The sequence below is a fragment of the Cololabis saira genome, chromosome 20 (genome assembly GCF_033807715.1).
Source record: "Cololabis saira isolate AMF1-May2022 chromosome 20, fColSai1.1, whole genome shotgun sequence".
Taxonomy (NCBI): Eukaryota; Metazoa; Chordata; class Actinopteri; order Beloniformes; family Belonidae; genus Cololabis; species Cololabis saira.
In genome coordinates, this window is record NC_084606.1 from 11,700,639 (window position 1) to 11,840,638 (window position 140,000).

Genomic DNA, 140,000 nt, shown 5'->3' on the forward strand with positions numbered 1-140,000 from the left:
GAAATATCAATGATAAACACTATACGGTGCAGGAAGAGGCAAAAAACCCAATGGGTTTATTTGAAGCCTCCACCGAAGATATTAAAATTTCATGTCAAGATTAACATACAAAAAACAGAAAGTATAACTACACAAAAGTGATGGCAAACTAATAATGCAATATATAAATAATAAAGAATAAAGACAAAAAATAAGTGTGTGTGAGTGTGCATGGGATATTGTTTTTACAACTTATATTGTATTGATTCCTGAGCAAATAAGACTGTACATGTCACTATGAGTGAAACACTAACTCTAACATAACTTAACTTAACCTAACCTAACCTAACCTAACATAAACTAAACTAAACTAACTCTAACATAACTTAACCTAACCTAACCTAACCCAACCTAACCTAACATAAACTAAACTAAACTAACTCTAACATAACTTAACTTAACCTAACCTAACCTAACCTAACATAAACTAAACTAAACTAACTCTAACATAACTTAACCTAACCTAACCTAACATAAACTAAACTAACCTAACTCTAACATAACTTAACCTAACCTAACCTAACCTAACATAAACTAAACTAACCTAACTCTAACATAACTTAACTTAACCTAACCTAACATAAACTAAACTAAACTAAACTAACTCTAACATAACTTAACCTAACCTAACCTAACCTAACATAAACTAAACTAACCTAACTCTAACATAACTTAACTTAACCTAACCTAACATAAACTAAACTAAACTAAACTAAACTAACTCTAACATAACTTAACCTAACCTAACCTAACCTAACCTAAACTAAACTAAACTAACCTAACTCTAACATGACTTAACATAACTTAACATAAACTAACCTAAACTAAACTAAACTAAACTAACTCTAACATAACTTAACTTAATTTAACCTAACCTAACCTAAACTAAACTAACTCTAACATAACTTAACCTAACCTAACATAAACTAAACTAACTCTAACATAACTTAACCTAACCTAACCTAATTTAAACTAAACTAAACTAAACTAAACTAACTCTAACATAACTTAACTTAACCTAACCTAACCTAACCTAAACGAAACTAACTCTAACATAACTTAACCTAACCTAACATAAACTAAACTAAACTAAACTAACCTAACTCTAACATAACTTAACATAAACTAAACTAAACTAAACTAAACTAACCTAACCTAACCTAAACTAAACTAAACTAAACTAAACTAAACTAAACTAAACTAAACTAAACTAAACTAACTCTAACATAACTTAACCTAACCTAACATAAACTAAACTAAACTAAACTAACCTAACCTAACCTAACTTAACATAAACTAAACTAAACTAAACTAACTCTAACATAACTTAACTTAACCTAACCTAACCTAACCTAACCTAAACGAAACTAACTCTAACATAACTTAACCTAACCTAACATAAACTAAACTAAACTAAACTAACCTAACTCTAACATAACTTAACATAAACTAAACTAAACAAAACTAAACTAACCTAACCTAACCTAAACTAAACTAAACTAAACTAAACTAAACTAAACTAAACTAAACTAAACTAAACTAAACTAAACTAAACTAACTCTAACATAACTTAACCTAACCTAACATAAACTAAACTAAACTAAACTAAACTAACCTAACCTAACCTAACCTAACCTAACCTAACCTAACCTAACCCACCTGGACTGCAGGACACTCGAAGGGATAAAAAAGAGATTGTCATGAGAATGGAAACTGAATATGGAGACGAAAACTACTTATGTATGTACTTATGTACTTGTTATTTGGATCCTAACGGTCGGTGGAAGACCTGCAGGTCTGGATGTCAATTCAATTTAATTCAATTTTATTTATATAGCATCTATTACAACAGAAGTTGTCTCTAGGATCTTTCCAGAGACTCAGAATAGGATCCCTGAGCAATTATTACATAATCCTTAAGCCAAACAGTTGCAAGGAAAAACTCCCCTTTAGGAGGGAAGAAACCTGGATCATAAGGGCTCAATGGATCCGGATCGTAGCGGTCTGTGGAGGACCCGCAGGCCTGGAACCGGACCGTATTTGCCAGTGGAGGACCCGCAGGCCTGGATCCGGTCCGTATTTGCCAGTGGAGGACCCGCAGGCCTGGATCCGGACCGTATTTGCCAGTGGAGGACCTGCAGGCCTGGATCCGGTCCGTATTTGCCTGTGGAGGACCTGCAGGCCTGGATCCGGTCCGTATTTGCCTGTGGAGGACCTGCAGGCCTGGATCCGGTCCGTATTTGCCGGTGGAGGACCCGCAGGCCTGGATCCGGTCCCTAGTCGCCGATGGAGGACCCGCAGGCCTGGATCCGGACCGTATTTGCCGGTGGAGGACCCGCAGGCCTGGATCCGGTCCCTAGTCGCCGGTGGAGGACCCGCAGGCCTGGATCCGGACCCTCGTGGTCTGTCATTGTCTTTTTTCATTCAAATCTGTGAAAGAACACATTGTTTCAAGTTTCTTAGAACGAGACGATAAACGGAAGCGCTCCAGTTGTTTTGTCTTGTTGCTGTCAGATCGGTCTGGTTGATGTCATTTGAGATTGTCAAACTGCTGCTAGGTCAGACTGACCGTCTCCGTGCTGAAATGCATGATGGGAAACGTAGGAAGCCCCCACCTGCAGCCGCGGCAGGTCAGAAGACAGCCGAGCGACATCACTTCCTGTCTGAACAACGACAGGAATTTGGCAGCAGGGAGGAGCACAGGAAGAGGAAGAGGAACCTCACCCCACCGCCCCAGGGAGGTGTCAGGGGTCACGGGGAGGGAGGGGGGGGGCAACAGGGGCTCACCTTTCAGCCTGTTACCGTGGAGACAGCAGACAGGCTGAAGCACTTCCAGCTGTGTGTTTGTGTTTCTGCTAATTCTCTGAGTTTATGTTCACGTGAATGCAGAGATAAATGGACACTGCAAACATCACACGCAGGCGGACCACCGGGGGCGGCCCGCCGCCGGACCGCGGCGGCAACTTGGAACAGAGGAGAAGCTGCAGGATGGAGAAAACAGCAGGATAATTACCCAGCAGCCACCGAGGAGCTCATTGTGATGGTTGCAGTCATTCCAGTGGAAACTCTGAGAACACGATCCACGCCGCTCCATTTCCTGTGGGCTCCCTTTGCTGCACACGCTTCGAACGCACGCCAGCGCCGGAGAAGCTCACGCGTGACCGGTTTCTGCGCCAACGGGCAATGAAAGGGCAAGGGAAACTGTCAAAAACAACGGAGAAACGGAGGAGTTCATACCAGACGTTTAAGACGCCACCATCAAACGTCTCGGTTATTTCCCGTTGTTTTAGAGAAAGGTTCTTGAGATTCATCTGGAATGTTACAGATTAGCGTAGCACTCAAGCACATCTGTTAAAAGCCTGAGATCCAGAAGCGCATAAATCTGTTTTAGTCTCGCAGATGACGGGACAACATCCACCTGCAGCCCAGGAATCAGACGGGAAAAAATCGATTCCCCACAAACCAAAACCGCATTCCAAAAAGATGATGAGAACCATCACCATGGCAACCAGCTGCTACAACCACTGGCCTGTTAGCGGTTTATATACTCTCTAGAGAATGTAAAGATGTAAAGATGACCTCTCTCCAAACTCTCCAAAACCAGCAGTTAAAGAACAAAAATACAACCTCTGCAGCAGGGCGGGGGATCGATTCAAATGTCAAGAATCGATTTGATTCTGATTCTTAAGATTCAGAATCGATTTTCAAGATTTGATTCGATCCGATTCCAATATTGATTTGGGTTAGTGTTAACTGATATATGACTGATATGAACAGATCCAGGGCAGAAAATAGAGGCCGTTTGAAATCGGTTTTATTTTTTCCCACATTCCGTTTTTCATTTTTTCCATTTTCGGTCTATTTCGGTTTTAAATTTTTGAGATTTTGGTTTTTAGCTTTTTATGCAAATATAACCCCAAAACAGTATATAAAGTAATGAAATATAGACAATTTATGCAATTATAACTGAAAACTTTAATGTCACACCTTTAAACATATTTAAAGGCAAAAACATGGAACCATTTATTCTTGTGTCCAACAAAACATTCCTTTTTTGGGCATAAACAAAAAAAAAACAAAAGTTGTAATGATAAAAGAAAATCGATCTAGACATACGAATCGATTTTTAGGAATTAATATGAGAATCGATTTAGAATCGGAAAATCGATTTTTTCAACACAGGTCTACTCTGCAGAGATCCTCAGAACTGAAGAAGCTTCTGAAGGTGAAATGTTTTCAAGAACCAGGAACGGCAAGTCCAGTTGCCTTGATTCAAGACTTTGAGGGAAATGGTGAAACATCTCTGGCGTTTCACCATCAGATTCCGGTTCCAACTTCTTCCTGACGGCGTCTGAAGAGACCACAGAGGTGTCAATCATCCAGGTCATCATGGCTCCTGAGAGACGTCCTGCTCCACATGGAGGCGCTAGAACCTCCTGAAGAACTGATACCATCCATCAATACACGAAGTGACGTTTCTATCAAATAAAAGCGGTTTAGTTCCTGAAAAACCTCAGTGACACAGGTACGACTAATTGTAGAAGACAAGGTCTTCAAGGACGTCTGAAAACTGTCCCTGCTCAGGAGCGTCAGTCTCTGTTTTTGTTTGGAGTTCATTCATTCTGGAGATGTATTTTAGTCATTTCTTTCCTTTTTAGACTTTTTTCTAGATGTTTCTACCAAAATCTTCTGCGTTTGTCATGAATCAATCCATATCTCTTCAAACGTCTCTTTTTGTAAAGAAGTGATCATCTGTGTACTGGAGTGCAGGCCTGAAGTGTAATCAGATTACTGCAGCGGCTGCGGTGACACGTGTTTCTGTTTTCAGGAGAAACATTCGCTCGGCCGGCTGGAGCCAGACTGTTTATTCGGAGACACTTACAGGGTTTAGTTTCCTGCTGGAATAAACCCAGATAACCTGTCTGTCTGTCCGTCCGCGGCTCAGAGGAAGACCGTCAAGGAAACCACACGCAGTCTTTGTTTCCTGTGTAAATAAAAGCGTTTGTTGAGGTTTTGCTGCAGCCATTTCTCATCTCAGTTCCTCACTTTCATGAAACAAGCTCTTCAACTAACAGCTTCTAAAATACCAGACTGGTTCTCCAGTTTTCAGAAAGACAGCAGCATTGGTCCGCTACAACACGTCCCGGTTCTGGATCCACAATTTATGATGGTTACATTCAGCACTCGAGTTGTAAAAAAAAATCAGGGGGGATGGTGGATTTTATGATATGGGGACAGATAATTTGTGCTGATTAAAGTAAAAAAGTAAAAAAAGAGTAAAAAAAACACTTAAAACAAGACTGGAAAAAACAACAGTTTTCACCTGTTTCAAGTCAATTTTCACTTGAAATAAGTAGAAAAATCTGCCAGTGGAACAAGATTTTTTTGCTTGTAATGCGAAGATAAATCTTGTCCCACTGGCAGATTTTTCTACTTATTTCAAGTGAAAATTTACTTGAAACAAGTGAAAATTGTCAAAAAGGTTATTTTTCTGGTGATGACTCTAAATGTTGAAATAGCAGTAAAACCACATTAATTGATGAAATGACATAAGGGATGGAAAGGGGGGGTGGCAGTTTTACAGGGGGGATGATTTTTACCGTTTTTATTTCAGGGGGGGATGCCAACCCACCTCATCCCCCCTCAACTCCAGTACTGGTTACATTAATGTAAGCCGGAAGCTCCCAATCTGAACAGAACCAGGACAGAGTGCTGCTCACTCCACACAAATTTACACTCTAGAGCAGGGGTGTCAAACTCATTTCACATCGTGGGCCACATACGGCCTCGGTAGATGTCAAGTGGGCCGGACCATTAAAATTATACCATACATGCTATATTATAGCATGTATGGAAGTCGCACTCAAAATATCATGTCTTTCCTTTGTTTTGGTGTAAAAAAGCGCAAGAACGTTAGGAAAATGTTGAAATTCAATGAACATTCCTTTTACAAAACATTTCATGGAACACCTCATATTTCCTTAGACAAATGTACTTTTATCATTCACATATATGCATTGCACGGATTGTGCAAAGGCACAAAACTTTAACAGTTAATTGGTATTGAAAAATATAGCAATGCACTTTAAGATTAAATTAGATTTATAAAGAAGCAGATGGCGCATTGATCCCGCTGTTGTCTTCTACTCTGATCAAAACAGATAATACATGAATTGCATCTTATTTTATGCATTTTTTCACTTTTAATTTATCCCGCGGGCCTGATCGAACCTCTTTGGGGGCTGTATGTTTGACACCCCTGCTCTAGAGTAAAAAAAAGACGAGTTGGAGCATCAGGACCACAGACATGACCTCAACTGTCTGACCACAGTGGGATTTTACCCAGGAGTCCTCTGGGTTTCATCTGTAATGAGGGTTTTAAATGCTCCTTCCCTTGGGTTTCATTGATGCTTCCCCTGGCCTTTAGCCGGGGTTCCGCAGGGTTCAGTCAAGTCTGGACTCTGGCTTCTTCAGGTCTGACAGGGACGTCCCTCAGCGTTGACCTGGGATTCTCTCAGGTGTTATTATTATTATTTATGTTTATTTGATATGGACATAGCAATTACATTGGATAAACCAGATGCATTGTTTAAGTGTTTTAGCACAAGTGCTAATTCGCAACACTTGTCCATAGGCAGCTTTTAAAAAGAATAGAGAGCAATAAAATATTAAGATAACAAGAATGGGGAAAAAAAAAAATAAAAAATAATAATAAAATAAATAAATTAAATATGAAAAAAACAAACAAACAACAAAACAATTGGAAAGGAAATTGAAGAAATAAAAACCATTTTCAATTAGAAACATAAAAAGACAACAAAGCAAGCAGTCAACAAGTTAAAAACTATTCATGTGTACACTGCTGATTCGATTTTAAGCACTGTTTGAGTCCTTTGTTAAAAGCTTTTGTATTGGTCTCTAATTTTAACTCTCTGTGTTCAGGGTTCGGTCGAGTCTTGACTTCGGTTTCGTCAAGTCTGAGAGGGACGTCCCTCAGTAGCCCCTTTCACACAGAGATTCCACAATATTGGTGTAAAGAAGTCCTGCCAATACGCCGCCTTTGTTGGTTCACACAGAACCATACAACGCCGGCATAACGCCGCTCCCGTCTGTAAATTCACACAGCATGCCGGCGTTCCGCAATCAGAGGCGTGACGACAGCGTCAGTCCGACCGTCATGTCAGCGGCATGCCGGCTGTGTCATTCACACAGACCCCGTTTCGTCTCTGTGACGGCTCTGTGACTACCTCCGCTGCCGGCTTATTGGTGGGGCCACTTGGCCCCCCCATTCCGCCTCCGTGACTTTCACACAGAACAGCGAGGCGGCTTAAAGGCGCAACGTTCCCGCCTCGAACTGGCTGTGTGAAAGGGGCTAGTGTTGACCTGGGATTCCCTCAGGTGTGTTCAGTGGTGGACAGTAACGGAGTAAATTTACTTGAGTACTGTACTTAAGTACATATCCAGAGGATTTGTACTTTACTTGAGTATTAGATTTCTTTGGTACTTATTACTCTTACTTGAATACATTTCCAATACAAATATTTGTACTTTTACTCGAGTAAATTTCTAGGAAGGCTGAAAAGTACTCGTTACTTTCAGGTCTGCTCTTTTTTCTTCTTCCCTAAAATCCTATTGGACTCAAGCTGTTTTTGTCAAAGGAGGAGACCTATCACAGTGCACGCTCTCCACTGGGATGTACGTAAAGCGGAAATACGTCAAGCCTCCTCAAAACGATACCGCCAAAGTAGCCTGCAACAATTAATTTAGAAAAAATATAGTATAGGAAATTTACTCTTACTCTTACTCTTACTCTTACTTTTACTTAAAGTAAATTTAAAAGCATTTACTTTTGGATACTTAAGTACCTTTAAAAGCAAGTACTTTTCTACTCTTACTCGAGTAATATTTTGACTGAGCTACTTTTACTTGTAATGCAGTAAATTTTGACCAGTAGTATTTGTACTCTTACTCAAGTACTGGGGTCGAGTACTCTGTCCACCTCTGGGTGTGTTCAGGTTTCGAGCAGGTTTTTTGGAATTAATGACTTTATACAACAGCATGTTTAATATCTAATAATATCTTCAGCAACCCTCAGGTTTTAAACCTCAGAAACTTGCTCCCAAAACCTGGGACCGCAGAACAGATCCACTGACCATAATTCAAGTCTCGACCCCCCACTAGACGACCACAAGTCCTGAGAGTCGAAACCTGACCTGCAGTGGACTTTAATCAAACAAGTCTTTTCAGGTGTAGAAACTGAAACAGATCCAACTTGATCAGCAGCTGCTGGGTCCAGGGACCACAGGTAGCTTTGGCTCCGCCCAGCCCATATTTCAGTCACCCCGACATGAATTATTCACAAGTGACTGTGAGTGACAGCTCAGAGATGGAAGGCAGTTTGAGTCATTTTAAGTGTCTTTCTGTATTTAAACGTTTCCATGTGTTTGACACATGTTCGTTGGCACACACACACACACACACACACACAGATACAAACACACACACACACACACACGCTCCTGCTGCTTGAGTGTTTTTGCACTTTTCAACTCCTTTTGTCCAGCAGGTCATTAAACACACCGCACACTCACCGAGGCCAACAATAACAGCTGATAAACTGGATCCAGCAGATTTCTCCGAGTCAGTACGGCCTGGTGTTGCTATCTCTGTGAGGACCAGGGTCGGTTTCTGCAAGTGGTTTACAGTTTTCTTCAGGGACAAGGTCTGTGATCCAGTTTACACCAGAACCAGAGCAGATTTAGACGGTTTGAGTAGTGAAACGCCTTTGTGATGTAACAAGATTCAGGTGAAGACTCTGAGAAGATTTGTGGAGAGAACATGGGTCCCCATAAGAACACAAAAACGTGTGTGTGTGTGTGTGTGTGTGTGTGTGTGTGTGTGTGTGTGTGTGTGTGTGTGTGTGTGTGTGTGTGTGTGCGTGTGTGTGTGTGTGTGTATGTATGTGTGTGTGTGTGTGTGCAGGTTTTGGAATTTCCCTGCGGTGTATGTGTTCGTGGACGTCGCGCCAACAACACACACGCCCAGTTTCCCGTCAATACCGGCCAATCAGAGGAGCCAAAACGAGCTGTGACCGCTGACCTGCTGTCCTCCATTCATAAAAGGAGCGTTCCACCTAAACCCAAACATCTGACCTGGGATGCCTCCTCAGAGTGAGGCCATGCAGAGGTTAAAGGCTGGAAACGCTGCCCCGAAGCCCGGCAGCAAGGCAGCAAACCTCAGCGCTCTGTGGACGGCACGCATTCACAACCACAGATCAAAAGACTGAAATAAAACTGTTTACATGAAGAAAAACCAGAAGAAGGAAAGTAAAAAAAACTGAAAATCAAAGAAGTGAAGTCCAAAGATTCTTTCAATCTGCTATTTTTATGTAAAAACGATCCAGAAGCTTGTAGATCCACTTTCAGCAGCAGGAACTCTCAGTATGTGTTTACTTCAGCAGGAACTCTCAGTATGTGTTTCCTGTCTGACTTCATGGTGGTGGAGGAATTTCCAATCAGTCTTCTTTCCAACATTTCTTTGGTCTATTCAGTAAGTCACCCCGGAGGATTTCATAGTCCACTCAGAGACTGATAGGGGTCCAGGTCCAGACCATCATCCCTCCACCTCCGTGCTTTTTCTTTTAGAAATTTGTATTGGTTATACATTAAACAATATACATATGGTCACAGCATTAAAGATTATAGAAAATAAAGAATACAAGCATAGCGTGGCTGTAACATTCAAATATTTACAAGTATACAAGATCCCTCACCCACCCCAACCCTCCCGACAACCCCCATTGTCCCTTTGAGTCCAGAAAAAAAAAATGAATAAAAATGATTGTCCATAACTCAAGTGTAAAAAAATAACATTTTTAAATTTTAAATAAACTAAAAAATAAACTAAAAAAAAAGAAAAAAAAGAAAAGGAAAGAAAGGGGGGGGTGTACTATTAAATTGCAAAAATAATAATGAGGGATATTATGAGGGAAAGCCGCCGCCTCACTCTAAGAATAATATTCTAGTTGTCATTCAGTGGTGTTTGTAAATTCTCATAATACTCCAAAAAGGGAGCCCAAATTTTCCTAAAATTTTGTGAGGAACCTTTAAGGGTGTATCTCATTTTCTCCAGCTTCAAAAAATGCATAACATCTCTCCTCCACCTCCGTGCTTGACACTGGCTCTGAGGTGTTTTTGTCAAAATGCTGTGTTTTATTTTCTCCAAACAATCCTCTGGACATTAGGACCAAACATCTCCACGTTGGTCTCATCTTGTTCCAGAGGTCTGTGCAGATGCAGGTTTGTGGACCTCAGTCCTGGTTCCATGTTCTTCTAAAACAGAAGAGGTTTTGTCCTGGTTGTAATAGACGCTATATAAATACATTTGAATTGAATTTAAAACTCTTCCAGACAAACAACCGTGATTCAGACTTCCTCTGATAAAGATGTCTTGGACTTTCATGGACATCTAAAATGATCAGTGGGTGACTCTAAGATGGAGCTCTGGGATATGATGTCTTTCCCTCTTGGCACTGTGTTTTTCATCTGAGGTTGTATTTGTCCATGTGCTCAGACCAGGATCAGATGATTTTATCACGTTTTCAGATGAAACGTGAGGAGGTCTTATACTTTTGTAGCCTCATGGAAGCAGATGAATAAGAATGTTTCCTCCATCTGATCCTGTTAAAACTTTGTTCATTTACTCGTTTGTTCATTTACTTGATTGTTCATTTACTCGTTTGTTCATTTACTCCCTTGTTCGTTTACTTGTTTGTTCGTTTACTCGCTTGTTCGTTTACTCGCTTGTTCATTTATTCAGTTGTTTGTTCGTTTACTCGGTTGTTTATTTATTCAGTTGTTTGTTCGTTTACTCGTTTGTTCATTTACTCTCTTGTTCGTTTACTCTCTTGTTCGTTTACTCGTTTGTTCATTTACTCGCTTTTTCATTTACTTGTTTGTTCATTTACTCGTTTGTTCGTTTACTCGTTTGTTCATTTACTCGTTTGTTCGTTTACTCGTTTGTTCATTTACTCGGTTGTTCATTTATTCAGTTGTTTGTTCGTTTACTTGTTTGTTCGTTTACTTGTTTGTTCATTTACTCCGTTGTTCATTTACTCGCTTTTTCGTTTACTTGTTTGTTCATTTACTCGTTTGTTCGTTTACTCGTTTGTTCATTTACTCGTTTGTTCGTTTACTCGTTTGTTCATTTACTCGGTTGTTCATTTATTCAGTTGTTTGTTCGTTTACTCGTTTGTTCATTTACTCGTTTGTTCATTTACTCGTTTGTTCGTTTACTCGTTTATTCATTTACTCGCTTGTTCGTTTACTTGTTTATTCATTTACTCGTTTATTCATTTACTCGCTTGTTCGTTTACTTGTTTATTCATTTACTCGCTTGTTCGTTTACTTGTTTATTCATTTACTCGTTTATTCATTTACTCGTTTATTCATTTACTCAGTTGTTCATTTATTCAGTTGTTTGTTCCTTCTTCTGTTCGTTTGTAGTTTGTTTTTATATATTACGTGCCGGGTTCTTCCGCTTCCCTCTGGACGTATCTGGAACGCCGGGCGTTGGAAGTTGGACTCTGAACTCTGCGTGACCTCACCCCCGCCAAGAACCACAGCCTCCACTTGGATGACCGGGTCCAAATATTGCACCGGTTCTGTTTTGGCGCTTTTACACTAGTACCTACTCAGCCCGACTCGACTCGCCCTTGTGTCTTTTCAATACCCAGATCAGAAGTAGGAGGGTCGGAGCGAAACTGCTGTGACGTACAGTATTTGATTGTGCAACACAAACGAAGAACACCCATTCCGGCTATTGTGGTCCTTCACCGCACGATAATCGCTTTTTAACTTTTTCGGTTCTTCTCGGCACTGCTGAGAAGTCAGTTTGTAGCCTTGAGCAGACATGGAGTGAGAAAGTTCCTGGTATATTTTTTCATTCCTCGTGGCCCCATCTCGCTCTCTCTGGATATTTTCCTCAGCCACCAGGTTTAAGGTCTCAACCTCGGAATTTGACCACGGAACAGATTTCTGTTCTGCCATTGTTCTTTGAAAAAAATGAACAAGAAGCCGCAAATGGCTCTTGAAATGATGTCACATCCTGACTCAGACATCTGATTGGCCAACCGCCTGATCAATCGGGGACATGTAGTTTGATGACGTCAGATACAGCCGACTCAGCCGCTTAGAACCTCTGCAGAATAGATACAGAAAAAGTATCTACTCGTCACGTTAGACCCCTAGTGGGAAAGAACCAAACCGAGGCGAGTCGAGTCGAGTCGGACTGAGTAGGTACTAGTGGAAAAGCGCCATTTGAGTCTGATACTGAATAACAACGGAGTATAAAGTATAAACTCTCCCCATGTTTCTCTCATAGGGCGAATGGGCAGAGCCTCACACCCTCACAGTCAGTTGGGCCACGTCCCCTTAGCTCACCTCTAATTACACACAAACGTGAGCTTTTACATCTTTTTACCTGATCACGCAGCTGCACAGCTGCACTTCTCCGTTTGCTTTGATCTACATTTCCCGCCTGCTTCTTTCTCAACCTAAAGTTCTGGACCAGACTCTGGGTGAAGACAACCCCCAGAGGACAGATGCAGAGAAACTGAACCAGAACCAGAGTGGCTCACATATTTGAGGTTCCACACAAGAATCTGAGGATCGCCGCCCTGAGTTTTGGCTGACGGGCCCAGAGTAAAGGAGGGTTTGGACAGGACGTCTCCCGGGACTGGACCCGAGGATCTTTTGAAGCTTTAGATTCCTGTAGGAGTGAAACGAGTCAAACCGTACGACGACGACAGCGGCGTGTTCATTTACATCGGAACCAGAGCAGGAAGCGCACACAGGCCAGGCGCCTGCTTTCATAAATATGAATCATGGATGCAGATGTGTTCCAGATGTTCGCTGCCAGCTGAGTGAAGTCAGAAACAGTAGCATATATTGTTCCAACAACATGCAGCAAAGTTTACTGAATATTTTCAGTCTTCCTTTGTGTTTAGTCACGTGATTAGAGTTGATATTAAACCTTCCGACAATAATGAAACTACAACAAACCCTCATGAATGAGGAGGAAATTAAACATCCCATAATGAGAGTTAAATTTGTTCTCTTTCATTTAGTGGAAATGATGAATAAAAGCTGGAAATCTGGACTGAAACAAACTAGATAAATATCAGCCACCTGCATGTCATTACTGTGTTCATTAAAGCTGAAACCGACTCAACGAGTCTCTGACACGACAGCAGAGACCAGAAAACCGTCCACCCGTCCTCCATAACCACTCCACGCCCGGAGACCCCAGTGGACACCCTTCACGGGTCCAAACAGAAGTACGTCCAGGTCTGAATCCAGACCTGCAGTCCCTCTACTGATGACTGGGGTCTGAATCCAGACCTGCAGTCCCTGCACCGACCACTAGGGTCTGGATTAGGGCTGGGCAATTTTGGACAAAAATAAAATCCCGATTTTTTTTCTCTGAAAACCCGATTTTCGATTTTGATTTCGATTTTTTTGGTAAAACTACAAAACACAATGGAATAAATTGTTTCAAATATTTTATCTTTATTTTTAAAGAAAAATAGAAAAACAAATTTCCCTATTGGGAATGAAGTGCAATTGAAAGATACTGTAAATCCTCCTTGAGTTTAGTAAAGTTACAACATTTACAATTTTCTTGACCAAACAAAGATGACTAGACGAGCTCTGTCTGTAATGCAGACAGCTGCAAAAAAGGAAAATCGATTTTCCGATTTTCCTTTTTTTAACATCGTCTTGATTAATAAATCCGATTTAGATTTAAAATCGATTAATCGGACAGCCCTAGTCTGGATCCAGACCTTTGTTCCTCTACTGACCACTAGGGTCTGGATCCATACCTGCTCCATGTTAGAATGTTAACTGGTACAGAACCAGTTTGGGTCTCTGTAGTTACATTTCACATCCACGACTTTATTCGTATTGTAAAGAACATATATCCTGTTGTTATTATCCTGTCAACCTCCAGGTTGTACCTCTGATACCTGGAACCTGTAGTACAAGTACCTCAGATACCTGTAACTAGTTGTACAAGTACCCTTGATACCTGAGACCAGTAGTACAAGTACCTCTGATACCTGGGATTAGTAGTATAAGTACCTCTGATACCTGGGATTAGTAGTATAAGTACTTCTGATACCTGGGATTAGTACTACAAGTTCCTCAGATACCTGGAACTGGTAGTACAAGTACCTCTGATACCTGAAACCAGTGGTACCAAGGACATCTGATACCTGAAACCAGTATTACAAGTACCTTCTGCTAGACAGACCTGCTGGAGGATTTCCCATGATGCACTGGGACATGTCTTTAGGTAGAATAACTGAAAGAAAAAAGGTCTGATTATAAAAAAATACATCGAAAAAAAATATAAATATTTATGAAATGGATTGTTTCCTAGGAGTTACCCAGAATGCTCTGCTCCATATCAGATACCTGTTTCACATGTGTGTGTGAAATCACACACAGGTTGAATGTTTCTGCAGATGTGGATATAACGCAGACAGTGAACACATCATCACTTCATCAGTTCCTCTGATGTCAGTGATGCCTTCAAGGTCCAATCACGGTCCAGAAACATCGCTCACTCTCTCTCACACACACACACACACACACACACACACACACACACACACACACACACACACACACACACACACACACACACACACACACACACACACACACACACACACACACACACACACACACACACACACACACACACACACACACACACACACACACACACACACACACACACACAGTGTGTGACTCACTGCTCATTAAGTTTCAACCTTCAAAAGAGAGAGAATACGATCCGTTTTCTGTGTGTGTGTGTGTGTGTGTGTGTGTGTGTGTGTGTGTGTGTGTGTGTGTGTGTGTGTGTGAGGTCACCACCAGGTTTGGAGGAGATGGGGTGGAAGCTAGGTGTCATTCTGCCAGCCTATCAGCTGACTGATCACCTTCTGATTGACGGGTATGATCATTACTACGGCGACAGGCTGCCTGGCTCTTCTTTCACCGCATAAAGGTGTGTGTGTGTGTGTGTGTGTGTGTGTGTGTGTGTGTGTGTGTGTGTGTGTGTGTGCGTGCGTGTGTGTGTGTGTGTGCCTGAGGGAGCTTCCGGTTCCTTGAGAAAGTTTTCATGACAGAATCTCTTGTCAGTTTTCCCATGACGCGATGGTTCCACCGCCAGCAGAACCCGGAGCGTTCAGGTGTATATAACACCACGCCAAGAGGGAAAGACATCAGCAATGCTCTAAAAGAGAAGTGAAGCGTCATTCCAGGGTGATGAGCAACAAGTGTTGGTCTGTTTTCACACGTGTTTGAGCTCCGTGTGTCGTCCTTGCTGCTCTCGCCTATATAAGACCATTTTTCAGATTAGCAGACTAATTATCTAGTTCACTAGTTTTAGTCCACTCATTTTTTAAGTCCACTAGTTATTTAGTCCACCAGTTCTTTAATACACTAGTTATCTAGTCCACTAGTTCCAGCCAACCAGTTATCTAGTCCTCTAGTTTTTATCCAGTCCACCAGCTATTTAGTCCTATAGTTTTTATCTAGTCCACAAGTTATCTAGTCCACTAGTCCCAACCAACTATTTATGTAAGTTCGCTAGTTGTCTACTCCAATAGTTCCAGCCGAGTAGTTATCTAGTCCACTAGTCCCAACCCATTAGTTATGTAAGTCCACTAGTTATATAGTCCACTAGTTTTTATCTAGTCCATCAGTTATCTAGTCCACTAGTTGTTATCTAATCCACTAGTTCCAGCCCACTAGTTATCTAATTCACTAGTTATCTAGTCCTCTAGTTGACATCTAGTCCTCTAGTTGTTATATTCTCTACCAGTTATCTAGTCCTCTAGTTGACATCTAGTCCTCTAGTTGTTATATTCTCTACCAGTTATCTAGTCCTCTAGTTGACATCTAGTCCTCTAGTTGTTATATTCTCTACCAGTTATCTAGTCCTCTAGTTGACATCTAGTCCTCTAGTTGTTATATTCTCTACCAGTTAGCTAGTCCTCTGGTTGTTATCTAGTCTACCAGTTATCTAGTCCTCTACCAGTTATCTAGTCCTCTAGTTGTTATGTATTCCTCTAGTTGTTATGTATTCCTCTAGTTGTTATCTAGTCCACTAGTTGTTATCTAGTCCTCTAGTTGTTATCTAGTCCTCTAGTTGTTATGTATTCCTCTAGTTGTTATCTAGTCATCTAGTTGTTATGTATTCCTCTAGTTGTTATCTAGTCATCTAGTTGTTACCTAGTCCACTAGTTGTTATCTAGTCCTCTAGTTGTTATCTAGTCCTCTAGTTGTTATCTAGTCCTCTAGTTGTTATCTAGTCCTCTAGTTGTTATCTAGTCCACTAGTTGTTATCTAGTCCTCTAGTTGTTATCTAGTCCTCTAGTTGTTATCTAGTCCTCTAGTTGTTATGTATTCCTCTAGTTGTTATCTAGTCATCTAGTTGTTACCTAGTCCTCTAGTTGTTATGTATTCCTCTAGTTGTTATGTATTCCACTAGTTGTTATGTAGTCCTCTAGTTGTTATGTAGTCCTCTAGTTGTTATCTAGTCCTCTAGTTGTTATCTAGTCCTCTAGTTGTTATGTAGTCCTCTAGTTGTTATCTAGTCCTCTAGTTGTTATCTAGTCCTCTAGTTGTTATCTAGTCCTCTAGTTGTTATCCAGTCCTCTAGTTGTTATGTATTCCTCTAGTTGTTATCTAGTCCTCTAGTTGTTATGTAGTCCTCTAGTTGTTATCCAGTCCTCTAGTTGTTATCTAGTCCTCTAGTTGTTATGTAGTCCTCTAGTTGTTATCTAGTCCTCTAGTTGTTATCCAGTCCTCTAGTTGTTATGTATTCCTCTAGTTGTTATCTAGTCCTCTAGTTGTTATGTAGTCCTCTAGTTGTTATCCAGTCCTCTAGTTGTTATCTAGTCCTCTAGTTGTTATCTAGTCCTCTAGTTGTTATCTAGTCCTCTACCAGTTATCTAGTCCTCTAGTTGTTATCTAGTCCTCTAGTTGTTATCTAGTCCACTAGTTGTTATCTAGTCCTCTAGTTGTTATCTAGTCCTCTAGTTGTTATCTAGTCCTCTACCAGTTATCTAGTCATCTAGTTGTTATCTAGTCCTCTAGTTGTTATCTAGTCCTCTAGTTGTTATCTAGTCCTCTACCAGTTATCTAGTCATCTAGTTGTTATCTAGTCCTCTAGTTGTTATCTAGTCCTCTACCAGTTATCTAGTCCTCTAGTTGTTATCTAGTCCTCTAGTTGTTATCTAGTCCTCTAGTTGTTATCTAGTCCTCTACCAGTTATCTAGTCATCTAGTTGTTATCTAGTCCTCTAGTTGTTATCTAGTCCTCTACCAGTTATCTAGTCCTCTAGTTGTTATCTAGTCCACTAGTTGTTATGTATTCCTCTACCAGTTATCTAGTCCTCTAGTTGTTATCTAGTCCACTAGTTGTTATGTATTCCTCTACCAGTTATCTAGTCCTCTAGTTGTTATGTATTCCTCTAGTTGTTATTTAGTCCTCTACCAGTTATAGTCCTCTAGTTGTTATCTAGTCCTCTAGTTGTTATCTAGTCCTCTAGTTGTTATCTAGTCCACTAGTTGTTATCTAGTCCACTAGTTGCTATCTAGTCCTCTAGTTGCTATCTAGTCCACTAGTTGTTATCTAGTCCACTAGTTGCTATCTAGTCCTCTAGTTGTTATCTAGTTGTTATGTATTCCTCTAGTTGTTATCTAGTCCTCTAGTTGTTATCTAGTCCTCTAATTGTTATCTAGTCCTCTAGTTGTTATGTATTCCTCTAGTTGTTATCTAGTCCTCTAGTTGTTATCTAGTCCTCTAGTTGTTATCTAGTCCTCTAGTTGTTATGTAGTCCTCTAGTTGTTATGTATTCCTCTAGTTGTTATCTAGTCCTCTAGTTGTTATCTAGTCCTCTAGTTGTTATCTAGTCCTCTAGTTGTTATCTAGTCCTCTAGTTGTTATCTAGTCCTCTAGCTGGGTCCAACCAGGATGTGGAGTTTTCAAACCACCCCAACTACCACCGGAGCCGCACCCAGAGCCCTGATCCAGGAGTTCCAGGTAAAACCTCTCTGGTGCACTAGATTGCAGTCACTGTGTTCACACTGACACTAGTGAACTGCACTAATGTTCATAAAGACCTTTGACTCATCTTCAACATGACAGTGGGAAAATAACCCGTTTTTAAACCCACTTCCAAACTGTCTGGAATTCATCGTCTACAGCGAGAAACATGATTCGGTAATAGAAAACATTCTAGACAGTTAGTCTATGCTGGAGTGGACACAGCTGACTTACCCCGAGATCAGAGCGGGAAGAAAACCAACAGCTCCACCTAAGAGTCTGCAGGCCGCACGGAACATGTTGGACGTTAAAGTCCATGACTGCACAACTTAAAGAAGTGCTGAAGAACAAGGAAAACCTGGTTCTGATGAACAGTATCATATGGTGCTTTTCCACTAGCCTAGCACCTACTCAGCTCTACTCATCTCAGCTCGGCCAACTTTCTTTTCCATAACAATTCAGCACCTGGAGCAGAAGTAGGAGGTTGGAGCGAAGCTGCTGTGACGTATTTGATTGTGTGATCTAAACGAAGAAGACAACAACACTAAAGATGTAGAACCTGGAGGAGATGATAAATGGGTGCTGGGTCTGTGGATTGTGTTCAATATCAGGTTAAAAAATGAGAGTGAGAGAAGCTTGAAGTTTGTTAGTTTGTCTCGGCACTGCTGAAAAGTCAGTTTGTAGCCGTGAGCAGCTAGGAAGTGACAGAGTTCCTGGTAGATCTGGTCGTTCCTTATCGCCCGTCTAGATCCATTTTTAATTCTCTCCTCAGCCACCAGGTTTATGAACATCTGCACCTCAGAGTTGGATCACCAAACAGACTTCTGCTGCCATTGCTGGTGGAATAAAATGAACAAGAAGCCGCCGTCAGAGTCACTCTTTCGCTGAATTCCACATTTTGACTCAGACGTCTGACTCCAAACCCCCGACCAATCGGTGGCCTGTAGTGTGATGATGTCAGATACAGCCGACTCAGCCGCTTAGAACCTCGGCAGAGTAAATACAGAAAAAGTATCTACTCGGCACGTAAAGGCTGAATTATGGTTCTGTGTTAAACCTACGCCGTAGACCAGCGGTCGGCAACCCAAAATGTTGAAAGAGCAATATTGTCCCAAAAACACAAAAAACAAATGTCTGGAGCCGCAAAAAATTAAAAGTCTTGTATAAACCTTAGAATGAAGGCTACACATGCTGCATGTATCTATATTAGTTATAACTGGGGGAAGATTTTTTTTTTCGTCATGCACTTCATGAAAAAAGTCGAAATGTCGAGAAAAAAGTCAAAATTTCGAGAAAAAAGTCGAAATGTCAAGATTAATGTTGAAGTACAATCTTGAGAAAAAAGTTGAAATGTCGAGAAAAAAGTTGAAATGTCGAGAAAAAAGTAAAAATTTCGAGAAAAAAGTCAAAATGTCAAGATTAATGTTGAAGTACAATCTTGAGAAAAAAGTTGAAATGTCGAGAAAAAAGTCGAAATGTCGAGAAAAAAGTAAAAATTTCAAGAAAAAAGTTGAAATGTTGAGAAAAAAGTCGAAATGTCGAGAAAAAAGTCAAAATTTCAAGAAAAAAGTCGAAATGTCGAGATTAATGTTGAAGTACAATCTCGAGAAAAAAGTCGAAATGTCGAGATTAAAAAGGAAAGGAAAAAGGAAGAAAAAAAGAAGAAAAAAGGCAAAAAAAAAAGAAAAAAAAGGGAAAAAAAAGGTCAAACATTTTTGAAAAAGCTCCAGGGAGCCACTAGGGCGGCGCTAAAGAGCTGCATGCGGCTCTAGAGCCGCGGGTTGCCGATCCCTGCCGTAGACTGACGTGCACGTCGAGGTGACGCAGACCCAATGCAGACCGAGAGGGCTGTGATTGGTTTGCTTGGTAGCAACGCATTTCCGGTTCCTGACTGCGCCATCCCCACCATTTTTAAACATCTTGTTGTTGCACACGGACAGAATATTATCAACATGGACCAAGTCAAGGAGCGACTGATTGAGGAAGTCCGTAAATAAAAAACAAAGAATCAACTACAGACGACGATAAACCATTCAGGAAAAGAACACACCCCCCTAGTGCTCTGGGGGGGTACTGCACCGTGGCGAAATGGAGTGACGGAGAAGTCCGAAGGGTTCACGACGGCGTCACGGCAACGGTAACGGCTCTGCGTTGGTTTGACGCAGAACCATAATTCAGGCTTTAGACCCCTAGTGGAAAAGCGCAAAACCAAGGCGAGACGAGTTGAGTCGTTCTGAGTAGGTGCTAGTGGAAAAGTGCCAATAGTCGTCCCGAGGAAGCTACTAGACCAGGGGTCGGCAACCCAAAATGTTGAAAGAGCCATATTGGACCAAAAACACAAAAGACGAATATGCCTGGAGCCGCAAAAAATTAAGTCTTGTAAAAGCCTTAGAATGAAGGCAACACATGCTGCATGTATCTATATTAGCTATAACTGGGGGAAAAGTCGAAATGTCAAGATTAATGTTGAAGTACAATCTTGAGAAAAAAGTCGAAATGTTAAGAAAAAAGTCGAAATGTAAAGAAAAAAGTCGAAATGTCAAGATTAATGTTGAAGTACAATCTTGAGAAAAAAGTCGAAATGTAAAGAAAAAAGTCGAAATGTCAAGATTAATGTTGAAGTACAATCTTGAGAAAAAAGTCGAAATGTTGAGAAAAAATTTTGAAATGTCGAGAAAAAGTCGAAATGTCGAGAAAAAAATTGAAATGTCGAGAAAAAAATTGAAATGTCGGGAAAAAAATTGAAATGTCTGGGAAAAAAGTCAAAATTTCGTGAAAAAAGTCAAAATGTCGAGAAAAAAGTCAAAATTTCGAGAAAAAAGTCAAAATTTCGAGGTAAAAAGGAAAGGACAAAGGAAGAAAAGAAGAAAAAAAAGAGAAAAAAAGGAAAAAACAGGAAAAAAGGAAGAAAAAAAAGGAAGAAAAAAAGGAAAAAAAAGGTCAAACATTTTTTAAAAAGCTCCAGGAGCCACTAGAGCGGCGCTAAAGAGCGCGCGGGTTGCTGACCCCTGTACTAGACATATCCACCACAGATGCCCCTGAGGAAGAAACGCCTAAAAGCTATTAGATAAGATTGCAGACCCACATTTAAACCCCCCGAGAAGGATCATGATGTTTTGGTTTGTCAGGCTGACCCAGGAGCTCCAAAAGGACGGGTTTTCAAAAGCTTTTGAGGAGGTTTTAGTTGTTCGTGGGTCCCATGACAACAACCCTGAAGCTGAAGTTTAAACGAAGATAAATGTTTCTAAAGTATTCTTAAAATGATCATTCAACGTCAGAAAGATCATCAGAGGGTCATCTCCTGTCGGGCTGACTCAGCCACAGGACGCCGCGTCCGAGTTCTCCCAACACACAACTGGTGGAGGTGGGACAGAGGCGACCTCCAACATGACCACAGGGGAGAGAACAAACAAAAGTGAGCTCCGAGCAGATCAGATAACATCCCAAACACTCAACACAGCTGAGTGTGCCCGTGTGTGTCCATATGTGTGTGTGTGTGGATGGCCAATTCGTCACTGTCACAACATTATTCCACCAATTAGTCTGAAAAACACGGTCCTTCAGTCTTTTCTTCACGGGTCCTGCTGGGTAATGGGGGGTGTGGTCTGGACAGGACCATAAACGTCCTCGGGTTTCACGGTTTCCAGAGAAATGCACAGAATACCATACTAACGTTTGCTTTAGGGTCATTTGAGAAGGTTTCCAGGAGCTTCAGTCTCCTAAGGACATTTTAATGAGTTGTTGTTGAACTCCCAGGAGGTTCTTAATGATCCCGGAGGATCTCAGGGTAATCGGTGGAGACTCAAGCGTTTCCGTGCTTCTTCGGGGGCTGGGAGGTTCAGAGCTTTCTAATGGCACTTTTCCACTACTCAGTCCGACTCGCCTCGGTTTTGCACTTTCCCACCAGGGGTCTAACGTGCCGAGTAGATACTTTTTCTGTATCTATCTTATTCTTCAAAAAAGAGCGGTAAGGATTATCACAAAATCAAGTTATAGAGAACCATCAAATGAACTATTTATTAAATTAAGGGCATTTAAATTCATGGATTTAGTGGAATACAAAATAGCATTGATAATGTACAAAGTGTTCAACAGTACCTAGTAAAAATTACCTAGTAAAATTGTAAGCATGTTTAAAATAAGAGTAAGTAGATATGAGCTTCGAGGGAAACGTATGATTGAAAAACCAAAGTCTAGGACTAAAATTAAAGATCAATGTATTACGGGGGGTGTAAATATATGGAATGCACTTGCTGAAAAATTGAAGATGTGCCAGTCGATTCATGCATTCAAACGTTTGTTTAAGTTAAATGTGTTTGAAAAATATGAGGGATCCAGTAGATGATACTATTACGGAATTATGTTCGGGATTGTGTAAACAATATGATTTATTTTTTTTGTACTATGTTTTGTATGTTTGATCTGAATAAGTTGATCATGTGAGAAGGGTAGGCGTAAATAAGCAATAGCTTCAGCCTATTCCTTTTCGGTTAGGTCTCTCTTATTTTTTTTGTGAACTAATGCTTTCAGTTGGTGTCTACATTAAGAATGACCTGACCGAAATAAATATATTTTCATTCATTCATTCATTCATTGTATCTATTCTTGCTGAGGTTCTAAGCGGCTGAATCGGGGTGTGATGTCAGTGAAAGAGACTCTGACGGCGACTTCTTGTTCATTTTATTCAACAGGCAATGGCAGCAAAAGTCTGTTTGGTCCAACTCTGAGGTGCAGATGTTCATTAACCTGGTGCTGAGGAGATAATTAAAAAGGGATGTAGACGGGCGATAAGGAACGACCAGATCTACCAGGAGCTCTGTCACTTCATAGCTGCTCGCGGCTACCAATGGACTTTTCAGCAGCGCCGAGACAAACAAACAACCAAAAGAAAGTGCTTGAAGTTTCTCTCACTCTCATTTTTTAACTTGATATCAAACACAAGCCACAGACGCAGCAGCACATCTATCATCTCCTCCAGGTTCTACATCTTTAGTGTTGTTGTCTTCTTCGTTTAGATCACACAATCAAATACGTCACAGCAGCTTCCCTCCAACCTCCTACTTTTGCTCCAGGTGCTGAATTGTAATGGAAAAGAAACTTGGCCGCGTCGAGTAGGTTCTAGTGGAAAAGCGCCGTAACAAAGCTCTACAACCTGCTCAACAGATTCCTGGTCTTTAGCTTGTAGTCAGTCAGCATCCGTCAGTTCAGACCAGAAGAAACCATGACACAAAATCCCCGTCCAGCAGACCAAGCAAAAGCTTTAATCCCACAAAGAGCATTTCCATCAAGCAATGAAGAGAATGACCCAGGAGGCCGTCACTATAGCAACCAGGTGTGACACTAGGGTTGCCACCCGTCCCGTAAAATACGGAATTGTCCTTTATTTGAGAAAAAAATGTTGCGTCCCGTATTGAACTAATACGGGACACGATTTGTACCGTATTTTTTTATTAACTTTTACACCATATTCTAGTTGAATTATTGAAATAAATGAACCTTTAAACCATATTCTAGTTGAATTATTGAAATAAATTAACTTTTACACCATATTCTAGTTGAATTATTGAAATAAATTAACTTTTACACCATATTCTAGTTGAATTATTGAAATAAATTAACCTTTACACCATATTCTAGTTGAATTATTGAAATAAATTAACTTTTACACCATATTCTAGTTGAATTATTGAAATAAATTAACTTTTACACCATATTCTAGTTGAATTATTGAAATAAGTTAACTTTTACACCATATTCTAGTTGAATTATAAAAATAAATGAACTTTTACACCATATTCTAGTTGAATTATTGAAATAAATTAACTTTTACACCATATTCTTCACCTGTAGGCTATATTACATCTTGGCTGATGTGGACATACACATCATTGGAGGATATTTCAGTTGCTAGTATGGTTGGCTGTCTGTACAGTCATGCAAGTTCAATGCTATTAAAGCACTTTAAACTTTAAATCAAAGCATTTTGTTTTTTCATATAAAATAAACACATTTTTATTCAGTTTAGAAGTTTTGGGGCTTTTTTTTTGGCTCCTGCGCTGCTGAAATCAGGGCGTCCCTTATTTCTATTTCTGAAAGGTGGCAACCCTCTGTGACACGCTACCAACACTACTACCTTGAACCTCCCTCCACAGAAAAAGCTCCTTGTTTCCATGACCCCATCCACCTGAACAATCACCTGAAGCAGCAGAACAACCTCACAGATTCAAGTCACAAAAGTTGGAAAAAAGATCATTCCAACTTTTTTTTTTCTTCCTTTTGGTATGTTGGATGTTGGTCAAAAACTGGAAAAATGCTCCGTTTGTGGGAGTATGGTGATACTCCCACAAAGGGACCATTTTGACCTGATCTGAACGTTCCAGGTCAGGTTCTAGTGGAAGAAGACGTTGGATAATTGGACTTTTGAAGGGTATTAACCTGAGTTAAGCTCTGGGAGCTGCAGGTGTCGGACCTGTGGACGTTCCTCCGAAGGAGAAGCCGACGATGCTCTGACTGAAGCGACGTTGAGGAGTTCGTGTCGGCCTTTATGAGGTCCTGGGAGCGGGAATGCAGCTGCCAGATGAGTCCACAGAGGTTCTTCTGCAGGATCAGTGGAGAGTTCAGGGGATTTTCCAGGAGTCCTTGAAGACGTTTCAGGGAGGATCCTTAAAAAAAGCGCCTTGAAGATATTCCAACTTCTTTTTTCTTCTTTTTGGTATGTTGGAGGTTGGTCAAAAACTGGAAAAATCACTCACTCAGTCTCTCACACACGCACACACACACACACACACATATACACTGATTTAACACACATTTGGGTACTTGAGAGAGCTGTCAGAGCTGATCGCCGTGGAGACGAGGACGGAGACCAGGAGGTCGGCCAAAACCTCTCTGGATAACAAACACCCACTCAGCGTACATAAACACACACACTCGTTCAACACACACACTCGTGAGCAGATGAAACACAAACCTTCTGCTTTTTCGTTTCTCTGCGTCCGTCTGCCAACAATCTGCTCATTAAAATGAAATAACACACACATTAAACACGCACACGTCTCTGAAACTGGACGTTGGACCCGACAGACCCTTCAGACGCTGGAGGACGGCGGCTGACGGAGCAGCTGATGTGCAGAAGTAGACGCCGCTCTGCTGGCTCTGCTGGCTCTGCCGGCTCGGCGGCGTCTGGAAGTCATTTCTGTGGGCCGGAGGAGCTCCGGGAGCTGAGTGAGGAGGTCCAGGAGATGAGTCTCCAGGGGGGCCAGGGTGTCGGGGTGTAACGCGAGCGGGGAAACCCGAGGCTCTGGTTCGGGTCCAGAAGGTGGAAGGCCTCGTTGTTAGTCCTGGGGACACTTCAGATGAAGAACCAGGCTCTGCTCAGACGAGGAGGTTCACGCAGCATTCACGTTCCCGGGGACTCCATGAGGTTCCTGCTGGAGTTTTATGGCGCTTTTCCACTAGTACGTACTCAGCACGACTCGACTCGCCTCGGTTTGGTTCTTTCCCACCAGGGGTCTAACGTGCCGAGTAGATACTTTTCTGTAACTACTCTGCCGAGGTTCTAAGCGGCTGAGTCTGCTGTATCTGACATCATCACACTACATGTCCCCGATTGATCAGGCGGTTGGCCAATCAGACGTCTGAGTCAGGATGTGACATCATTTCAAGTTCATTTTTTCCGAAGAACAATGGCAGCACAGAAATCTGTTCCGTGGTCAAATTCCGAGGTGGAGACCTTCTTAAACCTGGTGGCTGAGGAAAATATCCAGAGAGAGCTAGATGGGGCCACGAGGAATGAAAAAGTATACCAGGAACTTTCTCAGTCCATGTCTGCTCAAGGCTGCAAACAGACTTTTCAGCAGTGCCGAGACGAACCGGAAAAGTTAAAAAGCGATTATCGTGCGCGGTGAAGGACATCATCACACTACAGGGTAAGATAGGTTGCGCACATCCAATAGCTCAACAGCTGCTGGTCTCAAAGCATAGATCCAGGAAACAACAAGAGAGGAGACCGCACACTTTTGCTCCCTAGTGCAGATTTATTTAGCACATCAATACGTCGTAACGTTTGGAGCGCATTTTGCTCTTCCTCAGACTGATTTTGGATACAAAAATCCGTCATCACACTACAGGCCACCGATTGGTCGGGGGTTGGAGTCAGACATCTGAGTCAGGATGTGACATCAGAGAAAAAGCGACTGACGGCGGCTTCTTGTTCATTTTTTAACTGACTCATTTAACTCTATACTTTCTATGCTCACCCCTATTTTTATTTTTATTGGATCTTACTACTCTGTTTTATATTAATCTTTAGTTTATCCTGTTTTATCCTGTTTTATTATCTTATTGTTTTATCTCAATGTTATATTTAAATGTTTTAGTCATTATTTATGGTCTATTTTATACATTCTATTGTCTTATTCTCTTAGTTTCCAATGTCTTGCTTTCTAGACATGCTTTTAGGATTTTATGTTATGTTATATTTTTTAAACTCTTTTAGTGTATCTTATCCTGCTTTCTTGTAGCTTTTAGCTCCAGTGTTTCCTCATGGGGAGCCTCCATGCTGGGAGTGACTCTGGCCTGCAGGGGGTTGTCCATTAATACATTTTATGTTTGTATATTTGTTTTATGTAAAGCACTTTGTGCTGCATTTTATGCATGAAAGGTGCTCTACAAATAAAGTTTTATTTTATTTTATTTTATTCGACCAGCAATGGCAGCACAAAAGTTTGTTTGGTGATCCAACTCTGAGGTGCAGATGTTCATAAACCTGGTGGCTAAGGAGAGAATTAAAAAGGGATCTAGACGGGGAATAAGGAACGACCAGATCTACCAGGAACTCTGTCATTTCATAGCTGCTCGCGGCTCCCGCTGACTTTTCAGCAGCACCGAGACAAACTAAATAAAATTAAAAAGCATCGCCGCTTGAAGCTTCTCTCACTCTCATTTTTTAACTTGATATCGAACACAAGCCACAGATCCAGCAGCACATCTATCATCTCCTCCAGGTTCTACATCTTTAGTGTTGTTGTCTTCTTCGTTTAGATCACACAATCAAATACGTCACAGCAGCTTCACTCCAACCTCCTACTTCTGATCTGGTATTGAAAAGAAACAACGCACTAGTTTAAAAGCGCCATTAGAGGGTTCTTGGGGTTCTGGCAGTCCTGGTCCAGATCAGAGGTTCTGAAAGAAAGTGAGTTTACAGGATTGTAAAGTCAGAGATGCATATTTAGAATTTTCAGATTCAAATTTTTCATTGGTGAAATTGAATGTTTTTCTGTTTTATTTCATTAACAACTTCCCACATTTAAAAGGTAATTTATAAGATTGAATTTCAGATTTTTATATTTCCAAGTTTTTCTTTCTGCGATTATTTGGCAAACCCTTACTTACTACTAATGAATCTGTTCTAAAATATTGATTATTTATTGTATTTCTGTCGTACGAGTCTCTTTTATTCCACTAATTGGTGCGTTCCAGCAGTTAAATGACCTTTTTTCCTGGAGTTTGTGATTTTAGGCGCGAGTCTCTGCTCACGTGTTGGGATGAAGGCTGCAGGTTTCTACATTTATGTTCTGGTTCAGTTTACGAGCTTCCTGCAGGACTTTAACAGGTTTTTATGGAGGCGCTCTCGGTTGGAGCTCAGAGGTTCTGCAAAGAGCCCGGGACTTTAGGAGCCTCCAGGGTCCTGCTAGGTGTTTGAAGCTCTGTGATTCAGTCTGCAGATGAAACCCCAGTTGTGGAAACCCGAGTCCTTCCACCGAGGAACCTGGACCTGAATGTTGCTGCCTGCCAGAACAAAGAAGAGACGTTCTGCATCACTGAGGAGAAGTTACTGTCAATCACATGAGCTGAAACATCCTGAAGATGGTGGAGAACCTCCTAAAGAGACACAAGGAGACCTAAAACATCCTGAAGATGGTGAAGAACCTTCCGGACAGACACGAGGAGACCAGAAACATCCTGGGGTCCGTTTCACAAAGCAGGTTCAACAAACTCTGAGTCTAATCCTGAACTCTTAAGGCCCTGACACACCAAGCCGACTGTCGTCGATGAACGTCGATGCTCGTCTGTCGGCATAGTTTCCCCGGTGTGTCCCGCACGTCGCCACAGGTCGGCCGCCCGTCGGCCGCCCGTCGGCAGCTTTTCAGCCGATTCGACATGTCGAATCGCCGTCGGCCATCGGTCAAACAGCTCACTCTGTGATTGGCTGTTCAGATCTGCATCGATTTAACGCCGAACCATAAATCAGCTCCGGAGCCGGCAGGTAGGCAGAAATCCTGAAATTTTCGGAGCAAATTTCTCAACAGGCGTAGCTACAACTGATTTCATCTATTAAACCAACATTTATCTTCCTAAATGATTTATTTCAGCCAGCGGTAATTCTCCACAGAGCTGCAGGTTTCTCCCCGGGACGATGGCAGGTTGACCTGGTGATCACGTCTGTTCTCCGGCTGTGAGCAGCTGCTACTGCGCCCCGGACCGGCGCAGAACGTACGTGCTAGTTGGCCGTTGGGTGTCGTCTTTGCGGTGTGTCCAAGTGCTTCTTTTTGAGCCCGACCCAGCCCGACACAGGCGACGCGAGGTGACACAGCTGGCGACGCCGGGTTGGTGTGTCCTCGGCTTTAGTTGATCTACTCTGAGATCGGAAACTCTGAGTTTTCGGTTCCAGAACAGCGGGTTTGAGTTAATTTACTCAACTCTAAGTAGTTTCACCTGGAGTTAAGCGCGTGGACCACAACTATCAAAAGCCAGTATCTATAGAGCCCTGATACAACGATCCACCATGGCAACCGGCGACAACAAAAGATCCACATACTTTTTTTTATTTTAAACTTTATTTATCATTTCAATTTACAAAATCCCTTTGAGGAAACGTTTGCATCTGAAGATCCACATACTTCACGCCATGTCCTTTTTCACCCGAATGGAATTAGAGATTTTAATGCGCGCATACGGCGAATTTGAACATGTTTTTTGAAAAAAGAGTAACACCGCAGCACAGAATATAATATAAAATTAATTTAACAGATCTCCACATCATTCACCTGCAATCCTGTGGAACTCCTTTTATGACTTGGACAGGTTTATGTAGGCTTGCCACCCGTCCCTTGAAATACGGAATTGTTCCGTAATTGGGAATTAAAAGTTGCGTTCCGTATTGAACCAATACAGACACATATTATGCTCTTATTATTTATGTAATAATATACAGGTGGAGGTCGGAAAATTTGAATATATTGCAAAACTTCATTCGTAGTAAATTCAACTTAAGGTAAAAAAAATATTATTTTCCACTACATGCAAAGTGAGATATTTCAAGCCTTTATTTGTTATAATTTTGATGATTATGGCTCACAGTTTATGAAAAATCTCAAAAAATTAGAATATATTATGAAATCATTAAACAATTCAATCATCAAAATTATAACAAATAAAGGATTAACATATATTGCTTTGCCTGTAATGAGACTATGTAATGTACATGTATTACGTGGTCTGATAACCATCTCCCGACGAATATTTAATTCTCTGCGCATTAATGCTGCACCTTCATCAATTGTGTCTTCATCAAAAGGACATGCCGTGTTCGTGACAATGGACTTCTAATATATATACTGACTCTGTTTTTAATGACAGACGGCAGAACTTCCAAAACTCGCCTGCTGACTGAATGAATGAGGAAATCAAATGTGCGTGTGTCTCTGAAAGAGGCGGAGACGCAGAGAAACTCCAGGTTCATTGAGATAAACCTGGTCCCGACCAGGTTAGGTTCAGAGCGTCTGTTACTACGGTAACTGACGCAGAGCTTAAGTTACCTCTCTTTGTGAAACAGGAGTTACCCCTCTCTCTCTGGTTTGAGTTACCTCCCTTTGTGAAACGGAAAACTCAGAGTTTCCCTCATTTCAGGGTTAACAGACTCAGAGTTTTCACTAAACCTGCTTTGTGAAACGGACCCCAGGAGACCTAATGCATCAGAAGCTGGTGAGGAACCTCCTGGAAACATCCTGAAACGCTGCATTTTCAGGATGACAAAGTATTTGTGAAAACATCCTCTGAATATTTGCACAGGCTCCGGTTACACTGCCGGTGGGTCACATGACCTGACATGTGTCTCCTCGAGCTGTTCTGCCGTTGAAGAGAAACACCTGCAGCTGCCACGTTCTGTCCTGACTCATTACTAACCCAGAGTGGGTCCAGATCGGGGGGTTGTAACGGACAGTCCGTGACAGACCCGAGCTCACGTCTCGGATCCGTTACAAACACCACGTTGAAGCATAAGGGTATCCACATGTGCACCTGGAACCTGCACAAGCCCAGGCTTGTCTCGGCCTGTAAACCTCGTGTGGACATCAGGGACAGGTAGGGTTGTCAACCGTCCCTTGAAAAATGGAATCGTCCCGTATTTATAAACTAAAGTACACGTCCCGTATTGAGTTGAAAAGTACGGAAGAGTATTAGGGCCAGGCAGGAGAAAAATAAAAATAATATTTTAGAGGAGGAAGATTTTTTTTTTCATTATGCACTTCGAGAAAAAAGTCAAAATGTCGAGATTAATGTTGAAATACAATTTTGAGAAAAAAGTCGAAATTTCGTGAATAAAGTCGAAATTTCGCCTTTTTTCTCGTCATTTCAACTTTATTCACGAAATTTTGACTTTTTTCTCAACATTTCGACTTTTTTCTCGACATTTCGACTTTTTTCTCAACATTTCGACTTTTTTCTCGACATTTCGACTTTTTTCTCAAAATTGTACTTCAACATTAATCTCGAAATTTTGACTTTTTTCTCAACATTTCGACTTTTTTCTCGACATTTCGACTTTTTTCTCAAAATTGTACTTCAACATTAATCTCGACATTTTGACTTTTTTCTCGACATTTCGACTTTTTTCTCGAAGTGCATAATGAAAAAAAATCTTCCTCCTCTAAAATATTATTTGTATTTTTTCTCCTGCCCTCTTCCGTAACATTTCGACTTTTTTTTTTGTATTTCAACATTAATCTCGATTTTTGACTTTTTTCTCGAATTGCACAATAAAAAAAATCTTCCCCTCTCAAATATTTTTTTCTCCTGCATGGCCCTAATACTCTTCCGTAGAAAAGGGATTACTGCGAGAGTCAAAAAATAGTCATAAAATACCAATGGAAAATGGCATTGAGCTGTTGAGTTTATAAGTGATTTTTTCTGTTTTACTACAACTGTAGCTACAGTCATGGCCTTTGAGCCACAAATATGTTTACAAGTTTTCTACAGACTTTCTGTTTGCACTTTTGTTACTGCACTAAAAATGTGCATTATTACAGGATGGATGTTCGGTAGCACTTTATAATAACTACACACTATTAAGCATTAGTTAAGCATCAGTAAATGCTTAATTGATCATGAATTCATCATTAGTAAAGCATTATTCATACATTACTAAGCATTAATAAACACAGTTATAAACCTTACAACTATACACTATTAAGCATTAGTAAAATGCTTAATTGATCATGAATTTATCATTTGTATAGCTGGATTCTCATACTTTGTAAATTATAGGTTCACTTATAAATAAGTATTATATGTCTGTTAATGGTTCATAAGATCATTTAGAATGTCTAAGTAAATTATATACGAACCATTTGTATGTATATTTATGCATACATTTGAGTGTTAGAGTGTTAATACATGTTTTATAAACACTTATTCATACTCAATGAACGATTTATTAAGGTAGTGAGGACTATCTATGCCTTATAAGGCATTTATAAATGAGATAGAAGCAGTGATGTCCATTTTTATTGCAACAATGTGAACTGCCCTTGCAGTTTAAAAAAGCAAAGCTAATGCTTTACTAATGATGAATTCATGATCAATTCATGATCAATTAAGCATTTATTGATGCTTAACTAATGCTTAATAGTGTGTAGTTATTATAAAGTGCTACCGGATGTTCTGCTTTCTTTCTATTGTTCTATATGAATTTATACCATTTTAAGTTAAGCAGGACAGGTTTCTGTTTAAGAAAGATACTTATTTTATTCAGTTCATTTTGTTATTTTGTATTAAAGTGAAGTGCTGGATAATAATTTGTTTTCCATGTGTTCATGGCATTCAAAAATATGCATATAATTCAATTCAGGTTTGAGTCAAATAGTTAAAAAATCGTTTCACTCACAAAAAAAGGGCTAAAAAAATTCAACACGCCCGGAAAGGTGAAGGATCTGCAGATGAGGTGGCCCTTATTTATTTTTCTGGGAGTTGGCGACCCTAGGGACAGAACCTCTTATTCATGCTCAGGTGGGTTTAGCTCTGCTAGACTCCTTGATTGGTACGTTTCATCAGCTCGCTGCACTTGAACTTTAACTCGACATTCACAAATCTTTAGGTTTCTTCTTAAAGTGAAACAGATTGGTGCTTCACCACAGATATTCTTCAAGGGTCTGAAGTCCATCACACAGGACGCTCTTCCCGTCTCAGATTTCAGCCGTTCCAGAACTCTGCGGATGGGTTTCAGCCTCTAAACGTTTGTTCTGCTGCACAAACCTAAAATCAAACAGATGTTTTCTGTTTGTCATCTAGAGGATCTAGACTGCACTCTGGTTCTGCTCGCTAGCCTGCACTCGTCCGGGCAGAAGGATCGCTGCAGATGAGGTCACTCTGCCACTGCTAACGCGGGGTCTTCACTCTGCTCAGATGGGTTATCTTGTACAGACTCGGAGTTTCTGCATTTACCAAACAAACAGTGACTGCGTTTATATGCACTCAATACCCCTTTTAAAACCCGAATATTGGCAATGAACCGGTTTTGCACGGCCATGTAAACACCAATAACTCCTTTGAATAACCTGAATTTGCTCATATTCCAGTTTTTAAAAACCTGAATATGAGCCCTGGGTTACTCCTTTTAAAACCCGAATATTCGGTCATGTAAACGCCTAACAGAATATCCCCATCAAACGGAACATGAATGTGTTTTCTGCACATGCTCTGTTCACAAGGAATCCTGGTCTTTTGAGTCCAGGAAGTTCTTATAAAAACGGAGAAACGCAAGACCACACCACACTTTTGGAGTGAGGAGGAGACTAATCACTTCCCAAATGTAATGAAAGATATGAACATTTTGGCATTTGATGACGGTAGAAAGTACCGGGATAGCGAGATTTACAAGAAAAGTGAGCAAAAAGTTGCGCGAAGCAGCTTTTGTTTTGAATTTGGATCCAGGAAGAAGAAGCGGTGTAGCACCCTATAATGTAATAATTTCCTGATAATGTAATGTAACGCCTGAAAATGTAATAAAATTTGCACTTAACTCAATCGAAAATGTAATAAAACCCAATAATGTAATAACTTAACCAATAATGTAATAAAATATCCTGACTGATATTGTAATAACATTTTTACCGATAATGTAATACCTTATTACATTATTGGGAATTTATTACATTTTTAGGTGGGTCCGTATTAGATCAGATATATTGTTGTTTCTTCAACTTTCACGCCAATGCAAACGCAGCGACGTAACTAACGTTTACAGCGGCGTAATGATGTGGCTCCCTTTAGCACCAGAGCTGTGGAAAATCAAACTGGTTCTCAGCTGGTTCACAAGTTAAACGAGTTGTGAACCAGAATCAGCCCTGGAACCGGTTTGGTGGAAAAGGGGTAGTAGATGTCTGAACCAGGACTCTGACTGCTCTATCACGCACGCACGCACGCACGCACGCACGCACGCACGCACGCACGCACGCACGCACGCACGCACGCACGCACGCACGCACGCACGCACGCACGCACGCACGCACGCACGCACGCACGCACGCACACACACACACACACACTGACAGACGTGGTCTCCATCAGCTCTGCTTTCCGTCCTCCACACTCTCCCTCCATCACCACCAGGGCTGATAAGAACCACTCAGCCCCTGGATGGAGCTGCCAAATCCCAGGAATCTCAAAGCTGGAAATGTGTCAGCAGGTTTACTCAATAACCTTTTCTGTAGTATTGATCTGTTTCACCCTCATTAACCAGAATAATTACCACAAAGGGAGGAATTACAGAAACAGGAAAATGTGTCCACGACGTTCAGTAAACGGAGACAAGAAGCACAAAATCAGACTGAATTCAGTCTTGACATCGTATTGAGTTTTCTGTGAAGACCTGATCAAACTGATTTTTGTATGAAAGAACTTCCTTTGTAAGTATTTAAAGGGGACCTATTACGGCATCTAATACCTATTTTAAACAGGCCTTGAACGTCTTAAAAACAAGCTTTTGATTGTTTTTGCTAAATAAATTAGAAATTTAGCCTCTGAGACATGTCTACATCTTCCCAGTCTCTAACCTCATTATCTATGCAGGATTCTGAGTGGGCGGGGCTATGATAATGAGGCTCTGTGCTGATTGGCTGCCTGAATGACGCGATACACCGCTACGAAAAAATGGTGGAAGCTAGTTAGTTGTGGGCGTGGTTTCACGCATCGGAGGCCAACCTATGTAAATCACATTTTGGTTATGTAACGACGGGAGCAGAATCTGAACGGCTCGTAGATCCACATCACACTGGACGGCTCATCCGGGCGGCTGTACAGACACTGCAGAATTTGTTTGCTTTCCTCCTTCTCTGAGTTGGCAGGCTGAGGGGAGACCACTTTATATATGTTAAAGCAAGAAAAAACGTGTTTTTCATAATAGGTCCCCTTTAATTTCTAAGCACTTCATTTCTAAGACAGTGCTCTTCATATCAAGAACTGCTGTTTTTCTGGAAAACTATCGTAACCGCCTCGTTTTACCGTCACAGCAGCTGGACAGCAGCGCGGCTTCTCTGAGACGATCAACGCCATGAAATAAACATAAAAATCAGTTTTAATGTCTTCACGCTAATCTTTACACAGACATTCTAATAACGTTTGAGGTGTGAGACGCGGTCCTGCCGTCCAAAAGGCCTAGAGTCCAGAAACAGAAACTTAAAACCACATCTAATGGATCCATGCAGAATCTTGTTGTGATGACTGCTAGTCTTAGCAGTTGTTAGCAGTTGTTATGACCAACTGTCCAAAAGTGAATCGGGACATTAATTAAATTTTCCTGATCAAAATCTTCTATTATTTTCCTGTCGTCACATGGACGGAGGCTTTCGTTCAGCGCTGATTGATGGCTGATCATTTGCTCATCGAGTCCATTTCCTTCAGCCCAGACGTTTGTTATGCTAACAACGGCGCTTCAGTAGACTCGTCTTCCCGTAGAAAGTTTTCCATCTCTTTGTGGTTCAACCTCAGTGAGTGCGTTTATATGGGAAGTTTAATTCCTCTTTAATTCAGAATTAAAATTAAATCCGATTTAAAATGAGTAAAAATTACCACGTAAACACCTAATTCCGAATGAAAATGGCCATTCTGAATTAAACTTAATTCCGAAGTAAGTGGCTGGTTTATTCCAATTTTAAATCCGAATAGAATCATTCCACGACTCATTCCACTTTAAATTAATTCCGGTCTTTCTGCGCTGCTCGTTCCCTTGCCCGTCTGTCTCCATGATGCTTATATTCAGCATGTAGACAATGTAGTCAATGTCAATGTAGACACTGCACATTCAACACTTAAAGGGGACCTATTATGAAAAACACGTTTTTTCTTGTTTTAACATATATAAAGTGATCTCCCCTCACCCTGCCAACACAGAAAAGATGATACCCCATGAAAATCTACAAGGTCTGCTCCCCCCCCACCTTACAGAGTCCCCCAGTGTCATGTGGTTTCCGCGGGCCGTTTAGATTTGTGCATTTTCTTTACGTCACCAAAATGCAAACCACGCCCTCGGTCTCCTCCGCTGCTGAAACCACGCCCACAACCAGCTCAGCCGGCCGGGGCGTCCGCCATTGTTTACAAGCGGTGGCTGTTTGAAGAGTGAGGGAGAGTAGAAATGAGGTTTTGCATCAACATTTAGCCTCATAAAAGGATCAGATCCCACAGTACGGACCCGGCAACTGCACACGAGTCAGCGGTAAGTTCCGTTTTTTTATGTCATTTATATTTGTATGATCTTTGCATGGGCTAAGTATTTAGCTTAGCTCCGGAGCCCCGGCGCCGCATACGGACCGGACCGTCGAGGAGCCCCGGGTTCGGACCTCCGAACCCGGGGCTCCGAGCCCGGAGATCCGAACCCGGGGCTCCGGGGGAGAGCCGCTCCGGGCTCGGGGGAGCCGGCGGCTCAGTACCGTAATACATTTTTCTTCTGTGGTTTCAGATCTTTCAAGCAACTGGAGCTGTTCACATTCAGAAGATGCGCGGCCCTTCCTTGAGCCAGCAATAGTGCATACATTTTATTGATATATTTTAACAATAAAGTTGCCATTTGTGAACATTCAGTGTTGTGATTTCTTTACAGTTACATGATTCATTTGTCTTGTAACATAAGAAGTGAAATGATGAGGAATCGGAATAAATAACTGTGGTGTAACTGTTTAGAATTAAATTTAATCTTCCTGTGTGAAGACAAGGTGACTATGGGCTGATTTATGGTTCCACGTTACACCAACGCAGAGCCTACGGCGTAGGTACGCGTCAATTTAACGCAGAACCGTGGACACGCTTTACTACGCAGCTGCTGCTCTTCTCCCCGGAGCGACGCTTTGTCTCCCCTGCTACACGTCATTCAAGCAGCCAATCAGCGCAGAGCCTCATTATCATAGCCCCCCCCCGTCCTGAAAATGAAGCACAGAAAAAGGCTTTATTATCTGTAAAACTATAGACACGGCCCACAGGCTGAATTTCTGATTTAGGTAGAAAAAACAAGCTTTAGATTGTAGATAGATGTTTTTAAGACATTCAAGGCCTGTTTAAAATATACATTAAATGCCATAATATGTCTCCTTTAATAAATACATTTGACAATGACACGTAGTTCGGGAGGGGGGGGGGTCGGTGTCAAATCAATACTTGGCCCTCCCCCTCCCTGTTTTTATGGCATTAATCACATGCACTCAACACCAGGGGCGGGAGGGGGTCCCACATCACCCGCGTTCCCTCACCGGCCTGGGACAGGTGGGTCGGGATACCCGGGCCTGGCAGGGCTCGCCGTGCAGCCTGGGGCGCCTTCTGGCGGTGCTGGACTCCTCCGGGGAGGGGAAAACGGTGCGTGATTGTGTGTCTGTGTCGGTGAGAATGCGGTATGGAAGGGTCCTGCCATGGAGGATTTGAGCCTCCATTGGCAGGACAACAAAACTTAATAATTTATCAGTATTATATTATACAAAGATGGTTATTATTATTATTAGTAGTAGTAGTAGTATTGTTAGTATTATTATAATGTATAGTATATCTTATTATTAGTATAGATATCGGATAAGTGAATGGATGAATGAATGGGATGCCTGGGTCTGGGGCCCTCCGTTGTCAGGCCTGCGCGGGTGTTGCCCTGTTGGGGGGTTCCCTCTCTCCGGGCCCGTCTCCGGTCCCCCCCGCGCCCTCTGCCGGGGGATTGCCTGGGTCGTGGTCCGCCGCCGCGGGATCCCTGGCTGCTTCTTCCGGCGCCGTGGGGGCCCCGCCCGCTGGCCCCCTTGGCCGCCGCCGGGGGGGGGGTCCTCGCAGGCGGTGGGTTGCCTCCCGCCCTCTTCTCCCCTCTGTGGGGTTGCCGGTGGCCTGGGTTCCGGGCTCCTCCGTGTCGGCCTCTGGTCTCGCGGGTGGCGGGGTTGCTCCCCCCCCTCCCCCACTATAGATACACTTCAGGTAGAGCTTTGTTTGGTTTATTACACACACACACACACACACACACACACACACACACACACACACACACACACACACACACACACACACACACACACACACACACACACACACACACACACACACACACACACACACACACACACACACACACACACACACACACACACACACACACACGCATGATCATATACATACACACACACACACATAGACATACACATTGGCTTGTTCACCTGCATGCTGGCTCTCTAGTTTTTGGGGTTAGGTAGCGGTGGCTTAGCTCAGACTGCGATCGGATATCAGGATTTGGGTCGATTGCTGTTCGTGTTTTGTTCGTCTCCGTGCCGGTTTCGTGTTTTGTTTGTGGTTTTTTGTTGCAGATTTCCAGTGCTTGACGTGTGCCTCCGTGTGTTCCTGCTTCCTGGATTGGCAGTGGATGTCGTCACCCCCTCCCCCCCCAAAAAAAAAAAAAAAAAAAATCACTGGGTTTGTATGTGTATATTTATGTATGTGTATGCATATGTATGCGTATATATATGTATATATATTAAATATAGTAATAATGCACATATATATACCTTTGGTTTCTACCGTCATGGTATCAATCATTAATATGTGTGCAGACAAGGTGGAAAAAAAAAAAAAAAAAAAAAAAAAAAAAAATGATGCTTATATTCCACGCTGGGCTTGTTTTCCAAACAAAGTTTCAAGATGGCAGCACGCAGTAAACGGTGGTCAAGAGCAGAGACCATTTATTTAATAAATAGCTTGGAGGACCTGGAAATAATTAAAACAACAGATGGAAGGAAACATCAAAATTGGCTCGCTTCAAAGTTGTAGCGGCTAAGTTTGTTTTTCTTCCGGTCCGCCCCCCTATCCAATCAGAACCTTCCCAACCCCCAGACCTTAAGAGGAATTGGATAAAGCCGATCAAAAGTGTTTTCCATGTAAACCTCAATTCGGAATTACTATTTTCATGTAAACTTGAAGGAAAATAGTTTAATTCGGAATAATTAATTCGGAATAATTAATTCCGAATTAAAAAACATCATGTAACCGTGGCCAGTGACACCGTTTCTTTACCTGCAAACCAACAGACGACACTCGCTCCTCACTGGACAGCAAATCTTTATTCTGATTGGCTGACAGAGACCCCTCCCCCCACACGTAACACCAACATTAATTACAATAACATTTGCATTCATGGACGTGGACGTATGACAGCTTTGGGACGGAGTGGGCCGGAGCCGGGACAGAACCTCTGACCGGGTAGACCGGGTAAGGATGGCTCACATGACCGCTGAGCTGGTGATGACGGCACCTACGACCCTGAGGGCGGAGCTTCCTGAAGCAATACTTTATTTGGCTCGTTAGTGGTTTGACGGACAGGTCAGAGGACCAGTGGGTGGAGTCCTGAATCAGTCAATAAAAACATAACAAAATGTAGTGGTTTATTTTGAAAAGCAGCTTCCTGTCAGTGAGTCTGTGGAGTCGAGACCCCAGTCAGGTTTGGTCTTCGGTTTAGCAGCCAAACAGAGTTGTGCACAGCTGAATCGTGGGTACATTTGTTGGTTGTGACATCAAAATGATGACATTTCAATCAAAACTACGGAAGGATGATGACATGACAAAGTCTCTAACGAGCTTCCGGCTGCTGGACAAGAAGCGGCTGGTTTATTCAGGCGGTTCTGGAGGCGGCGGAGCTAGCCACCACTTTCACAATCTTTCTAGAACTTTTCTTTAAAAAAATGTTTTTTTTTTAATGTCTCTTCAGAATAAAATACTTTTTTTTTTTTAAAAACATGTCACGTACAAAAAAGTGCTAAAATACGAAACCATCAACAGTCCAAAGGTCCAACACGAGTTGTTCTGTGGTTCTCCAGCTTCAGAAAAACATTCAGCGTTTAAAGCGCTTCAACATTTACAACCCTGGGTCTCCGGTGGGACCTGGAACCGACATCCGGACCCGACTCGTGTCAGTCCGGGTTCTAAAGACGCAACCACCGATTTTACGGGTCCCACTTTCACGGCGAGTGATGTGAGCGGGTCACCGATGCGGGACCCGCACGGGTCCACCGGTCCCGGCCTCATGAGTCCCGTCACGTCAGTTCAAGACGGGACATTCAGCACCCGAAGAATCAAATTTAAAAACCTTATAAAAGTTGTGGAAAAGTTCCGGTATGAGTATTTTTTATTTGCGGCATTCCCAAAGACTCCCGAAGATTCCCGACGAAGGCACGGCGGTGAGTGCTGAGGACATCCCAGAATATTCCTCACAGATTTGAAGTGTCCGACACGGTTTGTTCAGCCTCTCCGGATAAAATCCCGATCTTTCAGGACGATGTTCCCGTCTCCATGGAGACAACCGGCGTATTCCCGAAAAAGTGCAGACAGACGTCCGTCAAAATACACCTTCACTGGGCACTTTTCCGGTTGCTGCTAAGTCTCGTTGTCATGGCGACGGGAGTTTGATTACTCAGTTTAGTTCCTAGTTGTTTCATCCTTCTGCTGTGCAGGAAGTTCCTGGTCCAACCGTTGCAGAGAGAGCAGGAAACAGCCCCCCCTGTGGGCGGGGCTTATCTGTGCGGTCACTCATGGCTTGAATTAAACATCAGGTAAAAGGGAGGCGGAGCTTTGGGTTTCCTGAGCAGCGGATTGGGTGGTAGTTTGGCGAGAAACGTCCTGAGCAGGAAGTCGGCATTGTCCCTGCGGCCGCTGGTCGACTCCGTCCTCCACTCTCATTGGTCAAAACAAGCAGGTAGGCGGGTTTGACAGCAACTCTGGACTCTGATTGGTCAGACAGGCGGGAGGCGGAGCCTCTCCGGCTGCAAAGCGTTCCTGTGAATCAGAGTTAGAGCGGGAGGAGCCGGAGACATCCTGAGCGTTGTGGCGTTGTGGGACAGCGTGGCAGTGAGGAGCTGTGATTGGTCAGTAGAGCAAAGTGGGCGGGGCTTTGTGTATCCTGAGCGTCTGGATGGAAGAGAGAATTTTCTTCTGGTGGCCGGCGAGGGTCACGCCCACTCTGAGCAGGTCCCTATGGAAACAGAGAGGAGCGTTAGGGATCCCTGAGCACTGCCTGGCAGGCGGTAATGGATTCACACTGAAAGCGTCAAAAATGGCCTGTCGACGCCTGCAGTGGGCGGTTGCTTTCAAGCTGCGCTGCTGGAGGGAACTGGAGGGAGCAAAGTGTATATAGTCTACATATATCTATTTATAGCAGTGTTTCCGCTAGAAAAAATTGGCACCGGACAATGTGACCGGTAGGGTTTCAATTTACCGGACAAATGTTTGAAATTCCGGTCACATAGGCTATATGAATTGCATATGCTATATGCAGTAGTACGACATCAATGCAAGTCATTTAATAGTATTTTTATTGAAAAAAAAAAACAGGGTTTTTAAAATAAAATAAGTCCCGTCAATTGACTCGGGAGCGTAACTTCAAAAAATAAATAAATATTGCAGAAGCTTGCGCGTAACCTACGGCGTAAGGTACGCAGCGACGCGTACCTTACGCCGTAGGCTCTGCGTCGGTGCGACGCGAAACCATAAATCAACGCACACGTGGATGTCGGCGCCGCGGCTCCGCTTCCTCCCGGCTCCCGGCACCGAGTACTACTCCGCGGTACTGCGGTAACAGTCCTGGGGCCTCATCTATAAAGCTTGCTTGCGCAGAAAAAGCGCCTGAAAGTTGCGGAAGCCACCATCTACGCAAAGCCTCGGATCTAAAAAGAAAAAACTAACCGATGGCTGCCGCTCCAAGCCCACTATTCCACGCCGAAGAGGAAAAAAGAAAGTGTTCTGATTAAAATAAGGAAAGTTGGACTACCCTATATAACAATTGCGTTCATAAGGATAAAGTTTTAAAAAAAAATAAAAATGAAAGAAATTGTCTCTTCTCCCCGTGTGTGTCTGCCTGTCATGCACGGGTACTTGGGCGCATGTTGTTTACTTTTAAGCCGGAATTATGGTTCTGCGTCACACCAACGCAGACCCTACGCCGTAGGGTCTGGCGTAGGGTGCGCGTCGCCGCGAACCCTACGCTGTAGACTCTGCGTCGGTGCGACGCGGAACCATAAATCAACGCACACGTCGGCGCCGCAGCTCCGCTTCCTCCCGGCTCCCGGCACCGGGGCTCGGCGTGTCCCTCTGCGGTACTCCCGGGGACTCTAGTCCCGCAGCACCAGTGAGTATTTTCACCGGACATTTTGACCGGAGAGATTATAAAATACCGGACTTCGGCATATTTTACCGGACAAAGTCCGGCAATTACCGGACAACGGAAACCCTGATTTATAGCGTGCACATCTTCAGTTTCCTATTTCAGCATGGATCACACTTTGGGAAGCCTTCTTTATATTTCTACCTTATTTCCGCATAAGAGTGAGTTTGATGCTCCTTAACAAGGTTGGTCCCGGCTCAACAGCAACATCAGCTAGTTGTTGGTCCCGGTGAAGCTGCAGTCTGTCTGCGGTGAACACTGACACATCGGGTCGGAGCGGATTTGGTCATAATGTTTAAACTGTGTTTTGTGATTAATAAGCACGGTTTTTAATTATTTTGAGTTGGATCGATGTACCAAATAAAATAGTTCAGACCATCCAGCCCCTCAACCATCTGTACGTGTTTCACATGAGCAGTTCAGGTAAAAACGGCAGTCAAATCAGCAAAAATGTCAGTTTGCTGGATGAAATATATTAATTCCTGATAAAATAAGTTTGTTAGTGCGCAGCTCTGCTAATGTATGCATGTGAATGAGTGTATGTTTGTGTGAACATGAAAGTACAATCTGCATTGAGGCTTCTTTCTTCGGGAATCCCGGTCTGTGATTGGACGCTGCCTCAACTGATTTGCATAAAGTTGAGATTCTCTCAACTATAAATTGGTGCTCCCAACGCCTCCAACGCCTCTCGCAGCGAGTTTTCACAGACAATGAATGGCAACCGGACGCCTGTGCCGCCTGTGCCGCCTGTGACGCCTGTGGCGCTTTCAGTGTGAATCCAGGGTAAGACCCACCAGCAGGTGGGCGTGTTTTACACCCTTCAAAGGGGCGGAGCTAACGGCTGGACCTGGGAGCGGCCACATGTTCTTACTCGGTGCTGAGCTGCGAGATGATCTCCAGGCTGGTGAAGCCGGCCTGCAGGAAGCTGTGCTCGTACCGCTCCATCTTGATGGCCCGGAGCCACTCGGAGACGGAGCCGCAGGCCGACAGAAGGGGCGGGACTCGCTGGTCCAGGAGGGGCTGTGAAGAACTGAGACACAACGCCGGGTTACAGGTTTGGAATTGAAATTGAATTGAAATTTTATTTCGAACATGAAACAGTAGTGAAAACAAAACAATAATAATCAATAATAAATACATGTAAATAAGAAAACAAAAAGACAAAAATATAAATAAAAACATGCATCCATCATAATTAACATGCTCGAAAAGGAGGAGGAAGAAGTAAAAACGTATTAAATCCTACCCCATAAACTCTATTTCATTATAATCAAAATTAATTTAATTTCTATACAAAAAACAAAAGATATCTTTATATATCTATATATTAGGGCTGCAGCTATCGAATATTTTAGTAATCGAGTATTCTACTGAAAATTCCATCGATTAACCGAGTAATCGGATAAAACATATTTTTGTTTAGTTAAAGAGCAATTATAAATATACATAAGATGTTAGATGTTAATTGACATCAAGACTAAATTATATAATCCAGTAGGTTCATGTTTGTGCATTTAAAAACCCTGAACTTACACCAGTTGACCAAATTCACTGCCTTCACTCAAAAAACTAAGGATCTTACCAAGAAGTTTTCTTATTTCTAACCTAAAAATGCCATTACACCTGATAACACACATCACTTAAAAGGTTAGGTGTTTTTCCCACGTGTTTCAATTGAACTTTCATTTGTGTCAAGCAAATTTTAAGTTCTAGTTAAGTTTTAAGTTAAAGTATAAGATTTTGAGTTTTGGCAGTGTTCAAAATAAAATGATGAGCCCTGCTGTATTGGAGCACATTTTCTTTTAGTTAAAACTGTAGCGGGAACAGATGTTTAGAGGAACCTATGTATGTACCGGGTTAGAGGGGGAACATATAGGGGAACGGACCAGAAGAATATAGAGTGGATTAAAAATAAAAGTTAAGCACATATGGACATACATACACACACACAAATGTTATATGAATATCAATAATAACACATCCTCACACCTGTATACACTGATATAAATATACCCATTTATAAATTAATATATCAGTATCAACAATATATAAAAAAAGAAAAGAAAACAAACAGGCTAGTCTAGTCTAGTCTAGTTTTCCAGACGGGATGACGGCGCTCCCCGAGCCTCACCTGGACCCTTCCGTCTGCGTCACCTTCAGCGAGGCGGGGTTCCGGATCAGCCGGTCCAGCGCCGCCACCACGTCGCAGAACCGGGGCCGGTTGGCCCGCTCCTTCTGCCAGCAGTCCAGCATGAGCGAGTGCAGGGAGGCGGGGCAGTCGGGCGGCGGCGGCAGCCGGTAGTCCTGCTCGATGGCGTTGATCACCTGAGGAGACGGGTTAGAGGTTAGTGGAGGTTTCGGTCAGGAAGGACTGGGGGTGGGGGGGCGGCCCGGTTCTGTCCTTACGTCCTGGTTGCTCATGTCCCAGTACGGCCGCTCCCCGTAGGACATCACCTCCCACATCACGATGCCGTAGCTCCAGGTGTCGCTGGCCGACGTGAACTTCCTGCTCGGACAGAAAACACATGTCAGAGTTGAGTCTGGGGCTGGCGCCTCATGCTACCGACAGAACCGGCGCTCACTCACCTGTAGGCGATGGCCTCAGGAGCCGTCCAGCGGATGGGAATCTTCCCGCCCTGAGAAACAAACGCAGCCGGGTTACCGAGCCTGTCAGAGTAAGAGCCCGCGGGACGTCTGCCCCCCCCTCATTACTCTACTACAGAGGTTTTCAACTGGTTTTGTCCCAGGGACCACCATTATAACCAAGAAGCAACTCGGGGACCACTGCTTTTGGGGATGTTTGTTTTTATTTTGCACCTTTCTTTTAAAGGAGCATGAGGCTCCTTTTAAGAAATGAGACTCTCTAGCGCCACCCTTCACCAAGACGGCCGTTGGGGGTACTGCAGCCAACAGTGAAGCCGGCACGGGAGAACGGGGAGAACGTGTATGCAGCGTCATGTGACGTCACATCCGCAGGACAGCGCGGGAAATTCGGGACCCGGAATTGCAGCACATTTTGCAGCACACAGCCTGTTCAAGGCAACGGAGAGATACACTAGAGGGATCATTCTTTTGGGTTTGGAACGCTTCATCTGACATTATTACTAGAAAACTTAAAACGTATACGAATTTTTTTCATAAATCCTGCCTCAATCCTGCCTCATGCTCCTTTAAATAAGAGTATGGGCCTATATAGGCTATTTATTTGCATCAGTGTATATTTTTATTTGCACCTTTTGCTATAAAAAACAAAACAAAACAAAAAACAGTCAATGAAAAATGAACAATACAAAGCCAAGAGGGTTTATAATATTACAAAGTTCACTCTCACTCATTTGACATAATTTGGATGGGTAAATTATTCACAAAAAGGAATAATAAATGGAAAATAAATTGAGTCTAAAGAATAAATATATATTTTTTAAATTATTATTGTTTTCCATTTACAATTTCACGGACCACCTGCAAGAACGCCACGGACCACCAGAGGGCCGCGGACCACCTGTTGACAATCCCTGCTCTACAAGGTAAAACCTGGAGGACCAAAGCGGTCCTGCAACTAGGTCTGGGAATCGAGAACCGGTTCTGAATAAGAACCGGTTCCCAATGTTTCAATTCCTTGGAATCGTTTCCATATTTTTCAAACGATTCCCTTTCCGATTCCAGTGAGCATGAATGACGTCATCACGCATGTTGCATAACATGCGTAAGCCAACAGTTGATATTACACATGGCGCCCAAGCGATACAGACGTACAAAAGTCTGGTTATATTTCAGTAAAAAAGACGACAGGCTAACTTGCAATACTTGCTAATTAAATATTTCATCAAAGGGAGGAAATGCTACCAACATGCAAAAATATTTGCGCACACAGCAGCAATAATGATCAAGGAATGTAGCGTTTTCCAGCAGCATCAGCAACGTTAGCATGTCCTTGGCTAATAATAATGCAGGTAACTAATTAACTAGTGAACACTCCCTATCATATTAGCGCCATTTGCCTCATTGTTGTCCTTTTTTTCCAAATGGGAAGCGATAAGGGAACTGTTAAAGAACCGAATTGGTGAGCAGAATCGAAAATGCAATTGGAATCGTAAAAATCGTATCAATTCTCAATCAATCTCAATCAATCTCCACCCGCAACACCACCTGGCGTCCTCCGACACCTGTACGGACTCACCAGAGAGCTGGTGTACGTCGGGTCGGACGAGTTCTCCGTCAGGAACCGGCTGAGTCCGAAATCTGATACCTGAAAAACCCAAAGAGGAGAGTCACATCCCAGTAGAAACTACCGACCACTCAGGTCCGGACCCGGACCTGCGGTTCCTCTACAGATCATTATGGCTCTTTTCCACTAGTACCTACTCAGCCCAACTCGACTCGCCTTAGTTCTTTCCCACTAGGGGTCTAACGTGCCGAGTAGATACTTTTCCTGTAAATACCGTATTGTCTGGACTATAAGCCGCTACTTTTTCATAGGTTTTTAACCATGCAGCTTATAAAAAGGTGTGGCTATTCTGTGGATTTTTCTTCCACCGCTCGGGGCGCTCTAACCGGAATTAGAATCAAAACTAAGACAAAATAAATGCAAAGAAGAATACGCTACTTCTTCTTTAGCAGATAGAAGTAGAAGCAGATTTCAAACAGATAAATAAATACTGGTTATTTTTTTCGGTTATTTTCTCTTGGTTCTGTCCCGTTTTAATCAGCAAAGTTGCTGCCGTGTTAAAAGACACTGTTAGGAAAGGATCTATTTAGGTACAAACATGTACATCATTTACAGTTCAAAATCATTCTGTACATGTAGTAAATATCTAATCTAACAACATAAATATCTGCGGCTTGCATATCTTTTTTTTAAATACAGCGGATGCGGCTTGTATATCTTTTTGTAATTATTTTTTTAGAAATAGAGCGGATGCGGCTTATATGCAGGTGCATTCTTATAGTCCATAAAATACGGTACTCTGCCGAGGTTCTAAGCGGCTGAGTCGGGCTGCATCTGACATCATCCTACATCTGATCTGGGTATTGAAAAGAAACGAGGGCGTGGCGAGTCGGGCTGAGTGGGTACTAGTGTAAAAGCGCCATTAGGGTCTGGGCCAGGTCCAGTCAGGACCAGCCAGGTCCAGTCAAGTCCAGTCACCTTGCAGACCAGGTTGGAGTTGACCAGGATGTTCCGGGCCGCCAGGTCTCGGTGGACGAAGCTCATGTCCGACAGGTACTTCATCCCGGCCGCGATGCCGCGCAGCATCCCCACCAGCTGGATGGTGGTGAACTGCCCGTCGTTCATCTGCAGGAGAAATCAGCTGAGCGTCACACACGGAACCCACGGGTGCCCAGGCGGGCCGAGGTGCAGTTCTGCTTCTGTCTCACCCTCAGGAAGCTGTCCAGCGCTCCGTTCTCCATGAACTCGGTGAGGATCATGACGGGGCAGGAGGTGGTGATGACGCCCTCCAGGTGGATGATGTTGGGGTGCTGGAACTGACCCATGATGGACGCCTCCGACAGGAAGTCCCGCCGCTGCTTGTCCGTGTAGCCGCCCTTCAGCGTCTTGATGGCCACGTAGTTTTCCTTACGGCCGGGAATCCTGAGCCGGCCCCGGCACACCTCGCCAAACTCCCCTGGACAGGTAGACGGAGTGAAATCAGCCGGGGCTGGAGATCCATTCAAATGTCAAGAATCGATTTGTTCCGATTCTTAAGATTCAGATTCGATCTGATTCGATTCGGATACTGATTTGGGTTAGTGTTATTAAAACAGTTTTTTGAGCTGTTGCCTGAAAGATATGACTGTGTAGTTATGCAACATATTAATACTTGTATTATATTGAGATTCAACAGCAAGTATTGGCAGCTAATGATGCTGTAAGGACCAATCAGCTCCCAGAATGCTGATAGAACTGCTTTCAGAAACATCTTGTGGGTCAGAATTATCAAACAGATCCAGGGCAACAAACAGAGGACGTATGAAATTGTTTTTTATCTTTTCTCACGTTCCATTTTCATTTTTTCCATATTCTGTCTATTTCGGTTTTTAATTTTTGAGAATTAGGTTTTTAGCATTTTACAATTTATGCAATTATAACAGAAAATTTTAATGTTTTCATACCTTTAAACATATTTAAAGGCAAAAACATGGCACCAGTTATTCTTGTGTCCAACAAAACATTCCTTTTTTGGGCATAAACAATAAAATACCAAAAGTTGTAATTTTCCCAGTGTCCTCAGTCCAGCTGTGTAATTGTCAAGTCCGTCCCCACTGAGCAGCTGAAGAAGTGTGTGTACACACACACGCACGCACGCACGCATGCACGTCTCGTGTTTACTTTTAATAACGCAGGATTCACGTCGGAGAAGAAACCAGATCTGATGTTTGCTCAGCGTGAACGCGGCTCCTCGCGGCGCTGGGAACGTTAGCGTCCGCTCTCTCGGGTCAAAGATCAGAGTCCTCTGAAGGACTTCACAAAATAAAAGCCTCAGCAACGGTCGACTTTCTACAAGGTTCCTAAAAAGTTCTGCATAAACAGAACCGTGGTCCGAACAGGATGTGTGAGAATGTTTCCAGATGTGTGCTGAAGGTTCAGAAGAATGGGTTTCAAAGGGTTCCTGGTACTTTTGCGTACTTGTAGAGGTTCTTTGGTGAGTTATTGAACTGGTTCCCAAGTTCCAAAGACAGTCCTGATATTTAAGTTTGAATACATTTTAATTTTGAAAAATTCTTCAAACATTTACCAATTTATCAAAAAGTTCTGGGAACGTTCCTGGGTTTCTTTTGGGGTGTGAAAATATTCCCAGACTGTTAAATCAGGATCAAGGTGCCAGATAGTTCCTAAAAAAGGTTCCTAAAATAAAGCCTGGATTCATTTCTGCTTATACAAAACTTGTTTGTAGTTCTGGAGTCAAGCTACAGGCTCCAGCAGATGGATGGATGGATGGATGGATGGATGGATGGATGGATGGATGGATGGATGGATGGATGGATGGATGATGGATGATGGATGGATGGATGGATGGATGGATGGATGGATGGATGGATGGATGGATGGATCAAGTCAGACAACCGGGATATTTGTAAAAGTAACGTTCCTTAAATGGATCCTGGAAATCTGTCAAGATCAAAACCTTTTACATCTTTTAAAATACTAATAATTTCCGGGGCCTATATTCTTAAAAGATTCCTCAAATGTTCTCCAGCAGTTCCGGACTCCCTGAGGGCGGTCTCAGGTTCTGGGACTCACCTGCTCCGATGACTTCCTCGATCTTGACGAAGGTGGCGTCGATCTCCTTGGCGAACTCCCGGACGGCCTCGTTGGGGTCCTCGTAGGTGAAGGGGTCGATGTACACCTTCATCGCTGTTGCATCGTCATCAAAAGTAAAGAAACACAAACGTTTGTTCATTATTTACTCAAATATTCTGGCCTTGAATGTTTGTAGTAAATTAAATATGAACTTTTGTAAAATCCCTGATGGATGTCTGCTTATAGAACTGTTCAATCATCCCGTCAATCTGTCTGAGATCTGACTGAAATCTGTCTGAAATCTGTCTATCTGACTGAAATCTGACTGAAATCTGTCTGAAATCTGTCTATCTGACTGAAATCTGACTGAAATCTGTCTATCTGACTGAAATCTGACTGAAATCTGTCTATCTGACTGAAATCTGACTGAAATCTGACTGAAATCTGTCTATCTGACTGAAATCTGACTGAAATCTGTCTGAAATCTGTCTATCTGACTGAAATCTGAAATTTGTGTGAAATTTCTCTGAAATCTGACAGAAATCTGATTGAAATCTGTCTGATATCTGATTGGAATCTGTTTTAAATCTGACTGAAATCAGTCTGAAATCTGCAGTTTTCCTTCCAGACGTAACAGTTTGCATCAAGCCGTCTGATTGGCCCACGTGTAACTCAGTATGTGATTGGCCGCGACTCACTCTGTCCCATCTGGTAGTGTCCGGTCCGGTCGTTGACCTCGGAGCGCCTCGTCCTCCTACTGAGAGACAGACAGGATGAGATACACACACACACACACACACACACACACACACACACACACACACACACACACACACACACACACACACACACACACACACACACACACACACACACACACACACACACACACACACACACACACACACACACACACACACACTCAGGAATGTGATCGTCTCTCTCAGAGTGTCGGGTTTCCTCCTCTTAATTTAGTTGGCAAGTGTTGTGTGTGTGTTAGAGTGTGTGTGAGCGTGCGTCTGTGTGTGTGTGTATGTATGCACGTGTGTACTGTATATGTACATGTGTATGTGTGTGTGTGAGTGTGTGCATGTGAGTGTGTGTGTGTGTGTGTGTGTGTGTGTGTGTGTGTGTGTGTGTGTGTGTGTGTGTGTGTGTGTGTAAGTATGCACGTGTGTACTGTATATGTACATGTGTGTGTGTGTGTGTGTGTGTGTGTGTGTGTGTGTGCATGTACATGTACATGTGTGTGTGTGTGCTCTATTGTTCTGCAGAGGACAGCAGGGAGGAGTTTCCTGAACACGGATCTGTCTTACCGGTAGCAGAAAACTCCAACAATCGCCACGGCGACCAGCAGCAGTGTTCCCGTGGAGACGAGGACGGCGGTGAGCAGCAGCTGAGTCTGATTGACACCTGTCAGAGGGAGTCGACGTGTCAGGACAGGAACAGAATCATTTATGATAACGTCATTTTTACCTCTTGTCAGAAATTATTTGGTTAAATTATGACTTTTCCCTCCTAAAGTTACAACTTTATTTCCCTAATATTTACTTCTCTTGTTACATTTTTCTCCTCAAAACTTAGCGTTATATTCTGATTTAATAATATTCAAATATTTGGACTCGTCTAATAAGACCTGGAAACAGGCATTGTGGCATAGAATTGTCAAATTGGTTTAATTCACTGTACGAATTGTTACAGATTACTTTTGTAACACGGATTTGACCCGGTCTTTGTACGTTTTGACCGTATAGAAACGTAATTCTTGCCATTTTAAGAATGAGATGTGTACCTGCTGTATTCTACTGCCCTTACTTTTTAACAACTTCTGCTTTTTACTATTTTACCTCTTTTCTTACCATTTTATTTCATTGTATTTGTTATTTACTGTTTAATTGTGTCTTGCCGCTTTTAATGTTGATGTAAAGCACTTTGAATTACCTTGTGTTGAATTGTGCTATACAAATAAACTTGCCTTGCCTAATATTTGGACTCGTTTGGTTTCTGCATTGATTTGTGTATTTTTAATAAAAGCTGCTCAATAAATGTTTATTTTGTTGAAGAAGCTTCAACATCAGCAGCTCTGGACTCGGTTCTGGCGTGAAGCCGTGCTTCCTTCCTTCTCCCTACTATTTATCGGTGTCAAATAACCTAATAACCCAAAGGCAGCTGGAACCGGCCCGGCCGGCCGGCAGAAACCGCGTGGTGAGTGTGGGGTCGTACCGTCCGGCAGCGTGCTGAAGCTGCTGGCCGCGCTGAAGGAGCCGTATCCGGTCTGGGAGCGGGCGCGCACCTGGACCTGGTAGCGCGCCGCCCGCTGCAGCCCCGTCAGCACCACGGAGGAAGACCTGCTGGACACGTACTGCCACTGGCCCGCCTCCTCGCCGTCCCGCCGGCTGTAGCGCAGCTGGTAGTCCAGGACCTGGTGCTGGTTCTGCAGGACCGGCACGGCCCACTCCACGGACAGGCTGCTCTCCGAGGCCCCCACCCTCTTCACACCTGACACCGGAGGAGGAACTGGAGCCAGACCACAAACACATCACCCATCAATAATCAAATCAAGCAGAAATCAATTCATTCCTTCACACAATCAGTATTAGAAATTCATTTTGAGTTAAGCTCCAATTTGTATTTATTAAATGACACACTGGATCTTCAGTTAGACTGGAAAAAAAGCAGGATATTAATTATGATCACATACTTCGCTAAGAAATGCATACCTTTACTTTGGAAAGATGATTCCCCTCCAACTTTCAAGTTTTTTTTGGATCAAATTTAAGTTTTTTTACCATTGGAAAAATTTACTTTGGAAAAATGCAACCGTGGTCATATTTTTCAAGAATTTTGGTTTCCATTATTTTAAAAACTGGAGAATTTTTCCAAAGGGGACCAATGAGTATCTCTATTTTCGAACTTGTGCCTTATATGTATGTATGTTTGTATGTATGTATGGATATATATATATAGTTTGATATCGCTGTTGCTGCCATTATATATTTTATTTATTTATTTATTTTTTTAATATTTATTTAATTTTGTTCTCCCTTAATGTATGTGTTTTTTTTTTTTTTTCCTCCCTAGGGTAATGTGAAAATGTGAATTGTGAAAATTATTGTGAAATAAAAAGATATTAAAAAAAAAAAAAAAAAAAATCAAGCAGAGTTGTCGAAAAGGGCATTGTGGGTAATGTAGTACCGTCTCTGCTGGTGGTGACGTTGATCCCGACGGAGGCCGGCTCTGAATGGCTGACAGCCGAGACCCCGTTCAGTGACTGGATGGTGAATGTGTATCTGGATTGTGGGCGGAGCCCCCAGATGATGACGCTGCGCTGAGTCAGGCCCGACTGGGCGGGGCGATAGAGAACGCTGTCTTCACACGCGGAGCAGGAGCCAACCGATCCCTGCGGAGAGACAAAGGTCAAGTCAGGTCACGTGACCGACCGCTGAACCTGCGTCAGTCTCACGCTGACGTCCAGCTGGTTGCAGTTCCTCGGCCGGAACAGTGACCCCGACCGTCTCCGCTGACCTCCAGGTCCAAGTGTCCAACGTTGGAGCAGAAATAAACACATTTACAGTCTGGTCCCATCGTTTGACTGCACATCCATGAGGACTGAGGGGGGGATGTTTTTGTACAACCAGGAGAGTTTATACAAAGCTATTAGGGCTGGGCGATACGGACCAAAAGTCATATCTCAATATTTTCTAGCTGAATGGCGATACTCGATATATATCGATATTTTTTTTGTGACATAATTGGGGTTTCCCCAAAAGCATTATAGCATAGCATCTCTGTTAGCTTCATTTTTTTCTGAGGCAAACCCTTAAAAAAACAGTCAGTTTTAATACAAAGCCTCGTGCCAAATGTCACACAGGTTCCTTTATTAACAGAGGTCTGCACAATATCAAAATGTATAAAACAAATGAAATAAAAATAAACTGCCTGCATATATAGAATAAAAATGCTTCTTGAATAAAATAAAACAAATATCCCTTTCCTGCATAACAATCAAATTAAAATACACTGTGCAATTAATACAATGTAGACAGTAACAGGCAGACTTTTCCACTGAGGTTGACAGTTGTGCAAATAACAAAACATTTGTGCAAATCTCAAATAAAACATTCAAGTCAATTTGTCACAAAATAAGCTATATCAAAATAATTTAAAAAAAAAAACAAAAAAACAACATATCAATATAAACGATATTGTCTCGTACCATATCGCGTTTGAAAATATATCGATATTTATTAAAATCTCGATATATCGCCCAGCCCTAAAAGCTATACATTTATTTAAAATGTGATTGACTGCTGGCTGTTATCACGCGCTACAGCGCTTGTATGAACCAGTGTTGGTCACGACCGGGTCTAGTAGTACAGTAATCCCTCGCTATAACGCGGTTCACCTTTCACGTCTCGCTGCTTCACGGATTTGCATTGTGCATCATGTTCTGCATTCTGATTGGCTAAACAGTCTCCGCGCTTCTTCACTTCCTGTGTCAATAACGTTGGTTGCTTAGCAACAAGCTGAGAACGACCAATGAGCTTCAGCAGCAGCTCAAGAACGGGACCCTTTGATGAATCGTTCATTACAGTTCTCAAATATAATCCATGGTGGCATGTCGGTTTATAAGAATCTTTTCGCGACAACAACTACCCATAACTATGTTCTTCTCTGGAAAAAACACATCTGCACAGCTGGCTTTAGAAGAAAAAGACGCTACAGAGCGAGTCAGGATGCAGCGGCATCAGAAGAGCAGTGAAATACGCAGCAGTCACAGTTTGTCCTACTGTACTTACTGTATTTTTTCATTTTTTATTTTCTCCCGTTCAAATCCAATTAATCGGGTCAGGCTGGGGCGGGGCTGATCTCCGCAATTTGAAGTATAATAATTGTAAAAAAAAAAAAAAAAAAAAAAGGTTGCTACTGCGGATTTCACCTTTCAGGGGTTCTTTTTGGAACGTAACCCCCGCGAAAAACCAGGGATTACGGTACATCCAGCTGGACATGTGTGACGGCAGTCTGCACATGTTTGGAGGGTCGGCTTGAGGAGCTGGGAGCAGAGCTGACTTTGATTGACATGTGGTGGGCGTGTCCCCGTCAGCGACATGGCTGCGACCCGCACGAAGAAAAACGGGCTCAAAACCGCCCAGAAACCACCGGCTGGTTTTAGTCTGTGGCCTCCTCACCGTAGCCGTAGCGAGGAGTCACATGACAAGCGTGCTGAGCGGTCGTGTGACCGGTGTGGAGGGGGCGTACCTTGGCGGTGGAGGCGGGTCCACAGCTGGAGCACAGAACCCGGTAGGTGAGGTCCCGTCGGCCTCCCCGGTCCAGCGGTTCGCTCCACTCCAGCGTCACCATGGTGTCGTTGGGATGACTCACCGGGAGGCGCGGCGCCGAGGGCGGGCCTGGGGGGGGCAGGGGTCAGAGGTCACAGCGTGTAAGACTAAAAGGTGACTTCTGCTAGCTGGTCTTATAGCTGCTAAAAGATGATTTGCCTGCTGATAGAAACCACCACACACACACTGGCTGCGTTTACATGGGAAGTTTAATTCCTCTTTAATTCAGAATTAAAATTAAATCCGATTTAAAATGAGTAAAAACAACCATGTAAACACTTAATTCTGAATGAAAATGGCCATTCCGAATTAAACTTAATTCCGAAGTAAGTGGCTGGTTTATTCTGATTTTAAATCCGAATAGAATAATTCAGCGATCATGTATACACCCATTCCGCTTTAAATTAATTCCGATCTTTCCGCGCTGCTCGTTCCCTCGCCCGTCTGTCTCCATGACGCTTATATTCCACGCTGGGCTTGTTTTTGAAACAAAGTTTCAAGATGGCAGCACGCAGTAAACGGTGGTCAAGAGCAGAGACCATTTATTTAATAAATAGCTTGGAGGACCTGGAAATAATTAAAAAAACAGATGGAAACAGGAAACATAAAAATTGTGAGCTTTTCAAAGTTGCAGTGGCTAAGTTAGTTTTTCTTCCGGTAGACGTAACTTCCGGTCCGCCCCCCTATCCAATCAGAACCTTCTCAACCCCCAGACCTTGAGAGGAATTGGATAAAGCCGATCAAACGTGTTTTCCATGTAAACCTCAATTCGGATTTACTACTTCCATGTAAACTTGAAGGAAAATAGTTTAATTCAGAATTATTTAATTCAGAATAATTAATTCTGAATTAAAAAACATAATGTAACCGTGGCCAGTGTCTGTGAGGGAGTGGCTCTCCTCATTCCAGGATATTGTACAGTTGGAGCCACATCACGTTTACACTCTGCCAAAGAACAAAATATTATTTGTTGGTCGAATTTACTGAAGAAAATCAGTGCATAATTATAACCATCCTTCGTCAACTGTCTTTTACCTATGGTTCTAGGTGTTTTTTTATTTTGCTTGTAAGTTTAAAATACTTTGTATATACAGGACTGTCTCAGAAAATTAGAATATTGTCGGAATCTTAATCTTAAACTGTAAGCCATAATCAGCAATATTAAAATAATTAAAGGCTTTAATATTTCAGTTGATTTGTAATGAATCCAGAATGTATGACATTTTTGTTTTTTTAATTGCATTACATATATTCAAATTTTCTGAGACAGTCCTGTACATTATATGCACTCTTTTGTTCATTCTCTAGTAGGTACATATACTTTCTGTGGATATCATTGTGAATGGTGGAGGAAATTAGCATTGTTGTGTGTCATTGGATATCTTAATGTTGATGGTTTGCAGAGATACTGGGATTCCTGGGTAATAGGGCGAAGGGTTGGGGTAGGCATGAATTGTTTATCTTCTTTTGTTTTGTTTTTGCTGTTTGTTTAGTTTTTTTTGGCTGTTTTATCATTGCTGCTGTAGTTTTTTTGTTTTGTTTTATTTTTATTTCTATTTTTTTTTTTTTTTAGCATAAGAAAAAGAGCTAATCTCTGACCGTACCGTGACTCTCTATGCCATTTATGACAGTACTATGATCATCTTGTTACCATGAGATTCTTAATAAAAAATAGATCACAAAAAAAGAATCTGCAAGACTCCGCGGCCGGTCCCGTTTCTGAAGCTGCTGGTCTCCATGGAAACGACAGACGTCCTCCTGAGCGTGTGTTCAGGCTCCTCCGTCACACTCACAGGTAACGAGCCCGTTCATTAGGCCTAAGTGCTGTTGCCGCGGGCGACGCCCCTGTAAGTACCTGTAAGTACCCCGACGCAGGTCTGAGCGTGTGGAGTAAAGATCAAGAACGTAGGAAACAGAGCAGAGAGAACCAGAGAAGAAGCAGAAGGGCAGGATGAGACTAGCTAGGAGGCGAGGGGTCTTACGTGAGCAGGCGGCGTGAGGCGGGTCCGAGTCGGCCCGGTCGTAGTCCGGGAGGCACGGGCAGTAGGAGGAGCCGGGGACTCGTGTGTTGCTGTAGGCTGGACACGGAGTACAGCCGCCCTGTCCGGACTCCGCCTTGAAGTGACCCGACGGACAGGCTGAGGACAGAAGAGGTTCAGCACCGACATCAGGAAACAACACAACCACCAGTTGTACAAGAAACCCAACAAAATCACTAAAACCATCCGGGGAAGCCAGAGATCTCTGGGGGGGCGCAAAACTTTGTCTGCTTTGAAATTATGCAGTTGTTAAAATTATATTTGCAAATGAGTCATTCATAAGAAATTGTTAGGAATAATTTATGAATGTCTTGAATATTTTTTTTGTTTTTTATACACTGGTGACAAACACAGGGAATGATTTCATTCCTTATTATTATATCATTACTCAACATTTAATCTACTCCGACAGGTTGTTAAAGGAAATATGTTAAAAAATGTTGGTCTGGGCTAAATGGGAGAGCTATATAAAAAATGGGGGTGAAATGCTAAGATAGCATAAGACATGAAGAGATCTAAATGCACCTAAAAGCTTACTACTCTTAATACTGAGGCGTTCAATGGATTATTTGACGGATATGGAGGAGTATAATAATAATAATAATAATAATAATAATAATAATAATAATAATATGGAGGAGTCAACAACTGAACGGGGAGCACTTAATGTTGTTTTTTTTTTTTTTTTTTTTTTTATTACTTTAATTTTATTTTAATTTATTTTATTTTAATTTTTTTTTTTTTATTATTTAAAAAAATAAAAAATAAATGTTGGTCTCATATTAAAAGAGACATTTTTCAGAAATATTTGTATGTCCTTTTGTGCGTATTTTATACATTGGTGACATTGGAGAAAGACAAAGTCATATGTATACAGAGTAAACCAAAGAGAAATGTATCAAAAAAACATAATTAATGTTCATTTTTTTCAATTAAAAACTATTCTGGTGTTAGTACGTACGGGTCGGGGGCCTGGCTGGTCTTAGACACAAGTAGGGGGAACAAGGAAAAAAGGTTGGGAACCACTGCCCTACAACACTAGACCAGGGTCCGGGTCCAGACCTGCAGGTCCTCTACTGACCACTAGGGGCCGGATCCAAATCTGGATCCACTAATTCAGTTCTAGACTACTTCTGTTTTCAGATCCACAAGTCCTGGTTCCAGCTCTACTAGTCCTGGTTTCAGGTCCTTTAGTCCTGGTTTAAGATCCACTAGTCCTGGTTTCAGGTCCTTTAGTCCTGGTTTAAGATCCACTAGTCCTGGTTTCAGATCCACTAGTCCTGGTTTCAGGTCCTTTAGTCCTGGTTTAAGATCCACTAGTCCTGGTTTCAGGTCCTTTAGTCCTGGTTTAAGATCCACTAGTCCTGGTTTCAGATCCACTAGTCCTGGTTTCAGGTCCTTTAGTCCTGGTTTAAGATCCACTAGTCCTGGTTTAAGATCCACTAGTCCTGGTTTCAGGTCCTTTAGTCCTGGTTTAAGATCCACTAGTCCTGGTTTCAGATCTACTAGTCCTGGTTTTAGATCCACTAGTCCTGGTTTCAGGTCCACTAGTCCTGGTTTCAGATCTAAAAGTCCTGGTTTCAGTTACATTAGTCTCGGTTTTAGATCAACTAGTCCTGGTTTCAGGTCCACTGGTCCTGGTTTTACATCCATTAATCCTGGTTTCAGGTCCTTTAGTCCTGGTTCCAGGTCCACTAGTCCTGGTTTCAGGTCCGCTAGTCTGGGTTTTAGGTCCACTAGTCCTGGTTTCAGGTCCGCTACTCTGGGTTTTAGGTTCACAGCAGTCGCCAGCAGACCCAGCAGAACCAGAGCTGGGGACTTGCAGCAGGAAACGACACACAACAAATCCTTGAGTTTCAGTCAAATTTAGAGCACGATGACGGAGTCGGGGACCACAGATGGAGGGATGGAGGGAGGAGTGCAGCCTCGTGGAGACAATGAGAGACAGGAAGTGACCTCGGCTGCAGCAGGATGTGGAAAATGCTGCAGTGATGTCACCAGTGGCCGCTGCCAGCCGAGCGTGTGTGTGTGTGTGACACAGCAGCAGGAGTTGACCTCTGACCTCTCCAATCAAGCCTCCCGAGGTCGACCAGCAGCAGCGGCAGCCGCCTGCCGAGGCGGCATTTCCTGCCGGCGGTCAGCTGACCTCTCAGAGAATAACAGGAAGCTTCGACGGCCGACCTCGCCGCGCTTTCATCCATCACAGGAGCCGCCGAACGCCAGCGAGGGCTCCCGTCGGGCCGGCATCCAGACCAGCGACCCGCTGCCTCCTGCTCCGCGTTTGAGATAAACGCACTGGTCCGAAACGTTCACCAGCACGGTTCTGGACCTCTGGTTCTACCCGGATCACCAGCTAGACATCCACCGGCCAGAGGGGGTCACGGGATGTGGATGTGAGTTAGGGATGGGCGGTATGGACTAAAAAATGTATCACGATAATTTCTGGCATTTATCCCGATAACAATAAAAATGACGATAAAAAAAATACCAATTCAACTCCACCTTTGTAACTATAAATATATCACCACATTCAGCCCCCAAAACACTGCTCTAAAAGAATACTAAATGCTACTAAACTACACCAATTAAATTGAATTAATAAAAAACAATTTAATGAGTTACACCTGTACTGCAAAACTGGAATGACTCAGATCCTCCATGTTTGTTACACAAAAACCTCATCAACGGGAATTTATCCTTCTTTCTTTCTTTCTTTCTTTCTTTCTTTCTTTCTTTCTTTCTTTCTTTCTTTCTTTCTTTCTTTCTTTCTTTCTTTCTTTCTTTCTTTCTTTCTTTCTTTCTTTCTTTCTTTCTTTCTTTCTTTCAGGCTCATATCTTTCTTTCTTTCTTGCTCATTTCTTTCTTTCTTTCTTTCTTTCTTTCTTTCTTTCTTTCTTTCTTTCTTTCTTTCTTTCTTTTTTCCTGCTAATTTCCTTCCTTCCTTCCTTCCTTCCTTCCTTCCTTCCTTCCTTCCTTCCTTCCTTCCTTCCTTCCTTCCTTCCTTCCTTCCTTCCTTCCTTCCTTCCTTCCTTCCTTCCTTCCTTCACGTACGTTGTGCGTGGATTTAACGCAGAACCATAAATCAGCTTTACACAAAAATGTCATCAAGGGGAATTTATAGTTTTTACTGCGAGATGACAAATTCTTACTGTGGGGAATTTTTTTGACGGTTTATCGTGAACGGTAAAATATCGCCCATTCCTAATGTGAGTCCCGTCAAAGCTCTGCAAGTGCTGGTTCCAGCTCCGACATCAGCTGCTTCAGGTGTTCAGTTGTTCAGGTGGTCACGTGGTCAGGTGTTGAATTACTGTCTTCTCGTGTTTTTTAACTTCATTACCGGTAATTAAAGTTGATGAACATTTCTACAGTTTCCTGATATTTATCAGATATTTTATCTCATTTGTAAACTTTGTTTTTCATTTTTATTTTCTGGAGTTTTATTGCATGTATTTTGTTTTTCTATAAAATTCTGACCTTTCTTGTACAACTTTTATTAACATTACGGGACTGTCTCAGAAAATTAGAATATTGTGATGAAGTTCTTTATTTTCTGTAATGCAATTAAAAAAACAAAAACTTCATACATTCTGGATTCATTACAAATCAACTGAAATATTGCAAGCCTTTTATTATTTTAATATTGCTGATTATGGTTTACATTTTAAGATTAAGATTCCCATAATATTCTATTTTTTTTTAAGATAGGATATTTGAGTTTTCTTAAGCTGTAAGCCATGATCAGCAATATTAAAATAATAAAAGGCTTGCAATATTTCAGTTGATTTGTAATGAATACAGAATGTATGACATTTTAGTTTTTGTAATTGCATTACAGAAAATCACAATATTCTAATTTTCTTGTAATACACCTTTTTAATGAATACAACAACCATTTCCTGCTAAAATCTGGATATTTTTATTTATATCATAAATAAGATAAAACTTTTTTCCTTTTAAAATTCAGGCTTCAAAATTGAGAAAATTCGTAAAATCAAGACTTCCTTCTTGTAATCTTCTGTCTTGTAAAACTTTGATGAGTCCAGATCACAGAACACATACTCTCAGAGCCCAGGCCAGATCCCAGAACCGAACTCTGATCTGGACCCAAACTCTGATCCCAGAACTAAACTTTAATCTAGAACCAAACTCTGGTCCCAGATCCCAGCTCTGTTCAGAGCCTAACTTTGCTCGGCAGACTCGGAGCAGCAGGTCTCGACTCGGAGCAGCAGGTCTCACCTCTGCAGTGCACGTCGGACTCTCCCGCCTCGTATCCGGGCCGACAGGCACAACTGGACGTGGGCTGTCCCACCCACTGGCCGTCCTCGCCGCAGAGCATGCTGGGAGGCTGCGAGTTCTCGCCGGGCGGCGTCACGGCGTTCTCCACACACACACCTTGGGCCTGCAGAGCACACAGCTGTCAGGGACTGTCACAATAAAAGCCTGCTGTCTCACGAAAATGTTTATCATGTCGTTGACGATGTAGCAGTCTGCACGCGTCTACAGATGTCAGTACCGCCCCTTTTTATTCCCCATTTCTAGTGTGAAAGCATAAAAATCTTTAAAAATATAAGTCTTAGACAATAACAACGTGAGATCAACAACGATAAGTCCACCAGACCAGCTTACGGGACACGCCGGAGCTGGAGGAGGTGGAGCGAGAGGCCCGGGCCTCTCTGGTGCCACACGACCTCGTATCAGCTGTTTCTACCTGTCAACACTTTCCTCATAAAATAACTGAGTACATTTACATGACGAATGTAGTCAGTCGAGTTTTTGTCAAAAGTTTTCCGGTAAAAGACTTTAACTTTTCTACACTGAATAGTTTTGTTCTCTGTAACCTTTTTTTTTTTTTGGAAAGAATGCTGTATTTAATGTAAGAGGAAGTACCAACGATTGACAATTAAAACACATTAAACACAACAATAAATCAAGAAATAAATAAAGAAAAAGATACATGCTAAAAGTATGTCAATAATCTAACAATAATAACTTATTATTATTATTATTATTATTATTGACTCAATAATTATTATTTATTTATAAGATTTTTCAACATTTTTTAAGACAAACAACGCTACATATATCCCACCCTCCCCAGTTTCGGTAACCTTTTCCAGATAAAAGACTTTACTCTCAGGAGCCGGTGATTTTCTATGGAAGAGTATTATTATTAGGGCCATGCAGGAGAAAAAATATTTGAGTGGGGAAGATTTTTTTTTATTGTGCACTTCAAGAAAAAAGTTGAAATGTCGAGAAAAAAGTTGAAATGTCGAGATTAATGTTGAAATACAATTTCGAGAATAAAGTCGAAATTTCGTGAATAAAGTCTATATTTCGAGAATAAAGTTGAAATACATTTTTTACTTTTTTCTCGAAATTTAACTTTAATAATAATCTCAACATTTCGACTTTTTTCTCGACATTTTTCTCGACATTTCAACTTTTTTCTCGAAAAAAAAATCTTCTTCCTCTAAAATATTGTTTTTATTTTTCCCCTGCCTGGCCCTAACACTCTTCCGTAATTTTGTCCTAACGTTCTGGTGAAACCCGACCCGACAACCCGATGTTGGTGTGTGCTCAGACCGGCCGTCGCCATGGTTACCTGCTCCACCAGCGAGTGAGGGACGGTCTCCGGGAAGGAGGCGAAGGCCCGGCGGCGCGGCGGACACTTCCGGTAGAAGACGCGGACGGCGAGCAGCGCCATGCAGGCGCCCTGGCTCTGGAAGGCCAGGTAGAGCCCCGCCCCCTGCACCGCCTCCAGCCGCAGCAGCTTGACGTTGGAGCGGCGCTCGCCGCCTCGCCGCAGCAGGTGGTCTGCAGCGATGGTGCCCACCTTCGTGTACGGGTTCTCCATCCAGGCGGGCTGGCTGGGCGTGGCGTCGTCCTTGTCCGACTCGTAGTGGTACAGGTTGAAGGTTTCCTTGCAGTGGCGCTGGTTCAGCCCGGAACATTCCATCATGGTGAACCTGCGGAGGGCGTGACGTCATCAGCAAACGCTTACAGCATCAGGATGAGGCAAGGCTAGGCTAGTTTATTTGTATAGCACAATTCAACACAAGGTAATTCAAAGTGCTTTACATCAACATTAAAAGCGGCAAGACACAATTAAACAGTACAGTAATCCCTGGCTATAACTAGAGTTGTCCCGATCCGATCACGTGATTGCAGACTCGATCCGGACTCGGACGTTATGAGCCGATCAGGAATCGGATATATATATATCAGGGTTTCCGTTGTCCGGTAATTGCCGGACTTTGTACGGTAAAATATGCCGAAGTCCGGTATTTTATAATCTCTCCGGTCAAAATGTCCGGTGAAAATACTCACTGGCGCCGACATCCACGTGTGCGTTGATTTATGGTTCTGCGTCGCACCGACGCAGAGTCTACAGCGTAGGGTTCGCGGCGACGTGTTGAAGGCTCTGCGTTGGTGTGACGCGGGACCATAAATCAACGCACACGTGGAGTAGTGGGCTCGGAGCGGCAGCCATACACCGCATGCGCGCAGAGCACGCCTGTTTGTTTTGAAGCTGAGGCAGCCCTATGCTATCATGTCTGTTGTGTGGAATTACTTCAGAGTGAACGAGGAGAACAATGCTGTCGCAAACTGTAAGATTTGTCAAATGGGGATTTCGAGGGGTGGCAAGGACAAAGCTGCTTTTGCAAAAAAAAGTGCATGATGAGTTAATTAAATTATGAGAAGAAGAAGAAAAAGAAGGAAAAAAAAGGAAAAGGAGAAGTTCTCCTTTTCAAATAACAATATAAATAAAATGTTACCAAACAAAATGATGAATAAAAATTACCTGTAATGGCAGGCAACACATCAGCTGCAGATGCAGTCTCTCTGCTCATTAAAATTTTTTATACTGACTTAAGAATGTTCAAGCTGCCTACCTCCTATGTGCTCAGTTTACAGTACACATGTTAAAATATAATAAAAGGGTCATCCTGCATAATTTTCTTTTCTCTTCTTCATTTTTTATTGTTTTATAAAAGTATCGGGACTCTGTATCGGCAAGTCCTCAAAATCAAAGGACTCGGACTCGGACTCGGGGGCAAAAAAACCTGATCGGGACATCCCTAGCTATAACGCGGTTCACCTTTCACGTCTCGCTGCTTCACAGATTTGCATTGTGCATCGTGTTTTCTGCATTCTGATTGGTTAAACAGTCTCCCCGCTTCTGCACTTTCTGTGTGTCAATAACGTTGGCTGCTTAGCAACAATGCTGAGAACGACCAATGAGCTTCAGCAGCAGCTCAAGAACGGGACCCTTTGATGAATCGTTCATTACAGTTCTCAGATATAATCCATGGTGTCATGTCGGTTTATAAGAATCTTTTTGCCCAGAAGAAAAAAAAACGACAACAACGACCCATAACTGTGTTCTTCTCTCGAAAAAACACACCTGCACCGCGGGCTTTAGAATAAAAAGACGCTACAGAGCGAGTCAGGATGCAGCGGCATCAGAAGAACAGTGAAATACGCGCCAGTCACAATTTGTATTTATTATATATTTTTTCATAATCATTTTTCATTTCCTTCCGTTCAAATCCAATTAATCGGGGCGTGGTGGGGCGGGGCTGAAGCCTTGTATAATAATTGTAAAAAAAAAAGGTTGCTACTTCGCAGATTTTTTATCACGGGTTCTTTTTGTAACGAAACCCCCGCGAAAAACAGTAAGAAAAAAAGTAAGGGCAGTAGAGTCCAGCAGGTACATCTCATTCTTACAATGGCAAGAATTACGTTTCTATCTGGTCAAAACGTACAAAGACGGGGTCAAATACAGTATTACAAAAGTAATCTGTAACAATTTGTATGGTGAATTAAACCAATTTGACAATTCTACGTCACAATGCCTGCATTCAATCAACCTGGTAATTATTTTTGGTAAATATCATATTCACACTTGTAAGTGGAATGGAAATACTCCCTCCTATACTATATGTTTTACATTTTTTTACCAACTACTTTAAATCTATGAAAAAGATTGATAATATGAATAGGGTGGCCAAAAAACTGTACTCATCCATAACGCAGTCCTTGCTTTTCTGGTTTTATTGTACCTTGCTGTCCTTGTGCTTTTTATTTGTTTTGTTTGTTTTTGTTTCTTGTGTGAATCTCTTATCTTCACCATCGTTGATGTAATTATTTACTAATTTTATTACTTTTTCGCCCCGGCCTTGATCTGTACATTCTTTGTGCTAAATAAAGTTTAAAAAATAAAAATAAAATGCCTGCATTCAAGGCTTATCCATCACTAGTGTAACAAAAATTAAAAAAAATAAAGTATTTAATTTAAGAGTACGCTTAAATAACAAATAAAATGAAATAAAATGATAAGAAAAAGAAGTAAAATAATAAAAAGCACAAGTTGTTAAAAAGTAAGGGCAGTAGAGTGCAGCAGGTGAGTATTTAATTTAAGAGTAGCTTCAGTTGAGAGCAGCGTCCATCCCTCCACCCACCGGATCTCCACGTAGAGCGTGGTCGCCACCCGCCGCGGGATCCAGCGCGTCCTCAGCCAGTAGGAGGACGGGCTGTTGGGCGTGCAGATCTGGAAGGTCCGGACGCTGTTGGACTCGTCGTCGAAGCCGCTCACCTCCTCCCACTGCGGACAGACAGGATTGGTCAGACTCAGTCATGTGATCGGCGACAACAGGAGGGGGCGGGGCTTACCGTGTCATCATCAGGTGGATGGTTGGTCCAGCGAAGGTCCGACGTCTCCAACTTTGTGTTCATCAGAACCTCTGAGAGGGGGTGGAGAGAAGGGTGGGGACAAACAGAAGGGGTGGGGAGAAGCAGTTAGACTTTTTGTGAGTTTTTAATCTTCAAGCTCAGTCCACCATGAACCAAAACCTTCAAAAGAACAGACCTGCAGGTCTGGATCCAGATCCTAGTGGTCAGTAGAGGAACTGTAGGTCTAGATCTAGACTAGGGCTGGGCGATATATCGAGATTTAAAGATATATCGATATATTTTCAAATGCGATATGGTACGAGACAATATTATTTATATCGATTGAAAAAAAAAATATATGTATATATGATTTTGATATAGCTTATATTGTGACAAATTGACTTGAATGTTTTATTTGAGATTTGCACAAATGTTTTGTTATTTGCGGAAATTATTGTGGAAAAGGCTGCCTGTTACTGTCTACATTGTATTAATTGCACAGTGTATTTTAATTTAATTGTTATGCAGGAAAGGGATATTTGTTTTATTTTATTCAAGAAGCATTTTTATTCTATATATGCAGGCAGTTTGTTTTTATTTCGTTTGTTTTATACATTTTGATATTGTGCAGACCTCTGTTAATAAAGGAACCTGTGTGACATTTGGCACAAGGCTTTGTATTAAAACTGACTGTTTTTTTAAGGGTTTGCCTCAGAAAAAATGAAGCTAACAGAGATGCTATTAGGAATAGGTGATATTTTACCGTTCACGATAAACCGTCAAAAAAATTCCCCACGGTAAGAATTTGTCATCTCGCGGTAAAAACGATAAATTGAGGAAATGAGAAAGAAAGAAAGAAAGAAAGAATAAAAGAAAAAAAGAAAGAATAAAAGAAAGAAAGAAAGAAAGAAATGAGCATGAAAGAAAGAAAGAAAGAAAGAAAGAAAGAAAGAAAGAAAGGAGCCTGAAAGAAAGAAAGAAAGAAAGAAATGAGCCTGAAAGAAAGAAAGAAAGAAAGAAAGAAAGAAAGAAAGAAAGAAAGAAAGAAAGAAAGAAAGAAAGAAAGAAAGAAAGAAAGAAAGAAAGAAAGAAAGAAAGAAAGAAAGAAAGAAAGAAAGAAAGATTGCCGTTGATGACACTTTTTGTATTGGTATTTTTTTTATCGTTATCGGGATAAATGCCAGAAATTATCGTGATACATTTTTTAGTCCATACCGCCCATCCCTAGATGCTATGCTATAATGCTTTGGGGGAAACCCCAATTATGGCACAGAAAAAATATTGATATATATCGAGTATCGCCATTCAGCTAGAAAATATCCAGATATGACTTTTGGTCCATATCGCCCAGCCCTAATCTAGACCCTAGTGGTCAGTAAGGGAACTGCAGGTCTGGATCCAGACCCTAGTGGTCAGTAAAGGACCTGCAGGTCTGGATCCAGACCCTAGTGGTCATGATCAGATCCAGTACGTGGAACCGGCAGAGAACTGAAACCTGAACCAACTCCTCCCGGGTCTGATCAGAGCTGGAGGACGAACTGTGACACATGCAGGAGGAATGCAGACGACTCGCACCCCCCTCGCAACAACACAGATCAATCCGCCACAGAACGTAGTCCTCAGACCTCAAAGCCCCCTGTGAGGGACCATCTGGTCTGCAGACGGGGAAACACAGAAGGTTTGGAGAAGTTCTGATCCTGCAGAACCCAAACAACACAATCTGAGACTCTGAGCTGCACAAGTCCAGGGACATGAATGGAATTGTGCCAAAGGAAATAACAGGAATATGTGGGAAAAACGGGAATAGAGTTCTGAACGCCACAGGAGCTCCTCCCCCAGAACACCAGACAGCTTCTCCTTCAGCAGGGACCGTCTGTGAACGTGGACGATTCCCATCAACCAGCAGAAACATTTGCTGGTTCCCCTGGAACGCTCCACATGAGAACACGAGTTAACACGAGTTTAAACTTCTTCAGAACGTCAATGTTTAGAGTTTTAATTCATTTCCCTAGTTAGTTACTCTGTATATTTGATTTATTATCCTGAGTTTCATTTCTTATGCTCCACTTTATCTATCTGCAGTTTATCTTATTTTTAATTGATAAGCACAAACTTGTGTTTGGTACTCCGTCTCCCAGAATTCTCTGGCACCAGTGTTTACTTTGTGGATTAATAGTTTTATCTTAAAGAGGAAACAGTGAGTCAAACTTTGAAAAGAGGCGTAAACTGATTTAAAGAACTTTCATCATATCTAAACTAATAACTTCTAGAATCCACAGGAATCCACATCCACTAGAATCTACAGCGGAACTTGCTTTAACACTTAAATACTGCATCTAGCTCAGCTAGTTGTAACACTAACTAGCCTCTTAAGTTACTTACAAACCAATAACTAGCTACCATGTTCTGTGTTTATGAGATAGCTAGCCAGGAAATCAAAAATGCAAACATGAGCTAATTAGCGCACATTCATGTTTAAATGGCTGAAATCACGCTACTTAACTTTACTAGCTTTAATTGACCCTTTGTCAAGCCCCGTCCCCGTTGCTAGGTCGGACAAAACTGTCATCTCTATCTTCCACTTCCATTGTAAAAACAGGGTTTTACATCACTTTATTTCAAATTATTGTACCAAATAAAAACAACAGCAAGTAGATATAAATAAAAAGGAACACTTCAGGTACCGTGTAGTGAGTTTAAAAAACTGACGTTTTCGGCGAAAACAAGATCTTTTGATTAGTTTAGCTGATAGCACGGTGGAAGGGTTAAACTGCGAGTCTGGCCGTCACATAGCTTTATCCAGAGCAGACATTTTTCGCAATTTATTGTTGGTTTTGGGATGAAATGTATTCCTGTGATTCTCTCTGGGTAGCGGGTGTCACCTTTACAAGCGAGCACACCGCGTAACCATTTTAAGATAAATAAATAATCGCGTTGTAGCCTGGTGCCGAACCAACTTTGTATTGGAAGTACGGATTTTATTTCTGCCAGTTTGGGGTTAAAAATACGCGGCACCCTCACCACACTACAAGTGTTCCCTTTTACTAATACGAACTTTTTAAAAAAATAATCCAGTGATTTCAATTAAGATACAAGGCAAGTAAAAACTACGCTTTTTCCACTGATGTGAAGGAGAGAGACGACTGTTTTGTCCAACCGGATATTCTGACCCGGATGTAGCAACGGAGGATGATTTTTCTGATTGGTCAGTCAGGGACCAATCAGAAGGCTGACAAAGGTTCAATTGGATTACACTGGCCAGTAAATCTAATATGCTAATAATAAGCTAGCCAATTCCCCATAACTGAATATTTATATTGTCAACATTAGCCCCCTCAGCTGCTAGAAAACTTTGAACCTTGTAGCATCTTTATAGAGCAGCGTGCTACTCAGACATGAGAAGACATGCTAAATACAATCAAGCTACGATTTAAGTTGCTAGCTGGAGAGTGCTAGTCTATTAAATTACCTGTAAATAAGTTAGCTTTAGAATTTATTTAATTTAATTTCTAAAAGCTCTATTTAATTTCTATAAATACAGCCGTTAGCTAGTAAATAAGACTGAATGTACACTAGCTACAATGCTAGCCTTTTAAAAGTTTACTTGCTAAAGAGCTAGTATTTTTGTTGTATCAAAGTAGCCACAAAAGCTAAAATGCTAAATGTTAACTAATTAATAATAATTTAGAAAGATGGCTTTTAGCAAAGTCATATTAAACTTCTAGCGTTCTTCTAGTTAGCCAGCAAATCCAACATGCTAATAGTGAGCTTGCTCATAAATCTAATAATTTAAGAGATTTTTTTTTCATTGTTTTCAACCAAATGAGCCAAAGCTGCAGCTGGTTAGCCTCATAGCCTGTTAGCAGAGTCATTGTTCTGCTAACAGACTTTTTCTCATAAATTCCTGTTAATGACGGTGGAAAGTTCCCAAATGGAGAACTTTAACCTGAAAACCGCCCTGAAAATGTCTGTTTTTCGTCTGGAGGAGGTTTAGATGGTGAAGAAAGTCATGAACTATGACAAAAATGTGTAAGAGTGATTTGTTTAAAGTGTTTTTTTAGTTTTCTACACAACCGAACCCCTAAGACCCAAATTGATGCAGCAACAACGCGACTTCCTGAGGTTCTCTGAAGGCCTCACGAGTTTAATTAAAACAAGTGACCGGTAAAGAAGGTGAAGTTGAGGACTCATCCATCCGTCAGACAATCTGAGCCGGTGAACTCTGATCCAGTTCCAGTGAGTTTCACTGAATTTTGTATTCCACAGAGACGCCACAAAAGTTTGAGGAGTAAAAGTTGACTGAGGAGGCCTCAGATGAAAACCTTCAGCACTTAAACACGTCATGTCGTGTTGTCTTGAGCTCAGAGTCCTGCCCTGAAGGACTTCTGCTTCATTCTCAACTTCACAGGACATTAAACTCCCAGAACTGTCATCAGGACATTAAAAAGTGGAGCTGACGAGACGCCGAGCAGCCGTCCGAGGCCTCCAGAGGCGTCATTCCTCGGCTGCAGTCGGGCGGAACCGTGAAATGGCTGCTTTCACTTGATCCACGCTGGAACCGCACACACACACACACACACACACATACACACACAAACGTTTGGCCAGATATCCGTGTGGGGACATTCCATGGACTCCCATTCATTTTGTAAAAACCAGCACAAAGTTAACTTCAGTCCCCACTCGAGGTCCCACTCCAGCAAACAAGGACTTCCAGCAGCCTCGCTGGTTGCTTGCGGTCCTCATCAGGTAATAACAACAAGAACCATTGCACACAAACGGGCTCTTTAGAATTCTGCTGTTGGTTAATTAGAACAAGAAGTGACGGAAGCAATTAGAGGAAAGGAGTGAGGCGATGCGTGCATGCATGTGTGTGTGTGTGTGGCGGGTCAGAGTGTTTTTCACACCACCACAGATTGTTAATCCAGTTAAAGCTGATGGAGTGTAACTGACATGAAGCTAATGATGAAAACACGCTCCAGCTGTGTGTGTGAGTGTCTGTTCTTGTTCATGTACGTTAGGGGACCGTAATCATCTCCAGCTCGACGAGGACACGTCTGTAACATGACGATCTTCTGTTTCTGGATCCAGTTGGACCATCGGCTGTGCGTTGCGTGCTCTCTCATGTTTCCCGCCTGCAGGTTCGGAGCTTTCTGTTGTGGTGATGTTGTGTCATGTGATCAGGCCTGATACTCAACACCTGAGCGTCTAGTGCAACCTTTTTTATCAAAAGAGCCATTTTGCCCCCACTTCTACAAAAGAAAATTGTCGGGAGCCGCAAGAAAGAGCAGAGATTTTAAAAGTTTTCATCTTTTATTTATTTTTCCTGTTACAACCCCTAAATATAACAACAGAAGTGCAGTGTGCATTTGTAGGAATACTTTGAAGTAAATTAAACTGTGAACTGTGAGCTATGTCTGCATGGAACCCACTTCCCAAACACTTTAAGCAAACTGTTAACATAAAATAATTCAAATAGTAAAGAAACATCTCTTGAATAGATACATATAAAACTTGTTTAATTATTATTAAATAAATAAATACATAAATAATGTAGATAGTATATGGGTATGTATATATGTATATATATATATATATATATATATATATATATATATATATATATATATATATATATATATATATATATATGAATAAATGAATATTTATAAAAATGGTTATTGGTGCAAACTATGGTAACTATACATTGTTTGAATTTGTTGATGTTATAAAATGTATGAATATGTATTGTTTTTATTTATATCTAAATGTTAAACGGAATTACTTTTTATTCTTCTTTATTTTCTGTTTTTCCTTTATTTTTTATATGCTACCTTTTCAGGTTTGCTTTGAATTTTTTGTTGTAATGTACTGTGTATGATGTGTCGGACCCCAGGAAGAATAGCTGCAGTTCTGCTGTAGCTAATGGGGATCCAAATAAAACTATAACTATATAACTATAACTGTAGGCCTATTTCAGTCTATGTTTCTGTCAATTATAAAACTTTCAGACACTTTCTCACCTTCTCACCATACTTGTGTTTATTGGGCCAACGTTTCGGTCATAGACCTTTTTCAACGCATGCTTAAACACAAGTACGATGAGAAGAAGGTGCGCGGGAGTTTTCCTTTTTTATAATTGGCTGCAGCTTTCCTCCTCCGACGCACCTTTCTGCATATCCGGTGTGCTAAAAGTGTCCTACTTCAGTCTATGTTTGTGTAAAAGTAAAATAAAAACTACCCCACTTCAATACAAATAAAAAAATGTAGCTGCAGCTTAGCAGCTTTAAAAATAAATATAGAAATTAAAAATAGTTCTTTTAAAATTAGATGGCATCAACTCAAACTCCAAGATAACTGCCCAACAAAATAAACTAATTATATGACTAAAAATGAATTCAGAAATATCATTTATTTATGTTCGGGTTTTTTTTCAAGGTCAAAGGGAGCCGCTACAATGAGGATGAAGAACCGCATGCGGCTCCAGCCGCAGGTTGCAGACCCCAGGTTGAGTGGGCCGACGAAAGGTGATGTAGTGCAGCAGAAGCAGAAGAGACGCTGAAACACACACACACACACACACACACACATGTGCCAGTGGGCCCCCGTGGAGGACGGATGAGGATGGATGCACCTTTTCATCCCTCGGTATCAGAACAACCAAGACTGGAAGTAAAGGTGAAGCGGAGAAATGGCAGGAATTGTGAAGGAATGAACTACAACTCGGAGCAACAACGACCTCATTCTTCTCCCACTGACACAAAAGCGGAATAAAGGAAACACCTGGAAGCTCCCATCCAGAGGAAAAGCGAGGCTAGTGACGCCCTCTGCTCAGGTTGGGCCTCAGACTCACAACCCCCCCAGGAGGAGGCGGAGGGGGGTGCTCGTTTCCATAACGACACTGGTGCAGGAATGTGTGTTTTCAAACTCAGCAGATCTTCCGATGAATGAAGGTTAAGTAAACATGTGGGCTCGGGTGGCGAGGCGCCCCCTGTCTGCAGCGACCCCACTGACTGATGGACACCAAGGCCCCTCCCACTTTAGGGCCCATCAGAAGGGAGAGAAGTTCTGGTCCGTATCTCCGGAGACCAGATCCTGACCGCAGAACACACGGTTCTGATCAGAGCAGGGGCCTGAGCCAACAACCCCTGCAAGTGTGTGTGTGTGTGTGTGTGTGTGTGTGTGTGTGTGTGTGTGTGTGTGTGTGTGTGTGTGTGTGTGTGTGTGTGTGTGTGTGTGTGTGTGTGTGTGTGTGTGTGGGCGCACGCTGTTGCGACCCAAATACTTTCTAAAAACTGCAAACACTCACAAATATACAAATACACACATACATACACACACGTACTGGTATTAATGTGTTTGTCGGGACCCTCAAACACATAAACAAGATCCAAGTTTCTAAAGAAAGTTTAAACACAAACAAAAATCAGGCTGTAACGTCAACGGCAAACATCCAATTCTAAATCAATTGTCATATTAATTCCTAAAAATCGATTCGTATGTCTAGATTGATTTTTTTCCATCATTACAACTTTTGGTATTTTTTTTGTTTATGCCCAAAAAAGGAATGTTTTGTTGGACACGAGAATAACTACTGCCATGTTTTTGCCTTTAAATATGTTGTATATGTATAAAGGTATGAAAACATTCAAGTTTCAGTTATAATTGCATATATACCGAAAATGGAAAAAATTTAAACGGAATGTGGGAAAAAATAAAAACGATTTCATACGTCCTGTTTAGCTGTCCGGGATCTGTTTGATAATTCTGCCCAACGATGTTTCTGAAAGCAGTTCTATCAGCATTCTGGGAGCTGATTGGTCCTTACAGCATCATTAGCTGCTAATACTTGCTGTTTAATCTCAATATAATACCAGTATTAATATGTTGCATACCTACACAGTCATATAATTCATGCAACAGCTCAAAAACAGTTTTACTAACACTAACCCAAATCAATATCGGAATCGAATCTGATCGAATCGATTCTTGACATTTGAATCGATCCCCTGCCCTATTCAGTGACACAGATATCGTAATGTGTCGTGGATGGAATGTCTTGCAACATTGATTATCGCTGTATCGAGATATTATCGTGATATTATCATTATCGTTGGCAAATTATGGTGATAGTATCGTATCGTGAGGTACCTGGTGAGACAGGTACATTTTAAGTTAACCGTTTAAATGTTCTTCTTAGTGACTTGAATTATTGGATGTTTTGGAGAAGCCACAGTGCTATGTTTACTTAACTGTCAGCTAGACGAGCTACCTCAGTTACGAGCTAAAAAAGCTATCAAATGGCGCTTTTACACCAGTACCTACTCAGCGCGACTCGACTCGCCTTGCCCCGGTTTTGCGCTTCTCCACTAGGGGTCGAGGCGGGTGGAGGCGTGCTGAGTAGATACTTTTTCTGTTTCTACTCTGCCGAGGTTCTAAGCGGCTGAGTCGGCTGTATCTGACGTCATCACACTACAGGCCACTGATTGGTCGGGGGGTTGGAGTCAGACGTCTGAGTCAGGAGGCGGAAATCATTTTATCCGACCAGCAATGGGAGCGCAAAAGTTTCATGATCCAACTCTGAGGTGCAGATGTTCATAAACCTGGTGGCTGAGGAGAGAATTAAAAAGGGATCTAGACGGCGATAAGGAACGACCAGATCTACCAGGAGATCTGTCTCTTCATAGCTGCTCACGGCTCCCAGCTGACTTTTCAGCAGCGACGAGACAAAACAAAAAAAAAAGCGCAGCCACTTGAAGCTTCTCTCTCTCTCATTTTGTTAACTTGATATTGAACACAAGCCACAGATCCAGCAGCACATCTATCATCTCCTCCAGGTTCTACATATTTAGTGTTGTGTCTTCTTCGTTTAGATCACACAATCAAATACATCACAGCAGCTTCGCTCCAACCTCCCTACTTCGCTCCCTACTTCTGATCTGGGTGTCTAAAAAGAAACGAGGGTAAGGCGAGTGGAGTCGCGCTGAGTAGGTACTAGTATAAAAGCGCCAAAAGAACGTCCCGCAAAGAAAAGACCAGAAGAGTCCAAAAGCATTCCAGTTGGTATCATTTCAACAGCGCAGTAAAACTCTGTCCTCATAATGTTTGTTCGAGCATTCGGTCCCCAGAACATCTGAAAGCCTGTACAGCAGTTCCTCCCAAACACAGAGCCATGTGGAGAAACACTCTGTAAACAGCGCATCTGAGATAAGAGGGCATGACGAGGATACGGAAATTACCATGACAACACCGGCCGGGTGTTTACACAAGCCGCCCGCCTGTGAGTGTGAGTGTGTGTGTGTGTGTGTGTGTGTGTGTGTGTGTGTGTGTGTGTGTGTGTGTGTGTGTGTGTGTGTGTGTGTGTGTGGTCTCGTGCTGCGACTTGCTCTCTAAGAACGCTGAAGACCTGCCAACGCTCCTTCTCTCCCAGCGGAGAACAACAGCAATCAGAAGCTCTGATTACAGACGGATCCGTCATTGCGATCCTCCCGAGCGACGGCCGTGAATGTTGGAAACTTTTATCTTTTTACCAAAAACGGACAGAAATGCTGGGATCCCAGGATCCGAGGCTGACTGAGACGCAGGTTTACGGTTCTGCTTCAGTAATGTAGGGTTATTACAGCGCTTCTCTCAGAGCCGAGCCCAGCTTCATATACAGAACCAGGTTCAGTCCAGAGGTCCAAGTGAATCCAGGTGTTTCAGCCGGACACGCCCCGACATGCCCCTGAAACGCCTCAACAGGGGATGAACATCAGGCTGAGAACCAACAAGGTTCTAGCAGAGTTCTGACTCCAGCCTTCCTGCTCGGAGAACCGGTCTCATCAGAACCAGACGTTTAGAAACAACATCTAGCCAACTAAGACCAAGAAAAGCTCACCGCCAAATACTGCAGGGAACCACAGAACTGCAGAACTAGAGAAATGGAAACACAGAACTACAGAACTAGAGAAACAAAACCACAGAACTGCAGAACTAGAGAAACAAAACCACAGAACTGCAGAACTAGAGAAACGGAAACACAGAACTACAAGGACCTAGAACTACAGGGACGTAGAACCAGTGTTTCCGCTAGAAAAAATTGGCACCGGACAATGTGACCGGCAGCGTTTCAATTTACCGGACAAATGTTTGAAATTCCGGTCACATAGGCTATATGAATTTATTGAGGTTAAAAATAAATCATATGCAGTAGTACGTTATCAATGCAAGTCATTTAATAGTATTTTTATTGAAAAACAGGGTATTTAAAATAAAATAAGTCCTGTCAATTGACTCGCGAGCGTAACTTCAAAAAATAAATAAATATTGCAGAAGCTTGCGCGTAACCTACGGCGTAAGGTACGCGGCGACGCGTACTCTACGCCGTAGGCTCTGCGTCGGTGCGACGCGGAACCATAAATCAACGCACACGTGGATGTCGGCGCCGCAGCTCCGCTTCCTCCCGGCTCCCGGCACCGAGGCTCGGCGTGTCCCTCCGCAGTACTCCCGGGGACTCTAGTCCCGCAGCACCAGTGAGTATTTTCACCGGACATTTTGACCGGAGAGATTATAAAATACCGGACTTCAGCATATTTTACCGGACAAAGTCCGGCAATTGCCGGACAACGGAAACCCTGCGTAGAACTACAGGGATGTAGATCACAGACAACCCACAAAAACAGCTGAAAAGCCCCAGAGAAGATTGAAAATCAGCTCTCTGCAGGTTCAGCAGCTCCACAACAAAGTATGTGACTAAACCACCATCCCGTTCTGGTTCGTCTGATTACGTTAGTCCATGAAGAAGAACTCATGAAGGAAAAAGTTCAGCTACTTTAGAAAATATAAGAAATGTCAAATATGACAATTAACCACCAAGTTCCCCGGTACGACGGTTCACCTACGAAGGTCGCGGTTCACCTACGAAAGTCACGGTTCCCCTACGAAGGTTGCGGTTCCCCTACGAAGGTCACGGTTCCCCTACGAAGGTCACGGTTCCCCTACGAAGGTCACGGTTCCCCTACGAAGGTCGCGGTTCCCGTACGAAGGTCGCGGTTCCCCTACGAAGGCCACGGTTCCCCTACGAAGGTCACGGTTCCCCTACGAAGGTCACGGTTCCCCTACGAAGGCCACGGATCCCCTACGAAGGTCACGGTTCCCCTACGAAGGTCACGGTTCCCCTACGAAGGTCACGGTTCCCCTACGAAGGTCACGGTTCCCCTACGAAGGTCGCGGTTCACCAACGAAGGTCAACACTACGACTAATTCGCATTTCTTACTTCTTTCTTACGGTTACGGCGTTGTGGACGACGTTCTCGTCTGCTTTAAAGCGACTCACTGAATGACAGAAGGTCACATGAAGGTCACATGACTGCACCTCAGACTGAACCTGCTGCCAGTCCAAACTTCTTCTGATCATTTATTATTTTATCTGTAGGAAAAGCCATGAGGCGGTTGGTTCTGATCCCTCTCCGAGGTTTAGAGGTGCCCTCCCTCAGGTCAGGGGTTTCATTCAACTCACATGGAAATGGGTTTATTTGCATGAGAAAAGTTGGAATTAAAAGCTTAAACTTCAAGTGAAGAAGTAAAACCTGACACTTAAATCATGTGAGAAACCAGTCTCACATTTAAGAACTGGTCGATCGACTGATCTAGCGGCCTGTGGTGCCTGATCGATGCTTTGGTCGGAGAACCTCCGATTGTCTGCCTTTCATCCGGAATTCTGGGAGTTGAAGTTAAACCTCCAAAGGGCCAATCAAGGGATTAACAGCTGCAGTTAACATGGAAATCCTCAGCTGAAGTCAGAAACTAAATCCTCCATCTTTAACAGGATTTACGGGCGGAAGAAAGGGCTGATGGAGAGGGGGATGAAGAGGGGGATGGAGAGGGGGGTGAAGAGGGGGGTGAAGGGGTGGGGGCAGGTTTTGTGTGTTATAATGAGAACAAAGATGGGAGCAGATGGAGCCGAGAGGCTGCACCAGACTCCATTCAAGAAACTACTGATTTAAGTTTCTGCTCCGATACACTGGGAAAGCTGGTTTTACTGGTCTGTGTGGAGGAAGGGGGACGGGGGTCTGCACCGAGACCAGATGCACCCAGACCAGACCCACCGAGACCAGAACCACCGAGACCAGAACCACCAGACCCTCAGAGACTAGGAATGGGCAATATTTTACCGTTCATGATATACCGTCAAAAAAATTCCCCGCGTTAAGAATTTTTCATCTCGCGGTAAAAAGGATAAATTCCCGTTGATGACGTTTTTGTGTAACAAACATGGCGGATCTGAGAGCGAGGAGCTCGTTATTAAACGAGGCTCCATCTTCGTTATCTGGAACTGGTTTGGATTTAAAAAGAGAGACGAGGAGCAAACATAATCTATTATATGCAGAGTCTGCAAAAACAGAAGGAAATGGTTGTTACATTTTGATATATTACGTTTGACTATTACGAAAAAAAAATTGCAATAGTATCTAATTTGTGGCAAGTTCCAACCACAGGTTAATTTGCACATTTTATTTATATTAGAAGAGGTCATCACTGATAGGGTTTTATTTTCAGTGAACTTTTATTTATTTGTCCTGTTTCTTTATTTATCAGGTTGTATTAGTTTAGTTTTTAGTTAGTTTAGTTAAAAAGGTGGAGTTGAATTGGTATTTTTTTTATTGTCATTTTTATCGTTATCGGGATAAATGCCAGAAATTATTGTGATACATTTTTTAGTCCATACCGCCCATCCCTATCAGAGACTGACCAGAAACCTGACAAGGACCACAGCAGAAATGAACCTCTGAGTGTGTGTGTGTGTGTGTGTGTGTGTGTGTGTGTGTGTGTGTGTGTGTGTGTGTGTGTGTGTGTGTGTGTTCATGGCTTCACTGTAACAGAGACAGAGACACGTGCGCACGCACATGCACAGTCTATTGTTTTCTGCAGGAGGTAATTTTCTGGTTTGACAGGAAACAAGGATCCTGCAACCCAACATCAACACACGACCCGACACGACCTGACAAGAACAGACGACCCGCCAACAAAAGGTTCTAATGGAATCAAATTCATGAATGGTTCTGGAAAAACCCAGACCAGATCTGGGCTGAATGCAGGATCGGTTCTGTGCAGGCCTGGCGTCTGGGCCGCCAGCCGGGTCATCCGGTTTGGTCTGAAGAGTCCATCAGCGGCCGTCCCTGCTGCTCCGGGACTCCACCGGGTCCTACTGGACTCTACTGGGCTGTACTGGGCTGTACTGGGTTCAAATGGGTCCTACACATTCTACCTGCTTTTTTTGCACTGTTTTTTGTCTTTTGCACTACTTTATTTCCATTGCAATGTACTGTATATGGGTCAATGACGTGACGCCTATATTTTCAGAAAAACAGATTTTTTTTCAATTCAAATAAAGGTTTAAATGGATAAAAAAATACCATATATATGAACTACCTGTCCCACATATGGACTCACTTGAATTTTACAAAAAATACTAGTTATTTGGGATTTTGTTGTTGTTTTAACCGTCAAAATATCATGTGGTGCGACCGTCCGACCATGACTCTTGTTCTGAAAACTTTTTTTGAAATCACTCTAAATGTATTTAAATCAATCTTCTGCCCTATCTGGCATGATTTCCAAAATGTCTTGTAGTGTATAAGATTTATACACATTTATATTTATATTTCCATCATAATATACAAACAAAGTTTGACTGATGACGTCCATTTTATGAAATATCATGTGATGCGACCATTAAAATAAATGTTTTTGTATAATACTGAAAACTTGTAAAAAAGAAAGATGTCAAGATGTTAAGGAAATTAATTTATTTTAATATGAATCATGGTTGCACCACATGACCTTTTTTAAGGCTAGTGCTAATTCATCTTGACAAAAATCACTTAATTTAAAAGTTTTATATGAATGTACGTGTACACAACATTCTTAATGTTTAAACTACTGCAATAGATATTCTTTTTTTTATTATTTTAAAATTGACCTGTTGAAAATCCTTATTCGTCATTGACCCATATACTGTCTATATTCCGTAATGATATATATTTTTTACTTTTTACTTTTTTTACCCCTCCCCTGTATGTTTGTGTTAAGTGTACTGCTGCTGAACAATGTGAGTTTCCCCATTGAGGGAGAAATAAAGGATTATCTTCTTATCTTATCTTACTGGGCTTTACTGGGTTGTACTGGGCTCAACTGGGCTCTACTGGGTTCTATCTCTGCAGAGGAGATACAGAACAGCACCGGCCCGGTTGGACCCCTGCTGGGGAAGAGCCACACCTGGACCCAGAACCATCGGTGTCACCGATGGTTCCAACAGGTCCGACACCCGTGTACATGTACCACCAGGAAGGGAGTAACTCCACCCAGAACCTCCGGAGGCCCAAACACCAGAGCGGATGGACGGGCTCATGCACGGTCCCCTCCGGTTATACAAACAAGTCTGTGTGTGTGTGTTTTATACCCCTGTAAAGGGGGAACGTGAAACAGACACACACACACGATGCTTGTCATTCAGCGTCCAGTTCTGTATTGACTAAATAAAAAACAGCGCGTCTCCCCTCTAACGGTAAGTGCAGGCACAACCAATCAGAACCCAATCAGAGGGTGAGCAAAACAACGATTAAACATTCTTTACAAAGCAGGTACCACAGAAAAACTACACGGAATCAGGTAAGCATCTCCCAAAAATCAGGTAAGTATCACAAATCAACAGAACATGTTTCTAACAGATTATTATATATTTTTTAAATTTCTTTCACAAGACGACTACTGTGCATCAGAGGCAAGCGCAATGGATGGCCGACTACCCGATCATCTCATCCTCATCAATTCTCCAACTTCACAAAGTGATGGATTATGATATTAGTTCGTTTTTTACTGTTACAATATCATGAATCCAAGTCTTGCCTTTGTTAATCAGCATTAACAGGAATTTTATCACCATTACATGTGTGTGTGTGTGTGTGTGTGTGTAACTGATCAAAGTCATTGATCGTCAGTGAGTGAAGTACACATAAGTACTCTGTTTCAGGAAAACTACTCTGTCAAAAGTAAAAGTACCATCTGAGCGTTTTTACAGTTTTAAGAGTGAAAAATAATCAATAAATCTGAATTTTGTGCCACAAATCTTGTGGTTTTTACAAACGTGCACTTTTTTAACGTTACAACTTGTGACTTTACAAAGTCGGATTTGTGGATTTCTGTTGCGTTTCCACGTAAATGTGCAACGAGTCCATCCCAGAACCTTCTGGTTCGGTCCATCTGGCCGTCCCGTCCGAACCCGACTGCGTGTTCACTTCCCTGTCGTAAATGTGCAACTTTAGGGACCAACTTTTCGGACTTTAAAGTCATTAACGACTTTCTGAATGCGGTATTTCTAAGCTGAAACGCGTCCAGACGGCGGGTTCTAACAGCGCTTGGTTGTGGACAGGAATCCAACCAGAATCGCCCAGAACCCAGCTGCTGATGGTCAATCTGGTTCTGTCAACCACCTCCACTGATAAGAGCTGATCAGCTGCATTCAGGGTCCCTACATATTTTTCAAGGTCAAATTCAAGCACTTTTCAAGCACTTTCAAGGGTCATTTTCAAAATCTTCAAGCACCTTATCGCTGGGGTAAAATATCTACAGGAATATATATGCTCATAATTATTTTTTCCGCTTTTTATCACAATTATGTACATTGTATCATGCTGTAAACATCTAGTTATGTTTCATCTTACTGATTTTATTTCTCCTTGTAATAACTAACCTATACAGTGAAGTCTAAAAGTCTAATCCCAATTTTGTTATAATTTCAAACACTTAAACAAAAATTCAAGCACTTTTCAGGCCTTGAAAACACAACATTGAAATTCAAGAACTTTCAAGCATTTCAAGCACCCGTAGGAACCCTGTAAAACATAACTAGATGTTTACAGTGCGATACAATGTACGTAATTGTGATAAAAAGCGGAAAAAATAATTATGAGTATATATATATTCCTGTAGATATTTTACCCCAGCGATAAGGTGCTTGAAGATTTTGAAAATGACCCTTGAAAGTGCTTGAAAAGTGCTTGAATTTGACCTTGAAAAATGTGTAGGAACCCTGTACTGATTTTATTTCTCCATGTAATAACTAAACTATACAGGCAGATCCCAATTTTGTGAAAGACAGAGTTATAATTTCAAGCACTTTCAAGCACTTATACTAAAATTCCAGCACTTTTCAGGCCTTGAAAACACAACATTGAAATCCAAGCACTTTCAAGGATTTCAAGCACCTGTAAGAACCCTGTTAAACTAAAATGCAAGCACTTTCAAGGATTTCAAGCACCCGTAGGAACCCTGAATTTCAAGCACTTAAACTAAAATTCAAGCACTTTTCATGCCTTGAAAACACAACATTGAAATTCAAGCACTTTCAAGGATTTCAAGCACCTGTAGGAACCCTGTTAAACTAAAATTCAAGTACTTTCAAGGATTTCAAGCACCCGTAGGAACCCTGAGTTTCAAGCACTTAAACAAAAATTCAAGCACTTTTCATGCCTTGAAAACACAACATTGAAATCCAAGCACTTTCAAGGATTTCAAGCACCTGTAGGAACCCTGTGCATTGATCGGTCGGACTCACCTTCGTCCGCGCCGCAGCAGCGCAGGAACGTCAGCAGCAGGAGCGGCAGGAGCGGTAACCGCATCAGCGGTAGGAGCGGTAACCGCATCAGCGGCGGACCGCCGCGGCGGGACGCACGGCCCCGTCCGGACCGCAGACCCCCTAGGTCCTGCATGGGGCCCCTCCTGGACACCCCGAACCCAGGTCACCCTTTCACCCCTATCGATCCCTGGTCTGTGACGTCAGCTGGGCTCGCTCTCAGTCTGCCGCGCGTGCGTCATCGGAGCGCACGATGCGGTCAGAAATCGGAGCAGCGCAGAAACTTCCCAAGATGGAGTCTGGAAACAGGGGAAAAGTGTCGCGGCGGCCAGCAGAAGTCCCGACTCGGCTTGGTCTCCTCTCATCCCTCCATGGCGGGTCGTATCTCGTCCCTCCGGAGCGGAGCGGAGCAGCGGGGCGCGGCGCACTCTGCGGCCGGCGGAGGAGCTCCGAGGGGCGGCCGGGGGAGCGCAGAGGGGTCGGTGGGCTGCTGGAGGTGATGAGGAGGACAGAAACTCGCACCCAGAAACAGTGACGGGGGTCAAACACACGAGGCCCAGCAGCAGTCCCAGCGGTCCCGGTTAACCCCAGTCCGGACCAGACGTCCGACTCCAACCTCCAGAAAAACTTTAGACAAAAGCTGCAAGTTTCTGTTCGCTCCTCCGGGAGAGGCCACGCCCAGACCCCGCAGGCCCCGCCCACACCGCGCTGTGATTGGCTGAGAGGCCTGTCGCTCTCCCGCGGGGCGGGGCTTATGTGTGAGTGACATACTGTGATGGAATGTGAATAATAACTGTCTGCGCGTGATGGTTTCTGACGTTATTAATAATAATACGATTACTATCTTGTATAAAATATTTAAAACTACCATCTATCCATCAACCATCCTCCCACCCACACACACAAATATATACCAATCAGTCAATCAATCAGAATCAGAATCAGAATCATGTTTATTTGTTGTTTCTGTTGTTTCTTTGCTTTTCTATTGTCTATTTGCTTTTCTGGAGGTTGGTAGCCAAAAAAGAAAGTTTATAATATAGGATAGGCTTTTATAAGCAGTCTGCTTCTGCCTATGCATTTTCAGTCATTGCTTCAACACATGATTATTGGTTTTGTGTGAAATGTCAAGTGTGAAATGTGTTGTGTTTTTTGTGTTGTCATGATTGAATAAACTTCATTCATTCATTCATTCATTCATTCATTCATTCATTCATTCATTCATTCATTCATTCATTCATTCATTCATATTTGGCCAGGTCAGGTCAGACAAGAAATGGAATTTGACTCGGTTATTTTCGCTCACTCTACAGTAAATAGGTAACAGTAAATAGGTAATAGACAAATGACAGCTGTTATTAACATATATACAATTTAAAAAAAATGAATTATTATTGGAGCATTGTTACAGCATATGATTGTGTTATTATTATTATTATTATTATTATTATTATTATTATTATTATTATTATTATTATTATTATTATTATTATTATTATTATTATTATTATTATTATTATTATTATTGCACAGTGATTGATTACTCTGAGACTCTATGAGTGATGAGAGTTCATCAGAGCAACAGCTTGGGGGAAGAAACTGTCAATCAATCAATCAACTTTATTTCTAGACCACTTATCACAAAGTGCTTTACAATAAAAAGCGGAGCAGGATAAAAGTATAAAACAAACAGGGATTAAGAACATAAAAAGGAAATAAAAGAGCAAAATAAAAGTTTTAAAAATGGCAAAGTCAAGGTTATTCAGTCAAATAAAAGCTTGTCCAAATAAAAGCAGTCAGATTTTGTGTCAGCGGTAATCTTCGATCCGCAAACGTTGGTCCCTATGGTGACGGATTTCTGCCACTTGTTTTTATGTAGTTTGTTTAGACATAAATGATTCTGACAGAATTACAGCTGAACATCTCGTTGTCTTGGAAGGAGTCGTGTATCCTGATTAAAATGAGCTGGTTAGCTAACGGTGAAGGCCCAAACCCAGAAACCACCTGCGGGTGGAAGTCATGTGACCACGACATGGCTTCCACCGATCAGCTCAGACTTATCACATCCAGGGTGAGAAATAAAAGGAACTTCCAAGGGAAGAACAAACGTGGGCCGAAGCAGCATTCAAGGAACTTTCCTGGTGGAGGAACGTGTGAATATATCAGCTGAACTTTCAGGAAGTTCCTCAGAAACGTGAGAAAACATCCAAAAACCCAAAACACCAACTCAGCAAATGCAGCCTGGAGTTTATGTGTTTGCAGACTGAATGAAAGTGGATGGATGGATGGATGGATGATGGATGATGGATGGATGGATGGATGGATGGATGGATGGATGGATGGATGGATGGATGGATGGATGGATGGATGGATGGATGGATGGATGGATGGATGGATGGATGGATGGATGGATGGATGGATGATGGATGGATGGATGATGGAGGAATAAATCCACTCGTCAGCAGCTTCTACAAATATTGTGAGTGAAGCTCTGGTTTCATATCGTTGTGAAACATCACAGAAGAGGAGACAAGCTTCACTGAAGCTGCTGACCTTTAACTCAGTTGTTACCGGGTCATTAATCAGTATCTTTACCGGTCCGGAGCACGTAAATGTAGAAGTCCTGTAAATATACCCCTGGATAAACCCGGGGACGTGAAGGAAATGTTCAAACCTGCTGCTAATTTACCTGCAGGCGACCCACTTATTCCACAAGAATATGATAGTTGTACAATCTGGTGGTTACAGTTTAACACAAACATCAGTCATTCCAGCGATTGGAGCTGATCAATAGAATCGTAGACATTGATCCTGGTCAACTTAAACAGTTTCTTTAGGACACAGACGGTTATGTCACAGAAATAACTGTTATAACTATTATTATGATGCAACAAAATAAACCGTTTAACGTTGCTATGACACCACCCACGAACGTTTCTTCTACAGAACCGAGATTTTCAAATGAACCAAGTTCTTTAACAAAACTATGGTCTTGTGGTCGTCAAATGAACCAAGGTCTTCAACAGAACCGTGGTCTTCTACGTGGTGCCATAATGGATCTGACTGTGGAAAAGAAGACTGGTTCATACAAGGTTCCGTGGTAGAACCGGGTCCTCGGGTCATCCTTGGGGATGAGGGTTCAGTTCAGTTTCCCATGGAAACCCATAAAAACAGGCCAACAGAAGCCCGGTTCCTCTTTGAGGATTAGAGACCAGTGTCAGGTGTCCCTACCCCCCATCATCTTCTTCTTCTCTGCTTCCTCTTTTGTTGTGGAGGTGCGAACGAGTGGAGAACAAAACCAGGGGAGGTCTGGTGGGGGAGGAGCAGGAAGTGACGGAGGCTCCAAACGTGTGACGTCCTCCTGTCTGTCCGAGAACAGGCCGAGGGGACGGACGGGAGGACTTACCTGGGGGAAGGATGCTCAGGTGTTTCCTCCAGGAGGTTCTGAAGGAGGCGTAGCCAGTACTCGAGTCGTAAAAAAAAAATCAGGGGGGATGGTGGGTTTTATCATATGGGGACAGATAATTTGTGCTGATTACAAATAATATAATATATTACAAATAATAGCACTGACCAAAACACCTGCATAAATACTGCAGGAATGACATAGCAGCAGTTAAATGCAGCCTTCTGTAAGCTTTAAATATCCACTGGGCTTACATCAAATACATCAAAACACAACAATAAAAAACAGTTTTCTGAACTTATCAATATGACTCTGTCCTTCACAGGATAAGTAAAACGGATCACTGCAAAAACTCACAATCTTAACAAGAATATTTATCTTATTTTTAGTTAAAATGTCTCATTTTAGTAAAAAAAATATAATTACACTTAAAACAAGACTCATCACTGGAAAAAACAACAATTTTCACCTGTTTCAAGTAGATTTTCACTTGAAATAAGTAGAAAAATCTGCCAGTGGAACAAGATTTTTTTGCTTGTAATGAGAAAATAAATCTTGTCCCATTGGCAGATTGTTCTACTTATTTCAAGTGAAAATTTACTTGAAACAGGTGAAAATTGTCAGATAAATTATTTTTCTGGTGTTATTTTTCTGGTGATGCCTATGTTGAAATAGCAGTAAAACCACATTCATTGATGAAATGACATAAGGGATGGAAGGGTGGCGGTTTTATAGAGGGGATGATTTTGATCGTTCTTATTTCAGGGGGGGATGCCGTCCCCCCTCATCCCCCCTCAACTCCAGTTCTGGGTGTAGCTCCATCCTCAAGCGGCCAGGACCTCCCAGAACAGGGATCTCAAGTTTTGAAGTTTGCTTGGAGTGTGATTTATGTAATTATTTATATTTTGGTGGAGGGTTATCTCCCTCCCAGTGTCCCATTGACCGCAGGTTCTACAGAAATAACAAATTACACTACATCAAATACACTGTTTTATTAATTCTATAACAGGAAAACACTGTAGTGGCCATTGTGTCTTCACAATGTTCATGTTTATTAACCCTTGTGATGTCTTTGGGTCAAAATGACCCAATTCTTCTATCCTTCTTTCCTCCTGCCATGCTCTCTCCTTCCTTCTTCTTTTCCTCCTTTTTTACCCTCCTTTACTCCTTTTTCTTCCTACCTCCCTTTCGTCATTGGTTCCTTTATTACCTTCTTTGCTTTTCCTTCCTTCTTTCCTTATTTTCTCCATTCCTTCCTTCTTCCCTCCCTTCTTTCTTTCCTTTTCTCCATTCCTTCCTCCCTCTCTTCTTTCCTTTTTCTCCCTTATTTGCTTCCTTCCTCCCTTCCTTCCATCTTTTCACCCTTCCTTACTCCCTTTCCTACTTCCTTCCTTCTTTCATTCCTTTCTCCTTTCTCCCTTCCTTCCATCTTTTCTCCCTTCTTTACTTCCTTTCCTACTTCCTTCCTTCTTTCCTTCTTTTCTCCTTTCTCCCTTCCTTCCATCTTTTCTCCCTTCTTTCCTTTTTCTCCCTTCTTTCCTTCCTTCCTCCCTTCCTTCCATCTTTTCTCCCTTCCTTACTCCCTTTCCTACTTCCTTCCTTCTTTCCTTCCTTTCTCCTTTCTTTCTTACTTCCTTCTTTCCTTCCTTCCATCTTTTCTCCCTTCCTTCATTCCTTCTTTTCTCCCTCCACCCTCCCTTGACCCAAAGACAGCACAAGTGTTAAATCATTTGTCTGAGTGATGCATACTAATAATAACTGAACATCAGTGGGCTCATTCTGCTCTAAACAAACAAACAAACAAACAAACAAACAGAAAAAATAAATGTAATGTCTGGTCCACATTTGGCCCCAAATGGGCCCCTTGAACAGTGGTGGTTATTCTGTCCGTGTGTGTGTGTGTGTTTAAGAGTGATGTGAGTTGTAACTTCGGTTACCTCCGCTACGCATTCATGGAACGCTTGAAGCTAAATCTTTACGGAAGAATATTAGGGCCAGGCAGGAGAAAAATAAAAATAATATTTTAGAGGATGAAGATTTTTTTTTCATTGTGCACTTTGAGAAAAAAGTCGAAATGTCGACATTTCGACTTTTTTCTCGAAGTGCACAATAAAAAAAAATCTTCCCTTCTCAAATATTTTTTCTCCTTCATGGCCCTAGTACTTTCCCGTAAAATCTTTTTTTTTTTAATCTTTTTTTCTTTAATCTTTTTTTTTTTTTTGATTGTCTGATTCTAATTTTTGATTGTCTGATTCTATTTTCTGATTGGCTGATTGGTTGGTAATTCCAGACAGCTGCTCTGTATGGAGGATTTTTTGTGCCAAAATTAAATAAATAATGACAGTTTTACATTTCATGATTCAGCAACACGAAATCATTAATTAAATGTGTCATTAATTAATTAAATGCAGTTTTACATTTCATGATTCACACGCAACACGAAATCATTAATTAAATGTGTCATTAATTAATTAAATGCTGAAACAATAAATATATATTTTTACTTAAAATGAATTGTATTTTAATTAATTAATGACATATTTCATTCTAATTTTAATTAATTAATGACACATTTAATTAATTAATGATATATTTCATTCTCAATTTAATTAATTAATGATGTATTTATTTATTTAATTTTGGCACAAAAAATCCTCCATAGGCTCTGAGGTGTATTTTTTTTTTTTTTTTGAATGATGTGGGAGTGACGTCTAGGTCACAGTTTGTTGCACTTTATCCAGACATTGTTTGTATTGCTTTTATGTTTTTATACTGTGCTTTTCATACTTATTTATTCCTCTTATTTTTGCTTCCTTTGCACTTTGATGGGAACATCCCAACCAATCTCGTTGTAACCTGAGCACAATGACAATGAAGTCTATTCTATTCTATTCTGAGCTGAGAGCGAGTGAAATTCTCAGCGTGAAAAATGCCACGTGTGGCGTGAGAGCGTTTGAATGTATTGAAATGCGTGAGTCTCACGCTCAACGCGTGTGACTTGAGAGCCCTGTCCCAGAACATCTACCTGAGACCCTGATGGAGCGGAGCACGGAAACCAGGAGGTTTGACAGACAGGTGATAGCCCCGCCTCCTCCCAGAGCTGTGATCTTACAGACGGGATCAGAGTTCAACGCTTGGAGGAACTAGGTTAAGGTGGAATTGTGAGTCAAAGTAAACCGAGCCTCGTCATCTGGGAACACTTCAGGGTTTCTGGGATCTGAACTGGACCTCCCTCACAGACGCTGGCCTAATACAGGCTCTTTACTAAACCTTCAGGGTTAGAGTCTGATGAATAACCTTGATTCTGGATTAAAAGTCGGGTTTAACATGATTGAAATGCTGCTTCATGACGGATCAGTTTCCGTCTTAACTGGAAACAGCTGGATTAGAACAGGATTCACTCTGGATTCAAGACCCAGTCAAACTCATGCCATTCTGGCCAGATACAACCAGAACCTTAAAGCAGACCAGAGACAGAACCAGAAAGGAGTCAATCCTGAAAGCAGAACCAGACCAGTTAAAACAGAGAAGAACTGGAGATCATCGGTGAATCAAAGTTACATCTTCACCAGTTCACCGGATCACTTGATGCTCAACGCACAAGAAAGAAGGAAGAGTTGTGAACGCTGATAAACCCAACTCCTCCAGTCCAGTCCTGAATGAAACCCTGAACAAGTCTAGATTCCTCACCCAGAGACTCGGACGTGAACGAGTCCAACAAGTCTGGCAACTAGCCAATCAGAGTCAGAGAAACAAGGAAGACTCAACGATCTCCACAGTGGTTACCTCAACGATACTGGAGATACAATTTATAAAATCAGCTTACAGGACTGTCTCATAAAATTTGAATATTGTGATAAAGTTCTTTATTTTCTGTAATGCAATTAAAAAAACAAAAAATGTCATACATTCTGGATTCATTACAAATCAACTGAAATATTGCAAGCCTTTTATTATTTTAATATTGCTGATTATGGCTTACAGTTTAAGATTCCCAGAATATTCAAATTTTTTAAGATAGGATATTTGAGTTTTTGTAGGCCATCATCCCTGCTCAAGAAACCCAATCACAGCTGCCAGAGCCGTCTGGGAGATTTGCGAGGCCCTGTGCGAAATGGCCCAGGGGGGCCCTCGCATGTGAGCGTACTGAGCGCGCGCGAAGTTTTTGGGTTTTTCGGGTCGGATCGGGTGTCTATATGCGCAATTTTAACTCTTCCCCTGCCTCATCATCATCTCTTGCCTCGACGCGGGGCCCCACGGCTGCTTGAGACCCGGTCGAATCGGTGATTTTTGTAACAAATTTATCAAACAAGCCTTTCAGAGAGGCATTAAACTCTTCCATTTTCTTTCGTTTTTTTCTTTTTTCATCTCCTGATGCAAATTTCCTGAATCTGTCTCGTTCTCTCGACATTGTGTGACAGTTTGTTCCAACTCCACCGCCTGGATCAGACTAGCTTGTGTCTGCGCTTGGTCTGATCATTGAACAACAGACACGCGCATCATTGCACATATATTTATTGATATGCACAGACTAGTACACATTTAGGTCTATAATGGAACGTGACTGTTGATATTTATAAAGGAAAAAACGAAGAAAAAAACGAAAAAAAAAAATTGGGGAAAAAAAAAACAAAAAAAAAACCGCCCATAGCGCGAGGCCCCGTGCGGTCGCACGGTTCGCACACCCCTTGCGGCGGCCCTGACAGCTGCAGCTCTGACCGCCTGGTGGGACTTTTACCAGTCAAACTAACCTCCTCCGCTGATTTCAGAATTAACTAAAATTTCTAGTAACTAACATTTTATACAAAGTTTACAGATTAATAGCTATGAATAACTTAATATTTCTCCCATCTACTAAAGGAGAACCAGGTCGAGTTTACTTCCAACGCTGACTTCTGTAAAGGGATATTCTTGTCTACTTCTGTCAAAAGTACAACTTATACGACAAAGTAATCTAGAGTTCACTCTGCTGGAAGAGCACGTCACCCTCACCCCGTCTCCTGGAGACCCTTCGTCCCTCCGTCAAAACAAAACTATCATAGGCTGCGTCTGAAATTCCAGACTACTACCCTAATGAGAAGCTAACACAGTATGTGAGATTTTTTTAGTGCGTTCGAAACATTAGTACGTACGGTACTCAATATGCGCTATCCATATTCATTCTGGAGAAATTTATTAGTATGGATTGATGGACACTAGCTAAGCAGAAACTTCCCACAATGCAATGCAGCGGTGTTTGGTTGCTAAGTGCTGTGCAGATACGTATGTCATAATATATATTAAAATATTCATATATATTATATAATGTAATCTTGTTTGGGCCAGGATAAATGGGAAAGAGCGGAGCGGTGCTGCTATTGCTTCCCCTCCCAACGGCAGGAAGTGCCGTGTGACTCTGAGTAGTACGTCCAAATTAATGCATACTACTGATATTTACTCAAAAGTGTGCTGAACTGAAGTATACTTTCCAAGCATACTGTTTAGTATGGCATTTCGGACGCAACAATAGCCTCTATTAAGACCCAAAGTTCCAGTTTTGCCCAGAAACACCCAGAACCCGCTGGCCCCTCTCCATCCTTCAGCATCATTTACATCCACCTTTGATCCAGACTTCTCAGGAAACCCAAACCTTCCAGTAAATTCAGGTCCAGACGTGGACCACCTGTAGTGGTAAAAGTACCTAGTTCCTGGGTACCATGTATTTATAGAAGCAGTAAATGTATGTGTGCAGTGCAGTACAAGTACTAACAGTGAAGCATTTGTTTACTTCAGCAGAGTTAAACTTGAGTTGTGTCCGGTTATAACTGAGTGTTTGTCTCCACCTGCTGGACTCTGAAGGAACTGCACCAGAGACAGATTGAAACCTTTATTAAACACAAAAAAAAACTCAATGGATTGGTCAGTGTCACTGAGCGCGCTCAGTGTGTGGAGAACTTGGTTAGCTGGTTTCCCAGGATGACCCGGCGCTCCACGCCGTCCTCGGAGATGGACGCCAGACGAACCACGCCGCCGCTGGAGCCGTCGCGCTCCATGGCCAGAGTCAGAGCTGCAAACAGACGAGACGGGTCAGAGAGTGAGACAAGAATTTCTAGATTTTTATCTCTAGATGTTAAGAAACAGGTTTTGAATGCTTTGGTTTTGTCGCAACTGGATTATTGTTTTGTAGTTTAGTCAAATACTTCAGCTAAGAATGTGAAGAAATTACAAGTGGCACAAAATAAAGCTGCACGTTGTGCTCTATTGTGTCCTTTTAGATCTAATGTGTCCAGCAAGAATCTAGGCTGGTTATCTATAAGACTTATACTTTGTTAAATTTTCTGAGGAATATACTGGTGACACGATCTCCGAAACAACTGTATGACAGATTATACTATCATTTTGCTCACCATGGTTACAGAACAAGAATTACATCAGAAAGGAGGTTCATACCACCGAGCGTGAGAACAGGTTTGATACAGAGAACTTTTTTTTACAGACCCATGGTTGGCTGGAACTCTATACCAGTTCATATTTCTCATGTAGGTAATAAAGATTGGTTTAAGATTCAGTTAAAACAATATCTTTTAAAATTGAATGAATTTGATATTTGGAAAGGAATAGAATGAAGTTTGAATAGAATTACAGGTAGTGTAAATCCTATCACAAAAAAGGTGAAAAGTGGTCAAAAATTTTAAGATAAGGTCATTTCAGACAGGTATTGTTTATGAAGGTGTTTTATTTCATTTCTATGTATTAATGTCTGAGAATGATGGTGATTTAGTTCTTCTCTGTGTTGTTTGTGTCTAAAGCCGGGCATACACTGTGCGATATTTTGAATTGTATGAGACTGTCCCATCTCACACTGCACGACTAGATCGCGGAGTTCAAAAGTTCACACCCCACGATTTATGTTCTCACACGGTACGAGCCGATGCTCGGATGAGACCCGTCTGCTCACACTATACGATCATAATCCTCCCGTCGGACCTCTGTGTACTGGAACTCGAGGCTGGTTTTGGGGCACGGGTAGGCTGTTCCCACCCAAACGTGCGTCCTGCCCACCCGATCAAAGGTTATGGGATCCTTTATTTTTTTATATATATATATATATATATATATATATATATATATATATATATATATATATATTTAAAAAATCCCAAAATATCTGTACTGTTTCCGATTGGGTGTGTGCACTGCGCATCATTTTTAGACATAACAATGAACGCATACCGCAAAAGTTGTGTCTCGCGGAAGAACCCGACATTCCAGCAAAATGAGAAGAGAAAAAAGAGTTGTTCCGAACAGTACAGCACAATGATAAAAACGAAATCACATTATGGGCGATTTTTATTATTTCACTTTAGTTTATAATTCATCTTCATTGTGGCATCATATAACACTGTTTCAGTCATTTTTGTGCACTTTTCGGCTCATTATTGTATTATTGAATTTTTCTACATATTTGGGAAGACGAGGTTGCGCCAACATTGTATGACGTCAGGTTTGTTTACATCAGGGGCCGCTGTTATTGGTCCAGCGCGATCACGTGACGCGACCGAAGCGCTCCTCGACACAGGCGCCGCTGGAAATAGTCCCGCTATTAAAATAATGATCTTGAAAATACTTCCCAAAAATCAGAGTTCAAACTTTTATCCTATGCTTAACATAAATAGCTCTTTGTTTTAAAGTGAAAAGAATTTACACGCAGGAGGTGGGAACGAGATGAAATGAAAAGGTGGGTGACCTGACGGCCTACAGCAGACAGCGCACACACTGAAGGCTGATTTATGGTTCCGCGTTACACCAACGCAGAGCCTACGGCGTAGGGTACGCGGTGACCCGCACCGTACGTGGAAATGCGGTCTTTTTTTTGCTATTAAAACATGATTTGTAATGTGAATTTGCAACACTTAAACTACAAATAATAGTTTTTGAGGTGACATCAGAGATTGCGCATGCTCTCTGTGAAAGGATGAGGTAAATCGGGTCGTAGCTGCTTCAACTGTGTGATTCCTTCACGAGGAGCGACCAGGATTTCAAACACGCTTGATTTTCTTGCGACCTCACGATTCCTGATCGGGAGCTCGTCGTGAGGTGTTAATCTCTCGTCGTTACCCCACGTACACTGCACGAGGCACGAGCAACGATTGGGTCAAAATCGGGCCCGATCAAAAAAAAGTCGCACGACTGGAAAATCGGCTCAAAACGAGCCGATAATCGCACAGTGTATGCCCGGCTTAAGGGAGTTGTGTCTATTATTGTTTTGTATAATGTATAATGAATGTCTGTTATGTATTAAGTGTTAATTGGTGTGTATGTCGGACCCCAGGAAGAATAGCTAATGCTGTTGTTAATGGGGATCCTAAATAAAACAAACACAAAACGGCAGCATGAGCTCCCAGCATGCCATGCAGCAGTCCTACCGGCGCTGGTCAGCTCCAGACACTGCTCTTTGCTCATCCCGGGTTTGTAGTTGGAGTCCATGAAGCCGTAGATGTAGGAGCTGCCGCTGCCGCCCACGGCCACCGGCTGGCGCACCAACATCCCACCAATAGGAACGCAGTACACCTGAGAGAGGCGGGGCAGAGGCAGAGTCAGAACCAGACACACGTAGAGAACCAGGCTGGAACCGGGGTTGGACCCGGGACCCGTCCTACCTGCCCGGCCTTCCTGCGGTCCCAGCCGGCCACCAGGATCCCGGCCATCAGCTCCTCCCTGTACCGGTAGCAGCTGGCCTTGAACAGGTTGGCTGCCGTCTCCACCAGCGGCGGCTCGTCCAGCTCGATGCTGAGGGGGGACCAGGACACAGGTGAGCTCCACAGAACAGAACAGAACAGAACACACCTGGGTCACACCAACGAGGGGAAGTAATGGCTGTTACCTGTGGAAGCCCAGCTGGTAGGTGACCACGTCGGCGATGGCCTGAGTGTCTGCAGCAGATCCTGATCTGTGACGACAAGATGACATTTGTTAAAGAAACGCTCTGATGACGTCACAAATGTCTGTACTTTTTTTTCTTCTTTTTTTTCCATTATCTTTTTATTTCACAAAAGAAAGGCAATAACAAACATCCTAAATGACAGTAGGTCTTACAATTTTCTTTTGTGCACACAAGCCAAATCTCGCCTACAACCCAACCCCCCCCACCTCCCCCCAAAAAACACAAAAACATACACAAGAAATAAATAAAAATAAATAAACTGGGAAAAAAAAAAAAAAAAGTAACAGTAGGGGCATCAAAACTCGAATACCTACAGATACATAAGATACATAAAGTAAATGACAGCAATAAAACAGCAATCAGCGTACAATGAAGTTTACAATGAATGAAGCTCTAAGCCAGAAAATAATGGGAACCAAAATTCTTGAAAAAGATGGCCACGGTTATATTTTTCCAATGTTAGCTTTTCTAATGGTAGAAATGCTGTGATTTGGTCTATGAAAGTCTTAAAAGTTTGGGGAGGGGAATCATTCTTCCAAAATAAAAGTACCGTATTGTCCCGAATATAAGACGACCCCGATTATAAGACGACCCCCTCTTTTTCAAGACTCAAGTTTGAAGAAAGACTTTTTGAACACCAAATTCAATTTTTATACAGAAAATAATTACAGTACATCTTAAACAAATGATTATAACAATATATTCGAGAGAAAAAGCATGTTATTTTGACTATTTGAAATCATTATCTTGAAGTTGGCATCATAACTTCTCCTCAGCTGCCGGTTTACCTGCCGAACTTCCACCCACTTTTCTCCAGATTGACACTACGTTTCTCCATCTTCTGTTATCTCTTCTCTTATTTTCTTCTCCTTTCTTTCTTATACTATTTTTTATTTTTGTTCTTCGTGACAGGGGTTCGCTTTGGCCTGGGGAGTTAAGTTCAGCATTCACTTTAAAGATATCTGGCGCCATCTAGCGTTGTGAATGGGTATAACGTCTAGACCCCGAATGTAAGACGACCCCCACTTTTTCAGTCTTATTTCAATGCAAAAAACACCGTCTTATATTCAGGCCAATACGGTATACATTTTTTTGCAAAGTAAGTTATCAAAATTAATATCCTGCATTTTTGGTTATGTAGTTGTAAATTATATGTGTCATTTAATAAATATAAACTACCGTACTGCTTAAATCAAATGTTTTGTCCAGGATTAGTTGTGTTAGGGAATGAATTGAATTCCAATAATTTTGTAAGCGGTCACATTCCCAGAACATATGCATAAATGTCCCTTCCATCTTTTCACATCTTGGACACTTTGATGAAATATCCTTTGATATTTTATGCATTTTTATTGGAGTTAAGTAGAATTTGTGGATTAATTTAAAATTAGCTTCCAAATGTCTGTATGATGAACCAAAAACTGAAGAACTGAAACCGCCCCGGCCCGGAGACTACTGACAGTCCTGGCTGATGGTTCCTGATAGGGATGGGCATTCGAAGAAATTTCCTTCATCGACGATCAGGGAAATTAACTATCAATTATCGATTAATCATTATGTTTTTCATATTACAAAATTCAACGAAAATACAAAATATGCAGCGTTATTCCTCAATAAAATATTTATTTTAAGAACAGTCCAACTCTTTGTGCAGATAAATTGGCAGTTCAAATTGCATAAGCAGCAGAGCCGGCGCCCGAAAACACAATTGGCGCTCTTTTGTTCCAAAATAAAAAATAAAACTGGTCTATCCGATAATCAGGTCTCGATGCCGTCAACAGTACTCAAGGGCAGCATATCCGTTTCAATAAAGTTGCGGATGCGTTGGGTAATTTTCTCCTCTGTGTGCATCGTAGCTCCTCCTGCTAACGTTGTGGTGATGGGAGCCTGAGAGCAGGATGCACCGCCACCGACGTTGAGCAGGGTTGCGTGTACGTTGTTTAAATGGTACATCATTTGAGTTGTGGACGTGTTGTATTTATACACTGCTTTGCAGTGAACTTCGTTATTTTTCAATTCAAAATGCTCCCACGCTAAACTTGCCCGTGCCCTCTTCATGATTCTTTTTCTGGAGTCTCCAGTAACTCCGGTGTCTGTAGAGCTTTCTCAGTTGAGTGTCCCCCCCCCCCCCCCGGTGGTAAGATCTCTCATTGCTGGCACACAGTGAAATTCACTGCTTTGCTTGAAGAATCAGCGCAATACAACCTCTTTTGATGCCAGACTTTGATCGATAAGAAATTCACATGATCGACAAAATTCTTCACGATCAGTAATCGATCGTCGAATAATCATGCCCATCCCTTGTTCCTGAAAGTTCCCATCAACAACATGGTTCATGTAGACCAGGGGTCGGCAACCCAAAATGTTGAAAGAGCCATATTGGACCAAAAACACAAAAAACTAATATGTCTGGAGCCGCAATGAATGAAAAGTCTTGTATCAGCCTTAGAATGAAGGTAACACATGCTGCATTTTTCTATATTAGTTATAACTTGGGGAAGATTTTTTTTTCATTATGCACTTCGAGAAAAAAGTCGGAAATGTCGGGAAAAAAGTCAAAATTTTGAGAAAAAAGGCGGAAATGTCGAGAAAAAAGTCCAAATTCCCTGAAAAAAGTCCAAATTTTGAGAAAAAGGTTGAAATGTCGAGAAAAAAGGCGGAAATGTCGAGAAAAAAGGCGTAAATGTCGAGAAGAAAGTCGAAATTTTGAGAAAAAAGGCGTAAATGTCGAGAAAAAAGTCAAAATTTGGTGAAAAAAGTCGAAATGTTGAGAAAAAAGTTGAAATGTCAAGAAAAAAGTTGAAATGTCAAGAAAAAAGTTGAAATGTCAAGAAAAAATGGGAAATGTCAAGAAAAGTCTAAATGTCGAGAAAAAAGTCTAAATGTCGAGAAAAAAGTCAAAATTTCAAGAAAAAAGTTGAAATATCGAGAAAAAAATCTGAATGTCAAGAAAAAAAGTCAAAATTTCGAGAAAAAAAGAAGAAAAAAGGAAAAAAAGTGAAGAAAAAAAGGAAAAAAAAAGAAAAAAAAGACGAAAACAAGGGGAAAAAAAGGTCAAAACATTTTTGAAAAAGCTCCAGGAGCCACTAGGGCGGCGCTAAGGAGCCGCATGCGGCTCTAGAGCCGCAGGTTGCCGACCCCTGATGTAGACGGTTCTGCTGGTTGATGGGGGCATTTCTTTTGTCTGTTCAGGATCTTCCAGGGTTCTGCGGTGGAGCTGAAAGCTGTAGATGTGTGACGTACAGGAGTTCTGGTCCCTGTGGACCTGATACTCAGCAGCCATTGGCCCATGTGTGTTTGAGGGACGGGACCAGCAGCAAAGGGTTTTATCCATGTAAAGAAATGGGTGTAGACAAACCGAGGAGTTTCTGTCCCTCTCAGGTTCATTCACCCCCGAACAGACTTCCTGTCCTCCACCTCACAGCAGTGGGAAAACTGGACCAGAGTCTTTCCAGAAACTCCTGGTCACTGCCCCACATCTCTGACCCCCGGGAGAGATTCAGCTCCACGCTGACCTCCAGCCTGGACAGTCCTCCATCCACCAAACCCAGCCTGGCCCGTGGTTGACCCACACCATCCGCCAGACCTCAGAGACCTTCAGTGTGCCCTGGCCTCGTTCTCTACAGCAACACAGTTATTACACTGATGACGTCAGATCTACCACAGATACTCAGAACCTGCTGAACCTCCTCCACCCGTCTCAAATCTCTCAGCTTCTGTTTTACAGACATCAGTCATCAATCTGGTGACCCGTCTGGTCCCAACACGCCCCCCTCCGTCACGGGTTCTCATGCCTGCACGAGTCCTGCAAACATGCAGCTGGATTGTCTCCTCCGTTATGCGTTTCTTTGGATAAAAACATCTGATAAAGGTGATCTCATGTAAACCGAGACTCATGAACACACGGTCTTGCCATCAAACCTGAGTTTGATAAATCAGAGATGCACCGATTGGTCAGCAACCGACCGGTATCATCCGATAATGCCCCTATCAGAGTTCTCAAAATAATAGTTCAAAAGCAGATCTGATGACGTTTACAACAACAAATTGCAGCCAGCGTGTTAATTCCCACATCTCAGACGGAAGTCTCCTAAGGGGGCATGACCGTCTCTAAAAAGCATCAACACTGAAAATGGCGTCGCCGGTATGGGAGTTACAATGTCCGAAAAGGACAACAAATTTGAAGTTTGCAAGCTGTGTGCAAAGGAGAAACCCCGAGGTGGAATGTACAAAGAATTTCAACACAACAAAGCTGATAAGACATTTGAAAGTTTCTCACATCAAGGAGTATTTGAAGAAAAGGAGCGTGCAGCAACGCCGCTAACTCAGCTGAATTAACAGAGACCTATAAACGACGGCAAGAAAAATAAAGAACAACATCATAAGGTAATGAATTCTTTTCCTTGATCATCAGCTGCTTTCTGTTGTAGAAGACATCAGGTTTAAACGCGTCGTTAGCTGCTCAGATCCTCTGGACGAGCAGCCGAGTTGTAATTATTTCACTAATGAATGTCCGCCGGAGTTATACCAGACTACATACAGTACAGTCACATCCACTCATCACGCAGGACGACAGTCGTGTTAGTCGGCTTCACGAGTGACATTTATAGTTCTAGTGTGAAGAGTTGTGCTTCACTACAAGAGTTTCCTCACACGTGGCTGATGCTATTGCTAAAGCTTTCATAATAAAGTCTTATTTTAAGATTTGATTCCTTTTTACACAGGAAAACGAAGGTTTATAGTTTACAACTTGTATCAACTCTAAGAGAGTGACATGTCTACTGTTGTCTGTGCACATGTGTTGTACACATAATTATTGCCACAACAAAGCTGAAGCTACTAAGCTACATGAGTCTAAGTCTCTAAGAGTCTCTAGAGACTGAAATATTGCAATAAAACAGATAATTCATTATACTTTCTCATTTCCTCATTTTTATACCTAATAATATGATGTCAGTGACGTATACATGAGATAACAATATTGACGAATTTACGTGTTTCACGCTGTCATTGGCAATATCGGGATCGGCAGATACTGCTTTTGGTGATCGGCCCTCAAAATCCTGATCGGTGCATCTCTAATCTAAATCTGGGGGTTTTGGTGAGGAGGTGATTTGTGGATAAATCCAGTCTGAGATTTAAGAAGACTTCAAGAACGAGATCCCTGAGCAGAAGTATGTTTTTGTTCCTTGAAATCAGCTCACAGTTCAGGCTGTGGCTACTCTGGCTGTGTGCTACTGACCTGCAGCAGAAGATCCGGTCGTGGATGGGTGTCAGCTTGTCGGTGACCCTGTTGGCGATGTAAGCTCTGAGGGGAAACAAACACGAGTTAGTTACTCCACATCTCTCCCCGGACGGTGAATAACATCCATGCTGCCGCCCTCACCCGGTCGTGGTCCGAGAGTCGGCTCCAATCACCACTCCGCCATCGTACTCCACCGCCATGATGGTGGTCTGGCACACAAGAGACACACAGGGACAACGTCACTCATGGAGACCATCACAAGTTAAGCATGACAAGCAGCTGAGGACAAGCAGTCAGCTGAGACTACGTTCAGTCATGGGGGACCATGTCCAGTCAGGAGAGACCGCCTTGGCCCAGTCATGGGGGACTGAGATCTCCCCGAGTGGGCAGAGGACAAGTCCAGTCTGTGTTCTTGTGCAGGCGTGTAAACCTTTACGATGGAGGAAACATAGGCAGGTGTGGACCTCAAGACCACCTTCTAGACCAGAGACTTGTGTTTGATTGGAGGTGTGATGTAGTCAGTCCGGACCCAAACAGGCTGGCTGCATGCGTCAACTAGAGGCTTAAATCATCCAGGATCACCAACATATCCTGGCTGAAGTGAGCCGGTCCTCTAGACCAGAGGTTCTTAACTACGGTAGTCTGGCTTTGGGACCCATGAAAAACCATGACCCAAATCATGGAAACTTAAACAATGAAAGGTTTAAACCTCAAATTGTACAGAGAACTGACTAAATAAATAAGTGCATTAACTGAAAAGTGGTTCCAAAAAAAGCTTAGAAATATTTAGCTTTAGATGAATACCCACTAATTGAATACACAGTATAGGGCTGAAACGATTCCTCGAATAATTCGATTACAAAAAATGATCTAGGAATTTTCTCTGCCTCGAGGAATCGTTAAATTTTTCCAGCTCAAAGCAGGGTATTTCGCCGGGACTACGTTTAATGCGGCACAACGCGCTGACACTGCACAAAAGAAAGAGGCGGCGGATATGTTTGGTTTTAACTAAAAGAAAAAGGCAGAAAATGTCAAAAGTGTGGGAGCATTTCAAGCTGGACACCAAGGCCACACTGTTGCATGTATTCACTGTAAGACAGCGCTTGCAGACCACAACGCTACGTCCTCAATGCTGCAGCATCCCCACCCGTTTACTCCGAGAGCGGAGGGCCGTCACCCGAGACAGGGTAAAATTAAGTTAACGTAGCGCTAATTAATGAGATTTACGTTATGGTAACTTAACGTTAGCCCTGTGGAGGGCGAGGTTTCTATTAATTATGAATACTGTCGATGCGGCTAACGCATTTAATCTGTAAAAACACAGAGCTGTAGAGTGATGAGGGTGACAAATAAAAACGTAATAAAGCTAACTGGGTAGTTGTCAATTTTGAGCTCTGTAGTCATTCATGGATAAAACATCAAGTAGATCTGGTGACTAATGTGCTCCAATACAGCAGGTCTCAGAATTTTATTTTCAACACTGCCAAAACTCAAAATCTTATCAAGACTTAAACTTAAAACTTAACTAGAACTTATCAGGTGTAATGTCATTTTTAGGTCAGAAATAAGAACATTTCTTGGTAAGATCCTTAGTTTTTTGAGTGAAGGCAGTGAATTTGGTCAACTGGTGTAAATTCATGGTTTTTAAAAGGTATTGTGACATGAAAAACAAATTTTTCTTGATTTTTTGTGTTTTGTTGGGTGTCTTGACATCAATTACACCCAAAAAACAACAAACTTTTAACATTCAGTGTATTGTGTGCTTTCTGGGATTTTCCGCATAACTGTGCAAAAACGGCGCACCTGGTTTGGTGGCGGGCCGTGACGTCAGGGCCCGCTAAATCACCGCCCCCTCCACCCAGCTCCCTGCCTCCTCTCCTCTCCAGCGCACCATAAAGGCTGATTTATGGTTCCGCGTTACACCGACGCAGAGCCTACGGCGTAGGGTTACGCGGCGACGCGCTCGGCTGTTTAGAGCCTCTTTTGTTCTAATCACCGGAGGAAAACTGCTAAGAAGACCCGCGGCCACTGACTGGACTTAAGACAAGGGGACAGTGCTGCTTGCATGCCTTTATTTTTATGATTGTTTGCTGTGGTTCTCCTGCTGCTTTTCCGTGCTTCGCCTGTCGCTCCCGGCGCCGCTGTGAGCGTATGGCTGGAGGAGGAGGAGGTTTGGAGGAGGAGCGGCGCAATGATTGACAGGAAAGGGGGGAAAGGAAGCGTTTTTCACGGGGCAAAAAAACACTGTAATAAAAAGCCAGGAATAGAGTACTAGAGTGAAGTTTTTCTTGTTACACTCTTTTAGACACATTTGAGGGATGTTGGCCAAGACTTTTAATAGTGTTAAAAGCATGGTAAAAATGATGTCACAATACCTTTAAATGCAGGTGGAGCTTCAGGCCAAAACAAAAAATGACAACATAAACATCAGTTGAGGGCTGCAACTCCTCTTTTTAAACTGGAATATCCTGGCTTGAGTGCTGTTGTCAGTGACATAAGTATTTGAAATGAACATGATTTTTAAATGTCTGTTGACATATCGGGGTCATTTTATGATTCGTTTTATTATTGCTCTTACATACAGCTCCTTTAAGCCGAAAAGTATTTTAATTTTCTTGTGTTTGTGAGTTTGACTGGATGTCATTTAACTACTTCTTTTGAAGTTAAATTTATTTATTTTTGTTATTGCACTATTCTGCACTTTTTGTTTTAGTTTACAATTTCATGTTTTTACATTTTGTGGCACCAGTGCTGTGTTGAAATATATGTCCATGTTCTTCTCCAATGGACAATAAAAGAAACTTGAGATAATTTGAGTTTTAGTCCTCTTTTTTTTCTTTTCTTTTTTTTTTTAATTCATTGCCAAAATGTATCTGATCGGGAAAAAGTATCGGAAATGTATCGGGAGCCAAAAAAAAGTGATCGGATCGGGAAAAATCGGGATCGGCAGATACTCAAACTCAAGTGATCGGGAGTTAAAAAATCCTGATCGGGACAACCCTATTAATAATTATTATTATTACTACTACTATTATGTGTCCAGCCACGGAAACATGAACGTCGTGAACGTGGATTTAGACATCTTTCACACCACATACCGCCGGGACCAGTGCGGTTCTGCTGGGTTCGGGGTTTCTAGATGTTACAGTTTAAGCTTAATTCAAATGAAAGGCTCCGCTAGCGCTAGCCGTGTTAGCTGCCCCGTAACTGCTGTCTCATCCAGCTTCTGTCTGCACGATTAAAACTCTCACCCCGGGACAGAACTCCTCCGGTTCGACCCGGTCCGGCCCCGCAACCCCCATACCTACCCCGGTGCTGACTTCCTGGCGGGTCCAGTCCGGTACCAGGTCGTTTTTAGGAGAAATCTGGTGTCCAAACACCGGCATCATCGACGTCGCTGCCGCCATAGTTAACACGCTATGGGCTGTCCGCGGACCCGCCTGCGTTTAATTCATATACGGGATAGTTTACGCCTGGTTCTGCGTTACACCAACGCAGAGCCTACGGCGTAGGGGACGCTGCGACGCGGCGTAGGCTCTGCGTCGATTTAACGCAGAACCATAATTCAGGCTCTAGTTTATTGTTTTGCACAGTTTTAAAGGTATACAAGAAAATATCAAAGATAAATACTATACGGTGCAGGAAGAGGCAAAAAAAAACCCAATGGGCTTATTTGACGCCTCCACCGAAGTTAGCACAATTTCACATGTTATAAAGAACACAAGATTAACATACAAAAACAAAAAGTATAACTACACAAAAAGTGATGGAAAAATAATAATGCAATATATAGATAATAATAAAGAATAAAGACCAAAAAATAATTGTGTGTGAGTGTGCATGGAATATTGTCTTTACAACTTGTATTGACTCCAAATAAGACTAATGGTAGAAATTATCATGTCACTATGAGTGAAACACACAAAAAAAACAGAACATGGAAACATGAACAACAATACATTGGGAAAACAGTTACAAAACAACAGTCAAGTGGCTCTTCAAACGTCTTTTATAACATTTCAAAGAGGAAGAGCTCTTTGCCAGGTGGGAAAAATCATTCCACTATTTAGAAATCTCATCGAAATTTGACCTCTGCAAGTGAGAAATTTAGGAGGATTAGCACAATGTAGATATTTTTGATCAACTACAGACACGTGCACGGTGTTCTTCTGCGTTATATACTAATTATATAATGTTCGAGGTTATTATGCTTAAAAAAACCTTATGGAAGTCAGTAAATTATCTTCTGGCACAGAAGCGGGCAGCTATGTAGCGGGGTCCTGCCAGAGCTCGGAAGAGAAGGTAAACACGTCTACTTGCATTCATAATATGTAAAATACGTGATTTTGAAAGCTCCATTATGAACGTTTTCCCCTGAATTGTTTAAATTTTGATCTAAATTTGTGTCACGTCATAAATACTGTAGTTTACACGCGGTTTTAACGGGTTTTAAGCTCGTTTTGTGTCGTATCCTATGATCGCGGCGCCAGACTCCGTTTAAAAAACCTTCATTTTTAGACCCAACACCAAAAAAAGGACAAAAAAAACTAAAAAACACAGCTTTTTAGGGAAGTTAAAATATATTTCAGCATGCATTGAAACTGATCTCAGTTTACTGATGGATCCTGACGGGTGTTTTGTTTGTGATGGGCAGAGGTGTCAAAAGTATGCACATTCATTACTCAGGTAGAAGTATAGATACTAGAGTTTAAAAATACTCCTGTAGAAGTTTAAGTATCAACTCAAGTTTTTTACTCAAGTAAAAGTATAAAAGTACTGGTTTCAAAACTACTTAAAGTATAAAAGTAAAAGTAATGTAAGGGGGAAAAAAGCCATTAAGGACAAAAGCCATTGAAAATGAATGCATCTTAGTATAATGCAAATATATTAAAGAACCATATATGTGTACTATTGAGCATTAACATGTGTTTCAGAGAGCAGGAGATATGATGACTAGTTGTCTATAAGTATTGTAATGGTGCAAAAAGTCAAACTTCAGAGGCATGTTATCATTTATCCTAACCTTTATTGGAATGTACATCCAAGTTTAGTTGCAGGAATCTGAGGGAACGGATGTAAGAACATCTGAAACAACCACAACCAAATTCACTCTATCCGGATGGAGCAATTTAAGTGGATAGTTTTTTTTTAAAGGCCGAAATGAAATAGAGTAACAAGGCTGTTTTTGAAATGTAAGGAGTAAAACATACAGATAATTGCGAGAAAATGTAAGGAGTAAAAGTAAAAGTCGTCTGAAAAATAATTACTCCAGCGAAGTATAGATAACCAACATTTCTACTTAAGTAAGGTAACAAAGTATTTGTACTTCGTTACTTGACTCCTCTGGTTATGGGTGTGTTTCAGATGACGGTCCACAACTTGTACATATTTGACCGCAACGGAACCTGTTTGTATTACAACGACTGGAACCGCAAGAAACAGGCGGGGATCTCCAAGGAGGAGGTGAGGAGAACCTGGACCGGTGGACCAGATAGAGACCTCTAGGACCGGTGGACCAGATAGAGACCTGTAGGACTGCTGGACCAGATAGAGACCTGTAGGACCGGTGGACCAGATAGAGACCTGTAGGACCGGTGGACCAGATAGAGACCTGTAGGACCGGTGGACCAGATAGAGACCTGTAGGACCGGTGGACCAGATAGAGACCTGTAGGACCGGTGGACCAGATAGAGACCTCTAGGACCAGTGGACCAGATGGAGACCTGTAGGACCGGACTAGATGTCAGGGCTGGAGGTCTAGATTTCTAATTACACTGGTTTTGTTCTTGCAGGAGTTTAAGCTGATGTACGGGATGCTGTTCTCCATCCGCTCGTTCGTCAGCAAGATGTCTCCTCTGGACATGTATCCTTCACTTCACCTGTCCCTCCATACCTGTCTTTACCTCTCTGTCTGTCCCTGTCCACACCGGTATGACGTTGGTCCTTAGCTGTCCCTGCGTCCTCAGGAAGGAAGGTTTCCAGTCCTTCCAGACCAGCAAGTACCGTCTCCATTACTACGAGACTCCCAGCGGACTGAAGTTCGTCATGAACACCGACCTGTCTGTGCCCAACGCCAGAGAGACGCTGCAGCACATCTACAGCAATGTAAGACACACACACACACACACACACACACACACACACACACACGCGCAAACACAGAGTCTCAAATTCCCTCCAGATGAGTTAAACTTCTGCTGGCCACGACCCCTTGAAGCGTTCAGTTTTTGACGGAGTGACGACCCGTCAGAGCAGCAACCATATACCATACATGCCAGTTTTGATTAACAGACCTGGGGCCTAATGTAAAAAGATTGCGTGTATTTCAACGTGAATCCGGGCATGGAATTCTTGCATATGCAAAAAAAATTCAGATTCTCAAAACTGTGCGTACGCCCAATTCCACGCAGGTTCCTTTGAACATCACAATCAACTTGGATTTGAGCGCACATGTGGGGGCACAACACTCCTCTTTGTCTCCTCCCTCAAGTAGACTAATTTGAATATGATAATGATCCATTAAAAACTGCTCATCCTAACAAGGAACTTGGAAAAACAAGTAAAATAAATAAATTGGTGGATGAAAAACGGCTCCTCGTTCCGCTTTATTGTCACGCGGATTATATTATGACGGATTAAGACCAATGTACACGTTTATTGGGCCCTACACATTGTGGATGTCCGCAATCACCTCTACAATGTGAACAACATGAACTTATATTTAAAACATGAAGCATCACAATCTGATTCATCTGCTGCAGAAATAAAGACAAATTGTTCCAACGTGAGAAATAAAGAACAAAATTCCTGTAACTCGGAGTGTTGCAGCTGCAGGAGGAGAGACCGGTCTTAGTTCCGGCCTCCATCACCGGAGTCCTGCAGCCGACCCAATATCAGACTCTGAAAGTCGCCTAAACATTCAATAACAACTTTATTCATTCATTGCTGAGTCACATCAATTCAAACAACCGACCTTTCAGTGAAATGTTAGTTTTATTTTAAAAAGACAACTTTACAGAACCGGTTCTTTAATGTTTTTCTGTTCAGACACAGTTATGGGATGTTTTAGGATCTGGGTTTTATCTCGAGTAGACGCCCCATACGGTTGTCATGGTGACAGAGATGTCCGACCTGTAGCAGCTCCAGCTGAAAGATCATGTTGGTCCGAACCGGAGCAGCTGGTCCAGTTCAGGACAGAGATCCAGAAGGATCCTCTTGGTACCTAAACCAGCTGATGGTCGTGTCCTTCACGTGGTCATGAACTTATTGTTGACGTCACGTTTCCTCATATTCTGCACTTCCCTGCATCACCAGTGAGTGTCTCCAATGAACCTCAGAAAAATGCGTACACCAGACTTGATGTGTGCGTGAGGGACCGCAACTTTCCACGTTCAAATCACTTTTTGAACATCCGACCGTGAGCGTAGAAATGTGCGTAGAAACGTTTCGTACATGAGGCCCAAGATGTTCTTCAAGCAAGGCTGGTTTCTTCAGATGTGGCTGAGTTCTTAAGGTGGTCGGGTTCTCCAGCCCCGGTTGAGTTTTAACCAACAGTAATTCAGAGTGGGCGTGGCCTTACCCTGGATTCACACTGAAAGCGTCAGGGACTTCCATTCATTTTCTATGAAAGCGCTCTGCGGGAAGCGTCGGCAGCAGCACGTCCAGAACGTCAATTTGAAGTTGAAATCAGAACTTTATGCAAAAGAGCAGCGGCGACGCTGAGGCAGCGTCCAATCACAGACCGGGATTCCCAAAGCAAGAAGCCTCAATGCAGATTGTACTTTGATATACACACAAACGTACACTCATTCACATGCATACATGAGCAGAGCTGTGCACTAACAAACTTATTTTATCAAGAATTAATATATTTCATCCAGCAAAGTGTGATTTTTGCTGATTTGACTGCCGTTTTTACCTGAACTCTGCTCATGTGAAACACCTAACCGAGGGTTGAGGGGCTGTATGGTCCGAACGATTTTATTTGCTACATCGATCCAATGCAAAATAATTAAAAACCGTGCTTATTAATCACAAAATATGTGTGGATAGATAAAAAAATTGTCTGTCACTGCAGGCATCAACAGACTATAGTGTGAATCTACCAAGCAGCGCGATGCAGGCGTCAGGCGATTTTTGATGCTTTCAGTGTGAATCCACCATTACAGTCTAGAGAACTCAGCAGAACCCCACTGAGGGCTTTCATTGTGAAAGAACTGAATGCTGAATTGTTTATCTGTCAGTGACACCCACACTAACTGTGTGTGTGTTTGTGTGTGTGTGTGTGTGTGTCAGCTTTACGTGGAGCTGATCGTGAAGAACCCGGGTGTTTCGTGGACTCAGACGTTGGACAGCGAGCTGTTCTCCAGCCGCCTGGACGCCTTCATCAGAGCTCTGCCGTTCTACAGCCCACGAGCCGCATGATCAGCTAACACGTTTACGTATTTATTCACCTTACATGTTTTGTTTTGTATCTTCTTCAAACATTCTTAAGTCTGTTGAATTAAACTTCTGTGCTAAGTCTTTGAACTATCTTAAAGTGAATGTTTTTGATCAACTTAAGAAACCTGAGAGTCATTGATTTGTTGACTTTAAGCTAAAACACACCAGGGTACAAATAAGAGTTTAAGTGGAGGGAGAGTATTTCCACACAAAGACGGTCAGAGTTTATCCATCGGGAGCATCAGTGTGGATGAAGAATGTGGTGAAGATGAAGCTTCTATTTGGGCCTGAAGCAACCCAAACGCTAACCGGGTGGGAGACACTTCTGTCCTTTTGTACTTTAATTTTAGCATCTAAGACTTTTTTTGTTTGTAAATGTTCTGATTAAAGGTTTCTGCTCACTAAAGACATGTGATGAGTGTTAAAGCCTGCCTGGATTTATGTGTGTTTTACTGTAAACTGTCTTATTCCACAAAGGGAGGGCTTTTTCAGTTATTAAATAGTTATTAATAATCGGCTTGCAATAATTCATAAAGATTAATTATCAAAATGACTCAATCAAAACGGGGCACCACCTGACTTATCAGGAAAATAATAACTATCAGCAAAATCAGTCTCAAAGTAGCTGTTATTCCATACGTGCCAGCCTGTTGCCAGGGGTGATGTTACAGAACAACAGGGAAGGAAGGAGTCCGAGCTCAGACCTTTACAACCAGCAGCTGTGACAAATGTGTATAAAATAAACACAAAAAACGTCTCTCATTCAAATTAATCAGAATTTATTTACACAAGTGTTAAAAGATAGTGAAATAACACTTGTGATAAATTCCAATGCCTAAACTACACATTAACACAAACTTCAGATTATATATGTTTGTGTGCGCATGTGTGTCACGATGGCTGTTCATACACGTGAAAAGAAAGATGGATGGTTGAAAAAGTCACGTGGTCTCACGTTATTCAAAATGGTGGTCGAGATGGCGGACGTCTCATCCAAACAAACTCGGCGGCTTAATGTCCTAGATAAGTGTGTGTGTGCGGGGGGCGGTAAGCTCTTCTGATGTTTCCCACACAGAGACCGATGTGAAACTAACTTCACATGTGAGTAGGGTTGCCACCTTTCAGAAATAGAAATAAGGGACGCCCTGATTTCAGCAGCGCAGGAGCCAAAAGAAAAAAGCCCCAAAACTTCTAAACTGAATAAAAATGTGTTTATTTTTATATAAAATTTTTATATAAAAAAACAAAATGCTTTGATTTAAAGTTTAAAGTGCTTTAATAGCATTGAACTTGCATGACTGTACAGACAGACAACCATACTAGCAACTGAAATAGTCTCCTATGCTACTGTATGTCCACATCAGCCCAAATGTATAATATAGCCTACAGGTGAAGAATATGGTGTAAGAGTTCATTTATTTCAATAATTCAACTAGAATATAGTGTAAAAGTTAATTTATTTCAATAATTCAACTAGAATATGGTGTAAAAGTTAATTTATTTCAATAATTCAACTAGAATATGGTGTAAAAGTTAATTTATTTCAATAATTCAACTAGAATATGGTGTAAAAGTTAATGAAAATACGGTACAAATCGCGTCCCGTATTAGTTCAATACGGGACGCAACATTTTTTTCTCAAATAAAGGACAATTCCGTATTTTACAGGACGGGTGGCAACCCTACATGTGAGCTCTGGTCATTCAACTGGGAAATGAGGAAGGGCTTTGTTTTCTGTTGTGGAGGAACATGTGATCAAGATCCAGCAACGTGGATGCAACAGTAGACAAACGATAAAATAAACCAACACTTAAACTAATAAACACAGTTGTGATGGGATCAGCGGTCCGGCTCACAACGTAAAACTAAGCTAGTTAAATGTGTTAGCTATGTTTCTCTTCCCAGACACCAAACAGCCTCTTATGTGGATCTTTGTAGTTAAAGAAAAAAGTGGTTTGGTTTGGCCGGTCAGTGTTCCTTGGTGAACAGCTGGATGGTTACGATGGTTACGCTCCACAGGTGATCCTGATGAAGAGCAGCTCTCTCTCTCTCCTGCTCTCCTCATCTCAGAGTGGATGAGGGAATGCAGCATGGGAACTGCAGCTGGGCCTCATTCAGCTCCAGGTCAGTCCAAAGGCATTTACGTCGAGGCATGTTCGGCTCATCTGGGGCTGGGAACATCTGCGGGTCACTCGTTGCAGCGCTGCAGACTATGGTTGCCATTTCAAGGCAACCAGACACCTTTTCAGACCCGATAACTTACGTCAGGTTTAACAAAGGCGGACCTTCCGAATGTCAGGTTTAACGACGGACGACCTTCCGGAGGTTAATCTCCGGAGGTCTCTTTAGGTCTCTGGGGGCCACTGGAGGAGGACATGAAGGTTTTGGTTGTGTGGGAGGGTTAAGGTGACGTCCTCATGACAGATGAGGTTGAAGGTCGACAGTAACGTCGTTTCTGACAAGACTCTTTGTGGTAAACATCCCCAGAGCAGAAATCAACCTCATCAACTGACTGATCCAGTACCAGCTACACACTATCTGGATCCCAGTTCTTCTTCATCCGTCTCAGCACAGGAAGTCCCTCAGTCCTGGTGTGTAACTTCCTCTTTCCTGGTCCAGGTGGAGCTCCAGTGACGGGTGAGGTGGTGGACTGCGCTAGTCAGGCATCAGAGTCGGGAAAATCCCACTAGGAAACCTCCACAGGCCTCCAGCTGGGGAATCAATGTTAATAAGAACAACCTATTTAACAGCTTTGTGACGTCAAGGAGCGGGAAGAAGGAACCGGCGAACTGGAGCAGATAAAAATAACTGGGCGGATGGAAAACACATCAGGAAGAAAACCTGGTTACCAGAACGTGTGTCAGGACCGTCAGCTTGGTTCTGAACATTAACACCAAGGTGTTAGGAATGGAGTTGGAGTCGGACCCAGATGTAGGAGAGCAGGAGGCAGGAGGAGTTCCAAAAAAAAAAAAGGGATTTATTAGTCAAAACCAAAGCGCTGCTGAGCAGTATACAAAAACCAGAATATGAACGTGACAAAGTAAAACTACAAAACCTGACATGGAAAACACAGAGGGAGGAAACAGTACGGACCAGCAGGGATCAGGGGAAAGACAAGACCAGATATACAGAAGGGTTAACGAGACACAGGTGCAGACAATCAGGGCTGATGGGAAACAGGAAAGTCAAACCAGAACTGAAACACAAAGAGACGCGGTACGTCCGAAATGCCATACTAAACAGTATATACTCAAAAGGTATACTTAAGTTCGGCGAACTTTTGAGTAAATATCAGTAGTCTGCATTAATTGGGACGTACTACTCAGAGCCACACGGCACTTCCTGTCGTTGGGAGGGGGAGCTGTTACCATGGTAACCATGGTCACAGCAGCAGTAGCAGCACCGCTCCGCTCTTTCCCGTTTATCCTGGCCCAAACAAGATGACATTATATAATATTGTAGCGACCCTCTCTGCCTTCACCGGGAGGTTTAGAACTCCGGGGTTTCCTTCTTCTGTTGTTATTGTTAAGGGGTTCCTGTTAAGTTCTACCGGAGACGTTAGACGTTAGAGTGTTAGTCTGCCGTTGGGATTGTCTGAGAACCTGGTTGTTTGTTTTCCTGCTCGGTAATAAACTGGCAAGAAAGTACGAGCCGTCTCCTCCCTGTCTGTCACACATTACACTGGTGTCAGAAGTGGGATCCGGACATCGGACAAGCCAGAGAAGAAAAAGAAAGAAAGAAAGAAAGGAGGAAAGGAAGATTAAAAAAAAAAAAAATCTTCAGTGACGGCGGCTCTAGTTAACGGGCTGGCTGGCGGCAGTTGGAGCATGAATTACGGTGCGAGACCAAAGACGAGAGAGAGGAGGGGCGGAGAGGAGGAAGCTGCAGGCGGGTGGTCAGTAGACTTTGCCAGAGAGATGGAGAGACTTTCACGGGAGGCAAAGGACCGCCTGAGAGAGTCAGCTGTTAGGATGGCTAGTGAGGCGGGCATGACGCCTTCCCCGTCAGTTCGAGCCGGTCCCCCAACTCGCTTAAGTGAGGCTCGGGAGGTAAACCCCGCCCCTCGCCCTACGTCATGCTCAGCTGTCAAAACACCCAAATACTCCGGTAGGTCAGAGTGGGAAGCCTTCCATGCCCAATTTGACCTACTAGCGGAGGCAGAGAGGGTCGCTACAATATTATTATATACCAATTGTAAAGGACCGTATTGAGCCAATTTGTTTAGTTGATATATTTTTCTTTATGATAAACAGGGGATTTGTTATGAGTATAATTTCAGTTGATTATTCTTTGGATGTGTCTTAAAATTGTAATTTCTTTTGTGTATATATTGTATTTAATATGATTTGTATGTAAATTGACCGGAAATCCGCCCACATTATTTAAAAGGTCCGGCGGGCGGCTCCAGCTGTTGATGATCAGCTGGCTTCTGACAGCCGGGTAAACCTTAAAACTTCCCTGGGCTTTCATACAGGATTGGGTCCCTTTTTGTCATCTGTGGCCCTGTGCTGGTCAGTCCATACATTTTTTGGTGTTGATGGTGACGAACAGAAAATCACCTTTTCTGGGTCTGTTTGTGCGAGAGGAAAGCAGTTTGTTTGTTTCGCATTCCTTGGAGAGCGCAGCGAGGTACGATGTTTGTTTTGTTTTCTGGTTGTTTCTTTTGACAATTAGATATAGTTGTATGTTTTTAACATTGTATTATTAAATTAAGAACTGTTTCATTCATGAGTTTTTTATATGCGCTGTGGAAACTAGTTTTATGAATTGTTTATCCTTTTTTCTATATAGTTTTCACGGTGTCGTAAGGACTCTGTCGGCATGATTCTGGATGCGACTTCAATAAAACAAATCTTACGCATCAGTCGAGACTCTCTACCTTTCTTCAAATCCAAGGTCTGCTACACCAATATTATAACAATATTATTATACTTAATATTATACTTATGACATACGTATCTGCGCAGCACTTAGCAACCAAACACTGCTGCATTGCATTGTGGGAAGTTTCTGCTTAGCTAGTGTCCATCAATCCATACTAAGGCTGCGTCCGAAATTGCATACTTCCACCCTAATGAGTATGCAAAATGAGTATGCGAGATTTTTTAGTGCGTCCGGAACATTAGAACGTACTCAATAGTATGCTCTATCCATACTCATTCCGGAGAAACGTATTATTTTATTTTTATTTATTTATTGGTTTATTTGACAGGGACAATGCACATCAATAAAAACATTGCTGTAAATGTGCCAGAGTTAGCCAAGAGGCTATTTTTCATCTGTAGTCCCTGGACAGATTTAAGGATACAAAAAAGTACAGAAAAGATACAGAAAGGTACAAAAGTACAGAAATAAAGAAAGGTGCAAATTAAGTTTTAGTGCTGACAGAGCTGAGTATTAATCAACCATTTCTTTAAATGAGCTCTAAATAAACTGTATGTGTCCAGTTCTCTGATAATTGCAGGGATGGAGTTCCATTCGTGTGCAGTTTTAACAGAGACTGACTGAAAGCACTTTTTCTGAGTGGAATAATACAATCCCCTCTTGCTGCACCTCTTGTGAACCGATCAGCAGTTCTAATATTGACAAAGTGTCTGAGTGGAGGAGAAGTCAGGCCGTATATAATCTTGTGCATAAGACAAACATCTACATATTTAATCATATTTTCCCAACTCAACAAGTTATATTTTTTTTAGTATTGGGCAATGATGAAAATATACTGATTTCTTATCAAGGATTTTGAGTGTTCGTTTATACAAAGACTGTAATGGTTTTAGAGTAGTGGTGCTAGCCTGCGACCAGGTTGTTAAGCAGTAAGTGATATGGGAAATGACCATAGAATGCATAAACATCTTAGCTGCCTCTGTTGACATGTTATCTCGAATGAACCTGAAATTTGAAAGATTGAACTTGACCCGGTTACAGACCTTTTTCACCTGAGCCTTGAAAGAAAGTTTGGAATCAATCAGCACTCCAAGGTACTTATATTCAGATACGACCTGTAACTTCTCCCCTGAAACAAAGTATTAGTGTGGATTGATGGACAGCAGAAACTTGCCACAATGCAATGCAGTGGCATTTGGTTGCTAAGTGATACGTATATGTCATAAGTATAATAATATTATTATTTAATATTAATATTATAATATTCGTATATAATAATATTATATAATGTCATCTTGTTTCGGCCAGGATAAACGGGAAAGAGCGGAGCGGTGCTGCTACTGCTGCTGTGACACGTCACTTCCTCCCAACAGCAGGAAGTGCCGTGTGGCTCTGAGTAGTACGTCCCAATTATTGCACACTACTGATATTTACTCAAAAGTGTGCCGAACTTAAATATACTTTTTAGAAGGCATTTCGGACGCACCGTAATAAATTTCTCCGGAATGAGTATGGATAGCGCATACTATCGTGTACGTACTGTTTCGGACGCACTAAAAAATCTCACATACTGTTTTTGCTACTCATTAAGGTGTAAGTATGGAATTTCGGACGCAGCCACGGGCTTCAAAATATACCAGGAACTATCAAACCACAACTCAAGGACCATCAAAACAGTGTGGAACGTTTGTTCCGTATGAAGGATCTTGCAGCAGCTACTTTTCACACTTGTTATTGTTTTAATGTAAATTCTTAATCTTGTGTTTTAACCTAGCAGACATTTTTATTTATCCTGTTGAGTGTTGAGTATTTTATTTATTTATTTTATTGAGTGAGTTGGTGGTCTCTTTTTAATTGTTGCACTTTTAATGTTTCTCTGGCTGCTGTCTTGGCCAGGCTTCCCTTGAAAAAGAGGTCATTGTATCTCAATGGGACCGGCCCGGTTAAATAAAGGTTACATACATAAAATAAACAATTAAAAAGTAAAATAAAGGTCTCAGCATTCTTGAGTCAGAGTGCAGCAAATCTGATCCTTGGCGTCCTTCCCCGTCAGTCTGCTGGCCCAGCGTGGAGGATGGCGTCGGCCACCGGCAGCATCAGCAGGTACGGCAGATGTTGACCTCAGCTTCCTCAGGAACTACAGACGGCTCTGGCATCGGTACATTAAGTCCAGTCCTGTTTTTGTATTGTTTTGTTTATTTATTTAGCACATATTAAAAAGTCATAAAAAAACAATAGACAGCGTATATGCAAGGAGGTCCAAAAAACCCTCTGGGGGCTTGACAAGAGGACTTCCTTAAATGAGCATGAAAATGGACATTATCATGGATATAAATGCATGTTACAGTATACGCCACACACACACACCACAAGCACATACACTCCCGCGCACAGCACAAGTACATACCAAAAAAAATAGAAAAAGACAAAGGAAAGAAAGAAAAAACTACAATATTGTATAAAAATTAGGAAAAAAGACAAATGTGAATAAGTAGAAGATTGCATCATATTATTAAGCTATTGATATAGCAAAATATGTTTCACAGATTTTTTTAATAATCCATGAGAAAGTTTGACGAGGTGGGGAGGAAGTGAATTCCATATCTTGGAATCTCTGTAAGAAATTTTACATTGAGATGAAATAGTTTGTGATTGTGGCCGAAGCTGGGATACTTTATGGGTTGTTTAATGTTCAGGCCTATGTATACATATGTTGTAATTATATGTTTCAGATGGTTACAAAAGTTGCTTCTGTTCAAATCTGACTTGAAAAGGCTCCCGGTCCAGTGTGACACTGGAGATGGGGCCATGTTATTGATCACTGATCGGTTGTGTGGCTGCTGTGGTCATGGGTGGAAGACAGCGCGGGTTAAGCATCCAGATGGAGGAGTGATGTAAGAGATGATTTCAGCTGCAGCTGCTGCTCTCATTAACACTGATTAACAGCTGGATTAGACTAATCCCACCGTCCTGCTGCTCTTCATGGAGACGAAACACGAACCTGGGTCTGAAACCCGGACGGAGCTCCACACCTCCGCTGTGACTCCTCCAGCTCCTCCAGCACCGGACACCTGGACTGAAGAGACCTGATGTTTCTGAATGTGGACAGGGTTCAGATCAGCACCTGGTCAAACACCTGTGTGTTTCCACTTTATGTTAATCCCCCTTGATGACATAATCCAACATAATCCCACTGAAAAACATACTGCTGACCAACAGCTACCAACACCCCCTCCATCCCCACAGACACGAACCACAGTTCAGTTGCTCCTCCTTTAATCACATGATGTTTGTGTAAAACAAAATAAAAATGCACTATTAGGAACGTGTTAACACAATGCCAAGAGGGAATGGCATCAGCAATGGTCTTATAGAAACAAATGGAAAGGTTTATTAAACTATTTCTGAACTAGTTGCTGTAGCTGCTGTATTCTACTGCCCTTATTTTTTAACAGCTTGTGCTTTTTATTATTTTACTTCTTTTCTTATCATCTTATTCTTTATTTGCTATTTACTGTCTAATTATGTCTTGCCGCTTTTAATGTCAATGTAAAGCACTTTGAATTACCTTGTGTTAAAGTATAAAAGTAAAAGTAATGTAAGGGGGAAAAAAGCCATTAAGGACAAAAGCCATTTGAAAATGAATGCATCTTAGTATAATGCAAATATATTAAAGAACCATATGTGTACTATTGAGCATTAACATGTGTTTCAGAGAGCAGGAGATATGATGACTAGTTGCCTATAAGTATTGTAATGGTGCAAAAAGTCAAACTTCAGAGGAATGTTATCATTTATCCTAACCTTTATTGGAATGTACATCCAAGTTTAGTTGCAGGAATCTGAGGGAACGGATGTAAGAACAAAACTGGACAAGAACATCTGAAACAACCACAACCAAATTCACTCATTTTTTAAAGGCCGGAATGAAATAGAGTAACGAGGCTGTTTCTAAAATGTAAGGAGTAAAAAGTACAGATAATTGCGTGAAAATGTAAGGAGTAAAAGTAAAAATTCATCTGAAAAATAATTACTCCAGTGAAGTATAGATAACCAAAATTTCTACTTAAGTAAGGTAACGAAGTATTTGTACTTTGTTACTTGACACCTCTGCTCAGACCCAGTGTCAAGCACGGAGGTGGAGGGATGCTGGTCTGGACCTGGACACCTGCTGCTGCAAGAACCCTCAGTAGAGGTTTCCTTCAGCAGGAACTCTCAGTAAATGTTTCCTTCAGCAGGAACTCTCAGTAAATGTTTCTTTCACCAGAAACTCTCACTAGATGTTTCCTTCAGCAGGAACTCTCAGTAGATGGTTCCTGCTTGGAACATCATGGAAGTGCCTGGTGAATATACCACCTGTGTACATGTGAGTCTGTAATTCCTGCGTTTGGTCATATAGGTATGCCAGATGATGACATCACATCATTGATCATTTGTGATCAGGAGCTGAGGAAGAACCAGTGAGGGGCTGCTGGAACGCTGCTGTGGTGCCTTCAGGGACAATCAGTGTTTGTGTGGATGTGAGAGCTCTTGATGGGCAGCGGTCCATGTCCACATCTGCGCTCAAATCCTGCCTGGCTGACTCTGAGCTCTGATTGGTGGATTACAGCAACAGGATTAAGACGACAGCAGCAGAGATGCAGACAGAAGCAGGTGGAGAGGACGGATGGGTGGACACACCAGTGGACACACCAGTGGACGGACCAGTGGACACACCAGTGGACACACCAGTGGACGGACCTGTGGACGGACCAGTGGACGGACCTGTGGACGGACTTGTGGACAGCAGGAAACACAAACAGGTAGGAGTTCATAGGGTTTGTGGAGCCGGTGGAGGTGGTTTCATGGTCTAAGACAGGGGTCTGCAACCTTTATTATCAAAAGAGCCATTTTTCCCCCACTTTTGCAAACAATATTGTCAGGAGCCGCAAAAAATAAGAGATTTTAAAAGTTTTCATCTTTTTTTTTTAGCTGTTACAACCACTAAATATAACATAAGAAATATATATAAGAAGTGCAATGTGTATTTGTAGGCGTACTTTGAAATAAATTAAACTGTGAACTGTTAGCCTATTTCAGTCTATATTTGTGTAAAAGTAAAAAAAAAAAACTACCCCAACTTTAATATAAATAAAAAATGTAGCTCTGACTTACCAGCTCTGAAAATAAATATAAAATAATAGATGAATAAAAGAATAGATGTTGTGATATTTTTATGAACGAATCTTTCATATATTCTCCGTCCGTGGACGGCTTCCCTCTTTACGACCTCCAGAGCCGCCAGAAACCAGCAGTGTTGACTGTTGGGAGGTAATCCACCTCTTCAAAGATAGTTTGCTCTCTTCAGCTTTTCGTAGCAGTTCCGGTTCAGTTGGGTATTTTCGGGCAAATGCAGAGTGCTTGTTTTGGAAGTGTCTTTCAACGTTACATTTTTTGTTGTTTGATATCTTCTCGCCACATATCAAACACGAAGCTGAGCCAGCGACATTGGCGATGAAGGCAAATTAATACGGCTCATGACGTTATGTGACTGACCTGACGTGTATTTTTGTTGACCAATTAGAAATTAAAAATAGTTCTTTTAAAATTAAATGGCATCAACTCAAACTCCAAGATAACTGCCCAACAAAATAAACTAATAATGAATTCAGAAATATTTTTTATTTATGTTTAGGTTTTTTTTCAAGGCCAAAGGGAGCTGCTACAAAGAGCAGCTCTGTTCATCATTCTGATGGAGGGATGGTTAAGGCTTCAAACAGAAGTGTGAAGGTCTAAAGTACTCAGATCCAGAAAAGTCCAACAGGACTTTATTATCCTTTATTGATGCAGCTTTTATATGGTTTACCTCCGAATGAAGACTATTTCTGAGTTTCCTACTCTGAAATGAGGTGGTTCATTTGGTATCAAAGTCAAGGAAAAGTCAGAATCCAGCATTTGTGTAAAATGAACTATAGAAATGATCAGATGAGAGAAAACAAAGATAAAACAGCAGAAATCTGACTAAATCTTCCACTTTCACAGCTCATATCAGTCTGGACTCATGTTTTTAACACCTAAACAAACATGTCACCATCAACTGGAACTGACGTCCCTGTTGTGGGACAGAGAACTAGAACAGTTCTGGCTTTGTTTGTATGAGAGTTGTTCAGGACGTTCTAGCGCCTCCATGTGGAGCAGCTGCTCAACTGTTTATTTTGTTTATTTGTAAGGATCCCCATTAGCTATGCCCTTAAACACAACTAGTCTTACTGGGGTTCACATAAAAAAAATAAATACATTTAAAACATACAGTTAAAAACAAGACATAAAGAAAGAAAACGAAATAACACGACAAACATACATTAAACTTTACCGTACATGTAAATCATTATAAAAAAAGCAAACAAAAAACATACATGAAACATTCCAATATACAGTAAAACATCATCTAGATGATGAAAACCAGGTCAAAAATACACCTTACCCTGTCCAGTATGTATATGTATCTATATAAGTGTGTGTGCGTGTGTGGTATCCTATACATATGATATTCCAAAGTGTTTCTTAATTTGCTTTTTGAATATTGATTTCTGTGTTAATTTAGTTGTAGGCAGTGGTAAAGAATTCCATGATTTCATTGATCTATATTCTACTGTATGCTTCAGAAAATTAGTGTTTGGCTTAGGAAGTGAAAACCGGCCCTTTGCTGCCTGTCTAGTGGCGTATGGACAGAGGTGGACAGAGTACTCGACCCCAGTACTTGAGTAAGAGTACAAATACTACTGGTCAAAATTTACTCTGTTACAAGTAAAAGTAGCTCAGTCAAAATATTACTTGAGTAAGAGTAGAAAAGTACTTGCTTTTAAAGGTACTTAAGTATCCAAAAGTAAATGCTTTTAAATGTACTTTAAGTAAAAGTAAGAGTAAGAGTAAGAGTAAATTTCTTATATTCCACATCAGTAAATTACTATATTTTTTCTAAATTAATATTAATATAATTAATATTAATTAACTCTTTGAAACCAGCTGCACTGATGTGCTGCTTTTAGAACCACAATGTTATATAAAACCTGCAGAAACACCAAAAACAAATCAAATGAATGGGATCATAAGAGGACAGCAGATGATGCAGAGTTTATTAACAATCATGAACTGAAACCAAATTAACCTGCACCATCCAACTAAGTCTGGATCCCCCTCAAAGACCACTGCTTTACAAGAAACTACATCTCTGCTTTCAATAACTCAATGTTGAAGTCACTTAACTTTACAGGAAGGACATGTACCAGTACAATATAGCAATATAGAGCATAACAAACTGTCTCACCATGTCTGTCTGAGAGCGTGCACTGTGATCGGTCTCCTCCTTTGACAAAAACAGCTTGTGTCCAATAGGATTTTAGAGAGGAAGAAAAAAGAGCAGACCTGAAAGTAACGAGTACTTTTCAGCCTTCCTAGAAATTTACTTGAGTAAAAGTAAAAATATTTGTCTTGGAAATGTATTCAAGTAAGAGTAATAAGTACCAAAGAAATCTAATACTCAAGTAAAGTACAAATCCTCTGGATATGTACTTAAGTACAGTACTGAAGTAAATTTACTCCGTTACTGTCCACCACTGCGTATGGATATGTATGTATATGACCCTAGATTGTGTCTTAACTGTTTGTACTGATATAATGGAGTTTTGGATTGTAAAACCTTCCATATTGAAAACAGAAGTGCAGCATTCATTCTGTCCTCCACTTTTAACCATCGTAGACAGAAGTGCCTGCTGTTGATACTGGTTTTACATGGACACTGGAGAACAAGGTGTGCTGCCTTGTTCTGAACCAGCTGGAGTTTATTTAAATCTTTCTTAGTAGCATTCTCCCATACTGTTTGGCAGTATAGTAGAGAACAATATTGTTTAGTACTATTTTAGTCAATTCTGATGAACTGTTGGTTAGAACAAGGGCATATGTCAGGAATGTTGATGGATCTGGATGAGTGACACCTCAGAGGAATCCTGTCAGCCCAGCAGAATCAACATCTCACAAGTCCATGTAAGTTCAGGTGTGATCCAGTCGGAACAGTACAACAGTGTTTGTTTCCTGAGAAGCCTATCTGTGAACGCCAGCTTTCCCTGCTGTTATAGTCTCATGATTCCCTGAATCTACAGGGGTTTTTCACTGGAATCGAATTACTGATGGTGAAACATTAAAGACAGGACTGAATCCAGTGTTGGACTGTAGAAAGTGGTTGTCACGTCATCTCCTTGGGAACGGCGGGTTAGTTAACCATAAATGTGCTGGAGGTCAGGCCCTTTAACTACAAATGTTACAGACAGGAGAAGACGTGTGACAATTAGTGCGTTTACATGGGAAGTTTAATTCTTCTTTAATTCAGAATTAAAATTAAATCAGATTTAAAATGAGTAAAAATTACCATGTAAACACCTAATTCCAAATGAAAATGGCATTTCCGAATTAAACTTAATTCCGAAGTAAGTGGCTGGTTTATTCCGATTTAAAATCAGAATAGAATAATTCCGCGGGCCTTGCAGGCGGTGGGTTGCCTCCCTCCTACTTCTCCCCTCTGTGGGGTTGCTGGTGGCCTGGGTTCCAGGCTCTTCCGTGTCGGCCTCTGGTCTCGCGGGTGGCGGGGTTGCCCCCCCCCTCCCCCCACTATAGATACACGTCAGGTGGAGCTTTGTTTGGTTTATTACACACACACACACACACACACACACACACACACACACACACACACACACACACACACACACACACACACACACACACACACACACACACACACACACACACATAGCCACTCAGTCACATACATACACATACACAGCTACAGAAACATATACATACACACACACATAGCCACAAAGACATGTACACACACACGTACGCATACACATACACACACACACACACACACACACACACACACACACACACACACACACACACACATGATCATATACATACACACACACACACACATAGACATACACACTGGCTTGTTCACCTGCATGCTGGCTCTGTATTTTTTGGGGTTAGGTAGCGGTAGCGGTGGCTTAGCTCAGACTGCGATCGGATCTCAGGATTTGGGTCGATTGCTGTTCGTGTTTTGGTCGGCTCCGTGCCGGTTTCGTGTTTTGTTTGTTTTTTTTTTTGTTGCAGATTTCCAGTGCTTGACGTGTGTCTCCGTGTGTTCCTGCTTCCTGGATTGGCAGTGGATGTCGTCACCCCCCCCCCCCCCCAACAAAAACAAAAAAAAACAAAAAACACTGGGTTTGTATGTGTATATTTATGTATGTATATGCATATGTATGCGTATATATATGTATATATATTAAATATAGTAATAATGCGTATACCTTTGGTTTCTACCTTCATGGTATCAATCATTAATATGTGTGCAGACAAGGTAAAAAAAAAAAAAAGGCTAATGATCAGAAAAAGATTACACAAAGAGATAAGAAAAAAGATAATAGGTCAAGGATGGAGAGCAGGAGCGATATGACGAAGTGAACAGAAGTGAAATAAAGATTCCAAACAGACCAGCAGAAATGGACTAAAAACTCCAATTCAAAGTGCTTTTCATCAAAATCTAAAAAAAATCCATTAAAAAGTAAAAGAGTTTAAAAGCAGAAATAAAAGACAGACACACATACGGTTCTAAAGAATTAAACAAAAGAGATGCAAAAGAATAGAAGTTGTAGTGCATTATGGGAGATAACTGAAAAGCAGGAGTTTCATTTGCCCTGATGCTTTTTTTTTAACTTCCTGAACTCTGACTCAACTCTGTGATGTAATACCATGTTACTGCGTTTAGATTGTATTTATTATTACCTTCGTCAGTTTCAAGTGATTTCACTGATCATTTGTGGGTTGTTTTCTTTCATTGAAGGTACCAACTAATTTGTCCACGTATTTATATATGAAGCCAAATGTTTAAACTGAATCAATAACTAAATTTGACCGCGACCTTTGACATTGGCCTCCTTCATTCACCTCTGCAGAGTGAGCCATGTTTGCAGGCCGGGCTTCAGCGACCGGTGCCGCTGGACCGTCGGCGGCGGTCGGAGGAGGAAAAGGTGGGAAGTTCAGCGTGGAAGAGCTGTACGGCTTCACCAAGAAGCCCAAGGTGAACAGAGGGAACTCTGTGAAACAAGACAAGAGCGATGGTAAGAAAGACGCCAAGGAGAGAGAGGAGTCCATGCTGGCGTCCCAGATACTGGACGCTGCCAGGAGGCTGATGGAGAGACGACGGCTGGAGATCTACCTGAAGGAGTGTGACGTCACCATGGAGCAGAGCAGCATGACGTACAGGTGAGGACCACGGGTGAGGACAGGCAACATAGGTGAGGACGGGGATCATGGGGGAGGACAGGTTCTACTGTAATTTAGCAGACTCTTTTATCCGAAACGACTTACATCTGAGACACTATGTATGTATGTATGTATGTATGTATGTATGTATGTATGTATGTATGTATGTATGTATGTATGTATGTATGTATGTATGTATGTATGTATGTATGTATGTATGTATGTATGTATGTATGTATGTATGTATGTATGTATGTATGTATGTATGTATGTATGTATGTACTATATGTCCATGTCCATTATGTCCATTACCTTCTGGTATTGTTGTCCTTACCATTGCTGGTATGTATTATAAATGTATTATAAATATAAGTTAACGGTTAACTGTCACCCGTGGTGACAATATACATTGTTCCTGGATTTGCACGCATTGTGTCCATGAAATGCATCTGCATTTCATGGACACAATGTGTGTAAATTTAGGTGAGGTGAACTGTAGAATAATTTTAATTATAATTTGATATAGGTCTTGTGACGACCCACCCTGTCTTAACAGGGTGTTCTGTTCATGTGCAGGAGGAGGGGACCAGCCTGCATGGGTGTGCCTAGAGGAGGAGGCACACCTGACTCCAATCAGGCCCAGTATTTAAGCAGGCTGGTCAGGGCCATTTGGCCTCTCTCCCCTGCTCAGTAAGCATGGCTTTCTTTTGGTTGTTTTGAGTTCGTTTGTCTTTAGTTTTTTGCACTTGCAGAGACACTACACTTACACACATCCACACCTGCCATACACCACTGATCAAACTGATGAATCACACCTCACCTTACCTGTTAGATATATTTTGATTGATTTAATTATAAATAAATACATTGTTTTGAACATTTATCCCTGTGTGTCGTCTCCCTTTTTTGTCATGATGAAGTCAGTTCATGACAGTCTTTTGTTCTTTGTTTTGGTTTAAATGTTGAGACAGGAGGAAGCCTTAAAAAAATCTGTTAAATTGTTGATGAGAAACAGGGGTGGGATTAAATAAATTTTCTTCTTCCCACTCCCTTTCGAATGTTAACAAATTAATTATACAGTATATAATATAATAATTAATTTTGAACCTGCACATCTACTGTTAAAGGTATTTGTTTAATTTTCTGTTGCACGCAGGTCACTTATGTTATGTTGTATTGCTCGAAATAAATATGAACTGAACTGAACTGAATAACATGGGAGAGGACAGGCAACATGTGTGAGGACGGGTAACATGGGTGAGGACAGGTTATATGGGAGAGAACAGGTAACACGGGTGAAGACATGTAACATGGATGAGTGTTGAGGACAGAGGACTCACTGACGGTTGTGGAGCTGAACTGAGCATGTGCAGCCAGAACTGCTGCAGTAACTCAGTGCGACCACCAGATGGTGCTGAAGCTCCACACTGTTCTGCAGTAAGTCTGCTGGTGGGACTGGTTTCAATGGACTCACACTGGTTCTGGTGGGTTTACTGGTTATAGAGGAGTCCAGATGTGTGTGTTTTTGTGCGTGCGTGTGTGTGTGTGTGTGTGTGTGTGTGTGTGTGTGTGTGTGTGTGTGTGTGTGTGTGTGTGTGTGTGTGTGTGTGTGTGTGTGTGTGTGTGTGTGTGCAGCATCCTCTGGAATCTGGTTTCTGATGGTGAGACTCCAAAGATGAGACTGTATTCAGGACTGAACTCAAGCTGCTGGTTGCTGGCAACCAGGAACCAAGCCTGCACGTCCCAGGCCTGTCGAGGAACTAAGATTGGTTGCAGTTCCTCGACTGGCCGCTAGAGGCTGTAGAACCGAGTTATCTTATCATTTGATTTCACATCTGTGACAACTCTGAGGGGGTGAATGTAAAGTATTCAATTTATTTCTAATATGATTGATTGGGGCAGCAAAGTGGCTTAGTAGTTAGCACTGTTGTCTCACAGCAAGAAGGTTCCTGGTTCAACTCCCTGGCCCGGCGGGGTCTTTCTGTGTGGAGTTTGCATGTTCTCCCTGTGCTTGCGTGGGTTCCCTCCGGTTACTCCGGCTTCCTCCAACAGTCCAAAAACATGCGTAGTAGCTTAATTGGTGATTCTAAATTGCCCGTAGGTGTGAGTGTGAATGTGTCCGGTTGTTTGTCTGTATATGTGGCCCTGCGTTGGACATTCAACCTGTCCAGGTGAACCCCTGCCTCTCACCTGAAAATAGCTGGGATAGGCTCCAACAGACCCCCGTGACCATGCAAAGGATAAAGCGGTTATAGATAATGGATGATTGATTGACAATCAGCTCCATAATCATCATGCTATTGCGCTTTGCAAAGCAACCACATGTTTTTATTAATCAGCGTTGTATAAATATGACGGTCCTTTTTGATTTCACTGTCAAGTCGGGGTTCAACTGAAGGAGCTGATTGACAAAAGTTGACGGCGTGTTCCCTTCGACTTGCTGAGCAGCCTGGCACCAATCAGAGACTTGTAACTGTATCAACGGTCCAGACCGCTCAGGTGTTCTGCTTTAGGTGTGGGTCTCCAGAATCAGAACCAAATATGGAGAACAGTGTTCTGGTTTCATTCTCCACAACTCTGAAGCAAAAAGAGTGGGGCGCTGAAGCCCAAAGCTTGCTTAAATAAATCTTAAAAACGCGTTTGTTTATATCTGGCTTGGGTTAATTTCTAAACCATGTTGATTTTAACTTAAATCATTTTCATCTCAATATTACAACATTACTCTTACCTAATCTCTTTGGTCTTAATAACACCACTGCATTACATAATTTTAATCTTCTTAATTTTTCTATTTTTTTTCTTTTACTATAAATGTTTCTTTCTTTCTTTTTATGTAAAATACTTGGAATTGGATGATTGCTGTTCCAGGAATCCAAAAAACGTCAGTGTACCCCAGAAACAGGAACTACAGATCTGGATCCAGACCCTAATGGTCAGTAGAGGAAGTAGAGGTCCTAGTTTCAGATGTTGCTTCAGTAGCAACACTTAAAATGAAGGTGTTTGGATAGATTTTATCAGAATTAACATAAAAACATATTAAATAACATCTTAGGTTAGCATACGTTCAGTCAAGCTAACACTTTTCAGAGTAGATGACCCGTTGTAAGTAGGTTCTAAGTATGTTTTAAGTGTGTCGTAGGTGTGTTCTTGTTATGGTTAGTTTGTTCTAAATATGGTCTAGGTGTGTTTTATGTCTTTTATATGTGTGTTCTAGGGATGTTCCAGGTATGTCCTAGATGTGTTTTAAGTGTATTTCTAGGTATGTTTTAAAGGAGCTTGAGGCCGGATTGTGGCAAGATTTATGAAAAAAAACGTATACATTTTAAGTTTTCTAGTAATAATGTCAGATGAAGCGTTCCAAACCAAAAAGAATGAGCCCTCTAGTCTAGTGTATCTCTCCTTTGCCTTGAACAGACTGTGTGCTGCAAAATGTGCTGCAATTCGGTCCCGAATTTCCCGCGCTGGGCTGCGGATGTGACGTCACATGACGCTGCATGCACGTTCTCCCCGTTCTCCCGTGCCGGCTTCACTGTTGGCTGCAGTACCCCCGACGGCCGTCGTGGTGAAGGGTGGCGCTAGAGAGTCTCATTTCTTAAAAGGAGCCTCAAGCTCCTTTAAGTGTTTTTGTTGTTTTCTGGGTATTTTCTAGGCATATTCTAAATGTGGTCTAGGGATGTGCCAAATATCTACTAAGTGTGCTCTTGGTATCCTTTAAGTGATTTTTGTATATTTTAGTTTTGTTCTAGGTATGTTCCAAGTGCATTCTTGGTGTTTTAAGGGTGTTCTTGGTGTGTTCTAAATGTGTTTTAAGGTTTTTTTTTGTCGATTTTAGGTATGTTCTAAGTGTGTTCTAGGTAAGTTTTTTGGGTATATTTAAGTGTCTTTGGTGTATGTTAGTTATGTCGTAGATCTTTTTAATGGTATTCTGGGTATGTTCTTGGTGGGGTCTAGATATGATGGAAAGGTTTTTGTTTTAGGCGTGTTTAGGTGTATTGTAAGTATATTTTAAGTGTGTTCTTGATGTGTTCTAGATATATTCTAGGTATGTTCAAATATGTTCTATGACTGTTATAGGTATGTTCATTGTATGTTCTAGGTATAATTTAAGGGTGTTCTAGGTATGTTCAAGGAATGTTGTGGAGAGGTTTTCTGTATGTTGTATGTATATGTTCCAAGTGTGTTATAGGACATTTCTGAAACATCTTCTTTATTTGGTTTTTATTTCCTTTGCAATTGCAGGAGTTTCTAAGTCCCAACAGCTGGCACTCATGAAATTTCCAAGAAAATAAAAACTCAGGAATTCAAACTTTATCAGCACACAAATGAGCAGAAAAGTCTTCATTAAAATGCAATTGTAGGAAAATGTAAATAAAAACTAGGTGTATATGAATTTATAAGCTTAAAAGCAACACAATTTAAAATTTCAAACTTTAAAGAAATTTTAAAATCATTAATTCGAAACTTTCAAAAATAAACCAATAAATAAGTTAAAAAAATCTGAAATTAAGACATTAAAAATATATCTGCTATAAACAAACAAACACGTATGGACTTTCTGTATAATTAATTTATGAGAAAAAATAAATAAATTCTGACCTAATGTAAAGTTTAAAATTTGAGGTTGCAAGAATCAAGACATTCTTTTTATTCACTTTTCTGAAACAAAACAGAAACATTTGTGGAACAGAAGTTCAGAAATTCAGTTTAATACGTCAGTCAAGTGGAAGTGATGGAGAAGGTTAAATACCTCTGTGTTCACGTGGATAACAGAGTGGGCTGGAGATACAACACTGATGGTGTTTATAAGAAAGGACAGAGGAGACTTTACTTTACTTCAGACCTCTACGGGAGATCCTTCAGACCTCTACAGATCCTTCAGACCTCTACGGGAGATCCTTCAGACCTCTACAGATCCTTCAGACCTCTACAGGAGATCCTTCAGACCATTACAGGAGATCCTTCAGACCTCTACAGGAGATCCTTCAGACCATTACAGGAGATCCTTCAGACCTCTACGGGAGATCCTTCAGACCTCTACAGATCCTTCAGACCTCTACAGATCCTTCAGACCTCTACAGGAGATCCTTCAGACCTCTACGGGAAACCCTTCAGACCTCTACGGGAGACCCTTCAGACCTCTACAGGAGATCCTTCAGACCTCTACAGGAGACCCTTCAGACCTCTACAGGAGTCCCTTCAGACCTCTACAGACCCTTCAGACCTCTACGGAAGACCCTTCAGACCTCTACAGGAGACCCTTCAGACCTCTACAGGAGATCCTTCAGACCTCTACAGGAGATCCTTCAGTCTCTACAGGAGATCCTTCAGACCTCTACGGGAGATCCTTCAGACCTCTACAGGAGACCCTTCAGACCTCTACAGGAGATCCTTCCGACCTCTACTGGAGGTCCTTCAGACCTCTACAGGAGACCCTTCAGACCTCTACGGGAGATCCTTCAGACCTCTACAGGAGACCCTTCAGACCTCTACGGGAGATCCTTCAGACCTCTACGGTAGATCCTTCAGACCTCTACAGGAGATCCTTCAGACCTTTACACGAGACCCTTCAGACCTCTACAGGAGATCCTTCAGACCTCTACAGGAGACCCTTCAGACCTCTACGGGAGATCCTTCAGACCTTTACACGAGACCCTTCAGACCTCTACAGGAGACCCTTCAGACCTCTACAGGAGACCCTTCAGACCTCTACAGGAGACCCTTCAGACCTCTACAGGAGATCCTTCAGACCTCTACGGGAGATCCTTCAGACCTTTACGGGAGATCCTTCAGACCTCTACAGGAGATCCTTCAGACCTCTACAGGAGATCCTTCAGACCTCTACGGGAGATCCTTCAGACGTTTACGGGAGATCCTTCAGACCTCTACAGGAGATCCTTCAGACCTCTACGGGAGACCCTTCAGACCTCTACAGGAGACCCTTCAGACCTCTACAAGAGACCCTTCAGACCTCTACAGATCCTTCAGACCTCTACAGGAATCCCTCCAGACCTCTACAGGTAGAGCCGCCTGGGAGATTTGCGAGGCCCTGTGCGAAATGGCGGGGTGGGACCATTTTTGGGTTTTTCGGGTCGGATTGAGTGTCTATATGTGCAATTTTAACTCTCCAATTAGCAAAATACTGGATACCTTCCCCTGCCTCATCATCATCTCTTGCCTCGACGCGGGGCCCCACAGCTGCTTGAGACCCGGTCGGATCCGTGATTTTTGTAACAAATTTATCAAACGAGCCTTTCAGAGAGGCATTCAACTCTTCCATTTTCTTTAGTTTTTTTCTTTTGTCATCCCCTGATGGAACCTTCCTGAATCTGTCTCATTCTCTCGACATTGTGTGGCAGTTTGTTCCAACTCCACCGTCTGGATCAGAGCAGCTTGTGTCTGCGCTTGGTCTGATCAGTTGTGTTGAACAACAGACACATGCATCATTGCACATATATTTATTGATATGCACAGACTAGTACACATTTAGGTCTGTAATGGAACGTGTCTGTTGATATTTATAAGGGAAAAAACGAAAGAAAAACGAAAAAAAAAAAAAAAATTGGAAAAAAAAAGGCCCATAGCGCGTGAGGCCCCGTGCGGTCGCACGGTTCGCACACCCCTTGCGGCGGCCCTGTCTACAGGAAACCCTTCAGACCTCTACAGGTCCTTCCTCTCCACAGTTATAAACCTGTTCATGAATGTCTGAAGAGTTAAATTCTAATTACTGGAACAACTATTTTCCCTTCATGGATAAAGGATGTATTTTTTAATTGAATTAAACCTCATGAGGTTAAACCTGATGAAGTCAAACCTGACCGGCTGAATCTGATCGATTCCAGTTAATTACTTTTCCTCTGAGGATAAATTAGATGTTTTAAATCACGTCCTGCAGGTGTGACTAGTACATTCATCGTCTCTCTAAAACTTGAGTTTTATCGTTGACCCAGCAGATGGACGTATTTTTCCTCAGACGGTCCTGATTTTTTTTAACCCTCTCAGAGAAGAGAGAGGAGTTAATCCAGGTTCAGGACCAGCTCGACGGTGACCCGCCCTCTGACCTGGACAATCCCATTATGATGACATGGATTCATCTGTGGAGATGTGGGTCATCAATCGTCATGGAAACGAACCTCTGTGTATCAGGACTGTCCCGCGTGATTTAAGGAAGTATCAACATGAAGCAGAAGAAGTAGAAGATCATTCAGCACTCCAGAGAGGCGCGAAGCAGCTGACTCATTTAGCGTCTTTACTCGTCTGATTGAAGTGTCGTCGTGGCGTTGGGTGGATCTGTCCCAGATCGGAGAATAAAAGACTGCTGGGCTACAATAAGCAGCAGAGTAAAAGGATGTTTGTTCAAGCGTTTGAGAGGAAGGTTGGAGAACAGAGCCTATGAAGTGGAGCAGGACGAGCAGCGCTGCGTCTCTGATGTAATCCACATCACTGACTTCAAACCTCGTCCTCGGGCGTTTCACCAACTCTCATGCAACGTCCGCCGCCGTCCATGGACACCAACACAGGCTCAGCGTGTGACGGACAGCAGAGAGGGCGGGTGGGGGAGGGTCTCCATCATCAGCCAGCAGAAACAGCCAGCAGCCTCCTGAGAGGCGCTTTTCTGTCGTCACCAAACTTCCTGCTGGAAGAACATGGACAGGAAGTGAGACAGAGGGCAGAGGAGACATTCAGAGCCTCTCTGAACACGTGGACCAGGAGACATGGTGGTCTAATGGCGCTTCTCCACTAGTAGCTACTCAGCCCGAGTCGACTCGCCTCGGTTTGGTTCTTTTCCACCAGGGGTCTAACGTGCCGAGTAGATACTTTTTTCTGTAACTATTCTGCCGAGGTTCTAAGCGTCTGAGTCGGCTGCTTATGACATCATCACACTACAGGCCACCGATTGGTCGGGGATTGGAGTCAGACGTCTGAGTCAGGATGTGACATCAGTGAGAGATTGACTCGCGGCTTCTTGATCATTTTATTCGACAGTCAATGGCAGCACAAAAGTCTGTTTCATGATCCAACTCTGAGGTGCAGATGTTCATAAACCTGGTGGCTGAGGAGATAATTAAAAAGGGATCTAGACGGGCGATAAGGAACGACCAGATCTACCAGGAGCTCTGTCACTTCATACCTGCTCGTGGCTCCAGCTGACTTTTCAGACAAAAAAAAAAATTAAAAAGCGTCGCCGCTTGAAGCTTCTTTCACTCTCATTTTTTAACTTGATATCGAACACAAGCCACAGACCACAATCACACAATCAAATACGTCACAGCAGCTTCACTCCAACCTCCTACTTCTCCAGATGCTGAATTGTAGAGGAAAAGAAACTTAGCCGAGTAGGTACTAGTGGAAAAGCGCCATAAGACTGCGACCTGCAGTTCCTCCTGTGGCCTCCGAGGTGGCTGCTGAGCTCATGTCCTCAAACGTGGAACCGATCAGATGTCTAAATTGATCCTTGGGTGTCTGTGTCTTTAGTGTCCATTTCCCGTCTCTTTGTGGTTTTTATAAATACTTGTGTATTTGTGGCTGCTTTGACTCGTTTTAATGTGTGATGGCAGTTGTATTTTCTATCTTCCATCATTTTGACTGCTCATTTTTGAGTCTTATGGTTTTTTTAATGTTTTGAGGGTGTTTTGTTTGTCTTTGGGGGTATTTCCTGTTTACTATGTTTTGAACCTCGTTTTGGTCAGTACGGCCATTTTCAGTCCTTTATGTGCCTTTTTGTGACTCGTTCGGGTTGTTTTCGGACTTTTCGTCAGATTTCCAGTTGTGTTTCACTGTGTTGCCATTTTGTCTTTGTGGTTATTTTCCATCTTTTTGATTTTGATTTGTGTCCGTGTGCTGTGTGTTGTTCTTTTTTTTGTCTCTTAGGTTACTTTGAATCTTTTAATGATTTTTTTATTTTTGCGATATTTTTGTCTCTTTCTGGTCCTTTTTCCATTCTTCTGAACAGTTATTCAAGTAACTTTTGAAACAAATATAACATCTGCACTGCTTTTGTGGTCATTTTTAAGCGTGTTTCTCTTTGTGGTTGGTTATTTTATGATATTTCATGTGTTTACAATGCTTTTTTAAGTTAAACTGTACATAACTGACTTGATTTTTTCTATGTCCCCATATCTTCCTTTTGTAGGTCTTCAAAAGTTTTTGATGCCTTTTTGGTAATTTTAGATTATTTTTTTCTGTGTTTTGCTTAGTTTTTGTGTCTGAAATGTTATCTAATATTTTTACCAATTTTAATATTTTTTACCATGTTTTGATTTGATTTGATCTTTATTCATCTTGAACAAAACAATAAAAAAAACACACCATACATCAACAACAATAATAAAGCACAACCAGTTTTGTTCAAGAAGGGACAGGAAGAAGCGAATGCTTATCTAGTCCGGCCCCTTCTTGCAATATAAGAATATCCGATATATAAAAGAATATTAATAGCAATAACAATAATAATAATACTAACAACAATAATACATATATACAGTATATGCCCTTCTTCTTGACATATAAAAGTATGTCAATATAAAAGTAATTAAAAGACAAGTGAGTCAATAATAAAAGTAGAGAAGAAAAAAAGTCAATGAAAAAAACAAAAAAACAATCACCATAATAAAATTAGCTAAAAAAGAAAGAAAAGCATGTTGGTGATTTTGTGGTGTTTTATGAGTCCTAGTAGTTACTTTTTTTTCATTAACCAGGTTTTTTGGTGGTTTTGGTCTCTTTTGTGTCCTCTAACTTTAAGTCATTTGTGTATCTTTTTCATTTTATGGCAAATGTTGGAGAGTTCAGTTGTTTTTGATGCTTTTGTGGTGGTTTTGGTAATTTCGTTTCTCTGAATATTTTTTGCTTCTTGCTGATGGTGTTTGGTGGTTTTCTTTTTTTGTGCATCTCTGTGGTTCCCAGGACTTTTGCTGTGTTTGATGGCATGCAGGTCCTCTGGTCTGGGGGTTCTGGGACTGGTCTGATCCCGAAGTCTTTCAGACTTGTGTGTGTCTGTGTGTGCGTGTGTGTGTGTGTGTGTGTGTGCATCATCATGTGATGGCAGCGTGTTTCCTGGTTTGTTGTCTGTAATAACGGAGGCTCAGTTTCAGTGTGATACTCTTTATGGCCTCTCTCTCTCCCTCTCTCTCTCTCTGTCTCTCTCTCTCTCTTTCTCTCCCTCCCTCCTTTTTGGATGCTCGCTCGCCCAGACAGAGCTCTGAATAGGGAGGGGGAGGGTAAGGGGGAGGGGCTCTCTGTCGTCTCATTCGACTGTACAGTCCAGAGGACAGACGCTCGCCTCTCTTTCAGGGCTTCACTTCTTCCTTTTTCTGTCCTGTTAATCCTCCTTCCTGCTGTGGACGCTCCTCATCTCCTCCTCATCTTCTCCTCATCTCCTCTTCATCTCCTCCTCCTCCTCCTCCTCCTCCTCCTCCAGCGGCGGGACGGCGTCTGGCACATGCCGGGATGCTTCCCTCAGACAGAAAGTTGTTTGCGTTACTCTGATTGGCTGATTGACTCCAGCCCAGCGGACTCAAACTTGACGTCCCACTCATGTGTTCTTCTCCTTGTTACCATAGCAACTGGCGACCTTGGTGGCAGCGCTGGTGTCCAGGTTATGGTCTGAGACTGGGAAAGTCTTCATTCCTTTGAAGCTAGGAGGCTTGTTCCCGTAGCGATCAGGATGCAGGTGTCCATAGCGTGTAACGTGGGAGGCGGTGGCGGCGGGGGCGGTGGGGGGGAGCACCAGCTGAAGGAACGGCGGGCGGCAGCAAACACTAGCAACGCCTCCTCCACCTGTCATGCAAGGGTCAGGGTGGAGCCAGTGGCAAGGCACACCCTGCTAGGCCACGCCCACATGAAGGAGGCACTTGGTCGCCATGGCAACATGAAGTACAGGTGAGACTTGCCACAAAGAGAGAAGGTCACACAACCTGACGGCGGAAGAGTGATGGCCAAGTTCATGTTTCATATGGATGTGTGTGTGCTGATCAGGTCTCAGGTATTGATATGTGATTAACCTGATCATGTATTGATACGTGATTGGTGATGTGTGTGTTAAACCTGATCAGGTATTGATACGTGATTGCTGATGTGTGTGTTAACCTTATCCGGGATTGATTGGTGGTTGGGGATGTGTGTTTTAACCTGATCAGGTATTCATTGGTGATGTGTGTTAACCTAATCAGGTATTGATTGGTGATTGGTGACATGTATTAACCTGATCAGGTAGCGTCTGTTTGCAGTGAAGCTAATCACCGCTATGAAACATTAATGAGTTGAACTCAGACGTTGGTGAACGTTACTCAGAACCGATTAAATCCTCATGAATTTGTCATGAGGTCCGATCCCTCTGGTATGAATGTTCATGACTTTTTTATGAACATCACGGCAGGTGACCTGGACCCCTACCTGGAGTCCATGACTCGGACCTGCACAAGGACAGAGCCTAGACCCGGAGCGACCATGTGGACGATGTGTTGGACGCAGTCGTCATAAACCGTCCGGGACTTGGACTATGCAAAAAAGGACATGAAACATAGATACATGTTGCATTTCTGCACAAGTACCGTATTTTCTGGACTATAAGCTGCACCTGTATATAAGCCGCATCCGCTCTATTTTAAAAATAATAATAAAAAAAAGATATACAAGCCGCACCTGTATATAAGCCGCATCAGCTCTATTTTTAAAAAAACAATAAAAAAAAGATACATAAGCCGCACCCGTATATAAGCCGCATCCGCTCTATTTAGAAAAAAAGATATGCCAGCCGCAGATATTTATGTTGTTAGATTAGATATTTACTACATGTACAGAAGGATTTTGAGCTGTAAATGATGTACATGTTTGTACCTAAATAGATCCTTTCCTAACAGTGTCTTTTAACACGGCAGCAACTTTGCTGATTAAAACGGGACAGAACCAAGAGAAAATAACCAGTATTTATTTATCTATTTATCTGTTTGAAATCTGCTTCTACTTCTATCTGCTAAAGAAGAAGTAGCGTATTCTTCTTTGCATTTATTTTGTCTTAGTTTTTATTCTAATTCCGGTTAGCACTCCCCCTAGCGGTGGAAGAAAAATCCACAGAATAGCCGCACCTTTGTATAAGCTGCATGTTGAAAACCTATGAAAAAAGTAGCGGCTTATAGTCCAGAAAATACGGTATATAAAAATATAAAAAGAAGGATTTAGGTTAAAAAAGAAGAAAAATGTTTGCACAGTCTGATGTCCGGGGTGGGAGGGGATGTCCATGATCGGTCTCACCCACCTCCCCCATGGAGTCCAGAGACAGTCCAGGACAGCGCCGGCCCGTCCGAACAGATCGTTCAGTCTCTTCCTGTCTCTGTCTGAGCTGCCAGTGTTCCTGCAGCCCACTGCATGAAGGAAGGGAGCAGCTACCCGAGTCATCAAAAGTCCTGATCAGTTATCTGTACGCACCCGAGGACCATGGAGATGACTTTGGTCCTTATTCTACAGGGCATCTGTGTTTTGTGACCAGTCCAGTTTATGGTCCACCATCTGCTCCACCATCCCAGTGTCCAACCCCTGGAAGTTCACTGGTGCAGTGTGTGGGGTCTCCTTCTGGAAAATAATACTTGAATATCGACGGTGCTACGTTCGTTTCCTGCAGGACCAGTGACTGTGATGGAACGGTGGTGATTTTGAAAAGGAATATTTAATCAAGGTCACATCAAGTACCAAAGAGTCACATCGTCTCCTCTGTAGGAACCAGTTCCTTTAGTCATGAAATAGCAGGTCAACTACAGGAGTCCAAGGCTCAGGATCGTTTACTTTGTTCCATAACACGACCCTCATGTCTACCATGGTCAAGCTTTACCGACATTTTGAAATATTTCTTAAGAAGCTTCATGGAAATGTGACTGCTGACACGTATGTGGAGGACTTGGAGTTGGGAGATGGACATGTGTGGTATCTAAAGGGATCCACCTATACTAGAGAAAGTTGTTGGATCTACGTTCCTACCTTCACCTACAAGATTGAGGACACGCCGAGATCACATGTCAGCTGATCTGGGAACGCCTCAGTGTCTTCCTGGAAGATCTGGAGGTAGATGCAAAGATGGAGGTGTGGACCGCTCTGCTCAGGCTGCTGAAGTAAAGTGCAGATGAAATGAGACAATAATCAACACCTCCTTGGAGGGTTCCCAGTCAAATCTGTGTGATTTTAGCTGTTTCAGACCGGGAAACATATAAGAGCAGGACTGCTGAGCCACCAGGAGTATAAATCTTCTACCCTTGTAATTGGAAATGTTTTATTACTGTAGCTTAACTGTCCGTTGATTCTGGTGGCTGAGGATTTCACAGGAGCTTCAATTGTCATCAGCCAACGAGTTCTCCAGATACGTCCTGATTTCAACGGGTTCTCCAGATACGTCCAGATGTAAACGGGTTGTCCAGATACGTCCAGATGTAAACGGGTTTTCAAGATACGTCTAGATGTAAATGGGTTCTCCAGATACGTCCAGATGTAAAAGGGTTCTCCGTATACGTGCTGATGTAAACGGGTTCTCCAGATACGTCCTGATTTCAACGGGTTCTCCAGATACGTCTAGATGTAAGCGGGTTCTTCAGATGTAAACGGGTTCTCCAAATGAGTCCAGATGTAAACGGGTTTTCAAGATACGTCCAGATGTAAGCAGGGTCTCTAGATAAGTCCAGATGTAAAAGGGTTCTCCGTATACGTGCTGATGTAAACGGGTTTTCCAGATATGTCCAGATGTAAACGGGTTCTCCAAATCGGTCCAGACGTAAATGGGTTCTCCAGATACATTCAGATGTAAATGGGTTCTCCAGATATGTCCAGATGTAAACGGGTTCTCCAGATACATCTAGATGTAAGCGGGTTCTTCAGATGTAAACGTGTTCTTCAGATATGTCCAGATGTAAATGGGGTCTCCAAATACATCCAGAAGTAAACAGGTTCTCCAGATAAGTCCAGATGTAAAAGGGTTCTCCGTATACGTGCTGATGTAAACAGGTTTTCCAGATACGTCCAGACGTAAATGGGTTCTTCAAATACATTCAGATATAAGCGGGTTCTCCAAATAGGCCCAAATATAAACGGGTTCTCCAAATACATTCAGATGTAAACGGGTTCTCAAGATACGTCTAGATGTTAACGGGTTCTTCAGATGAGTCCAGATGTAAATAGATTCTCCAGATGAGTCCAGATTTCAACGGGTTTTCCAGATTATTCCAGATGTAAATGGGTTTTCCAGATACGCCCAGATGTAAAAGGGTTCTCCAGATCAGTCCAGATGTAAACGCGGTCTCCAGATGAGTCTAGATGTAAATGGTTCTCCACATATGTCCAGATGTAAACAGGTTCTCCAGATATGTCCACATTTAACGGGTTCTCCAGATATGTCCACATTTAAATGGGTTATCCAGATAGCTACTGATGTAAAAACGGGTTCTCCAGATACGTCTAGATGTAAATGGGTCTCTAGATGAGTCCAGATATAAAGGGGTTATCCAGATACCTACTAATGTAAAAACTGGTTCTCCAGATGAGTCCAGGTGTAAACAGGTTCTCTACATACGTCCAGATGTAAATGGGGAGTGTTTTATTGAGATGGAATGAAAACCTGTATCGACACGCGGGACAAAGAAAACCAGTCTTACTGTTTGGTACCTGAAAAACCTCCATGTTTGACTAGATGTGCCAAAGTGGTCAATTTGGGAAGTGTGTCTTAACCTTTGTCTTCAGAAACCTCTGAAAACTCTCTGTTGCACATCAGGAACCTCGATCTTGGTTGATGATGGTGAAATAATCTAGACTTCATGTAGCCAGTGTCTTGAAGCTCAGGGACCGATCATCATCCACCTGAACCTCATCTGACCCTCCGTCATGGACCCATGTTAATAGCTGGGTAATAACCGGACAGGTGTGTTCTGGTGTCCTTGGGCTGGACGGGATGTTTGTAATAATGACCAGTCACTCTGTGTCTGTTTTCAGAACAAAAGCAGACATGAAACAGCCTTCAATGCAGTCAGCTGACGTTTAGAAGCTATTTCTGACTGTGTGTAATGACTGAAACGATAAAAGTCAGTTAAAGCCCGGCAGATTCAGTGGACGTGGCTATTTTTAGCTCTGTCCTGTGGTGTTGTGGTGTGATTCATCTGTAGAGATAATCCGATGCTCTGTGACCTCTGATCAACATATACACTGGGTTGATTAAAGAGTGGATCCACATGCTGCCACTGCAAGACTACTACAACTCCCATCATACACTGCTGCCCTCTCTCACTCTGTAGACATGCGTCTCCTTTATTTCAATGCCAAATACTCCTCGTAGTGGCTTAGGTAAACTCATTTATGCAAAAGGAATTAAAGTTGCAGTGTAGGTGTATTCTGGCCATATTTGCTGCAATTACCACCATCTTCTGATATCACAGGTCATTTGAGAAACAAATGTGCCTTTGGTACCACCTGCAGCTCCTGTAAAGCTCCTCCACCCACAGCCAAGGGGTGTGGTTACATATTGTCAATCAAACGCTCCAGAAATATCAGTTTTGGGTTCCCATATTAACATAACTTCATTCAGGATTCATTCATACTCGAGCAATTCACTGGTCGTTTTTGATCACGACTTTAAAACGCTGAGTATTTTGATGCTGCAAGCCTACATCCTGTAATTCCTGTTCATCGTCCCCAACCCCCTGCTTCCCGCTCACTCTGATGCCAACAAGTAAGTGCCAATCACGTTGCCACAGCGACAGAAACAGTTGGAGGATTTGTCTGTTTGAACTGAATCAAGCCTAAGGGGGGCGTGGCTCACCCCAATGTGGATGGATGGATGGGCGGGGCTGATCTGTGATTGGAGTTTACAGGACCAATCAGCAGATGGAATAAATCATCCTGGAAGCAGGACGTTGTGCCAGGAAATTCCTGGTATGACCGGTCTTATTTACTGATTGATCAACCTCTTGAATGTGATCTACACAGCCTGAAAACTGGATATATGGCAGTTTCAGACCATTTCAAACCATTGGAAGTCAGTGGAAGTACAATATGTGCCTTTTAAAAAACTTAACTTCAGAGAGGTGAACTGCTTTCATGCTGCAGGTTTGAGTCATTGATTGGCTGATTGATTCTTTTTACAGGAACCTTGGGAAATCTGGACTGAGAGTGTCCTGCTTAGGACTGGGTGAGAAGAAAATACACACACACACACACACACACACACACACACACACACACACACACACACACACACACACACACACACACACACACACACACACACAGACACACAGACACACACACACACACACACACACACACACACACACACACACCGTAAATACTAAATGTAAGCACATTTACATATATTCAGTCCACAAGCACAGAGTCAGCGCTGTTCTTTCACTTTTCGCAGGAACATGGGTGACATTCGGCTCTCAGATCTCTGACGAGGTACTGAGTGAGTGGGTGTGTGTGAGCGTTTGTTTACCTGTCAAACAAAGGACCTGGCTAATGTCACACTCCAGCAGTGGACCAGTGAGCCAACTGGGTACATTTTATGGTCTTAGATAACCAAATGTTCTTAACAAATTTGAGCAGAGATAAAAAATAGAAAACGTATAGTTTGCTGGATGATAAAAGTTGTACTTTCTTACAACACAAATGAGAAAAAGCTGGGACAAAACGGAAAATACTTATAGGAATGCTGTGATGCTTAAAATTAATTTCCTTCATTTATTCCTCATCAGTTTAATTTAATTAGTTCATGCACATCCATTTTAACATTTCATCCCATGTTTAAAATGATTTTTTGCCCCATCTGA

General features: G+C 42.1%; 4 protein-coding genes across 5 annotated transcripts in view; 2 read left to right on the forward strand and 2 right to left on the reverse strand.

Moving 5' to 3' along the window:
- Positions 1-38,993: 38,993 nt before the first annotated feature.
- On the reverse strand, positions 38,994-82,645 carry LOC133420764 (ephrin type-B receptor 4b-like). Its single transcript, XM_061710562.1, has 20 exons — positions 81,985-82,645; positions 65,391-65,461; positions 65,180-65,322; positions 62,320-62,683; positions 60,954-61,116; positions 56,661-56,816; positions 54,599-54,747; positions 52,535-52,739; positions 51,563-51,856; positions 50,656-50,752; positions 50,038-50,093; positions 49,340-49,453; positions 47,476-47,723; positions 47,246-47,392; positions 46,280-46,348; positions 44,686-44,735; positions 44,506-44,605; positions 44,231-44,424; positions 42,971-43,129; positions 38,994-40,911 (listed from the first exon to the last, which is right to left on the reverse strand). The coding sequence occupies exons 1-20, from the start codon at positions 82,136-82,138 to the stop codon at positions 40,806-40,808; spliced, it is 3,039 nt and encodes a 1,012-aa protein (XP_061566546.1). The 5' UTR covers positions 82,139-82,645; the 3' UTR covers positions 38,994-40,805.
- Positions 82,646-91,260: 8,615 nt separating this feature from the next.
- On the reverse strand, positions 91,261-103,010 carry psmb6 (proteasome 20S subunit beta 6). The gene is made up of 7 exons (XM_061710090.1): positions 102,885-103,010; positions 99,718-99,785; positions 99,574-99,639; positions 94,272-94,337; positions 94,048-94,177; positions 93,814-93,958; positions 91,261-91,454 (listed from the first exon to the last, which is right to left on the reverse strand). Exons 1-7 carry the CDS (start codon positions 102,981-102,983, stop codon positions 91,327-91,329), a joined length of 702 nt encoding a protein of 233 aa, XP_061566074.1. The 5' UTR covers positions 102,984-103,010; the 3' UTR covers positions 91,261-91,326.
- Positions 103,011-103,836: 826 nt separating this feature from the next.
- On the forward strand, positions 103,837-108,444 carry trappc1 (trafficking protein particle complex subunit 1). Its single transcript, XM_061710091.1, has 5 exons — positions 103,837-103,878; positions 104,941-105,039; positions 105,369-105,439; positions 105,543-105,681; positions 107,872-108,444. Exons 2-5 carry the CDS (start codon positions 104,941-104,943, stop codon positions 107,998-108,000), a joined length of 438 nt encoding a protein of 145 aa, XP_061566075.1. The 5' UTR covers positions 103,837-103,878; the 3' UTR covers positions 108,001-108,444.
- Positions 108,445-122,900: 14,456 nt separating this feature from the next.
- Positions 122,901-140,000, forward strand: part of LOC133420559 (voltage-gated potassium channel subunit beta-3-like) — a 56,599-nt gene continuing 39,499 nt past the window's right edge. Inside the window, exons 1-3 of one of the 2 annotated variants that reach the window (XM_061710255.1) lie at positions 122,901-123,207; positions 139,317-139,360; positions 139,592-139,629. In XM_061710255.1, coding sequence (XP_061566239.1) covers positions 122,906-123,207; positions 139,317-139,360; positions 139,592-139,629 — 384 coding nt within the window. In that variant the 5' untranslated portion in view covers positions 122,901-122,905. Of the gene's footprint in view, positions 123,208-133,923; positions 134,083-139,316; positions 139,361-139,591; positions 139,630-140,000 lie in introns of those variants that run through there. The other variant, XM_061710256.1, reaches the window with a different exon arrangement.

What these genes read in the sequence shown, in the direction of transcription:
- LOC133420764 (XM_061710562.1), bottom strand. Translation starts at nt 82,138, where the DNA reads ATGCAGGACCTAGGGGGTCTGCGGTCCGGACGGGGCCGTGCGTCCCGC. An exon ending in ACGCTCTACGTGGAGATCCG is followed by an intron (nt 62,684 to 65,179) that starts GTGGGTGGAGGG and finishes CGCCCTCCGCAG; the next exon opens with GTTCACCATGATGGAATGTT. An exon ending in CTCACTCGCTGGTGGAGCAG is followed by an intron (nt 61,117 to 62,319) that starts GTAACCATGGCG and finishes TGTGCTCTGCAG; the next exon opens with GCCCAAGGTGTGTGTGTGGA.
- psmb6 (XM_061710090.1), bottom strand. Translation starts at nt 102,983, where the DNA reads ATGGCGGCAGCGACGTCGATGATGCCGGTGTTTGGACACCAGATTTCT. An exon ending in GACCGGATCTTCTGCTGCAG is followed by an intron (nt 94,338 to 99,573) that starts GTCAGTAGCACA and finishes TTGTCGTCACAG; the next exon opens with ATCAGGATCTGCTGCAGACA. An exon ending in TCTGGAGCTGACCAGCGCCG is followed by an intron (nt 91,455 to 93,813) that starts GTAGGACTGCTG and finishes GTCTGTTTGCAG; the next exon opens with CTCTGACTCTGGCCATGGAG.
- trappc1 (XM_061710091.1), top strand. Translation starts at nt 104,941, where the DNA reads ATGACGGTCCACAACTTGTACATATTTGACCGCAACGGAACCTGTTTG. An exon ending in CGGGGATCTCCAAGGAGGAG is followed by an intron (nt 105,040 to 105,368) that starts GTGAGGAGAACC and finishes TTGTTCTTGCAG; the next exon opens with GAGTTTAAGCTGATGTACGG. An exon ending in TGCAGCACATCTACAGCAAT is followed by an intron (nt 105,682 to 107,871) that starts GTAAGACACACA and finishes TGTGTGTGTCAG; the next exon opens with CTTTACGTGGAGCTGATCGT.